General features: G+C 41.0%; 4 protein-coding genes across 5 annotated transcripts; 2 read left to right on the forward strand and 2 right to left on the reverse strand.

Moving 5' to 3' along the window:
* Positions 1-9,979: 9,979 nt before the first annotated feature.
* Positions 9,980-61,034, forward strand: LOC139376094 (sickle tail protein-like). The gene is given in 22 exon segments (XM_071118274.1): positions 9,980-10,875; positions 31,922-32,226; positions 34,849-35,044; positions 35,299-35,497; positions 36,122-36,218; positions 40,975-41,780; positions 42,762-42,889; positions 43,052-43,221; positions 44,028-44,212; positions 45,834-45,970; positions 46,242-46,389; positions 46,481-47,012; positions 47,270-47,561; positions 47,746-48,002; positions 48,251-48,421; positions 53,498-53,617; positions 56,578-56,661; positions 57,261-58,892; positions 59,526-59,663; positions 60,362-60,758; positions 60,761-60,845; positions 60,847-61,034. Coding segments are annotated over 22 exon segments (6,360 nt in total). The 5' UTR covers positions 9,980-10,649; the 3' UTR covers positions 60,902-61,034.
* A 6,239-nt stretch (positions 61,035-67,273) lies between these two features.
* Positions 67,274-77,340, reverse strand: LOC139376095 (PAX-interacting protein 1-like). The gene is made up of 20 exons (XM_071118275.1): positions 77,109-77,340; positions 76,098-76,232; positions 75,933-75,976; positions 75,751-75,814; positions 75,517-75,627; positions 74,347-74,982; positions 73,382-74,186; positions 73,084-73,178; positions 72,863-72,958; positions 72,429-72,566; positions 72,094-72,215; positions 71,707-71,891; positions 71,465-71,576; positions 70,066-70,168; positions 69,710-69,878; positions 68,987-69,087; positions 68,669-68,803; positions 68,484-68,559; positions 68,308-68,369; positions 67,274-67,450 (listed from the first exon to the last, which is right to left on the reverse strand). The coding sequence occupies exons 1-20, from the start codon at positions 77,187-77,189 to the stop codon at positions 67,436-67,438; spliced, it is 3,285 nt and encodes a 1,094-aa protein (XP_070974376.1). The 5' UTR covers positions 77,190-77,340; the 3' UTR covers positions 67,274-67,435.
* A 9,268-nt stretch (positions 77,341-86,608) lies between these two features.
* LOC139377339 (homeobox protein engrailed-2b-like) lies at positions 86,609-89,660 on the forward strand. Its single transcript, XM_071120362.1, has 2 exons — positions 86,609-87,077; positions 89,043-89,660. The coding sequence occupies exons 1-2, from the start codon at positions 86,609-86,611 to the stop codon at positions 89,369-89,371; spliced, it is 798 nt and encodes a 265-aa protein (XP_070976463.1). The 3' UTR covers positions 89,372-89,660.
* Positions 89,661-95,616: 5,956 nt separating this feature from the next.
* On the reverse strand, positions 95,617-112,849 carry LOC139376109 (protein canopy-1-like). Of its 2 annotated transcripts, XM_071118301.1 has the most exons (7): positions 112,808-112,849; positions 112,597-112,699; positions 106,437-106,539; positions 103,465-103,580; positions 99,670-99,879; positions 98,681-98,777; positions 95,628-97,781 (listed from the first exon to the last, which is right to left on the reverse strand). In XM_071118301.1, the coding sequence occupies exons 3-7, from the start codon at positions 106,528-106,530 to the stop codon at positions 97,741-97,743; spliced, it is 558 nt and encodes a 185-aa protein (XP_070974402.1). In that variant the 5' UTR covers positions 106,531-106,539; positions 112,597-112,699; positions 112,808-112,849; the 3' UTR covers positions 95,628-97,740. The 2 variants fall into 2 exon arrangements, with proteins under 2 accessions (XP_070974403.1, XP_070974402.1); XM_071118302.1 differs by lacking the exon at positions 112,808-112,849 and having other exon boundaries at positions 95,617-97,781; positions 112,597-112,805.
* Positions 112,850-144,179: the final 31,330 nt, after the last annotated feature.

Raw genomic sequence — 144,179 nt, forward strand, 5'->3', positions numbered from 1 at the left:
TGGAAATATGAGTGTCTCATTCTAGCATTTGTCACCATACATTGGAGATTAAAAAAGTAATAATTATTTCAAGCAAGACTTTGTGCTAAAAAAAATAGTGTTGATCAAATTATGAATTTTGGAACACATTTGTCAATGTTTGAAAATAATGGATGTAAAAAACGTGTTCTAAACCTCACAGGTTAGATAGTGCATGCATCAATATATCTCATTGCTCTATCAAATACATGTTGAACAGCCTTCATCCCATCAGCTTCTTCAGTAAAGCTGCCGATTTCTATTGATGAAGCACATAGGTTACCCATAGTGCATTGAGTGGAGAGAGCTGTACCAGTCATTTGATTTGTTGACTGTCACAAATTAGTGCACCAGTGGAACAGGGCTAGAGCTGAAGGGCCCTTGTGGAGTATTTTGGAAGTGTGTTTCTTCAATAGAGAAAACGCAAGACATTGTGAACACTTTGTCTCTAATTGATATAATTGTTTCTAATGTCATTCCGAGGCATGTAAGAAAAGCATGTTCACTGCAGTTTAAATGCTTTAATTGCAATTGAAAGTTTAAAGACATAAAGATGTTGTTTGGCCTTTGCATAGGCCCTGTTGCAATGCCATTAATAGCCTATGTGTTATAGTCAAGTTTATTCATAGGCCAGAAGTGTCAGCAACTTAACACATTATACAAAAAATGAACAACATTGTCAATAGGCTTACATTTCAGTTGTATTGGTTGATTATGCAGGGGAGAAAGATTGTACTGTGGTCTTTCCATTGTGTTGTTGTTTACCTTTCCATTTTCATGGAATTTAAATCGGTTAGGTCTATGTCATGAATGACTGATATTTTGTGAGATTCTCAATTGGAAAAGTCGGTCCTCTCCTCGACTCCTACATCCTCCTCTCCGAGACCCGGAAAAAGCAGAGAAGTGATCACCTAAACCCTCGTGGACAGATTCACTTTTACTTCTGGTTAATCGAGATTAGTGGTCGCCATATGTAGCAGAGTGTCAATTTGAACAGAGGAATTTGCTCCTCTCCTCCGGCAGAGGATGCTCGGGCATATCCTCGCCTCATTTTGAAAAAGGTCAAGGGTAATCGGAAGCAAGGAGAGGAGAGGAAACTAATGTGCTTGTATGAAATGAAAGAGGACGAACCTGAGGACGCAAGGAATTGAGGACAATTTCCCACAATGATGTCATGGTGCAGAGTTGTAGGATACACATTGCCCTCTGGTGGTAATAGGATAGTGCCTCTTTGGGGAATTAGATCATGCAGTGATAAACTGCCCATCCATCACATTCATATTTTAGGGAAAGGCCACATGAGTCAATCTGTTGATGCAGGCTAATTGCAGTAATGTTACATTGTGTATCTAATTTTAAAACCCTGAGCTGGAGGCCTATGTAACACATTTGTAATGGTAATAACCAGAGGCTATTTTAGTGTGTAAATCTTGGTAGGTTAAACCATAAATTTGGGGGGGATGTATGACAGCAAAGCCACTGCACAACACAACACTAAACAATACATTAATTGCAATATAACGGTGACAACATACTGTTAGGGCCTAAAGCTGTCCCAACAGCAGAGTCCCAACAGCAGTCCCAATACCTTACCACTGATACACCTGCTATCAGAGAACATTGTCTCGCAGCGAAACAGTTAATTCAGACTCATTTACTGCCTTAAAAAAACATATAATTTGCTTAAACAAATGTGGTTCCTACTGACAATTGAGATGTACAAACTACGGCATATTTTTAATTGTTCTTTTTTTTCTTTTTTTTACCTTAATTTTACCAGGTAGGCCAGTTGAGAACAAGTTCTCATTTACAACTGCGACCTGGCCAAGATAAAGTAAAGCAGTTCGACAAAAAAAAAAAACACAGAGTTACACATAAACAAACGTACAGTCATTAACACAATAGAAACATTTACAATTACAATTTAGCATTAAGGGGACGACAAGCGGATAAGAGGCAATCCGTAATTTCGATTAAGACATTAATAGGTGAGCTAGGACAGATGTATTCAATGTACTATTTGTTCAGCACTTTTGAGATGTACAGTGACAGAATTTAGAACATGGGCCATTCTTACAGTATTCTCCCTGTACACCAAGTCAGAACCATAGGATAAATAAAGGGGTCATATAAGCAGACAATGAAAGCTCTTACAATAGTAGATGATTACATTTCTCTAAATCAGGATATAGGCTACATGTGCACTACCAACTTCAGAAGAGTAGGCTAAATTAAGAGGGGAAAATAGACCAAATGACTAGGGTGAGGCTCATGGGCTACTAACAGCTTACTACACAACATACACTTAGTATTACTTTCTTAGCTACAGTATACATATCTCCCTGGCATATTACATCATTTATGTAGCAGCATACAATACATTTTTTTGACACACCTTGTTGTACTGTACTCACTTGAACAGGAAGGTCCTTCGTGGGAAAGAATGTGTCATCAAACTTTTTCATCAAATCTGGCATTCTCTGGATTTATGGTTCATTCAATACAACTGGGAGCTCTAAAAAAAACGAGGTTGAATCATGATGACGTCAGTAATCTTCAGGTCGTTGCTCTAGAAAGAGGCCTGAGTTCCCAACTTAAAATTCTGAGTTGGATTACTGTTCAAGACAATTTTTCCCAGTCGGAGCTCGTTTCTTCCCAGAGTTCCCAGTTGTCTTGAACTCACTGAAGTCAGATTTCCCAGTTCCGGGTTAACAGTTGTTTTGAGAATGGCATACATCTTGCTGGATTGACAGCATGGCCAATGTTGAATGTTAATCATTTTAAGCTTGGAAAAGAGACCCTTAAATCCAGACTTGGGACCACACACCCACTCCACTGAATATCAGGTTAGTGAATGCTTTGCGATGCTTGCAGTTAGCCACTGATTCCTTCCAAACCACTCATTGCTGAATTTGTGATTTACAACTTGTTACGTAATGTTTATGTCCAATGGCCAATGAGCACTGATTCTGTACATTTATCAATGATTTATCTTCATTATTTCTCTTCATATGACAAGGATTTAAAAGGATTTGACAGTAGATTAGATTAGATTGTCAACTTCATTCATGATTATGACTGCTAACTGAAGATTTTGAAAGTCCAATCAAAGCTACTGCAGATATGCAGATTTGACGTAATTTTATCTGTGGCCAATGATCTTGAGCCTTCTTGTATGGGCACTTCTAATGTAACTCTTTGGCAGCAACCAAGGGGCTTGAATTTTCGAGCTCTACCCTTAGATTTGGCGGTGGTGTAGTGTCCCCATGAGTGACAGAACACTGAGCCAATTACAGCACAACTAGGGAACACTACCTAACCCCTACGCTCTGGATGTTCCACTGGCTGCCCCTCTGCCACAGAAAGCACTGAGCTAGGCTGAAACACCTGCCCTGAATGACAGCACTGGTAATAACCACAATAGTTCAAATGGCATTTGTAATGCAGTACCCCAGTAATTAATATTATTAGTACTTTGGGGTAATCAGGTCAGCAAAGCTGTTGTTTTTTAATCACCCAACCAAGGCAGCATTGGGCACTCAGGCAATTATTCAACAGGCTGTTGCCATAATGTAGACTCCATATAATCTGCAAGCAGCATACACATAGCATGCGTATTTAATTTTGATTCACAAAAAAAGACAACATTCTAAGAAATCTAAAGTTATATTATAATATTTTTCATTTGTTGCTAAAGGATTTAATCAGAATCAAGCATCATCTTGCTTTCAGCCCACAATATCTGTAACGTCCAAAATATCACCTCACATTGCTGTAGCTTCTAAAATAGAATAGAGAGTAAAAGTTATAGCTCAAGTGGGGGAAGCCAAGGCCTGATGAAATCACTAAATACCCTGGCCACAAAATAGATTAAGCCTGGCAGCACATGACGCAATCATTCAGAGGCAGCCAGAGCCCACAGCAGGCGACTTGTTAAGGGGACAGACAGAGTCAGCAAATTAACCCCATGGGATCACAACATGGTCCACACACAGAGAGAGCCAGATTGGACAGGAAAAAAATCTAAACAAAGCTCTTATAGGCCAACCCACCCAGGACAGCCAACAACAATAACATCACGCAGAGGAAACTTGAATATTTGGAACAAATGGCGTCCCATACTGAAATAATCCGAACTGCGACGCCTACATATGCAAATAAATAAAGTAATTAATTACTCAGAGGTTTAGTAGCATCTGACACTTTGAGGTTTAATCAGACATATGGTTTGTTTGTGGGAGCAGAGAAGTGTTGTAATACAAAAGGTTTTAAACCGATTTTAGGGGCCAGAACACTAATTGTATATTACTCAGATTACAGATATTTTACTTCCATAATATTATCATCTGTTCCCACCAACATCATCTCTGATCTCTTATGTGATGACATCACACGCATAGAAATAGCATCTCTAATGGTCACAAACCTTTTGAGGAGAGGAGCCTCGGCCATATTATATCCCGTCCTAGTCGAGACCATTACAATGTGCTTCAATAACAGTAAAAACTAGAATGGCTCCTTTATGATTATGACACACAACCACTTTATGCCCAGTCTGTGGAGATAATGACTGTCATATTTCATGCCAACCGTGTGTGAATTGGCAACACTTTTATATCAGGGCCTAATGGAGAGGAAACACTTGAAGGCCTACAAGGATATTTTAGTAATTTTCCTCCATGTTCTCTGTCATTTCTCTGTGATGGTAAACTCTCCATCAGTTTCTGTGGCCAAGAGTGGCAATAAAATCAATAAACCATAAGTCACTTGGCAAACCTCTCTTATTCACCTCTCATTGGATGTTCTATATCAGTTCAGCCAAAGTACACAAGATTGTCCTTTCACGTTCCTCTTCTGCTGCCTTCAGGGAAGCACAACTAAATTAACATGACAAAATCACATTTCCTGATAACTCACTCAGAGAAGCAGGTAAAAGGGCCCTCTCTGAGCCCTGCTGAAATGAGCTGCAAGATTTGCTTCATTCAGAAACATGAAGCAAACATTGCTTGTGTTTTTTAATGTTGAATGTCATGTGGTGTTCTGGTACTTAAAATGTTATGTTACATTTACTGATGAAGCATAGTATATGACTTACTCTACAGTAAAAACATTTTTTTTTTCAAGTTTAACGAATCAGGGCCTGAAAATGTTCCCAAATATGATATCCATGTATGGCCACACGAGGGCGTCAGAGAGAGCTCTGAGAAGACACTTGTTCCTTCACCTTGTTCCAAACATTTAAATAAGTCATCATTCAGTATCAATAACAGCACCAAAGTACAGCTACAATTATCTGGTTATACACAATACATTTGGGATATTAAAGAAGAATACAGTATTGACATTCAATACATCGAAAAAATCACCCTATAGCCTGTGCTGTGAAAAGCACAGAAAAACACCTGTCATTGGCTATTAGCTACATAAAGGTGATGTTCAACCCTATCAGTTATGTCTACCTCATCGCTGTACCCCACACATACAATTATCTGTAAGGTTACTCAGTCGAGGAGTACATTTCAAACACAGATTCAAAAACAAAAACCAGGGAGGTATTCCAATGCCTCGCAAAGAGGGGCACGTATTGGTAGATGGGTAAAAATACAAAAAAGCAGACATTGAATATCCCTTTGAGCATGGTGCAGTTATTAATTACACTTTAGATGGTGCATCAATACACCCAGCCAATGGTGACTTTAAAACAGTTACAGAGTTTAATGACTGTGATAGGAGAAAACTGAGGATGGATCAACAACATTCTAGTTACTCCACAACAATAACCTAAATGACAGAGTGAAAAGAAGGATGCCTGTACATAATACTAACATTCTAAAACATGCGTCCTGTTTGCAATAAAGCACTAAAGCAAAACTGCAAAAAAAAATATGAAGAAATGTACTTCCTATCTTGAATAAACATCGTTATGTTTGGCGCAAATCCACATCACAGAGAACCACCCTTCATGTTCCAAGCATTGTGGTGGCTGTATCATTTTATGAGTATGCTTGTCATTGGCAAGGACTAGGGATTGTAAATAAAAATAAATGGAATATAGCTAAGCACAGGCAAAATCCTAGAGGAAAACCTGGTTCAGCCTGCTTTCCAACAGACACGGGGAGACCAATTCACCTTTCAGCAGGACAATAACCTAAAACACAAGGGCAAATCTACACTGGAGTTGCTTACCAAGACGACATTGGATATTCCTGAGTGGCCTAGTTACAGTTTTGACTTAAATTTTCTTGAAAATCTATGGCAAGACTTGAAAATGGCTGTCTAGCAATGATCAACAATCAACTTGACAGAGCTTGAAGAATTTTAGAAAGAATAACGTAAAAATATTGTACAATCCAGGTGCGCAAAGCTTTTACACTTACCCAGCTGTAATCTCTGCCAAATGTGATTCTAACATGTATGGACTCTACTTATGTAATCAAGATATATAAGTGTTTTCTTTTTTGGATTCGTTTACAAATGTTAGAATTTTTCTTCCACTTTGACAATACCGAGTATTTTGTGTAAATCGCTGACAAAAAAATGACAATACATTTTGATCCCACCTTGTAACACGACATAATGTGGAAAAAGTCAAGGTGTGTGAATACTTTCTGAAAGCACTGCATATTTCGCCTCACAATGAAGTGTTTGACCATTTTCTTTTCAGGACAACCAGGGATACAAGTAGAACACAAAACAATTTGACATAAACAGTTGCATTCATGAGTTTTATTGACAATCCAAAAAATAAGGTCCACCAAAGAAAAACCTGATAAAAATGAATTTATAAGAATGATGTAAGTACAGGAATTGTTTGCTCACTGGCAAATGAATATCCAACTAGTCAGTGACAACTGTGTGGAGTTTGGAGTTTGTCACAGAAACTATGTGAGCTTATTATAGTATTATAGACACTACTGTATGTCCTAGGATTTCCAAAGATCTTCTATGTTGAGGAACCCATTACCTTCTAACGACTAGCTTGTGAGAGTCTTAGAGGAAAACAATCTTGTAGCTAGCGCAGTCCCCGTTAATCAGTGGTGTATATCTTCAAGCATTTCCTCTAAGTTACTGGTGTTTCTCTGCAAGGCTTTAATCTGGAATTGATCAATTTACCCCACTGTAAAACAGTGCCCTCTCAAGTGCCCACTAAATACTGGTCATACTGCTTGTGCCAGGTCATATTCCCATAACCCTGAAGCATAGCTAGGGACCTCTGTGTGCTTCCTTGCCTGTGTCTGTGTGCTATTTCTCAGGGCTAGGGAAACCCCCTTGGCCAGGCCCTTTCTCAGGACATGAAGGGACAGAGCAGAGCAGAGCTTCTTAAAATAAACCCCTATTAAAGCCATTTTTTTATGCTTCAGAGAATCATGACAGCAGAAACTGTCTCCCCCTGGAACATGTGGTGGGGAGATATTTTTGGACATTAGCCTGCAAATAGACCACACTCCCATATATGATACAAAGAGCCAGGACAGTGATCTTAATCATTATGATGACCAGGGCCGGGTTACCAAATGGACACGCAGGGCATGTGCCCCAGGCCCCCAATCTCCAGGGGGCCCCCAACGCAAAAAAATAATATATACTGTATATTTTGGGAGGGTTGGGGCCCCCAAATAGCATATGATAGCACAATGTGAATGATATGAACAAAAACATGAGATGAGCTATAAAACAGAAGAAGAAAATTAGCTTTGTAACTGCAAAACACGTATCTTAGCCATATCTTAGTCTGGAATGCAGTAAGTTAGCTGATTTCCCCCCAAATAAAAAATAAATCCCCCAAAATGGTTACGGTTCTCCGGCCATGAGGATGATGACAGTTAATGATGCATCTAATCTACACACTCCTATGCCTCTGTATGCATATACTGTCTGTACAGTTAAGAACATAGTGTTTTAGCACGTTGTGGCCTATAATGTCATGTATACCGACGCTTTTTAGCAGACGCTTTTATACAAAGCGACTTACAGTCATGCGTGCATTAATGTTCCATGGGGAATCGAATCCACTAAGAGCCATGCTCTACTGACTGAGCTACATTTAAATTGGTCTCCGGAAATTTGCATGATGGCTCTTTTTGGGGGCATTGATTTGAACAATAAACATGTTCTAAATTTGAAATGTTCTGTAAGTAAAATAATATACTTAGCTGTCTTATTAGATTGTGAATGTCCTTTTCTGAATAAACATTTTATTTATTTATTTGGATGTGTTTTAGATCGTTTGGGGGTCTACTCTATTGAAGACAAGAACAGTCTCCAAGGCATTGTTAAGCCTACAACTTCAAGGTCAGAATTTCAGCAAGCCAAAGTTTCACCCTACAGAAATGATTATGACAGGACCTCTTCTCAATGTTTCAGTGCCATACAAATGTTAAGTCACCAATATTCAGGGACTTCTGTGATCAGTGCAAAAACTCCTCATTAACAAATACCATGGAACCCCCCAGGGCTGTTCCCATGGTGACAAAGTTTTACCATCCTGTGTCAGTATCATGGTGAGGGAACAGTCCAATGGAAGAGTCTTCGTCCTCCATCACTACAGAGAGAATTGGTCCCTTATACCATAGGATTGAACTGGGTCATTTAACTGTGAGGCGGCCAGGACTTAATAGAGGATTGTAATACAGATCATTTAGTTTAACTCCTGGAGGTCTAGTAGGATAGGGAGAGTGGAGATCAGTGGTTTAGTGAGAAGCTGAACCACATTCCATTACCCCACATTTAACTGTTGGAGAACCTGTACTGTGGGTTTCTATGGCTATAAGAATGAGGTTAGTTCCAAGCAGCAACACAGACAGATGAATTTCACCACAATACCCTATGTGTACTCTTTTAATAGAAGGGATTATATACAAACATAATCTATTATTATGTAAAAAAAACAGCCCCAGCCAGCCTTTAAGGAGAAATCATTACATACGTAAGATTCTAAATGTGCCCACAAAGAAAGGCTTAGGGAAAGGGTGTTTAGTTGACATGATGGCTTTCATTTGTGATTTCCTGGCTCTCTTTATCTGATTGACACATATCACATCCTAATCCTCTTGAGGCAATGGAGGCTATGAGCGTTGGAGTCTGAGAGCATCGGATACTGGGAGCATCATTGGGTCAGTAATACTTCCTGAATTCTCCCGACTCTTCAACATGAGGGAGGAGAAAGGAAAGAGAAAAGAGGATACCTAGTCAGTTGTACAACTGAATGCATTCAACTGAAATGTGTCTTCCACATTTAACCCAACCCCTCTGAATCAGGACAGTGTCTGGCATGTTTCAGTGTCTGGGTAAGTGTGTTCTGCTGGGTGTGACTCTCTGTAGAAGCTTTCATGTCATGTTATTCAGATGGATTTTGACATGCACATGCTACGCTACAGTATGGTGTTTTATTTTATCCATACCCAGCTATTTTATTTACCCTGTTTCTGTCATTGTAATATATTATATTTATTTGTATCCACCTATATTTTAGTTGTTACTGTTTTCTGTCATGGCATTTTCTAACACATCCAATCTCTCCTGTCATCTGAACACACATCAACTGTTTGGATTTTGTCCAAAGAAACCATGAATTATTCAGAGATATTCTAACAATGAACCAAATCCCTGTTGCATCTAGGTAGCCTACCATTATCTTAAATTACAACTAGGCTTATCTGTTAGTTTGTCTGTCAGTACACCTGTATATCTGTAATATCATTTCGGCCAGTTGTTTTGAAAGTAGAGCTCGCGAGCCAAAACAGCTCCCCAAAAGTTGTGCACATCTCAAAATCCATCTGAATATCATGACATGAAAGCTTCTATAGAGAGTCACACTCAGCAGAACAAACATTTTCCACTCAATCTCTTTAATACATCGCTTCACTAATCAGCAGCTGGGGAGGGCATGCAGATGTCCAAGAGGCAGCCTATCAGAGAGCAGAGCTCACTACTCTACAGAATATGTCTGCCTCTCTGTTAGTGAGGCTGTAGCTGCCTGCCTGCGCTGGAATCCATGCCTTCCCAGCAGAAGCATTACAACTGTCAACTGTAATCATCTGTGCTGTTTGCAGCCTTATGAATTAATATGGTGTAGGCTAAACATTCTGCTCTAAGATTACCTTCATATTAATGATGGGTTTAACTTTTACCCCTGGCAGCCGTTTGACTAGATTAGGGGTCATTTGTCAACAGTGTGAGATCATTTAAGGATCGTTTACTATAAGCATGTGAAGAGATTAACAGAGAGAGAGAGAGAGAGAGAGAGAGAGAGAGAGAGAGAGAGAGAGAGAGAGAGAGAGAGAGAGAGAGAGAGAGAGAGAGAGAGAGAGAGAGAGAGAGAGAGAGAGAGGGCTTGTGACTCTCCCAATGCAGACTGTACTGCAAGGCACAGCACAGCGCGGCAGAGTGCACACGTGGAATCGACTCTCAGCTGATGAACTACAGTCTATCTAACTAAGGAGCTGGGCTTTGTCTTAAAATAAATTTTTCTTGTAGGCGACAGACAGCTCAGCTTTCGTGTCCAGTCAATACTTGACACTCACCCGGAGAGTTTGATTACCAACTGGATTGACTGACTGACAGAAGTGTGTGAGAGAGGAGCAAGCCGGAGGGATATACAAGACGCCCTGGAGTATCTGACCGGTGGAAAGATGACATCCAAGTCATCCAGGCAGGGTAGACCCTCCTCGGCAGGGTCCAAGCAGCCCTCTCAGAGGAAGGATTGCCCGGCAGGTAATCGCTCCTGTATGCTGCGGGTCGGGGAGAGGCTTATGAGGGCTGGGAGTGAGGGGAACCTACATGCTGTGAGACCCAAACCCGCCCAGCAGACACCACTGGAGGGGGGACACCAAAAGTCCGGCTCCATCACAGCCAAAGGTAGGAAGTCTTAAAGGTCCAATGCAGCTGATTTTATTTTCAAGAACAAAAGATTTTTGGCTAACAATTCAATTCCTTACTGTGATTATTTTCAATTAAAATTTCAATTAAAACAAAAACATCTTCTTAGTAAAAAGCATTTTCTCAAGCAAGAATGTTGTTCAACTGTCTGGGAGCGGTCTGTGTGGGGAGGGGAAAACTTATTGGCAGAAAAGGTTTTGGAACTCTCTTACTTATTGTTCTATGAACTCATTTACCACCTGGTGATGTCACCGTGGAGGTTAAAACTCCATCCCACCAAAAATGGAGAAAAAAAAGTATTACCCAAACACTACCGTTCAAAAGTTTGGAGTCACTTAGAAATGTCCTTGTTTTTCAAAGAAAAGCAAACATTTTGTCCATTAAAATTACATCAAATTGATCAAAAATACAATGTAGACATTGTTAATGTTGTAAATGACTATTGTAGCTGGAACCGGGATATTGTTTATGGAATATCTACATAGATGTACAGAGGCCCATTATCAACAACCATCACTCCTGTGTTCCAATGGCACATTGTTTTAGCTAGAACAAGTTTATAATTTTAAAAGGCTAATTGATCATTAGAAAACCCTTTTCCAATTATGTTAGCACAGCTGAAAACTGTTGTGTTGATTAAAGAAACAATAAAACTGGCCTTCTTTAGACTAGTTGAGTATCTGGAGCATCAGCATTTGTTGGTTTGCAAACTGGCTCTAACCAGAATAGAAGGAGGAGTGGGATGCACCGGTGCACAACTCAGCAAGAGGACAAATACATTAGAGTGTCTAGTTTGAGAAATAGACGCCTCACAAGTCCTCAACTGGCAGCTTCATTAAATAGTACCCTCAAAACACCAGTTTCAACGTCAACAGTGAAGAGATTGCTGGCCTTCAAGGCAGAGTTCCTCTGTCCAGTGTCTGTGTTCTTTTGTTTATCTTAATCTTTTCTTTTTATTGGCCAGTCTGAGATATGGCTTTTTCTTTGCAACTCTGCCTAGGAGGCCAGCATCCCGGAGTCACCTCTTCACTGTTGACGTTGAGACTGGTGTTTTGCGGGTACTATTTAATGAAGTTGTGGACTTGTACTTGTCCTCTTGCTCAGTTGTGCACCGGGGCCTCCCACTCATCTTTCTATTCTGGTTAGCGCCAATTAGCGCTGTTCTGTGAAAGGAGTAGTACACAGCATTGTACAAGACCTTCAGTTTCTTGGCAATTTCTCACATGGAATAGCCTTAATTTCTCAGAACAAGAATAGACTGACGAGTTTCAGAAGAAAATTATTGTTTCAGGCCATTTTGAGCCTGTAATCAAACCCACAAATGCTGATGCTCCAGATACTAAACTAGTCTTAAGAAGGACAGCTTTATTGCTTCTGTCACAGTCGTCTGAATAATTATCAGACCAAGTTGCAGCGCGCAAACAACAAACCGTAACAAAGAGGTGTAACATACACTAACTCAAAACAATATCCCATAAAACACAGGTGGAAAAAATGCTGCTTAAATATGATCCCCAATTAGAGAAAATGACAGCCAGCTACCTCTATTTGGGAATTATACCAAACACCAACATAGAAAAACTAAACTAGAACCCCACATAGAAAATAATAACTAAAACCCCCCAGTCACGCCCTGACCTATTCTACCATAGAAAATAAGGGCTCTCTATGGTCAGGACGTGACAGCTTCTTTAATCAGCTCCAGAGTTTTCAGCTGTGCTAACATAATTGCATAAGGGTTTTCTAGTGATCAGTTAGCCTTTTAAAATTATAAACTTGGATTAGCTAACACAACGCGCCATTGGAATACAGGAGTGATGGTTGCGGATAATGGGCCCCTGTACGCCTATGTAGATATTCCATTAAAGATCTGACGTTTCCAGCTATAATAGTCATTAACAACATTAACAATGTCTACACTGTATTTCTGAACAATTTGATGTTATTTTAATGGACAAAAAATGTGCTTTTCTTTCAAAAACAAGTACATTTCTAAGTGACCCCAAACCTTTGAATGGTATTGTATATATATAAAACTGCACTGGTCCTTTAATGTCTATAGACTTAAACTGAGTATACCAAACATATACCGGACAAACACCCCTTTTTGCCCTCAGCCTCAATTCGTCAGGGCAAGGACTCTACATGGTGTTGAAAGCGTTCCGCAGGAATGCTGACCCATGTTGACTCCAATACTTCCCACAGTTGTGTCAGGTTGGCTGAATGTCTTTGGGTGGTGGACCATTCTTGATACACACAGGAAACTGTAACTGAAAAACCCAACAGCGTTCTGGTTCTTGACACAAACTAGAGCACCTGGCACCTACTGCCATACTCTGTTCAAAGGCACTTTTTTGTCTTGCCCGTTTACCCTCTGAATGGCACACATACACAATCCATGTCTCAATTGTCTCAAGGCTTAAAAAAACATATTTAACCTGTCTCCTCCTCTTCATCTACGTTGATTGTAGTGGATTTAACAAGTGACATCAATGAGGGATCATAACTTTCCCTTGGATTCACCTGGTCAGTCTATGTCATGGAAAAAGCAGGTGTTCTTAATGTTTTGTAATACTCAGCATGTAGTCTAAGGCGGTCACTGCTGTGCTGCAAGCCTTTAGTGGCAATTTACTAACTCTTTGTTTCTGTTGATGTACTGTATCAGTCATAGGATGCTGTATCGAAGTTCTGTAGAACTTTCTCTGCACCACAAATGAATAATACATCTGATGATGTATAGCCAGTGTTACAGTGCTACGGTAGCCGACAGTACAGTCGTGACCAAAAGTTTTGAGAATGGCACAAATATGAATTTTCACAAAGACTGCTGCCTCAGTTTGTATGAAGGCAATTTGCATATACTCCAGACTGTTATGAAGAGTGATCAGATGAATTGCAATTAATTACAAAGTCCCTCTTTGCCATGCAAATGAACTGAATCCCCAAAAAACATTTCCACTGCATTTCAGCCCTGTCACAAAAGGACCAGCTGACATCATGTCAGTGATTATCTCGTTAATACAGGTGTGAGTGTTGACGAGGACAAGGCTGGAGATCACACTGTCATGCTGATTGAGTTCGAATAACAAACTGGAAGCTTCAAAAGGGGGTTGGTGCTTGGAATCATTGTTCTTCCTCTGTCAACGATGGTTGCCTGCAAGGAAACACATGCCGTCATCATTGCTTTGCACAAAAAGGGCTTCACAGCAAGGATATTGCTGCCAGTAAGATTGCACCTAAATCAACCATTTATTGGATCATCAAGAACTTCAAGGAGAGCGGTTAAATTGTTGTGATGGGGCCTCCCGGGTGGCGCAGTGGTTAAGGGCGCTGTACTGCAGCGCCAGCTGTGCCATCAGAGTCCTGGGTTCGCGCCCAGGCTCTGTCGTAACCGGCCGCGACCGGGAGGTCCGTGGGGCGACACACAATTGGCCTAGCGTCGCCCGGGTTAGGGAGGGCTTGGTCGGTAGGGGTGTCCTTGTCTCATCGCGCACCAGCGACTCCTGTGGCGGGCCGGGCGCAGTGTACGCTAGCCAAGGTGGCCAGGTGCACGGTGTTTCCTCCGGCGCATTGGTGAGGCTGGCTTCCGGGTTGGATGTGCGCTGTGTTAAAGAAGCAGCGGCTTGGTTGGTTGTGTATCGGAGGACGCATGACTTTCAACCTTCGTCTCTCCCGAGCCCGTACGGGAGTTGTAGCGATGAGACAAGATAGTAGCTACTACAACAATTGGATACTACGAAATTGGGGAGAAAAAGGGGTAAAATTCAAAAAAAATAAAATTAAAATAAAAATTGTTGTGATGAAGGCTTCAGGGTGCCCAAGAAAGTCCAGCATGTGGGATCTGGGCACCACCAGTACAGAGCTTGCTCAGAAATGAGTGCATCTGCACGCACAGTGAGGCAAATCATTTTGGAGGATGACCTGGTGTCAAGAAGGGCAGAAAAGAAGCCACTTCTCTCCAGCAAAAGCATCAGGGACAGACTGATATTCTGCAACAGGTACAGGGATCGGACTGCTGAGGACTGGGGTAAAGTCATTTTCTCTGATGAATCCCCTTTCCGATTGTTTGGGGCATCCGGAAAAAAGCTTGTCCGGAGAAGACAAGGTGAGCGCTACCATCAGTCATGTGTCATGCCAACAGTAAAGCATCCTGAGAATGTTCATGCGTGGGGTTACTTCTCAGCCAAAGGAGTGGGCTCACTCACAATTTTGCCTAAGAACACAGCCATGAATAAAGCATGGTACCAACACATCCTCTGGGAACAACTTCTCCCAACCATCCAGGAACAGTTTGGTGACAATCAATGCCTTTTCCAGCATGATGGAGCACCTTTGCCATAAGGCAAAAGTGATAACTAAGTGGCTCGGGGAACAAAACATTGATATTTTGGGTCCATGGCCAGGAAACTCCACAGACCTTAATCCCATTGAGAACTTGTGGTCAATCCTCAAGAAGCGGGTGGACAAACAAAAACCCACATATTCTGACAAACTCCAAGCATTAATTATGCAAGAATGGGCTGCCATCAGTCAGGATGTGGCCCAGAAGTTAATTGACAGCATGCCAGGGTGGATTGCAGAGGTCTTGAAAAGGAAGGGTCAACACTGCAAATATTGACTCTTTAAATCAATTTAATGTAATAGTCAATTAAAGCCTTTGACACTTATGAAATTCTTCGTAATTATACTTCTGTATTCCATAGTAACATCTGACAAAAATATCTAAAGACACTGAAGCAGTAGACTTTGTGAAAATTTATATTTGTGTCATTCTCAAAACTTTTGGTCACGACTCTACATGACAATGTGCCGTAGCAGTCACACACCACCCCCCCCCCCCTTCCCCGTTTCATTCACACACACACACACACACACACACACACACACACACACACACACACACACACACACACACACACACACACACACACACACACATTACTGTACTGTATGCAGAGAGCTTAGATCACCCTGTCAGATGGTCATTTTGTATTGTCATGCATTCCTGGGTGAAGCACATGAGTCTGACCACATTGTTCTGCCTAGGCCCCCTCAGCGGCCAGTGGATTAAGCCCTCGGGTCAATCCTTGTAGCTCTCATTGTGCTGATTAGTTACATTTGCCCTCTTATCATCACATTCCCTTTCAGTAGAGTTGAGCTAATCTCCTGCCCCTGTTCAAACGCAACTGCTGCAGCCGACCGTCTGGTTGCAAATTGAATTTGACTTTGCCAACTCTGCAGCTGGAATCAGTCACAAAGATAAAAAACATTTCTCACACTATCCAGGGTACAAATGAGGGTGTGAGAGAATTCAACTCACAGGTGCATGTGGCCTATTCACACTCATAGAAGTAGAAAAGTAGAAAAGTAGAAAAGTCTTTTTGCTTTCCACTTTCATTTTTTATTTTCCTTTTCTTTGCAGCTTTTTATTGGGATGTTTTTAGTCAAGTGGGATGTTCCAGAAACATCCTAAAAAAAGTCATAGGAAAACTCGCTCAATGTCATAATTCAGCATTTAAGGAACTTCCTCTTGGAGTTCTGAAAATATTGCTAGACTTCCAAGCCCAGTACTCAGTGTATTTTACAAGTAAATTTAATTCTGGCTTCATGCATGCACGGAGAGGCTACTCCCCAGGTTCCCTAGGTAATTTGAGCTGACGAATAATGGCTGCAATACATGTCCTATGACTAACAGATTACATTTGTTGTGGCTGTCTATCTATCGTCAGCTGCTGCCAGTGGCAGACTTAACACCAGCGGCTCCAAGTATTCGGAGAAAGATCTGAACACTAATCCTCTGTTCTCCTCACGGGACATGATACAAGACTGTTGCGCTAAACCACCCTTAAATCATTGCTATTCAAACTTTTTCAATGGGGACTAAATTTTTTCCACCAGAATTTCTGGGGACCCCATTTTTCCCCCCAATAATTTCACCTCGCTGCAAGTCTAATGACACAACCTTAAAATCTGTAATTTTTCATTTTTACATCAATCATTTTTAAATTGTATCTTTCCAATTATATTTCTCAAAACGTTTGTATATTGACTCATACAATAATCTATATGTACTTCTATATTGTATTTTTTTTTACATTTTGGCAACCCCAATGCAGTTCCACCGCTAGGGGTAGCGACCACTGCCTTAAACCATCCTATTTTTGAAATGTCTTCCCTTTCTCCTTACTTTGTGATGAACTATCTTTCTCACACTGAGCCCTCGGCTTAAATATTCTCACACATCTTCTCACACTTGCTGTGAAATGCAAATGACATACAGTAGAGTTAAAATAGGATACAATAGAATAGTACTGGTCTTCTATTGTGAGTGATAAGGTATTTTGCTATTTAGTTTGGAGTAAATAACCTGTTGCGTTTCTTGTGTGTATGATTAATTGTCACAGATTTTTGATATTTCACGGTGATTAGAGTTAGCATAGAGTGTAATTGTATCTCTAAACGGTGGCTTGAGGCTCGTACCTGCCCATTTCTAACTGTTTGTTCGGCCTCAACACTAATCTGTGAATGGTGTATATAATCATAGCTGACGTTTTCACTTTTAAAGTACTTTTTTTTTGCGCCTCACAAAGACTTGCAGTGGACACCGTCTGGTGGAAATCATTCCTGCAGTTCAAGGGTATGTTTCTGATGTCAGAAAGGGGGGTTTAAGTGAATCTCTAAACCTCAAGATCACCCAAAACTGTAGTATTAAAGCAAAAACAAATCTCAAAACTCTTTCACAGGTTTCAGCTTCAAAGTGATGCCTATTTTTTTAGATAAAGTTGATGTTCTCCTTATCAACACGTTGTTTCCAAAGATAGAGATCTGTTTTTAAGTATTGACGTGTGTTGAAAGTTTATGCTTTTAAACAGCAACATTCAGTAGGCTAGATTAAATTGATGGCCACATCTGATGGTATCACTATCAGATTAATGATCCACATAATGTGCAAACCTTGTGAAATTGTACCCAAATGCTCTTTGTCAATGGAAACATGAAGAATGTTTTTTTATGATGTGGGGTAGAAATGGATGCAGGATGTGAATAATATTTTCTGCAAGTCATTACATTGTATACCTTATTGCCCCCAAAATTACTTATCTGTGCCTAATTAGACATAACAGACTTTTTTCATTTGGACTAAGTCACTTCATTTTCAGTTATGTAACCCTTGTGAGTGTGCTTCCAAAATTGTTAAACATGTTCATTGCAGGCAGCAGCCTAGCTAGCAGTCCCTGATTTGCTCTGACAGCTGCGTGATTTCAGATCAGACGGAATTCCGCCCCATCCTATCCCGTCAGTCCCAACCCCCACCTCCCACTGCTACAGCCTCTACACTACAGGTCCAATGACATTTGTCTTTTTATATAGTCACAAACTGTGATGCGTGCTTCGATGAACACAACACAAAATCTGAAACAGCTGCTCAGTCCATTTAGACTTCATGTTGATCCCTTGTTGAGAATGATTTAGGTGATACTGGCATGACATGGCTATTTCTGTGGCTTTGGTGTAGTCTTGGGATGAGATGCATACAGTTGGCATCATGGACGCCAGTGTCCCCGTAAACAAAATAAATAATTCCAGCTCTCCCATTTCCTGCTCTCCCACATCCCCATCCTCAATTCTCCAAACAACGCACTTATAACTGGAAATATGTCTCCTCTCTTCCAAGTTGATGGTTGACTCAGATTGATTTGCAGTAGCTACCCATCTAACCTGCAGATAGATATGTACCTATTTAACTTGAAAATAACCTTTTTGAATTAAAGTTTTCTTTGGCGTTTGTTTATCTTTCCTCTGGTAGATTGACAGGCCAATAGAGGAGCATAGACACAGCCTTTCATTATCTGTAGCTATATGTTATGGCTACCCCCCCCCCCCCCCCCTCTTGGTGTCCATAACCTCTTACAGTATATGAGGGAATTATTGTTCTGCGCTTTCATTGTTGTTGTAAAGTTCTGTTGCACGCCACATGCTTGACAGCCCCCACCAAGACAGTTATTGAAAACACTCCCCCGCACATTAGTGCTGGTAGCATAATATGAGATGTAAATCATGCAACAAGGGTGTCTAAGCTAAGGGGAGAAGACGTAAGCGCATTCTGTATGAGCTGATGCTAATAACCCATTAGATTAGTGTACCCTAAAGCCATGTTGGGGCAAGTTCACACAAGGTTACTGAAACTATTGTAATTAACCTAATCCTTCTTGATAGCATGCCAAATGACCTTATATGCAACAAAAGAACAGCAAAAGAAGAGCGGTCATTTGGAAACGGTTGTTGGCAAAGTTAATAAAAGCTGATATTGAGCACAATAGGGCATGTCTTATTATTAAACAGTACATAACCAGTTTAGACTTTCATTCTATTTATAGTACCCTGAACCAAGCAACAGGTTGCTGTCATGTGAGGCAGCTATTATTGTGAAAGTCTGTCTGTGATATTAGGTGTTTTATTGCTACAGGATGCCATCAGTGTTATATATAGGCCTAGTAGGCTATACCAGGCAGCACATTAACACCACCCTCTCAACATCTTTCAAAACTGACTGAAGGGTCAAGTTAATGACTTTGAACACAGGTTTTGATTTCAAGTGGGTGAGGCGTACCTCCCCACATGAAATGGATACAGGGTTTAGGTTTTTTGATTAAGTTGCTGGGCAATCTAGATAATTAAAAGATAAGTGAATTTTCAGTGTCAGCTCTTAACAGACACGCCACCGCCCTTCGGGAGTTTCAAAAGGTGTGGGGGGGGGGGGGGGGGGGGGGGAGCGACATAACTTCTGTTATTGAGTCATTGATCAGGAGGGCTGTATTCTTGACAGAGCGAGGCAGTGTCCCAAATGGCACCCTATTCCCACCCTATTCCCTACATAGTGCACTAGTAAATGAGGGGTCTGAATAGGATGGCATTGTAGCCATGGGAGCAGATAGAAATGGAGAGTAAAACAGTATTATAGTATGGCTCTGCCATCCCAGGACTCCTTCAAAATCATTCATACGTTTTTTTTTCTAGCTCATGAGGTCATATGAACCTTGTCACATACCATTTCATAGCATGTTTTCAAGGCTGAATTTCTCAGCCTTCCGACTCTGTGAAGTGCATCATATAAAAAAAACATCAACAATATGTGGTCTTCCTCCTCTAGACCGGACACTTTTATCACCACCTCCAACTCTGATTGTCGTTATACCCTCTCATGTTTAGAGTGCTTTTTCATTTTTACCTTGGATTTATTTCGTTTGGAAGTCCACATTTGTGAGTGAAGTGTCCATGTGTTATTGTCTTGGAATATGACATGCTACTCAATGATAAACACATTGAGAGTTACTTTTACGAAAATCTGTGTACTTCTGGCCCACCAATAGGGGTCTTTTGCCAGAGCAAACCATCTCATATCGTGCAGGGGCGGCCACAGGCTCTGGGGGCCCCCACCCAATGGTTTGCCAGTGTAATTTATCTGTGCTGTATGTTTGTTAGCTAGCTAGCCAGGCAGTTTTAGAGGAAACATTCCATACCTTTTTCTAATTAACTGCCAATGTGCCAACATTCTATTCAAACAATGCTGTCAATCCACAGTCATACACTGGCTGAAATCAGGACTTAGACAAGTTGTAAAAGCAACTAATACTGATATTGTATCATATAATAGCATTCTCAGCCTTCCAAGAAAACAAAAATGTTGACATTATGGTCTGTTTGCATATGTTTTAGAGGCTATAGAGAAAATGTTTATTAAACCCGCATAAACTGTATTTATGATTATATGACAATATTTTAGGTTACAATAAATGTATTTAATCAGTTCTGATATATCACATGCCTTTGTTGTATTTTCCTGCGTAAGTAGAATCAGGGTTATGCCTCTACTGCCATTCATTCCAATTAGACTGATTTGGATTTCTCCCTGACCAATATGGCTCCCATTTTCACCCCATTCTGGAACTTCGAGGCAAAAATCTGAGGGGGCACAAACTACATGAGGATGGTCTGCAGGGGGGCTAGACTTCTAACCCCTGAAACAGCCTTTTAAATGCAATCTAGATCCATAATCATTATGTTTAATCAATTATACGTCTGTATCCTCTTGAGCTGTCAGTTCTTTTTTTAAGAAACTAAATATGCTTCTCTGCATCTCTGCTAAAATCTGGGTAAAGGATTGAAAGGACTGTGAGTCTTATTCAGTACATCTAGTTATTGCTTGCTTTTCTATTATCTATTAACCTTGCCAGCAGGCATGCCAGCTAGCTGCTCTAACTTGATGGATAGCCTGAAATGACTTATTTTATTTATGTGTTAGATTTTTTATTTTACCCTTATTTAACCAGCTAAGTTAACTGAGAACACATTCTCATTTACAACAACAACCTGGGGAAGTTACAAGGGGGGGGAGAGGTGATAAATGAGCCAATTGGAAACTGAGGATGATTAGGTGGCCATAATGGTATGAGGGCCAGATTGGGAATTTAGCCAGGACAGTGGAGTAAACACCTCTACTTGTACGGCAAGTACCATCTTTAGTGACCACAGAGAGTCAGGACACCCATTTAACATCCCATCCAAAACACATATTACAGGCTTCTTGGTAGCTTGTTATGAGATTTGGAGATTCTGAACGTATCTGGGCTAGCTAAAGATAACTTCATAACATTGCTAGGTGGCTAGTAGTATTACAGAGAAATAACAAAAACTGAAATTAAATTAAAACAAATAAAATAAAATAAATACAAATATTTGTTATGCATGAACTGCCTCTGTGCCCCCTATGGGCATGACGCCTCTGCTTCAAGGGTTTATGACATAGCCCCTCTAGTATGTTCAAGCCTAATAGGGGCCCCACAAAAAAAACTGCAGTACGCCACTGGCATTGAGATGCAATTCTCAGAATGTTCATGGTTGTGCAACACAACCCTAAGATAAGGATACAAAAACCCACCCAGAAAAAAATCCTCCTTATAACCATAGTGGCATTTTCCAGCATTGTACAAAGCGATATGTAGTTGAAGCTGAAGCATTCGCTTGCTGGCAGTGTAGAGTGTAGTCAGTGAACCAATGCAGCATGGCAGACCAGAGATCCACCTTCGGGGCTGAAGTGAACTAGATCAATCAGCTCAGCTTTGTCAAAAGGAGAGCGAAAGACTAGGCTTCCTCTCTTCTTCGCAGCTCTATCTGCTGCTTCCCTTACATCTCTCTCTCTCTCTCTCTCTCTTTCTCTCTCTCTTTCTCTCTCGCTCTCTCTCTGTCTCTCTCTCTCTCTCTCCCTCCCTCCCTCTCTGTCTCTGCCTATCTCCACTTGTGCGGACTGTCACACAGTGGACCTTAAGTGACACATTCACTTGGCAGGCTTTTCATGTTGAATCAATTCAACCGCTGAACAAAATGTGTCAGTTTTCTTTATATATATATATATATATTTTTTTTTTGGGGGGGGGGGGGGGGGATTGACTGAAAAACTAAACCGTATAGTTACCATATACAGAATGTGTTAGCTGAAATGTCAGATGTTCTGCTATAGGAGAATTAAATATTATTTATGAACATATAGGCTACATTTCCAATCATCATGATGATGTGATTATAGTAATTTGACTTTTTAAATAACCTAATACAGTACACACGTATATAAGCTAGTGCACCATGCAAAAGCATTACTATATGAAATTATAATTTTATAATGTCAAATTTTGTTCTGTTCTTATGAACAGTCCAATATTAAATGTGACACATCAAATATCATAGCCTGATGCTCAGTGGTGGAAAAAGTACCCAATGGTTATACTTGAGTAAAAGTAAAGATACCTTACTAGAAAATGACTAAAGTAAAAGTGAAAGTCACCCAGTAAAATACTACTTGAGTAAAAGTCGAAAAGTATTTGGTTTTAAATATACTTAAGTATCAAACGTAAATGTAATTGCTAAAATACAGTGTATTCGGGAAGTATTCAAATCCCTTAGCTTTTTACACATTTTGTTACATTACAGCCTTACTGTAAAAAATGTATTTTTTTAAATGCATCAATCTACACACAATAACCCATAATGACAAAGCGAAAACAGGTTTTGAGACATTTTTAAAAATGTATTAAAATAAAAAAAACAGAAATAACTTATTTACATAAGTATTCAGACCCTTTGCTATGTGACACGTAATTGAGCTCAGGTGCATTCTGTTTCCATTGATCATCCTTGAAATGTTTCTACAACTTGATTGGAGTCCACCTGTGGTAAATTCAATTGATTGGACATGATTTGGAAAGGCACACACAGTTGACAGTGCATGTCAGAGCAAAAAGCAAGCCATGAGGTTGAAGGAATTGTACGTAGAGTTCCGAGACAGGATTGTGTCAAGGCAAAGATCTGTGGAAGGGTACCAAAACATATCTGCAGCATTAAAGGTCCCCAAGAACACAGTGGCCTCCATCATTCTTAAATGGAAGAGGTTTGGAACAACCAAGACTCTTCCTAGAGCTGGCCACACAGCCAAACTGAGCAATCGGGGGAGAAGGTCCTTGGTCAGAGAGGTGACCAAGAACAGTATGATCACTCTGACAGAGCTCCAGAATTCATCTGTGGAGATGGAATTACCTTCCAGAAGGACAACCATCACTGCAGCACTCCACCAACCAGGCCTTTATGGTGGCCAGATGGAAACCACTCCTCAGTAAAGGCACAGTCCGCATGGAGTTAGCTAAAAGGCACCTAAAGGGCTCTTAGACAATGAGAAGCAAGATTCTCTGGTCTGATGAAACCAAGATTGAACTCTTTGGCCTGAATGCCGAGTGTCAATTCTGGAGGAAACCTGGCACCATCCCTACGGTGAAGCATGGTGGTGGCAGCATCATGCTGTGAGGATGTTTTTCAACGGCAGGGACTAGGAGACTAGTTAGGATGGAGGGAAAGATGAGCGGAGCAAAGTACAGAGAGATCCTTGATGAAAACCTGCTCCAGAGCACTCAGACTAGGGCGAAGGTTCACCTTCCAACAGGACAACGACCCTAAGCACACAGACAAGACAATGCAGGAGTGGCTTCGGGACAAGTCTCTGAATGTCCTTGTGTGGCCCAGCCAGAGCTCAGACTTGAACCTGATCAAACATCTCTGGAGAGATCTGAAAATAGCTGTGCAGCGACAGTCCACATCCAACCTGACAGAGCTTGAGAGGATCTGCAGAGAAGAATGGGAGAAACTCCCCAAATACAGGTGTGGCAAGCTTGTAGCGTCATACCCAAGAAGAGTCGAAGCTGTAATCACTGACAAAGGTGCTTCAACAAAGTACTGAGTTAAGTGTCTGAGGACTTGTGTAAATGTGATATTTTATATTTTTTATATATTAGAAACATTTTCTGATAACCTGTTTTTGCTTAGTCATGAAAAAGTAAAAGTCAAGAGGTCTGAATAATTTCTGAATGCACTGTATACTTAAGAATCCAAAGTAAAAGTACAAATAATTTAAAATTCCTTCTATATTAAGCAAATCAGATGGCAAGATATTCTTGTTTTTTGAATTTACGAATAGCCAGGGACAAACTCCAACACTCAGATATAGTTTACAATCAAAGCATTTGTGTTTACTGAGTCCGCCAGATCAGAGGAAGTCAGGATGACTAGGGATGTTCTCTTGATACGTGTGTGAATGAGACCATTTTCTTGTCTTGCTAAGCATTCAAAATGTAACGAATACTTTGGATGTCATGGAAAATGTATGGTGTAAAAAGTTATTATTTATTATTTTCTTTAGGAATGTAGTGAAGTAAAAATAAAGTTGTCAAAAATGTAAATAGTAAAGTCAAGTACAGATAAATTATGTAAAAACATATATATACATGACAAAGAGAAATAGACGGTAAATTAATATTATAAGATATATTTGTTAAATCTTTGACCATCTGGAACATGTTATGTTGTAAAGATATGTACAGTTGTAGTTGGAAGTTTACATACACCTTAGCAAAATACATTTAAACTCAGTTTTTCACAATTCCTGACATTTAATCCAAGTAAAAATTTCCTGTCTTAGGTCAGTTAGGATCACCACTTTATTTAAAGAATGTGAAATGTCAGAATAATAGTAGAGAGAATGATTTATTTCAGCTTTTATTTCTTCCATCACATTCCCAGAGGGTTAGGAGTTTAGTATTTGTTAGCATTAGTATTTGTTAGCATTGCCTCCAAATTGTTTAACTTGGGTCAAACATTTTGGGTAGCTTTCCACAAGCTTCCCACAATAAGTTGGGTGAATTTTGGCCCATTCCTCCTGACAGAGCTAGTGTAACTGAGTCAGGTTTGTAGGCCTACTTGCTCGCACACACTTTTTCAGTTCTGCCCACACATTTTCTATGGGATTGAGGTCAGGGCCTTGTGATGGACACTCCAATACATTGAATTTGTTGTCCTTAGCCATTTTGCCACAACTTTGGAAGTATGCTTTTGGGGTCATTGTCCATTTGGAAGAGCCATTTGCGACCAAGCTTTAACTGATGTCTTGAGATGTTGCTTCAATATATCTGCATAATTTTTAATTCCTCATGATGCCATCTGTTTTGTGAAGGGCACCAGTCTCTCTTGCAGCAATGCACCCCCAAAACATGATGCTACCACCCCAGTGCTTCACGGTTGGGATGGTGTTCTTCAGCTTGCAAGCCTTGCCCTTTTTTCTCCAAACATAACAATGGTCATTATGGCCAAACATTTCTATTTTTGTTTCATCAGACCAGAGGACATTTCTCCAAAAAGTGCGATCTTTGTCCTCATGTACAGATGCAAACCGTAGTCTGGGTTTTTTATGGTGGTTTTGGAGCAGTGGCTTCTTCCTTGCTGAGCGACCATTTCGGTTAGGTCGATATAGGACTCGTTTTACTGTGGATATAGCTACTTTTGTACCTGTTTCCTCCAGCATCTTCACAAGGTCCTTTGCTATTGTTCTGGGATTGATTTGCACTTTTCGCACCAAAGTACATTCATCTCTAGGAGACAGAACACGTCTCCTTCCTGAGCGGTATGACGGCTGCATGGTCCCATGGTGTTTATGCTTGCGTACTATTGTTTGTACATATGAATGTGGTACCTTCAGGCGTTTGGAAATTGGTCCCAAGGATGAACCAGACTTGTGGAGGTCTACAATGTCTTGGCTTTTGATTTTTCCATGATGTCAAGAGGCACTGATTTTGAAGGTAGGCCTTGAAATACATCCACAGGTACACCTCTAATTGACTCAAATTATGTCAATTAGCCTATCAGAAGCTTCTAAAGCAATGACATCATTTTCTGGAAGGCACAGTCAACTTAGTGTATGTACACTTCTGACCCACTGGAATTGTGATACAGTGAATTATAAGTGAAATCTGTCTGTAAACAATTGTTGGAAAATTACTTGTGCCAGGCGCAAAGTATATGTCCTAACTGACTTGCCAAAACTATAGATTGTTAACAAGAAATTTGTGGAGTGGTTGAAAACGAGTTTTAATGACTCCAACCTAAGTGTATGTAAACTTCCGACTTCAACTCTATATGTTTATTAATTGGTTCAGCCAAGTATTCCCCAACACGCAGGCAAGGGCCGGAAAAAAAAGGTGTCTGGAAAAAGTGAGGACAGCTTTACAATGGAGCTTCCTCAGGAACACACACAGACACGTTTTAACCATAACTTTCCATGTATGAACTTACACAACAGAAAGACCTGAACACCGTGTGCTCTGTCAATGTAGAGTTCATATTGTTTAAGAGAATAGGGCACAAAGTAATGGAGTATCATGACATCAAACATCACTGGAGAGGGAGAAGAGGTAAGGCCATAGCGTAATATAATCTTAGTGAAGACTAAATGTTATTTTCATGATTTTACTTTCTCGGCTGATTCGTCTCTTGCTGCGTGTGGTCTGTGCAGTATTCTTCTGGTGGATGTGTTTTGATACTGTCACTGTCATGTTAGGGAATAATTATCCAAGGTGTCATTGAGGAATCACCAGTAAACTAAACCTGAACAAAAGCAGCAGCCAGAGGTTGCTATAGTTATAGAGATACTTAATAATATTCCCAGTATTAGCTGACTAACACCCAGTTTTAGCCTAATTAAACACTGTCAAGTGGGGACCGCTAAGCTTAAATATTTGAAACAGGATAAAAGACAAAGGGGAGGACAAGGTTCTCGAGTGGTATTACTATACAAAACGGTATTACATGTAAGTGGATTACAAACCCATTTCTCATAAACTCATCAATTAGTCAGCAACTTTGATAAGCAGAGAAGATGTCTGAACTCTGAAGTGTTTAAGTCTTACAACAAACACTAAGCACATTTCCTGACAACTATGACTACATCATGATGAACTGTAGGTCTGGGCTATAATCCAGAATTACATACTATACACTATGGTGTCAGATTATATTAGGCTATGTGTGGACTTTCTGTATCGTATTTTGTTTCTTCAAGCAGCTGCACATCGAAGTAATAACATCATGTGAGCTGAGATTTGATACAGCACACACCCCTAATGAATAACAGGTGAATAACTTGATACCAACTGACCTAGGGCCTATTTTGGGTTTAGGAGCTACTGTGCACTCAAATGATACAACAGAAAACAAATTATTCCTGACTATTTAACTGGTTATGATAAATCAACAATAAATATGTTTCATAGCCAAGATAGAAGCACTTGGGTGAAATTCTCAACAGCTGTGTACATGTGCATCCCTGCCTGCCCCGCCCTCCTTCTGAGGAGGCTTCACAGCACATTGCACATGCCAGAATGGGTTCCCTCTCGCCCTTGGCTCCTCTTACCTAATTCCAGTAAGGTAAATAGTCCAGCTTCACTACAACAGGACTCGTACGTGTACATGGGTCTCTGACATGCCACTGTCTCTGCCTCCTGTCTCATGCTTTCTTCCTTTATAACCTGAGTATAATAGGACGTCTTGCTGATTTAAACTCACACATAGTTGATATCTAACTGGGTTGAAATTAGAAAAGCTGTGGTAGAGAGGACCTGAATTAGCTATATTCTGGTTACAAGCCCAGCTTTCCTCTGGAATCAAAGAAGGACCCTCCTTGAACTTAGTCTGTGTCACACCCTTTGTTAATGTATTTTTCCTCCATGCTGGGTTGAGGACATCCTCTGGGCTATGCTGCTTGTATCCCCTTTGTTTAAAATCTGAAAAGGTTAGGGGACAATTTCCGGACTTGCTCCGGACTTGGCTGATTACTGATTTAGGGCTGCCTGTGTTAGATTGGAAAGATAGCAATCATCTCCCAGCAAACATAACATGCAGATGGGAGTCTGTTTTCCAGCAGAGCCTTAACCAACGAGGGATGGCTTTCTCGTGGGATAGGCATTGTTTAGAGCAGGAAGGAAATATATGTTGAACATAACCTATGAGTCTTCTCTTGGTGATGCTTTTGTCCCATCATTGAATTCTTTCCTATATAAGATTTGCAATTATACTACAACAGGTATGTTCTTTCGACACTGCAGCTTTGTGTAAATCTATGCCACTTGTTTCCTGTGACATCCTCTCCCGCGCACGAACACTCCGCCCTTCTAGCAGAATTCTAAAAGTCATTTCTGCTTAACCAAAATGGCCTTCATCAAAGGCATACCTTTAGGTCCACTTAAAATGTCAACTTCAATGTTTCACAGCATTCTTTGCCTGAAGTTGTGCTAAATACTACACAATAATGTGGACAGGGCATTAGTCATTAGTCAGGATGAAGTAAACACAGCTTTTGCATGTTCTGATTAAAGCATTTAAAGCATTGTAAGTATCTTTATAATTTTGTCAAACTGCTCACCTACACAGCCTGCAATCTGTACGGAACAGAATGAAAATGAAAATAAAAATTATCTACCTTACAACAACCTCTCTAGAGACGTTCCAAAGTCGAATGCCTGATGTAGGGCAAGTGTTCAGTTTTTACTCAATCATAAGAAGGATATTTGCTATTGACCTATTGCATTCACATTTTGTCAACTCACAACCAATGAACGTAGCATATTGACCATTGCATATCATAATACTGTGGAGTGCTGCAGAGATGGTTGTCCTTCTGGAAGGTTCTCCAATATCCACAGAGAAAATCTAGAGCTCTGCCAGAGTGACCATCGGGTTCTTGGTCACCTCCCTGATCAAGGACCTTCACCCCCGATTGCTCAGTTTGTCTAGGCGGCCAGCTCTAGGATGAGTCTTGGTGGTTCCAAACTTCTTCCATTTAAGAATTATGGAGGCCACTGTGTTCTTGGGGATCTTCAAAGCTGCAGAAATGTTTTGGTACCCTTCCCCAGATCTTTGCCTCAACACAATCCTGTCACGGAGCTCTACGGACAATTCCTTCGACCTCATGGCTTGGTTTTTGCTCTGACATGCACTGTCAACTGTGGGACCTTATATAGACAGGTGTGTGTTTTTCCAAATCATGTCCAATCAATTGAATTTACCGCGGGTGGACTCCAATCAAGTTGTAGAAGCATCTTAAGAATAATCTATGGAAATAGGATGCACCTAAGATACATTTTTGAGTCTCATAGCAAAAGGTCTGAATACTTATGTAAATAAGGTATTTCTGTTTTTTTTCTGTTTTTTCTTTCTAAAAATGTGTTTTCACTTTGTCATTATAGAGTATTGTGTGTAGATTGATGAATCAATTTTAGAATAAGGCTGTAAATAAACAAAATGTTGAAAAAGTCAATGGGTCTGAATACTTTCCGAAGGCACTGTAAGCAATATAACAATTGAGATGTACAAACCACGGCATAAGGCCGTAATTTAATAAACCGTCATTTAGATGTTCAGCACTTTTTAAATGTACAGCGACAAAATTGATAACACATGCTATTCTTTCTGTATTCTCCCTGTACACCAAGACAAAACCGTAGGATAAATTCTGAGGGGGAAAGGGACCAAATTCTTAGGTTAAGACACATGGGCTGCTAACAGCTTGCTACACAACATACACTTAGTCTTTCTTTATTAGCTACTGATCACCCTGGCATAATTCATTTAGCAGAATACAACACATATTTTTGGACTCACCGTTGTTGTGCTGTGCTCAGTTGAAAGTGGCGCGGCGGTCCTTCTTGTGTGCAAACTTTGTCATCAAAGTCTTAGATTATCTGGTGCTTTCAAGACAACTGGGAACTCGGAAAAAAACAAAGTCGAACCATGACGTCAGTGATCTTCAGATCGGAGCTCTAGAAAGAGAACAGAGTTCCCGACTTGGAATTCCGAGACGGAATTTTCCCAGTCCAAGTTCTTTTTTTTTTAGTTCACAGTTGTCTTGAAAGCACTGAAGTCTAAGATTTCCCAGTTCAGAGTTTCCAGTTGTTTTGAATGCTGCGTGTGAATGTTTATCCTTTTAAGCTTGGAAAAGAGACCCTTTCAGACACGTTTTAAATCCTTAAACCCAGACTTGGACCACATACCCTCTCCACCAAATAGCAAGCAGGGGAAGCAATATAGTGATTGTGTTTCCTTCCAAACCCTTCATTGTTGAATTTGCGATTTCCGACTTGTTGTGTAATGTTTATGTCCAATGGACAATAAGCACCGATACATTTTACTCATAACTTCTCTTCATCTGACAAGGATTAAAAATGATTTGCCAGTAGATTGTCAATGTGATTCATGATGATAATTGCTTGTTTAGCTTGCTAGCTAAGATTGTGAAAGTATGATGTTGACATGATCAGTCCAATCAAAGCTATGGTAGATATAATGTGACTTGAGGTAATATTATCTGTGGCCAATGACCTTGAGCCTTCCTGGATGGGCACTTCTAATGTAAATCTATAGCAGCACCCAAGAGTGCTTGAACTGCCTAGCTTGCCCTGTAGTTTCTGCGGTGACGTTTTGTCCCCACGAGTGACAGAACACTGAGCCAATCACGGCGCAACTAGAGAAGATTATCAACGCCTCTGCTATGTATTTTGGCTGGCTGCCCTTTTACCACAAAAAGCACTGAGCTAGGCTGAAACACATGCATTTTGGAGCTACCTTACTCACGAAAGACCACATTTGTATGCAGCTTTATTAACTCAAGGATTTTATTTTTGTTTTACATTGTTTGCAAACCGATATGTGACACAAATTAATGCCGAAATAACTTGCAAAACAGGTGGGGCTCTGCCTACAGACAGTCTGACTCCAGACTAAATCAACACTGAGTGATATAATGAATAAAGTGGATTAGCACTGCTCTCTCATTGGGTCTGCCTGCTTTGAGATTCTAAGCCCTCATATTCAAGATGTTTAGGTGATAACACCTTTCATAAAATCAAACTCCATGGTAGCCTTATCATTCTTAAGCCATACATAGTCAAATGTTTTATTTTTCTATCCACATTTCTGGATTCTGGATTTACAACATACGTAGTAAGGCACATGCCTGAGTTCAGAGTTGTGTGTTGTGCATCTTCAGGCTTCTTGCTGATGGAGGTAATTTAGGTAACATATTTACATACCAATGCTGAAGTGGTCTGTACTGCATCTTTGAATACAGTATACAGGGACAGTTAATGTTGCTTTTGTATTCGTGTGGTCGCTGCATGAATAAACAAATGTGCTGAGTTTTGAACTCATGACCGGAGATGAGTGCAGCTTAGACTGTCACCCATTGAATTGTTCAGGACAAAACAACTTTCTGAAGGTTCATGGAACAAGACAGCTATGATTACTCATCATGTTAAATACTGTTGTACACATCATGCATGATCATCAAAATCAAATCAAAGTTAATTGGTTGGTTGGTTACACAGATTTGCAGGTGTTATAGCAAGTGCAGTGAAATGCTTATGCTACTAGCTCCAACAGTAGAATGGCTCACAAATACACAAATAATCAAACATCGAAACAGGAAATCAAGAAATCACAGAATGAGTTCAATTAACAATCCAGGGGTAGATATATTAGTGAGCATGTGTCAGAATCCATGTAAGAATGGTTGATGTTGTTTTTTACCTCATAACAACATAATGTGTTTGGTGTGTTTGAATCCAGATATCTTAATATTTAATATCTGTTTTACCAATAGAGTCAGGAAACAACAACCCAAGACTGTCATCACCTGAGGATGTAAAGCGCCTCCACAGACATCAGAACCTAGAGAACCAGAACCACCACTCTGAGCCACACTCCCCTAGCACTGTCCCCAGGAGGTACACCATCGGAGGGCAAGGGCACCGCAGCACCAGGGACCCCCTGACCATGCAGCACGCTGACATAGAGAGGAAGAAAGAGGTGTTCCTGGAGCACCTGAAGCAGAGGTATCCTCACCATGCTGCTGTCATCATGGGCCATCAGGACCACCTCATGGGCCATCAGGACCGCCTCAGAGATGTAAGTGAATATGTTTAAAAATAATAATTTGTTGGTTCTGATTTCCCTGCATAGTGGCCTGGAGAATAGCCTAATGTAACTTATGGAAATAGACAGGTGAATAAACATTCTCAGTACTGACAGCATAAACAGCATAAAGAATGGACCATAGGATTAGCCTATTGTCCATCCTACCTGAAATAGCAGGCGCTCTGTCTGTATACATAACCGTTGCCGCGTCAGGGGGGGAGGTGCCGTGCGCGCGCTTATGCTAGAAGTGTGGACATGCACTCTCCCATGTGGTAAAAATAAACTTTGACTGTTCTGCAAGTTTGACGGGTAAGTCCAGACCCGCATGTGGGCTAGGTGGGGTTTGTTTCCATGGCCACTTCATGGAAGTGCAAGTTCAAGGAGAGCTCATTTTACAAACGAACGCCGTTTTGTTGGAGTCATTGCGAAAGAAGCCTCCTATTTTGTTCGGGATTAAGTAGAAGGGCGCATCGCATGTAGCTCGCTCTCACCTTGACGCATTTCAAATTCAAATGTCAAAGTCGACATTTTAAAGATGGATGTTAATCTTTTCCGAATGAGGCTTTGATATTTACGTTCAGGTAATTTATCAATGAAAGTACATAAGACTACTTTACCTACTTTACTATTAGTTGTGCAATTATAGTAGGTATAGTGCATATGTTTTTACAGTAGGCTAGTGATAACTTGTTGGTGGTTTGCAGATTAACGTTAATTTGTTCGATATGAGGATAGCAGATACCCGCAATGGCCTGCCCTACACATTTCCTAGTCAGTGTAGCCTATGCTACCAGTAACGTTAGATCTATTCTTTTGTATTTTTCCCCCATTTCAATTTAGTCTAGCGCCTGTATTGTATAACTGCCTTAATTTTGCTGGACCCCAGGAAGAGTAGCAGCAGCTAATGGGGATCCATAATAAATACAAATACACCCCAAGCACATCACTGTATATTTGCATTAATTGTTTCAGCTGCTGATTGGCTGCCCGCCATTGTTTCGTTAAAAGCTGAAGGATGGGGCTGTACAAATGTAACCGCTCTTACATTAATAGACAGAGCTATGGATGCAAGGACTGACCATCCGTGATATACTAATTATAGTTTTAACCATGTTTTGAGTCTTGTTTGTCTATATTTGCTTTGTTTACAAACATTGGAGTAAAACAGGTATGACAGTTGAACTAAGCTCATAAGGCACATTTATAAATTATGTTCAAGAGTCAATGGGTACATATCATAAAGTCCAAAAATTGAGCAGTGTAACCATAGCCCTCCTCTTATGTGGTTATGTCAACATTGCTGTGGGAGTAAAATGCTCATCCATCCACCTGTTACCCAGTGTGATTATTCTAATGGTTTGCACTAAAAGGGAGGGGTTGAGGATAAAACATTTGTACAATTGAGTTCAAGGAGTTCTGGTCTCTCAGAAGCCCATGCTTCTGCCAGCGATTAGAGGAGATCAAAGTGGGCCATTTGAGCAAACTAATGCTTGGACCCAGCTTTCTTCCCTAGTGGGCTCACTGTGCTGCGCTCTCCCCTCACTTCACTATTAGTAACATCTTGAATAGTAACTGAGTGCTACCTTATGGTGGAAAGGTATGCAATTGTAGATGGGGTCCATACGTTTTGGGGGCACACTTGGAAGTGTTTTTGTTCTAATGAACTCTTGACAGGCTGAGTCCATCTTGGTCTGAGAGGCTTGTAGCTGAACAAAGTGGAACTTTTGTTTTCACCCCTCAGAAATGGCAAGGTCCTTCTAGAGGGGACCTTAATACAAGCTTTGATAGTCAGATCGGTGAGTCCCACTTTAGTGACACTGGCTTTAACATGTACTAGCTACAATGTGCTACATTTACTTTGTTGCATTATTGTACAAGCTGTAAGCACTATCACAATGTGAACCTGTCATTACACTGTAGTTACACTGTACCTGTCTGTAGTTATTATGTGTGGTACATGGTTTTACTCCCACTTTTTTATTTAAAAAAAATGGAACCTTTATTTAACTAGGCAAGTCAGTCAAGAACAAATTCTGTAATGTAATGATTATTATGCCAGTAAAAGTGAAGTGGACAGGGCGCTCTGATCCATAGAGCTGCCTGAGGTGGTTATTCACCAGTGTGTCACCATAGCCCAGTCAGTGCCAAGCTTAAAATGTAAATGCAGTGAGTGACTCAGTGTGTGTGTGTGTGTGTGTTTGTATCAGGTTGCAGATGTCCCCAAAAGTCCCCCTACAGATGCAGGATGCATCAGGGACACATTCACATCACACGTGATTGATTGGGCACAAAATAGTAGCAAAATCATCTGGGTTTTTTTCTTCTAATTTTGAAAGGTTGTTGGTGGCTTTTGAACTTAAACATGTCCCTTCTTTTGAAGACATGAAACATACAGCACCAGTCCATTATATCTGGGGGGTTTTTGCGAGAATTACAAATTTGTAGTTGACTTAAAGACTTACTGTGTGTGTGTGTGTGTGCATGTTTCACAGTCATGCAGTGGAAGTAGACATTGCTTAAGGTTGAATACACCACATCTTTGACTACAGGATTTTAGTGAGTGTGTGCTGGTGACTGTTCCTCAATTTTTAATTTCTCCTTCTGCCTCTCCAGGTCAGGAGCCCCCCGCACTCTGTCAGCCCCCCGCCCAGTGTAGGGGAGCAACTGGAGCACCTCTCCGTGGTCTCTCTGGAGTCTAAGGAGACCATGTCAGAGGGAGAGGGTCCTGCTGCCTTCACCCGGGGCTGTCGGGCACGGGCCAGCCTGCCGGTGATCCACTCTGCCAACCAGACCAGGGACAGATCACTAGGTAGGTACTATGGAGCTTTCAGGACTTTTCTTTCTTGCAAGCTCTGTGTCACACAGGCTCTCAGTGTGTGACAACATGCTTTCTCTATCACTCAATTTCTCACACAATCACTCTCCTTGAGCACTCACATGTTCCCTCTCCCTGTCTCTGTCCCCCTCTCTCTCTCTCTCTCTCTCTCTCTCTCTCTCTCTCTCTCTCTCTCTCTCTCTCTCTCTCTCTCTCTCTCTCTCTCTCTCTCTCTCTCACCTCTCCAGGTGTGCTGTACCTGCAGTACGCAGAGGAGACCAAGCAGATCCGGATGCCCAATGAAATCACCAGTGGAGACACCGTCAGGGCTCTGTTTGTGAGTGCCTTCCCCCATCAGCTTACCATAAAGATGCTGGAGTCTCCCAGTGTGGCCGTCTACATCAAGGATGACACAAGAAATATATACTACGAGCTAACTGATGTCAGGTGAGTTCATCTAGCTATATTTATGACTTTACTTTTTTTAATGACTTTTCCCCTCCAATAAGCATGTTATGCTAGTCTATAGTGCAACACTTGAAGGATTACAGGGTACAGTAATATGATACTACCTAATGCTACTCTATGTTGAGGTTGGGCAAAAAAGGGATTGTCAAGCTTTGTGTACAGCACCATGTATACTACTATATAGTAATAGAGTAAATTATGTCCTATCTATGCTGTTAAAGCAATCCATATTTTAGTATGGATCTTCAAATTACAGGGGAGGCTTGCAATTCATTTTGTCTCTACTTTGGCATTTCAGCGTCCAAAGCGCTGCATGAATAATACTCCACCTCCTGCTCTTTCAGTTTAGGCAGGGAGGCATTAAACGTGGTATTGTTGAGGAAATTAGAGAAGAGGCCAATGTCTGAGCGTGTGCTGCTGATAACAGGGTGTCTGTCTTGACCACACCCTAATCTGCACAGACACTACAGTAGACTGATGAATATAGTACCGGAAGGGTTTCCAGTTATACAGTGGAGTGGAGTTCACTGTTAGGCTGTTAGATGGCGACGACCTGTGTTTACTTCAACCAGTGTAACTTTGACGTGTCTTTCTTCTTTCCAGAAATATCACACCTGGCTGCTGTCTGAAGGTGTACCACAAAGACCCTGCACACGCCTTCAATCGCAGCAACGCAAGGTCCAACAATGCCGACGGCAGGGTTAGTGAAGCCTGACCTTGCACGGCAACACAGCCAAGCGCACAAACTCCCCTAAGTCGCCTAAATCTAGCTGTCTAGTGCAATATGTTTGACATCAAGGAAGCTTCCGCTCCTAAATCCCTAACCAGGGGACAGTGGTGGAAAAAGTACCCAATTGTCATACTTGAGTAAAAGTAAAGATACCTTAATAGAAAATGACTCAAGTAAAAGTGAAAGTCACCCAGTAAAATATTACTTGAGTAAAAGTCGAAAAGTATTGGAGGACAAGTACATTAGAGTGTCTAGTTTGAGAAACAGACGCCTCACAAGTCCTAAACTGGCAGCTTCATTAAGTAGTATCTGCAAAACACCAATCTCAACGTCAACAGTGAAGAGGCGACTCCGGGATGCTGTCCTTCTAGGCAGTGTTGCAAAGATAAAGCCATATCTCAGACTGGCCAATAAAAATAAAAGATTAAGATGGGCAAAAGAACACAGACACTGGACAGAGGAACTCTGCCTAGAAAGCCAGCATCCCGCAGTCGCCTCTTCACTGTTGACATTGAGACTGATGTTTTGTGGGTACTATTTAAGGAAGCTGCCAGTTGAGGACTTGTGAGGCGTCTGTTCTCAAACTAGACATCATGCTGAGACGCACAGGGATAAAAGCAGCCTTGTTTATTCTCGACTGTAGCAGAAGCAGGATCAGAAGCAGGGTTTTTCTTCTGTGTTTGGGTATACCCTAATAAGCAGTTATGATGCCCCTCTGCATTGGTTTCCTGCTGATGTTGAGATTCCTAGTCAGAGGAACCAATATCCTGGAGCCTCTAGAATCCACTGGGCAGACGATCTTGATTAAATGTGATCCTTTTTAGGAAATGTCAGTCTTTTTACTATTAGCATTTTTTTCGTTTTTCTCTGAGGTAACACGATCAAGCTTTCTGTTTTCAGGAACTCCTCTCTGACATGACAGGAATCCCCTGTAGTACCAGTCAGTATACCATGATCCTGATAATATGATAAACTCACTCTTCTCGTAACTGTCTTTTATCCAATAATCACATTAGCCATGTTATAGGATCACTACATTGGACTGATTTGAAACCATGCTACATGTACTAATGTAATATCTACTACGTTGATCCTTTCGAGGCAAGCTCCCATTCTGGATTAGAAATGACAAGTATTTACAGTAGAATTGTCTGTACTTCTATTACAGCAACAAAATGTCAACATTAGGATATTATTGACCGCCACTGATTTAGTTAATGTCATATAGAATATATAGAATACCATAGCCACATAAGATATGTCTCAACAAACTGTTGAAAGTCATATGATATTGTATCTTGTTTCTTTCTCCAGATAGTGGCTGTCTACAATATAGTGACATAGTCCATATGTACATATTACCTCAATTACCTCAACTAACCGGTGCCCCTGCACATTGACTCTGTACCGGTACCCCCTGTATATAGCCTCGCTATTGTTACCTTACTGCTGCTCTTTAATTATTTGTTACTTTTATTTCTTAGTTTTTTTAGGTATTTTTCTTAAAACTGCTTTGTTGGTTAAGGGCTTGTAAGTAAGCATTCCACTGTTGTATTCGGTGTATGTGACAAATACAATTTGATTTGATTCGATTTGAAGCTGTGTTTGGATATGTCTGACAAAGAGTACCGTGTGTTATTCATATCCTGCTGCATTACACAATGGCATATTTGCATCATATTTCTCAGCAGCTGTCAGGGACTGGGCACTGGATGGGGGCGTAGAGGCTTGAGAAGAGTCTTTCTTTTCCAACTATCAGCTTTATCACAGAGCCAGGGTGCCATGAGGGATTGGGAGGCATGTAATCCTACTGGGAAAGCGCTCAAATTCCTTCGGTGGGTGTTGTTTTCAGCACGTTGTTTTGTGGTCTGAGGAGAAGTAATGCCTAGGGATCCGATGTCCTGTTGCTCTGTTGTTTCCAGAGCGTCCTGTTAGATTGATGGATAGACGTACCGCGTCGAACCTCCACCAGAGGAAGAGCCTGCCTGACCATCCTCAGATTGATCCTCCGATCTACTTGATTTAACTCGCACCTTAAATCAGGCTCACCTCACTGTATGATCAGAGTATTTATGTGAGTTTAGTGGTAGCGCAGATCTTCCTCTCCTATGAGAGATCACCTCAGATATAGATAGACAGAGACCGTTAGGCCCCATGGATGAAAGATGATCTCACTTTTGCACTGGTCTGGAATGCATCGCAGCTTGAAAATGTGGCTTTGTTTAAGTTTATTACTGTACCCACTGGTGGTCAGCCCAGCATGTTGTTCCAAAGATGGGGTATGTGTTTTGGGGTATTTCTGAGCAGATAACATTGATAATGCCTTGCTCTAAAAATATTGTTGTTGTTTTATCACAGGATGAGCAAAGGTTAATGGGGGGAAACAAGAAAATATTTCCATTGTAGCAGGCCTACAGGGTTTTTCAGCTGTCCCCGTAGGAGAACCATTAGAAGAACCCTTTTTTAGTTCCAGGTAGAACCCTTTTGGTTCCAGGTAGAACCCTTTCCACAGAGGGTTCTACATGGAACCCAAAAGAGTTCTACCTGGAACCAAACAGGGTTCTCCTATGGGGACAACCGCGGAACCCTTTTGGAACCCTTTTTTTTTTATAAGAGTGTATGTTAATTGTCTATGTATGTGTGCTTTGTTGTGGAAATATTGTGGTATCAATGTTAAGCTCAAAAGGTCATGAAGATAATTCTGCTAGAATTATGCACAAAATACTATAACTATAGCAAACATAGCAGATGGCTTGTTGTGTATGAATGAGCTGCTCTCTTATTTGCATAAAAATACAATCGGTTTAATACTCTATGTCACTTTATTTGCGGTCGTTGTAAATGAGGTCACCTCTTTGACTCTAGGGTTAATACTGGAATATTCAAATTGCAGTTGTATCTGTTATGACACGCCACCTTATGAAGGGGGAATAAACAATCCCTATGAAATAGCAGAGAGCCAAGTTAGCCCACACCTCTCTTGCATCATGCAACCATTGTAGAACTCTCTTATCACTGTTCAAATCTGCTGAACTGCTGAAGGTAAAGCATGTAGCACGAGGACTAAGAAGAGTGTGAGTACTATAAGAAGTATATTCTTGAGACTACAGTCAACTATCAGGCTACTGTACTTTTGCTTAGATTTGCTACAGTACATGATCTGAAGTGTATGTACACTCTTTAAAAAAGGTGCTATCTAGAACCTAAAAGGGTTTTTCGGCTGTCCCCATATGAGAACCCTTTGAAGAACCATTTTTGGTTCCAGGTTTAATCCTTTCCACAGAGGGTTCTATATACATACAACCTAAAATAGTTCTACCTGGAACCAAAAAGGTATCTACCGAAGAACCCTTTTGAAACCCTTTTTTCTAAGAGTGTACAAAAAAAAAATATTCCTCAATTATTAGCCTACATTTGCTTAGATTATCTGCAGTAAATACTCCCGGGTGGCGCAGTGGTCTAAGGCACTGCATCGCAGTGCTAGCGGTGCCACCAGAGATTCTGGGTTCTAGCCCAGACTCTGTTGCAGCCGGCCGCGGCTGGGAGGTCCATGGGGCGACGCACAATTGGCCTAACGTCGTCTGGGTTAGGGAGGGTTTGGCCGGTAGGGATATCCTTGTCTCATTGCGAACTAGTGACTCCTGTGGTGGGCCGGGCGCAGTGCATGCTGACCAGGTCGCTAGGTTGGTGTGGCTGGCTTCTGGGTTGGATGCACGCTGTGTTAAGAAGCAGTGCAGCTTGGTTGGGTTGTGTTTCGGAGGAAGTATGGCTCTCGACCTTCGTCTCTCCTGAGCCCGTACGGGAGTTGTACCGATGAGACAAGACAGTAACTACTAACAATTGGATACCATGAAATTGGAGGTAAAAAAATAAAAGATTAGCTGCAGAGGGCTCTACAGTGCAACCATTTTACTCGCATATGTGCCCATTTAAAAATCACCCAGATGATAATTGTTACAATGATTACTTCACTGTACCGTAGCCCGTGAGTGCCATGGAGAATACACTGAGCGCAGATTCATGATTGCCATGCTTGCACCATTACTACAAAGATTACTGTGTGCTCTTACATTTTTCAACTTTGGCACATACTTGCTCCTTGTAAAAAAGGTCATCGTAAAGCCGTGCTGTATGTTTAAACATCAACATTAATTGACTGTTTCACGGAAACAAGTCCATTTTATTTGGCAGTATGATGATGTAAACAATCTTTTTGGAATGTTGTTGTGAAAAGGTTCGGAAGTGAGTACAGACAAAGAGGCAGATCAGGGAGAATTATATGTCAATGCAATGGTCATGCTAGGAGTACCTCATACTGCATATTGATCTTGTCCTGCAATCATAGTGAACACAACAAACGCTCTGTGTCTGCTCTGTACATGGCGAGGCATGACAGTGTTGTTTAGCTATGGTACCATTCAACCTTTGTGGATGTGATTTTCCTCTCTGTTTCTCTCACACTCTGTATATGGCCTTTGTCAGAACAGATCCTCGTTCTGTCTGCGATTTGTCATTTTGAAGGTAATATTTTGACATGTATGACAGTCAGGGAGGGACAACAGAAGATGTTTTTTATAGATTAATTGTTGAGGACACAGACATACCGCTAACCTAATGACTGAGAATCTCTCTGCATAGCTCATCAAGTTTTGTATTAGCAGGCTTTTCTAGTCTCTTTCCATTGACTTTAAGATGATATGTTCTCTGAATTTCCTCCTGTCTACAGATACCAAGAGAGATACTGTATGGAAGTCATAGCCCTGTCCACACTTTACAATCCACCCGCATTCCTGTCCACGCCATTCAGGGGTCCATGTCTCCCCCCATGGCCCGCTCCATGCCCTCCTCCCCCTCCAGGATCCCCTATGGTCACCAGGCTGGGGGAGGGGTGCCAGGCAGTGCCACCCTCCCCAGGGCCAGCATGTCCAGCGGGCCACCTAGCAGGTCTGTCACCCCCTGCCCCAGCGCCATCCTGGAGAGAAGAGATGTCAAACCTGATGAGGACCTGAGCAGTAAGAGTATGGCGCTGGTGCGTGCCGACGGGTTGTATGTCAACGTCACTGACCCCTACGCTGTCCAGGAGGGCCGGCTGAGTATCGCCTCCTCACAGGGGGGCAGCCACACGGGGGACGTGGTCGACATGGGTGGTGGCCTCCTCTGGGCTTCGGGCAAGTCCACAGCCTCCTATCCAGAGAATTCAGAGCAGCAGCACTCCCTCTACAGGCAGAAGTGCCGGAGGTATGGTGAAAACCAGGGACTACCGCCGTTCGGCACCAAAACCCCACCACCTTCCCCTCACAGAGTGAATGAGGTCAGGATGATTGACAACCATGGCCCTGTGGCCCCGGAGAGAGGGTCTCCTATTCGCCGGTCCCTGCGGAGGGAGAGTAATGGTAATACTGTGGAGGTGGTGAACAGGACCAGGGGTGGTGTGTCCTCTGTGTCCTCTCCTGTGTTCCTGGAGTTCCCCCCAGGGCACCATGGCGACAAATTGTTCCAGGGTCACCTCACCCCCAATGACCCTCAGACCAGGTGAGACAAAAAACAGAGAGAAGGGCTGGGCAGTCTGAGGCAAACTACCACTTGAACTTGGGGTTTTATGAACATAGCACATAGCACAGTACTACATAACACAATATTGTTATACACTAGCACAGTATTATGAACTACATAGCACAGTATTATGAACTACATAGCACAGTATTATGAACTACATAGCACTGTATTGTGAACTACATAGCACAGTATTAAGAACTACATAGCACAGTATTATGAACTACATAGCACAGTATTATGACCTACATAGCACAGTATTGTGAACTAACGACACAACACAGTATTATGAACTACATCGCACTGTATTGTGAACTAACTACACAACACAGTATTATGAACTACATAGCACTGTATTGTGAACTAACTACACAACACAGTATTATGAACTACATAGCACTGTATTGTGAACTAACTACACAACACAGTATTATGAACTACATAGCACTGTATTGTGAACTAACGACACAACACAGTATTATGAACTACATAGCACTGTATTGTGAACTAACGACACAACACAGTATTATGAACTACATAGCACTGTATTGTGAAGTAAATAGCGCTGTATTGTTAACAATGTATTGTTTGGGGGGGCAGTTAGCCGAGTGGTTAGAGCGTTGGACCAGTAACCGAAAGGTTGCTGGCTCTAATCCCAGAGCTGACATGGTAAAAATCTGTTGTTCTGCCCCTGAAAAAGGCAGTTAACCCACTGTCCCTGGGCCATCATTGTAAATACTAATTTGTTCTTAACTGATTTGCCTAGTTGAATAAAGGTTAAATAAAAAATAAGAAAATTATAATAATTACATAGCACAGTATTGTGAACTACGTAGTTGCCTAGTTGAATAAAGGTTAAATAAATATTAAAAAAATAATAATAATTACATAGCACAGTATTGGGAACTACGTAGGTAGCACCGTATTGTTTTGGGCCAAACATGTATTGTTTTTTGGCAGTGAGCGAATGAAGGCCATGGAACAACAGATCGCCAGTCTTGCTGGCCTTGTTCAGCATGCACTTTTTATTGGGCCAGCTGAGAGAGATGGGAGGACTGCTTCTCCTTTCCATGTAAACAACAGTGCAGGTAACTGTTATTACACAACTATATTAGTGTTACAAAGTCAGTGTTGTATTCGTTTTTTTTGTTGTTCCATACATGGTTAATGAAAGTTATTTTGTATCTTCCCTATTTTAATCCCACATTACAGTTACTCATAGAGTTGTGTCTAACTGATCTGATATGTAGGAGTGTCACCAGTTCCTGCAGCCAGAAGCCCTGCCCTCCTGGCAGACGCCGCCAGTGCTCTAGTCTCTCAGGCCCATCCCCCTGACCCCGCCCTGCAGGTCACACTGACCACTGTCAGGAGGAACGTCACTGATCTGCGACAGCAGCTGCACCATCTCAGACAGCTACAGGTAGTCAAGCCACCTGCACATTACATTAATCCGTTATCTGCATAGATACAATGTACAGGTAACTCTGCCAAAATAAAGGGAACTCCAAAATAAAGTGCCTTGATGAAGTGACAGAACAGCTTCAATGCACCTTAGCATAGATTCTACAAGTATCTGGAACTCTATTGGAGGGATGTGACTCCATTATTCCACCATCATTTGGTGTTTTTTTGATGGTGCGCCAGTCCAGAATCTCTTATAAGTGTTCAATTGGGTTGAGATCTGGTGACTGAGACGGCGATGGCATATGGTTAACATCGTTTTCATGTTCATCAAACCATTCAGTGACCACTCGTGCCCTGTGGATGAAGTCCTTGTCATTGTATGGGGGCATAGCCATGGTAGCCAAAATAATGGCCTGCCCAGCATTTTTATACATGACCCTGAGCACGATGGGATATTAATTGCTTAATTAACTCAGGAACCACACCTGTTTGGAAGAACCTGCTTTGAATAGACGTTCTATCCCTTGTTTACTCAAGTGTTTCCATTATTTTGTCAGTTACCTGTACATGTGCATATTTTTACGAGGTGTATTTTTGTATGTGATCAACAGATTTGGGTACTCAAGCCACACATCACGATCATCCAAATCTGCATATATACAGTACATCTTAATTAGGTTTTTATGTCGTTCTCCAAAAACAAGTTCAGCCATTACATTCATCACATTCATCCATCAAATAGCTGTATATAAGTCATTAGATATACTGTTTGTAATACCACTGAGAGTCCTGAGACCAGTGGGTTTGATGATCTATCCACAGATGCAGAACCAAGACAGTGTGAGGGTGATGCTGAAGAGAGCGGAGCAGGAGCTGACTGGAGTGATGTCTGAGACCTTACAGAGACAGCAGCATGAGACAGAGCCTGCCCAGAGACAGAGGACCACAGTGGATGAGGAGAGACACAAGTACCTGGCCATGGAGGAGAGAGTACTAGCCCAGCTCAGGTAAGGGTTTGGAAGTATTGTAGAGCCCCACAAACTGATTGACAGGATAGACATTTAATGAGGGCATTGACTCTATTTTGCCTATCTTACTTTTGCATACTCTTTGGTGCTAGTCAAAAAAGAGTAAATAATATGATCTTAGTTTCCAAGTTCGAGTTTCAAGTGTTATTAGTCGTATGTACAGGATACACATGGTATACACCGTCCAACCAAATGCTACCTTGCATACTTAAATATTATGATTTTAAAGCATTGGATCAGAATTCTAATTTGATGTGCTATGGTAGCCTTTCAACATTCACAATTGGAACAATAAACAGTAATCAGACGATAGTAATCTGCTCCAGATGCCATATTTGTTTTTTTTATGTGGCAAAACTGCAGCTGCTGAAACTAACATTGTGAACTAACTGCGTTATCTCATGTTGAAATGTGAAGTAATATAATTACGCAATTAGTTTCAGCTAAAGTGGGATTAATAAATCAACTGTGGTTATGCAATCGGTTTCCAGTGATATAACGAATGTTATGCAAAAATGAGTCATCCTCCTATAGCTCCTCCCACCAGCCTCCTCTGACCTGGAATGTGGTACATACAGTATCCCAGCTATGGAATGAGTCATTGGTGTTCTGCCAAAAATGTCTAATAATGTTGCACAATGTTTAAATATGCAAGTGAGGCTGTTTCCCTTGTGATCTGGGGGGACTGTGTTACAGACTGTGATAGGAGAGTTAAATAATGGAGTCAATGTCAGCTCATTGGACTAAATTAATGTTAGAAAAAACCTGTTGAACAACTGTTATCATATACTGTATGTAGCTGTTATGTAATCTTGAGAGCACTGTTTGGATGGGAAAACAGATATTGGGAAACAGCTATTTGTCACACTTTCTCACGCTTACCGTAGTTATTTTGGATAGTGAGTCCCTTTTAGGTCCAGACATGCATGTACTTGCTCTGTGACTTTGGATGAAGCATTGTTGCTTCAGAAGAATCCAACCGTTATGGTCATTTTACATTCGACCATTTCAGCAAATTGACTAATTGACTAAAATAAGTTTACATTAGTCATGGTCATTGTTCTGCATCTGGTTGTTAAACACCTGTTTTGAGTATTTTGATTGCAGCAGCTGACACAGAGCTTGTCAGACTGTTGTCAACAAACAGCTTCTGACTGAGCATGTCAAACAGGTTTCTACTCTGTCAGCAACACTGTATCTTTATGTTTGAACTTCCCTCCTGGCATAACATCAGGGCTAGCTTAAAACTGTATCGAAGGGTAATGGGAAGCTTAGGTTTTTAAACATGATCTTATCTATAACATTATACTGAAAAAGTTTGAAATCAATTGCATGTCATGAACTCAATGTTTTCTGCCATCTTGTCTATTGCTGGTTATTACATTAGGAGAAATCACCATGCAAAAACTACGGAGGCTACTATGAGCCCTATGAGCCCTATGAGAAGGGAAAAACTGAACAATTTATTTGTTGCGCAGTGAACACAATCACAGCATAGGGCCAGGCCAATCTCCAATGTCTTTCCTTGTCATTCCAAGCATGACAATTGTTTTTACTGTAATGTAATGGCCAAATGTGTAACCTAACCTATGTCTCTCAGGGAGCTGGAGGAGTACGTAGACTGTCTGAGAAGAGACTTGTCCTCTTGCCCAGGTCAGCTGTCAGTCACCCTCAGGGATGTGGAGGAGGGAGCTGTCAACCTCAGGAGGGTGGGAGAGGTCTTGGCTGGGCTTAAAGGTGAGCACTGTCTGGGGCTGCAGCTAGAGGTTAGCACATCAATGACCACAGGTAGAAGATGTTGTGCAAGCAATGTTGTGCAAGCAGAGTTACCAATAGCATAAGTTATTCCACAGCCACAGTAGCAGCATTAATCAAATCCAATAGTTATTCACAGCCAGTTATGTCATGTTTTAAGGTAAGGGTTAGCTGATGCCTCTTTGAATGTGTGACAACATTTGGATTGATGGCCCAACTACCTCCTCCCCCTCTCCCTCCCTCCCTTCGTCAGGTGAGTTTCCTAGCCTCCAGGGGAAGATGCGGACAGTTCTGCGTGGGGAGGTAGAGGCAGTGCACTTTCTGAAGGAGGAGCCTCACAAGATGGACAGCATGCTTAAGAGGGTTAAAGCCTTGACAGAAGCTCTCAGCGGTCTCAGAAGGTACATGCTGCCCCTGTATATCCTCCATAACATGTAAGAGGATGATTGATGATCTGAGTAGTCGAATAAAGTCATGCTGCGTTCCCTTCAGATGTGTCACAGAGAATCATCCTCACGATCCCGAGCCTGGAGCAGCCAAAGCATTCATAGAGGGGGCTGTAGAGCCTGCCATTGCCCAGTCCGATCCCCCACTGAGGAATCGCCCCACCGTGGAGTCCCCCAATCCCCAGCCCAGGTCCTCTGTCAGACCGCCCCTACCCCAGCTCCAGGGCCAGAACCCCGCAGTCAGGCCAGACATGGCCCCCACGTCTCCTGTCGTCATCCACCGTGTGAAGAGCTCTCCCGTCGATATGCAACCGTGTCAGCACTCAGTGGCCCTGCCGCACCACCACCACCCCAGCCCCCCGCTGACCCCCACCCATGGCCGAGACTCCCCCACCGTGGCCAAGGTCAGTCCCCGCAGCCGGGAGAACAGCCCGGCCCTGCAGAAGAGAATGATCACCTGGTGCGGAGATGGACCGGCCCCCACGGCTAGCAGCACTGAGACCACCACACAACCACCTGGCTCAGCGGAGAACCAAACCAACAGGGGCAGCATCAAAAACAAAGTAATGGACATTGAGGTAGTCATCCGTCTGATATATATTCTCAGCAATTATCTAATTGACTTCAATGAGACAATGTGTCTTAGGTTGAACTGGAGAGTGTCTATAAACCACAGTGGTCTGTTACTTACTGTGTAATATAATCATAGAGCATAGTATAACTGATTAATCATAGGCTTCTGCCAGTTCTCTCAGAAAGTAATCTCAGCAAAGTGCGTCTAAATTTCAGATTGGTATGAGTTGAGATGTCTGGGCCTCTCTCTCCCACCACATAGGCTGCAGAGAGAGAGGGGGACCTGGAGGAGGGGAGGCCACCACAGAGATCAGCAACCTCTGCTGGGAGTCAGTTTGATCAGATTCTCCAGGAGGCCCAGGCCAGCCTAATGATGGCCATCCCTGACTTAGAGTTGACCGAGACGGGGAGGAGTGAGTCTCAGTCTCCCAATCCACCCCTAGCTCCAGACCAGCCATCTCTCCCCCAGACCCTCCCAGACCCAAAGATGCCCCTCAACACTCCACTGCTAGACGAGATGGATGTTCCTGAACCTACTGAGGCATCTCTTCCAGGTAAGAAACTTTGGAAGTTAATAGATCCATTAAAATGTTGGAAACTATGGAAGGACATGTGTTCTGTTTTATTTGGGTTCAGTTTAGGATTAGTATCTTGACTAAATGCGAAGATATATTAATATCATTTTCTGTTTTGTAAAGTACCGTACATTGTCTGTGTCTGTGTGTCGTCGTCTGACAGAACCCACTCAGCCAGCTAATGTGGCTTCTGAGATGACTATTCAGGGCAGCCCTGAGCGACCACACAGGCCTATGGTTGAGAAGCCTCGCAGGCCCAGTGTGGAGAGAGAGATGAGGAACAGCCCAGAGAAAGCAGGGAAGTCCCCTCCACCGCCCCCACCACGGAGGTTCTTCACCTCACCATCAAGCCCAGGGCTGACCACAGGGAGGTCTGGAGAAGTCGTCTTTACTACCAGGAACGAAGCTGCCACCACACGGGTGTGTGACTAATTTGTTTGGCAGTTTCCCTAGTCAAGCAGCATTCCAAGACATTTGTCTTCAAAAGGATAACCTCAGTGTCTAGAAATAAGCATTCAACATGTGACCCAACATTCATATACATAATATTTGTAACACTGCAAGTCAAACGGAATCTTTAGTATGCAGACTATGCACATATGACCTAGTGGGGGATAGAGTGTCAATTTATTCAAGACAGTTTTCAAGTGTTTTACTATCCCCTTCAGGACGATGAAGAGGCGGTGTTCCTTCAACCCAGTCCCAAACCCACCAGACAGCCCCCAGAGGTCAAGCCCAAGCCCCAAACCACATCTGTTATCACAGCCTCAGCTGAGCCAGAGGAAGAGGAGGATGAAGAAGAGGATGAGGAGGAGGATACATTCATGAAGGAACTACAGGTAAATAAACACTCTGTCAGATACAGAGTGACATTTCCTGACATTTAATCCTAGTAAAAATTCCCGGTCTTAGGTCAGTTAGGATCACCACTTTATTTTACGAATGTGAAATGTCGGAATAATAGTAGAGAGAATTATTTATTTCAGCATTTATTTCTTTCATCACATTCTCAGTGGGTCAGAAGTTTATATACTCAATTAGTATTTGGTAGCATTGCCTTTAATTTGTTTAACTTGGATCAAACGTTTCGGGTAGCCTTCCACAAGCTTCCCACAATAAGTTGGGTGAATTTTGGCCCATTCCTCCAGACAGAGCTGATGTAACTGAGTCAGTTTGGCAGGCCTCCTTACTCGCACACGCTTTTTCAGTTCTGCCCACAAATTGTCTATAGGATTGAGGTCAGGGCTTTGTGATGGCCACTCCAATACATTGACTTTGTTGTCCTTAAGCCATTTTGCCACAACTTTGGAAGTATGCTCGGGGTCATTGTCCATTTGAAAGAGCAATTTGCGACCAAGCTTTGAGATGTTGCTTCAATACATCCACAGAATTTCCCTGCCTCATGATGCCATCTGTTTTGTGAAGTGCACCAGTCCCTCCTGCAGCAAAGCACCCCCACAACATGATGCTGCCACCCCCGCCCCGTGCTTCACGGTTGGGATGGTGTTCTTTGGCTTGCAAGCCTCCCCCTATTTCCTCCAAACATAACAATGGGCATTATGGCCAAACAGTTCTATTTTTGTTTCATCAGACCAGATTATATTTCTCCAAAAAGTACAATCTTTGTCCCCATGTGCAGTTGGAAACGGTAACCTGGCTTTTTTATGGCAGTTTTGGAGCAGTGGCTTCTTCCTCGCTGAGCGGCCTTTCAGGTTATGTTGATATAGGACTTCTTTTACTATGGATATAGATACTTTTGTACCTGTTTCCTCCAGCATCTTAACAAGGTCCTTTGTTGTTGTTTTGGGATTGATTTGCACTTTTCGCACCAAAGTACATTACATCCTTCCTGAGCGGTAAGATGTCTGCGTGGTCCAATGTGGTTTATACCTCCGTACTATTGTTTGTACAGATGAACGTGGTACCTTCAGGCATTTGGAAATTGCTCCCAAGGATGAACCAATCTTGTGGAAGTCTACCATTTTTTTCTGAGGTCTTGGCTGATTTCTTTTGATTTACCCATGATGTCAAGCAAAAAGGCACTGAGTTTGAAGGTAGGCCTTAAAATACATCCACAGGTACACCTCCAATTGACTCAAATTATGTAAATTAGCCTATCAGAAGCTTCTAAAGCCATGACATCATTTTTGGGAATTTTCCAAGCTATTTAAAGGCACAGTCAATTTAGTGTATTAAACTTCTGACCCACTGTAATTGTGATGCAGTGAGTTATAAATGAAATAATCTGTCTGTAAACAATTGTTGGAAAAATTACTTGTGTCATGCACAAAGTAGATGTCCTAACCGACTTGCCAAAACTATAGTTTGTTAACAAGAAATGTGTGGAGTGTTTGAAAAACTAGTTTTAATGACTCCAACCTAAGTGTATGTAAACTTCCGACTTCAACTGTACATACCACAAATACACTACATGACCAAAAGTATGTGGACACCTGCTCGTCGAATATCTCATTCCAAATTCATGGGCATTAATATGGAGTTGGTCCCTCCTTTGCTGTTATAACAGCCTCCACTCTTCTGGGAAGGCTTTCCAGTAGATGTTGGAACATTGCTGCAGGGACTTGCTTCCATTCTGGGACTTGCTTCCATTCAGCCACAAGAGCATTGGGGAGGTCGGGCATTGATGTTGGGCATTTAGGTTTGGCTCGCAGTCAGCGTTCCAATTCATCCCAAAGGTGTCCGATGGGCTTAAGGTCAGGGCTCTCTGCAAGCCAGTCAAGCTCTTCCACACCGATCTCAACAAAGGGGCATTGTCATGCTGAAACAGGAAAGGGCCTTCCCCAAACTGTTGCCAAAAAGTTGGAAGCACAGCATCGTTTAGAATGTTATTGTATGCTGTAGTGTTAAGATTTCCCTTCACTGGAACTAAGGGGCCTAGCCCAAACCATGAAAAATAGCCCCAGACCATTATTCCTCTTCCACCCAACTTTACAGTTGGCACTATGCATTTGGACGGGTAGTTCTCCTGGCATCCGCCACACCCAGATTTGTCTGTTGGACTGCCAGATGGTGAGCGTGATTCATCACTCCAGAGAACGCATTTCCACTGCTCCAGAGTCCAATGGCGGCGAGCTTTACACCACTCCAGCCGACGCTTGGTATTGCGCATGGTGATCTTAGGCTGCCCGGCCAAGGAAACCCATTTCATGAACCTCCTGACAAATAGTTATTGTGCTGACGTTGCTTCCAGAGGTAGTTTGGAACTCTGTAGTGAGTGGTGCAACCGAGGACATACAATTTTTATGCACTACACATTTCAGCACGGCCCCATTCTGTGAGCTTGTGTGGCCTACCACTATTCGGGCTGAGCCATTGTTGCTCCTAGATGTTCCCACTTCATAATAACAGCACTTACAGTTGACTGGGGCAGCTCTAGCAGGGCAGAAATTTAACAAAATGACTTGTTGGAAAGGTGGCATCCTATGACGATTCCATGACGATTCCATGTTGAAAGTCACTGAGCTCTTCAGTACGGGCCATTCTACTGACAATGTTTGTCTATGGATTTCATACACTTGTCAGATATGGGTGTGGCTGAAATAGCAGACGCTGTCGTACAATCTACTAATTTGAAGGGTTGTCCACATACTTTTGTCTATATAGTGTATGTACAAAGCATTTGTCCATTTTGGACCTTTTTAACATAAACATTAACACTAGTGTACATGCATTACTACACTGAACAAAAATAGAAATGCAACAATTTGCATGTTGCAATCTTTCCTTCTATATTTCTTTATCCTTTATTTAACTAGGCAAGCCAGTCTAGAACCAATTCTTATTCACAATGGCGGCCTAGGGACAGTGGGTTAACTGCCTTGTTCAGGGGCAGAATGACAGATTTTTTCTTTGTCAGTTCAGGAATTCGATCTAGCAACTTTTCGGTTACTGGCCCAACGCTCTTAACCACTAGGCTACCTGCCGCCTCAGTTACAGTTCATATAAGGTACTGAGTCAATTTAAATAAATTCATTAGGCCCTGACCTATGGATTTCACATGACCGGGAATACAGATCTGTATCTGTTGCTCACAGATACTTCATGCAGAGCAACACATCTCCTTTGCATGAAGTTGATCAGGCTGTTGATTGTGGCCTGTGGAATGTGTTTTTACATTTTTTATTTTTACCCCTTTTTTCTCCCCAATTTCGTGGTATCCAATTGTTGTAGTAGCTACTATCTTGTCTCATCGCTACAACTCCCGTACGGGCTCGGGAGAGACGAAGGTTGAAAGTCATGCGTCCTCCGATACACAACCCAACCAGCCGCACTGCTTCTTAACACAGCGCGCATCCAACCCGGAAGCCAGCCGCACCAATGTGTCGGAGGCTACACCGTGCACCTGGCAACCTTGGTTAGCGCGCACTGCGCCCGGCCCGCCACAGGAGTCCCTGGTGCGCGATGAGACAAGGACATCCCTACCGACCAAGCCCTCCCTAACCCGGATGATGCTAGGCCAATTGTGCGTCGTCCCACGGACCTCCCGGTCGCGGCCGGTTACGACAGAGCCTGGGCACGAACCCAGGGACTCTGATGGCACAGCTGGCACTGCAGTACAGCGCCCTTAACCACTGCGCCACCCGGGAGGCCGGCCTGTGGAATGTTGTCCCACTGCTCTTCGATCCCTGTGCGTAGTTGCTGGATATTGGTGGGAACTGGAACACGCTGTCGTACATGTCGATCCAGAACATCCTAAACATGCTCAATGGGTGACATGTCTGGTGAGTATTGGGGCCATGGAAGAACTGGGACATTTTTTAGCTTCCAGAAATTGTGTACAGATCCTTTCCACATGGGGCCGTGCATTATCATGCTGAAACATGAGATGATGACAGCGGGATGGCATGACAATGGGCCTCAGGATCTCGTCACAGTATCTCTGTGCATTCATTTTGCCATCGATAAAATGCAATTGTGTTCGTGGTCCGTAGCTTAGGACTGCCCATACCATAACACCACCATGGGACACTGTTCACAATGTTGATATCAGCAAACCGCTCGCCCACATGACGCCATACGTCTGCCATCTGCCCGGTACAGTTGAAACCGCAATTCATCCATAAAGAGCACACTTCTTCAGCATGCTAATGGCCATCGAAGGTGAGCATTTGCCCACTGAAGTTGGTTACGACGCCAAACTGCAGTCAGGTCAAAACCCTGGTGAGGATGACGAGCACACAGATGAGCTTCCCTGAGCCGGTTTCTGACAGTTTGTGCAGAAAGTCTTTGGTTGTGCAAACCCACAGTTTCATCAGCTGTCTGGGTTAGCGACAATCCCGCAGGTGTAGAAGCCTGATGTGGAAGTCCTGGGCTGGCGTGGTTACACGTGGTCTGCGGTTGTGAGGCCGGTTGGACGTACAGCCACATTTTCTAAAACGACGTTGGAGGCGGCTTATAGTAGATAAATTAACACTAAATTCATGTCAAATGCACACTCCCTCAAGACTTGAGACATCTGTGGCATTGTGTTGTGTGACAAAACTACACATTTAAAATTGGCCTTTTATTGTCCTCAGCACAAGGTGCACTTGTGTAATGATCATTCTGTTTAATCAGCTTCTTGACATGCCACACCTGTCAGGTGGATGGATTATTTTAGCGAAGGAGAAATGCTCACTAACAAGGATGTAAACAAATTTGAGCACAACATTTGAGATAAATTAGCTTTTCGTGCATATGAAAAATTCCTGGGATCTTTAATTTCAGCTCATGAAACATGGGACCAACACTTTACATGTATGTCACCTTCTGTTGTTCAAAGGAGGAATGTCTGTGTGAACAAGAATAGCCAAATACATCAGATAGTGTGATATTTAACTCAGCATTTGTTGTACAGAGCCCTTGTCATGCAATCTGGAATCTGTGATCTAATCAGTGCACTTTAACCTCCTCAGGTGTTTCAGAAGTGCACTCTTAGAGATGTAGGCACAAAGTGCGTTGTAGACCTCACAAGCACTGCATCACAAGTCAGACAGATAGAACCAGAGCTCTCCCTTTCACCCAAAGTCCCTAAGGTAACAGATGCCTTATTACTAACCCCCTGTGTGTGGTGTGCCTATGGTCTGACCTGAGGCCTGCACTCATTGCTTATATAGTGCATTCGGAAAGTATTCAGACCTCTTGATTACGCTACAGCCTTATTCTAAAATTGAGTCAATTGTTATTTTTCCTCATCAATCTACACACAATTCCCCATAATCACAAAGCAAAAACATTGTGTTTTTTATTTTAGCAAATGTATTAAAAAATTCTGAACTGAAATATCACATTTACATAAGTATTCAGACCCTTTACTCAGTACTTTTTTGAAGCATCTTTGGCAGTGATTACAACCTCAAGTCTTCTTGGGTACTGAGGAGTGGCTTCCGTCTGGCCACTCTACCATAAAGGCCTGATTTGTTGAGTGATATAGAGATGGTTGTCCTTCTGGAAGATTCTCCCATCTCCAAAGAATAATTCTGGAGCTCTATCAGAGTGACCATCGGGTTTTTGGTCACCTCCCTGACCAAAATCAAATCAAATCAAATGTATTTATATAGCCCTTCGTACATCAGATGATATCTCAAAGTGCTGTGAGAAACCCAGCCTAAAACCCCAAACAGCAAGCAATGCAGGTGTAGAAGCACGGTGGCTAGGAAAAACTCCCAAGAAAGGCCAAAACCTAGGAAGAAACCTAGTGAGGAACCAGGCTATGAGGGTTGGCCAGTCCTCTTCTGTCTGTGCCGGGTGGAGATTATAACAGAACATGGCCAAGATGTTCAAATGTTCATAAATGACCAGCAAATAATAATAATCACAGGCAGAACAGTTTAAACTGGAGCAGCAGCACGGCCAGGTGGACTGAGGACAGCAAGGAGTCATCATGCCAGGTAGTCCTGAGGCATGGTCCTAGGGCTCAGGTCCTCCGAGAGAGAGAAAGAAAGAGAGCGAGAAAGATAGAATACTTAGAGAGCATACTTAAATTCACACAGGACACCGGATAAGACAGGAGAAGTACTCCAGATATAACAAACTGACCCTAGCCCCCCGACACATAAACTACTGCAGCATAAATACTGGAGGCTGAGACAGGAGGGGTCAGGAGACACTGTGGCCCCATCCGATGATACCCCCGGACAGGGCCAAACAGGAAGGATATAACCCCACCCACTTTGCCAAAGCACAGCCCCAACACCACTAGAGGGATATCTTCAACCACCAACTTACCATCCTGAGACAAGGCCGAGTATAGCCCACAAAGATCTCCGCCACGGCACAACCCAAGGGGGGGCGCCAACCCAGACAGGAAGATCACATCAGTGACTCAACCCACTCAAGTGACGCACCCCTCCTAGGGATGGTATGGAAGAGCACCAATAAGCCAGTGACTCAGCCCCTGTAATAGGGTTAGAGGCAGAGAATCCCAGTGGAAAGAGGGGAACCGGCCAGGCAGAGACAGCAAGGGCGGTTCGTTGCTCCAGAGCCTTTCCGTTCACCTTCACACTCCTGGGCCAGACTACACTCAATCATATGACCCACTGAAGAGATGAGTCTTCAGTAAAGACTTAACGGTTGAGACCGAGTCTGCGTCTCTCACATGGGTAGGCAGACCATTCCATAAAAATTGAGCTCTATAGGAGAAAGCCCTGCCTCCAGCTGTTTGCTTAGAAATTCTAGGGACAATTAGGAGGCCTGCGTCTTGTGACCGTAGCGTACGTGTAGGTATGTACGGCAGGACCAAATCAGATAGATAGGTAGGAGCAAGCCCATGTAATGCTTTGTAGGTTAGCAGTAAAACCTTGAAATCAGCCCTTGCCTTAACATGAAGCCAGTGTAGGGAGGCTAGCACTGGAGTAATATGATCAAAAAAATGTGTTATATTCTGGATTCTAGCAGCCGTATTTAGCACTAACTGAAGTTTATTTAGTGCTTTATCCGGGTAGCCGGAAAGTAGAGCATTGCAGTAGTCTAACCTAGACCAAGGCTAGACCAAGGCTCTTCTCTCCCGATTGCATAGTTTGGCCAGGCGGACAGCTCTAGGAAGAGTCTTGGTGATTCCGAACTTCTTCCATTTAAGAATGATGGAGGCCCCTGGGTTATTGGGGACTTTCAGTGCTGCAGAAATTTTCTGGTACCCTTCCCCAGATCTGTGCCTCGACACAACCCTGTCTCAGAGCTCTACGGACAATTCCTTCGACCTCATGGCTTGGTTTTTGCTCTGACATACACTGTCAACTGTAGACAGGTGTGTGCCTTTCCAAATATTGTCCAATCAATTGAATGTACCACAGGTGGACTCCAATCAAGTTGTAGAAACATCTCAATGATGTTGAATTGAAACGGGATGCACCTGAGCTCAATTTCGATTGTCATAGCAAAAGGTCTGAATACTTATGTAAATAAGGTTGGATTTTTAATTCAATGCTTATCTAGGCCTCTAACACTAATTTGATCTGGGGCCTGACTGTCTGTGCTTTCAGCTTCATCAGCCTCTGAATCTGGTCTAAGCTTGGATCTAGAGCTTGCTTGTGATTGAATGTGCTTCTGAATACTGGTCTGACTGCCACTCAGTGCTGTGTTTTGCTATTGCTGCTGGAATGGCCTGGGGGGCGGAGGTTTGGTGTTTCTTATGTTTTCTTCTCATGAAAATGTTATCTCTGCTTTTCAAAGAATTGACTGATGTCTCATATAAAAGATGTACGGTGTCTCTTGGTGTTGGAAAATATTTGCTCTTGATTTCCAGTTCCCTTCCACTTTGACATTACGGACTAATCATTCACACTGTGCAGTGTTCTTGCCTGGCTTTGTGAATGAATCTGCATCTGATATTTTGTTCCCTTATCACATTCGTATCACATTGTGCTTGACTCTATTTCCCTTAGTGTTCTACGCATGCTCTCTTGGCTGCCATGGCTGGTCTCGTCACTGTAAATTAAAGTGTAAACTGAATTCAAAGAGCTGTTGTGCAATGATGTTATCCCCTAAACTGTCCTAGGAGAGTCAGGAGAACCAGGGTAAAGAAAAAAGTGTGCTCAACACCGATGAAAACAGATTTGACACTGTACCAAAGAGTCCCAGGGTAAGTCTTTCATTCCCATATTACCCATGTTCCTCAGTCTGAATACAGTATATACAGGTAACTGCCAAAATAAAGGAAACACCAACATCAAGTGTTTTAATAGGGCGTTGGGCCACCACGAGGGGCCAGAACAGCTTCAATGTGCCTTGGCATAGTTTATACAAGTGTCTGGAACTATATTGGAGGGATGCGACACCATTCCTCCACGAGAAATTCCATCATTTGGTGTTTTGTTTATAGTGGTTGTGGAAAACATTGCCGCGGGAACCGCTCCATAATCTCCCATAAATGTTCAATTGGGTTGAGATTTGGTGACTGAGACACACAAACAGTCTTTAAAACCTCTATGCTCCTTTGAGACCCCTCTTTTAAAGTCACTGAGAGCTCTTCTTCTAGCCATGGTAGCCAAAATAATGGTCAACTGACCCTAAGCATGATGGGATGTTTTATTTGTTTAATTAACTCAGGAACCACACCTATGTGGAAGCACCTGCTTTCAATATACGTTGTATTCCTAAATTACTCAGTGTTTCCTTTATTTTGGCAGTTACCTGTATTTTTTTTTAATGTTAATAGATATTTCCCTCCTTTTTTCCCAGGTCATGTATTATGTTATGGGACAGATATCCAATGAAAAGCCTCCATCGGGAAGAACAGACCAATCGGAAGGGAGAGAGGGAACAGTGTCCCCCTCACAGGTGGCAAACACAAATATGCTTGACTCCCAGCAGCTAGAGTTACTAACAGCAGATGAGTCACCTCTAGTGGTGGAGTGCGAAGATTGTCCTCCTGAAACACAAAAGATAGCAGTTGGAGAAGATAGTGAGAAGGCGAGCCTCATAGATGAGAATGACCTGAAGGATCCTGTTGAGAGTCAGAAAGAGGAGGTGGCTGAACCTGTGTGTTCTACAATACCTGCAGAGAAGAAGGACTTACCTGCACCTACCGAATTGAGCACTCATCCTGCTAACAGTATACCATCATCTCCACCAGTACCAGTAAATCAGTCTATGACTGTTATAGCTCAGGAGGGTTCAGGTAGTCCAGTGTCTCCTCCACCAGTAGAGAGTGTGAACCTGGATGACAGCCAGAGCCAGCAGGTAGTATTTAGGTCATCCAGAGGCAGAGCACCATGGTATGTAGAGGAGAGCAGCAGCCTGAGCCCTGACCTCCCTGACGAGGAGGGCTCTCCTCCCCCTGAGAACATCTCCTTCATGATGATTACCAGCAACAGAGTGCAGGCTCTGTCCACCAGGCAGTACCAGGAGATAGTAAGTAGGACCAACGGGTCCGAGGTTCAGACCGTCAAGGTGGGGAACGACACCACCAGCGTCAGCCAGGAGGAGCACTGTGGCTTCGATAGGAAGCCTGTGATCATCATATTCGACGAGCCCATGGACATCCGGTCGGCCTACAAGCGTATGTCCACCATCTTTGAGTGTGAGGAGGAGCTGGATGTGATGCTGCACCAGAAGAGCATCGAAGAGGAGAACGAGGAAGCAGAGAAGAATGTACCTCAGGTAAAGCCTAACATTGATCTCCAACAGGCAAACAAGACAGCAGTGACAGAAAACACTGCAAACGGTCACAGTAATACTCCTGCTGTGGTTGCGCAACAGACAAGTACATCAGAGTGCTCATCGCCAGAACAGTCTAAAACAGAGTCCTCAAATGGCAGCAAACCAAAGTCCAAAAATAAGTTCAAATTCAAGTTCCCAACAAAAAAGCTGGCGGCCATCAGCCAAGCGATTCGCACTGGGACCAAAACAAGCAAGAAGACGCTCCAGGTGGTGGTCTATGAGGACGGGGAGGACGGACTCATGAAGGAGACCAAGAGGTTTGAGATCAACAGCAGCAGCAAACCCCAAACTGACTCCAGTCCCCTCACCACGGTGAAAAACGTAATGTCGTCAAGCACTCTCACCTGGTCAAACTCTAAACACAGAACAGAGGCGATCTGTAAGAACACCTACGAGTCCAGAAACAGTTTAGATGAGACCATTAAAAAGCGGGAGATCATCGTGGATAATATAAGCCCCTCTGCGCTTAAGATAGACTCCTGTGAAGAGTCTCCATCCACTATGAAACTCAAACGAGAGAGGGAGGGCAGTCCCTCCAAGAGGTCTGCCCCTCCTCAGGTCTCTAAGTCCCTTAATCCTCAGAGTAAGAAGTCCAAACCACAACTTCCACAGATTCCCAGACCGTCCATCACGAGCAGCTCCAATAAACAGGTCTCTCTTAAAGTTGCTTCCCTCTAACTGCACTGGTGGCTGGGTCCCTGGTAGATTTCCAACCTCTAACCAATAAAGATTAACATGTTTTTCAGGTGTTGCTGGGGATACAACTGGGATCTACCTCTGCTTATAAGCTGTCTTTGTGGTGTCAGCTGACATGATTGTTGTCCCTTGGGAACTGGGTTGCTATGATGTGTTTTTGTGAACTTTGAACAGTTAACTTTGTCTGGGTCAAAGTGACAGGCTTTAAAATGACTGACTTTATACTGTACTTGTGGTTCTGTTGTGCATGATCTGCTCTCAGAGTTGGTGCAGGTTGGTCAGTGGTTCCCAAACTTGGAAAAAAGTTGTGTACCCATAACTTGACCCACCAGCTCCCTACATATACAAAATAAAATACAGGTGAACACAAAATCCACCATTACAGATAATGTCTCAGGCTATGCCCTAGAGCTACCCCTGCTTGTACCCCAGTTTGGGAAACACAAACCTACTGTAAGCATGCTGGAATCTTATTTCTGGATACAGGTTTTTCTTTGTTGTTGCTTCGGCTCTTAGGTGTTTTCATAATCCGTCCCTAAAATACACTATCATTTTTGTGTTTCTTTTTGTCTGTTTGAATATTTACAGAATACCAGTGGCTCTCCTTCTTCAAGTCAGATGTCACGTTCTGCATCTGCAAAGTCCTGGCAGCAACCAGCCGGGTCAGCTGACAAACCAGGAGGAAAAGCTCAGAAGCTCCAGGGCAATCAGAAGCAGTTTCGACAGGTAGTTTTACTATAAGATGGCCTGTGTCAGGAAGTATTGGAGCAACCACTTTCATGATGTAGAGAAGTGCGTTCATGTAAAGCATTGGAAACTGTACAATTATAAGATGTTTGTTGAATCCATGCGTTCTCTGTCTTGTTCTCCTATGTCTTCAAGACCTTTTGACTTACCATATGTACCCTCTTCACCTCTATATGCTCCATGAGCATGCTCAGCATGTAACTTTCAGTCCCTTGGAGATGGAGACAAGGATAGAAGATTGCCAAGGATATATTCTCTTCACTTTTTGAAGATCTCCTTGAATTAAGCATTTTCATTTTTTGCAAACAAATGCGATTCTCTAAACTTAAACTAAAGCAACTCAAATGATCCATCTAAATTCACCCTCTGTCAGCTATCCAAGTATTCTTTAACCCTCTTCATCTCACCCTGAGTAGCATGATATTTATGTCATAAACATTGCGTGTGCTTGATGAGTAAGTGCATTTAATTGGTTAATTAGTGGGCATCATTAACCCTTTAGATCATTTCCTGACTTCATCTGTTTTACTGTGGTTGTTTATATTTTCAATTAATCATCTATTTTTTGTGTATTTTAGTGCCATTATGCTTTGTAACATTGTTTATTTATCTTTGTATAATAACACTTATTTTGCCTTTCTTGACATTCCATGTCTCCTGCCATCTTTGTTTCGCAGGCCATCAGAAGTACTAAGAAAGCAGGTGGGGATAGTAACCATTCTTTCCTTGCTTTACCTGCTTCTAAGATCCCAGCCTTTTGTCATAGCTCTGGAAAAAACACGTCATCCCCAGATCCTAACTCTGTGCCTAACCCTATTAAATCACCTTCATCCTTCCCATCCTCCTCACACAAGTCTTTCATCCCGTCTCTTAATCTGAGTCGTCTCGTCCCTCCTAGCCCGTCTCTCAATGACAGACGTCAAAATCTTTCCCTCTCGTCTCAAACCCAAAATGGCCGACCCAGCCATTTCTCTTACTGCTCATCTTCCTCTTCCTCCTCCAACTCCCCCTCTTCCAACTCATCCTCTTTGTCCCCCACATCCACGTCCTCCACCTCATCCTCCCCTCCCTCCCCTCCCCGACTGCCATGAGTCAAGGTGCAAGGAGTATCCACCGCATTGCACATATACCCAGCTTCACCGGTCACAAGATGCAATGTGGACAGCAGCAAAACCACACAAACACCAGCAGCTTCTTTATCCAAGGACATATCATGATCTTTTTATATCTATATAAATTACAGTGGAGGGAAATGCTGTTTTCATGGAAACATAATCCAATTGCAGGGCAGTCTAGTTTCTCTCTATCCCTTCCATACGTTTTTGATAATGAACAGTTTGAAAAAGAAAATACATTGACCTGGTTTTCATTCAACACTCACTTTGAGCAAGAGGACCTTTTTATTTATGCCTCGGCTTTTCTATGATGATAACCATATTAACAAGATAACTACTTTGCATTACAAATGATCAACACAAAAAGGTGCAAACATTCTAGAATTAATGCTAATGCAGTTTAGTGGTGCTGGAAATCTGGATTTTATTTTTATTGATGTGAGGAATCTTTGGTTTAATTGATGGTGTTGAATATAGTGTATATTTTATAAGAATTTGAGTGACAGATAATATGCAGATTTGATCTAAAATAACAATTTATTATATAAGGAAATCAAATGATTTTGGGGATAGATATAGTATATTTCATCTAGCATCTGTCATTCACTTGTCATCTGTCAGAGAATCTCTTCTATGCAATGATCTTAGATGTGTAGAGTGTGAGTGGAACTTTAAGGAAAAAAAGAGCTTGGTGATTTCTTAAGCTTCCTATGCACTGCCGAATTGTTTGAGCTAACAAGATAGCTACTGTACAATCAAAGTGATGTTTAGAGGACTTTTATGGCAGTAGATGTGGTAAATGCCAAAGTATTTGGTTTTACAGACCATGTATCTAAGACATGCACTGTGTGGATGATGTAATGTTTTCCTTTGGGATGGCACCTACTTATTTTAACCAAATAGCTTACTGTGATACTCTTATATTCATATCAGTAACTGGTGTTTACATTCATACTTAGTGACAGAAGTTTACATACAAGTACATTATAGAGATTTGACATATTTATCTGTAATATTAGAGAACTATTGTGTTTGCACAACTCCTATTTAGTGTTCTCTGATTTTGTAAAGCTGTAAACCATGTTGTAAAAATGTATTGTGGAATGAAATACTTGTGAGGTTGAAAAACTAATAAAGGGCTTTCTGTTAGGGATTTGCTGTATGCTTCTATTTGTTCATGTTATATTCATTTGTATAATTGTATGAAAATATGTTTACTGGCGTAGGTATTGATGCAAAATAAGTTTGCACTTCCTATTATTGCCCAACAGAGGGCAATGTACACATGCAATTTTACACAGGAAAGAGGGCAGCCAGACAGCTTTTGCGTAGCAGTATTTTTCCAATGTTCAGAATCATTTACATAAAATAACTATACGTAAATGTAATACAGATTTCAAACAGATTTTGAAGCAATAATTTGCTTCAAGTCCAAAATAAATGTGTGAAATTCTAAAAGAGCTGAAACAATAGATCTTAAATATGGTCTCTGATTAGGTCATGGATATTGCTCTGACAAAGAAATAAACATTACATAAAAACACATTTAGACTTGACAAATATCTGAGAGAATGTCATTAACACATTTATCACAGAGGGAAAGAAACATAATGAGATATCTCATCCTTTTAATTAGTAAATTATTAGTAATTAGTTTCATTAAATGATAATTAGCTCATATGTAAATTCCAGACATAATGAATCCCAATGCCCATCTACTGTAATTAGCATATCTTCATTCTGCATCATATTTAACACAGGAAAGTTGAAGAGAGTCCAGATTGTGAGATGCAACTCAGAGGGAGGGATGGCTGGTAATTAAAAATAACTCATTTTAGCATCATAGGGTTAATTATTATATCTCCCAATGCATTATGGTAGAGCTACATCAACAGCACAAGTCTAGGAGGACATCCACAAACCAACAAGGAACTTTCTGTCAGTTAATCAAAGATGTGGCTCCCTAATTTGCATTTTTAATTGGAATTACTGTAATGAGGGTGTGAATTAGTATGCTTGCCAAATTAGCCAAGTAGTTTTCTGTAAGTAAAGTAGCTTGTAATATTAGAATTGTGAATTAGTTTGCCATGTTGTTAGATCTTCAGCAATGGTAGAAGGCATGATAGAGGAGAAGTCAAGCTGTTAACCCAGTAAGAATCTGTATTTACAAATACCAACATATCCAGTACTGCCAAGAATGACAATTAGCCTATTAAATCACACCATAGAGCAGTGGACACCAACCCTGGTCCAGGCTTTAATTCCAATCATCAAGGGCTTGATCATTAGTGGAATGAAGGAAAATGTTAAAGTATTGCTCTTTGGCAGGAACAGAAGTCTACATATGACCCTGTAGCTCCCCAGGACAAGTGTTGGTGACCAGTGTTGTGTAAAGAAATGTTTCCTATGTTCGGTCACAGTCAATGGCCACCATCTATTATTGTGGAAAAAAATAGATTAGGGTAGAATGTGTTCAAATCTATTGTCTTCATTTTTAACACTGTTGCCCTAAATCAATAGAAGTGCATCACGTGAGTGGTGGCCTTTTTTGGTATAAATCCATATCGCGGAAGTTCAGCATTACAGCGTGATTGAAATTTAAAGGCAATATTCCCGCGTTATCAGAGACTGAATTCACGGTAAACGGTGCATATCTTGGCTCAATCGGAAATGACATATACATTTCTATAGCACAATCTGAAATGTTTAAGCGATGCAGATTAAATAGAGCCTTTAGATATTCATTATGCAGATACTTGTGCAAGACGTTTCTTAAAAAGGAAGCAAATGTGACAAATATTTCCAATATAAACTCTCGTTTTAGTTGCAAAACACAACTGTTTGGACTAATGATTACACACCAGTACTGCAGAGAGCAAACAAATAATCATTTGGGGGGGGGGGGGGGGGGGGGGTGACAGTAAGTGACACTAAATTGTAGTGGGTAGATAAAGTGGGGCACTATTTTCTCGTTAGAAATACATTAGTGTCCTACTTCACCTGGCACATTAAAGTATCAATGAGATTTTGTAGAGTTTTATAGATAACACAGTGTTTTTACAATTTTGGGGACATTCCAAGCTCCTGATGAAAATATAACTAAAGGAGTCTGCACAGATTTTACTTGATCCTGAAACACCTCTATTATTCCCTAAATGCTGTCCCCTTTCACAAATTGAGCATATTTTCTACGTTAAGTTTCTTACATTCAGTGTCCTTCCTTTCCTACCCTTGTTATTTCCTTCCACTGTCATCCTATACGGTTTGTGTTATTTAGACTCAATTTTGAAATGTTATGAACAACTAAAACAACATAATTCAATGTACAGTACTTTAGAATATCTAATGAAGGAAATCACATTTAAAATGATTAAAGGTTTATTTTGTGAATTTTTATAGCTTGAAAGGTCCCTGTCCCACTGTTGTAACACCATTCAGGGGAAGCGAGACAGTACTATCAATCTAAATGTCATAAAATATAAAAGCTGTTTACATGAATGGTTATCACATTTTAAAACAGTCTACTATTCATTCTAGTACCAAAAGCTAGATTGTTAAATTATAATTGACGGAATGACAGCCTTAACATTCTAGTGCAAGGTTTCATAGTATGTCGGTTTTTCATGATTTTCAACGGGCCACCCCATCTAAGAAACCTGTACACACACATACACTACAGTAAGGTCATACTAACCAAACCAATTTTTTTCATTCCAGAACACATGCAGCAACAACCCAATTAACATTTGTTGTGGTTAGTTATCAAAATGACCATAGTACAGTACCCTCATACACAGATGTGCCACGACACCTGATGACTTAAATCAATAATGAAAGTGTGTGCAATATACTTTAAGTCCAGAGGCTTTATGCAATTCATTTCAGGAGGGCACTGATGGTAAGCTCTGGCATATAGAGACATGTATTTTAGTTCAATAATAGCTACTAACTATTCATCAAACTGTAGGTACCCTCTGTCTTTGTTCTTTTCTTTATTCAATGGACTTTCCTCTTGTAGCCTAATTCCGTTATTACTGATTTGGTACATCCTTTGTTCGATTAGAGCTAGGTTTATTTTTAGATTACTATGAATCCCTGTACAGTGCAAGATTTCTTCAAACCCAAGGGTCTCAAGAAAGAGGGTCTCCTGTCCATAGTTACACATGGGTCCAGACAACAGGCATATCAAGGTTATTATTATACAAGTATGAAAAAATGAAGGTTATTCAAAAGAAAACTATATAGTCAGTAGAAGATAATACCATTGTGTACAGTACAGGATATCTAATATGACACAAACCATACTTATAAACCAAAAACTAAAATCAACAATGCACCAACAATTACTTGGTTCCAGATTCCCAAACTTCAACTTCTTTGGAAAATGTTTTACTATACATGCTCAGCTCCCCAAAAGCGTTTCTGGCACACGACCTTGGCTGAGGCACTAATTCAATTGAGTGTTTTTGAGGGCATCACCTCAGGCTATTCACTCACCAGAGGGGCCAAGAGATAACTCCAGGCAGTCTGACAGCAAGCAATTTTCTATCACCATTAACTACTTTAATACTTCATTAACAATTAATTAAATCAAGTCTTTGAGGAATTATGTCTTAAAAGTAAGATCAAGAATAAAGACCATGTTCATTTTCAGAATCACCTGTATTCACCAAGTACTGTACATTTACGCATACCCAGAATTTGCTTCATTGTGAAGGTGCTGCCAACAATAGACAATATACAAACAAAATAGACACAAGTCCACATAAACATCATACAGCATATACAGTATCGGTACAGTAAACATAACACTGGAGTTTAGGCTGATCGCAGTGGGAATATATATCTATATAAACAGAGGGATTTTACACAGTGCATATACAGCGTTGTGAGGAAGACCAGAGGTGTACATAATGAAAATGAAGTATAGTGCAGATTGGTATTTGAGGTCATTGATGACAAGGTGCAGTAATCGTCCCAATGCAGTCACTTAATCCCCATGAGCCTGGTTGATGAGGGCCACAGCAGGGAAGAAACTGTTCAGGGGAAGGGCGGTATTGGTCATGATTGGCCTAACCTGTCTGCCAGAGTGGTCTTTGAAAGATGGGGGGTCTGGAATGGGCAGGGTAGGAAATTATCGTACCTGCATGCTTCCTAGTCCTGGAGCTCTGCAGGTCCTTGATGGTGGGCAGGTGACAGCCTACGAACTTCTCCGCAGACCGAACAATGCGCTGCAGTTTGCACTTGCAGCAGGCAGACCCAAACCAGACGGTGATAGAAGAGATGAGGATTGACAATGATGGACGTATAGATACGAACCAGAATTGTCCAAGAGTTTGAGTTTCCTCAGCTGTCGCAGACAGTACATCCTCGGTCGAGCCTTCTTGGTCACCACTGTGATGTTGTCCTCCCAGTTGAGGTTGAGAGATGATGGTCCCCAGGAATTTAAATATGACTTGGCTGTGCTGACAGCTGAGCAATCAATCTCGAAAGGGGAGAGATGGTGGGGGGTGGCATTTCCTGAAGTGTACCACCATCTCCACGGTTTTGACTATGTCGAGTTCTAGGTTGTTGAGACTGCACCAGGCCACCAACCTTTCTACTTGGATGACCAGGTTTACGTTATCAGCAAACTTGAGTGTTTTGACAGATGGGTCGTTGGAGGTGCAGTCATTGGAGTAGAGGGTGGAGAGCATATGCAACCCTGTGCTGATAGGGATTCTGAAATATGTTGTCCCATCTTAACGTGCGGTGTCCTGTTGGTCAGGAAGTCAGTGATCCACGAGCAGATAGGAGTCTGATACGTTCAGCTGGGGGAGTTTGTGCTGTAGCAAGTCCAGAATGACTGTGTTGAAGGCTGAGCTAAAGTCCACAAACAATATCCTCTTGCATGTCCTTGGGACAGCGTCGTCTACAGACAGATCTATTGGCTCTATAGACGAACTGCATGGGGTCAAGGAGGGTGTCGATGGTGGTTTTGAGATGGGACAGGAAGAGATGCTCAAAGGTTTTCATGATGACCGAGGTGAGCGATGCAGCACTGTAGTCATTCAGGCTGACTGAATATGTCAGTGAAAACAGGGAAAGATGGTCAGTGCAGTGGTTTTGGTAGTCAGTGCTGTTTGGTTCAATACATGAAACGAACAAACTCCGCTTCTAGTTTTGCGACTGTAAATTTGCCACTGGCATAAGAGTTTCAGCACTGTTCCATGAATATCTAAAGAGGTATATTTGTGAGAAAGCAAAGAAATCTAAGATTCATTTTGACAACAAACTTCTGATTTTATTCCAAAAGTGTTGAATAATTGCTAGAAACCTTAATACAATTTTAAAAAATTAAAACCAATCCATAATTTAAACATTCAGTCCACAAAAATAACATCAATTTATGTATGCATTATTAGCGATTGTTACAAAAACCTACAAAACAACGATTATCTATTCACAGGGTACAAAATCTTGCAAAATATCAAGAGCAGTGTGACTGTACAGCAGTGTGACTGTACATTGCAACTTGTTTCAGTCGTCTTCATTGTTTCCTCCAGTACAGGACCTCAGTCAATGGAAAAATGCACTTCACTAAAACCCTCATCTTCACCAGACTTCTTCTAGTCTTCTCCTCCTTGGTCTTTGCCATCATGTGAATTTATTTGTGAGATTGTTAAGGAAAGTGGTGAGCAGGGCTTTAAATCTAGAATCCTTAATGGCTACATGCATTTTTTGACTTGTAAATTAAAGATATATATCGATTGATTCTTGAAGAATAGAACTTAGAAATGCCTCATGAGGTTAGTTCAACTGTCGTACCTCATCGGAAAGCAAAATATAAACTTGTTTTACTCCAATGGTAAATAAAATACTAAAATCACAGGGAATTCAGTAAAACATTTGTTAAATTTAAGAAATCCGTTCAAGTATTCCCACAAAAAAAAAAGGCGCTATGTGATCATGCCAATATAATCAAAGTATGTATGACATTATTGTTTTTGAAAAAAAAACACTATTTTTGGGATTAGTTGTTGTCAATTTGCAGTCTACAAATTATAATTTTTTTCTGTCCCCCCGGACAAAAATCGTCCCGCAGCTGAATCTAGTGGCCTACCCCTGAATCTAGTGACCTACCCCCGAATTTAGTGGCCTACCACTGAATCTAGTGGCCTACCCCTGAATCTAGTGGCCTACCCCTGAATCTAGTGGCCTACCCCTGCCGTATAGCCTCAAAACATGGTTAAAATGATCATTTTGACCTCATGGAGGGTCAGTCCTGAAATTGAAGGTGGTAACATTTTACCAGGCCCATCACTCAGAAGAGGCGGGGTGGCCACTTTGTTATGGTTTCAATTAATCACAATAAGAATCATTACAATCAATTGACACTCTTGTTTTTGGCTGTGCTCGGTGGAATCCGAAAGGCAATCCCCTGTAAAGCATGAAAAACACAGAATCTCACTGCTGATAGGTACTTATCACAGTGGGAGACCGTTCCTTCTCTTGCATTTAAAAGGATATGATTCATAATCCAAGTTCTGTGTCAATACTCCAGTCAATATAAACTCAGCATTGTGAACGTCTGTAAGGAAGAAACAGGGGAGACAAGAGGCAGGTTTAGCCTCGAGTCAAAACAGGATGCCATAACAATCAGCCATATTCATAGCACATATCCACATTGACAGGTTCCTCTTACCAATGTTCTTCAAGAAGTACTCTCTACATAGATGAAGATCATTCTCACAGGATATCAGAATGATCTCAGGAAGGTTCTGAAAATAACAGAAAATATTCCATGAGTTCAGTAATAGAAGATCACCTCCGTCATTCTTCAAGTACACAGTTATAACAGTTCTGTGACTACATGGAGATGACCAGTACCTTATTCTGCTTGTGCTCCATTATTTTGCGGAAGGAGGGCTGCTTGGGGAGCACCTTGCCTCCTGCGCTCTCTATGATGGCTTTCATAGTGGTAAGGCTGGGACAGATCCCAGGGGTAATATAGAAATACTTGCCCTAGGGAGGGAGAAGAAAACATGTTTAATTGGAAATCTAATGCATCCAATCAGACGAATGGACTCTTATCACAATCTGACTCAACAGAACAATTAAATATTTCCAAATATCCACACATGGGTGTCCACTAACCAGGCAGATGGATATTGGGGATAGATTCCACAAGTGTATGGGATCACTAACCTTGAAGAGTGGTGCAGCGTGGGCCCTCTTCAGTGACTCTTCCAGACTGAAACAGAACAGCACCTCTGCCTCTGCATCTTTTAGCATGTAGTTCTGCTCATCTGAATGAACAAACACACACATACTCTAAAGCCAAACAGACTCCCTCTAAGAACATAAACACAAAAAGGATGACCTCACAACAGTATCCTGCAACATAAAACTCCCTCCCACAGATCCATTATCTAATAACTTAAAGCAGGAATCCTTAGTTGCTACATACATTTTTGGACTTTATGATATGTACCCATTGATTCTTGAACAACATAACTTATGAGCTTAGGTCAACTATCATATAGCCTTAAAACATGGTTAAAACTATATTATTTGTCCTTGCATCAATTTTTTATTTTATTTTACCTTTATTTAACCAGGCAAGTCAGTTAAGAACAGATTTTTATTTTCAATGACGGCCTAGGAACAGTGGGTTAACTTCCTGTTCAGGGGCAGAACGACAGATTTGTACCTTGTCAGCTCGGGGGTTTGAACTTGCAACCTTCCGGTTACTAGTCCAACGCTCTAACCACTAGGCTACCCTGCCGCCCCAGGGTAGCCTAGCTCAGTCTGCGAATTTGAGAGTGGTTCCATTTCTTCAGGCATATCCCTAAGCTTTTTTTTTACTAAAGCAGAGTCGGGGTGACCACTTTGTCATTGTTTCGATTAAGGATTCTCGCTTTAAAGTACCAACAAACTTCTGGCTCTTCCAGCTCTCTTCTAACCACTCAGGGGTGACGATGTGCTCGACAATGGAAATCGCCGTGAGGAACTTCACAGTCCTCGTCACCTTGTTGGCCACCAGATGGGTGCACTTTTGAGCACTCTTTGCGATCTCCCCTCCAAGGTTGTACAGCCTCTGAACAGACAGAAAGGGACATCGGATGCATTGTTAGAGGCAGAGAGTGCTGCGAATCGGATGTGAGCCTGTAAAAACTTTTACCTAAATATCGGTGATTGATATTCTTGCCAACAGTAATTCACAACAAAGGCTGTTTCCTGCAGACTCTTGCTCAGCTGTGCACAAACATAGAAATAACAATTACCTTCATGAATTGTTGGACCTGTGTTGGCTCAAAGCCAGTGAAGAAAATGTACGGTGTGGATTCTGGTGGAAGCTTCTTGGTTGGGGCTTCGATCTCCTCAAGTCTACAATTGAGAGAATATTTGGGTCATTGGGAGATAAACTTTGAGTTGTATCTGTCATGACTGTCCTGTGAGGATCCGAATGGGTCAGATCAGCTTGGCAATGGCTGACAGTAACCAGACCTTCTCCCACCCACAGAGGGGGGAGGAGGGAGCTGCCGCCGGGTTGACAGCTCACACCCTGTCTTAAATTAAAGGAGATCTAGGGTCTCCCTCGCCAGTATTAACCAAAGGATAGTCTTCGTTAACAGACCTTCCCCGACGAAACTAACACGTTCAAAAAGTGAATAGTGGAAAAATATTTGTAACATAAGAATGTGGGGAATGGTCAGTGGTGATCTATAGAAAACTAATTTCATATGGGTTGATATTTTGTGATGTCATTAAAAATTTTATAAAGGAAATAACAGTACATGTACGAAGTCTCCATCCTCTACGTTGTATATGAAATAAGACCCGAACGCAATTTTAGGAGTCATGAGATCATTTTTCTCCTAGAAAATGTTGCACAGTAAGTAGCCACGCCCCGAGTGAGGTCAGAAAGCGTGAGCCTGACAGAACCGTCCCCTTCGACTAGAGTACATAAAAGGATTGGTAAGGAAATTAACATTTAGACAAGAGAGGCGTGTAGCTGCAGCACACGTCCAAAGTGGTCGAACTCTGAATATCAACACGATTTGGAGAAGAAAACTCCCCTCTCAGACAATTACTGGTACAGCTAATTAGCTGTCCTAAGAAATGTATCTAGAAAAGCGAATTTAAGTGGGACCACTCTACTACTCTCCTCAAATCACTGTAGTACACTACTCTCATCACCCAATGGGAACCCGTCGACACGGCTGGCTAGCCTAGCTTCCAAGGGGCATCTTCCAGAGTGAACAACAGTAGGAGGAGACCCCTTTTGGACAATCAGAGCCTTAAAAGCGTGCCGCTGAAAGGCCCATCACCCTTCCTAGGGAGGGCTGGTTCCGAAAGAGATCCACAGCGAACGAAGGCATTCACACGTAAATACATTCATGATTTCTTACTCCAAACGGACAGCAGTTTGTGTACAAAGTATATGATTACTGTGAGAAAAGTTTCTCAAATGTATCAACGGTAAGAGTTAATGTTTTATAACAATTATAACAATTAAAACAGTTAGTTGATTAGATCATAAGATCAATGAAAGTCACATATCCCTATATACAAATATGTATTTTTAGAAACAAATATTATTACAAACAAATTCTGCAGATTGTCTAACTCATCTTCATACCATGCTACACACCACTGAAAACTAGGGTGATGGAGTCTCACCGTGGTTTCTTATTTGGATGCTGGGAGTTTGACTCAGACTGTTTCTGCTTTTGTTGCAACTGCAATGCCGCCAATGCGTCAGGCGAAACCTTCACAGGAGCCCGCCAAGCACCTAAAATTAAGTCCAAAAGGAGAAAAAGTAATTATATTCACACCTATGTTTTACAGATGGCTGTCCAGCTTAACAAAAACTTCCATTTCAAGTCCCCTTGCCCCCACTGTAAGACTTCTGAACCCTGTACCCAGTAGGTTCTGAACCAGATGCTGGTTGGGGATGAGTGGTTCCTGCAGGTTGAAGTTGGAGTATCTGCTGTGCTGGACCTGCCGGAGGACTTCAAAGTTCCCCAGGAGAATGTCACAGAGCCACTGGGCGTTGACGCAGGGGATCCTCCACTCCTTGGCCTTCTCATACTTCAGACCACTGGGCCTAATGAGACAGGGAGGGAGAAAGGGTTAATAGATGGGTTTAATACAGTAGAGCAAAACGGACATGATACAAGCATTAACACACACATTAATTCAACCTGACACCCATCCACACAAACATGAATACGCCAATGACTTGATTGTGCCAAAAACATTTACATGCCATTCATAATAGGTGAGAACATATCAAGGTCATCTCTTACTCTTTACAGATGAGCACAGTGTTACTACGACAGAGGTAGCCTGTGTATCTGGCTCCTGCCAGGTAGGCCATCAGCTTCAGGTCGTCACGTTCTGAGTCCACAAAGCCAGTTACGGAGATGATCTGAGGAGAGAATGATAGCAATGTCAATGACTTAGTATAGAAGCTAAGCTATAAGCGCCATTTATGAGTCATAGGCTTGCAAGTCTAGTCATTACCTCATGATACACCAAAGCATAATGTATCATTGTACCATTGTTTCAAATTAAAAACATACGACCGCAACCCATGTTAGATGTTTTTAATGGGGTGCGATAAAAAGGAAGTGATGCGCACGTGTTGTGAGCAGGGCTTGGCTCCTGGTGGGAAGGCGAAGGGGAGGTGTAGGGTTCTGTGAGGAGGAACCATCTTCTTTTTCTTCAGGATGGTGTTCAGCCAGTGGGCAGTGACACAGCGCCTCCCCTCTCGTAGGGCCTGAGGTACAGCAACAAGAGAGATTACATTTAAAACCTAATCTAACTGACATACACACAAACAGATTTTGGCTTTCAAGCAGGCCTTTTAATTTTTTATTTAACTAGGCAAGTCATTTAAGAAAAATTCTTATTTACAATGACGGCCTACCCCGGGCCAATTGTTTGCCGCGCTATGGGACTCCCTATCACGGCCGGATGTGAGTGACGCCTTTTGCACTGAGATGCAGTGCCTTAGACCGCTGCGCCACTCGGGAGCCCTTTAGCTGAGATGAAAAACGATTTAGTGATGCTTACCTGGACATACATGCTGCTGACTTGAGTTTCACAGAGCAGGTGAGTGCAGCGGTTGCTGAGAGAGGAGTCCACAATTCCACCATAGGCCTGGATAATCTGTGATTAACAAAATACAACTCAGCAATGCAAGGGGCAAAATAGTAGTTGAACAAATGCAGTTATAATGCTGTTTGCTCAGATACAAGATAAGGCCGTGAAAAGACTGAAAGTCTCTCTCTTACTCTCTTCCACGTGGCTAGGAGCTGCTTGTCTGCCATCTGCTCTGGGTAGTCAGCGATAGCAAACACACAGCCCACCAAGAAGCCATCTTCTGGAACTACAGCAGCAAATAGAAAGATGATTGGTTAGTCAAAAAAAGAATAATCACAACCATTAATATCATAATGATGATCGTTGGCTGTATTTCATCCGATCACAAATGTTTCATGTATTTTATGTATTTTTCTAATAGATTTTTTGTGATGAACTGAAACAGAAGGTGAAACTGACCGATATATATGTCAGTAAGAGTGAACTTACTCTCTTGGCCTGGCTCGTGGCCAAACAACTGGTGCACTTGAGGAAGCTGAGGCTGTAGTGACCCTTGCTGCTGCTGGCTCGGATGCTGCTGCAGCGACTGCTGCTGGCTCTGGAGATGCTGCTGCTGCTGCTGTTGAAGCTGCTGCATGTGCTGCTGCTGCATCTGTTGCTGCAGGAAATGCTGCTGCTGTTGGAGGTGTTGTTGATGGAGTTGCTGCTGCTGGTTCTGCTGCTGTTGGAGCTGTAACTGGAGCCTGTGCTGCTGGAACTGCTGTAACTGCTGTTGTAAAGCATGCTGCTGCTGCTGTTGTTGGAGCTGCTGCTGCTGTATGGGCGGCCGGGGGAGCTGCTGTGGTCGCAGTTGTTGCTGCGAGAATGCACGTGGCGGTTGCTGTTGTTGTTGCTGGGGGAAGATCTGTTGTTGGTGGATCTGCTGTTGGTGCGGCTGCTTCTGCTGGATGAACTGATGGGCCGGTTGTTGTGACAATTGAGGAGGGAAACCTTGCTGAGGAACCTGCGGTTGCTGTTGCTGCTGGTGGTGCAACTGCATGAGTTGCTGTGGTGGAATATGCTGCAGCATGGGGTGCTGTTGCTGTGGCAGCTGCTGAGGTGGGTGTTGTTGTGGCTGTTGGGGGACCTGGTGGGGCTGCTGCTGCAGTAACTGCTGCTGTGCTTCGGCTGTGAGCTGCTGCTGACCTTGGGGCTTCACTTGGTTGAACAGGAGCGGGTTGGGTTGGGTGTTGGGCTGGCCCTGGTTCGTTTGCTGCTGCTGCTGCTCCAATGTCTTCGTTGAGGCAGAGAGACTCTGTAGAATCCGTGGTAAGAAACCAAATAATTTACATTTTAGCACTGCTTTTAGAAATGGACTAGGAAATTTTGACATCCAAGTATTTTATACCACTAAAGCAAAAAGAAACCAAGCAAGAAATAAAGCTTTTGAGCACATTAAAGGACAGTATTCTTACATGTGCAACGTTGGAGGGTCTGGTGGTCTGCTGGATGTCAGAGTTGTTGGTAATGTTCCGTAGCGTCCTGGCCGCTGGGCTCCAGCCTGCCATGCCCTCTGGCCTCTCTGCCCCAAGCTGGGCACCACTGGGTCCCAGGGCAGCCCGGGTGTCTGGTGGCCCTGCACTGCCCGGCACAGGGGGCACGCTGGCACAGAGGTTGATCAGGCCAGAGTCCTTCCCTGGCTGCAGTCTGCGTTTGGGACCCGGGGGTGGCCCGGTAATCTCTACTGGGGTCCAGTTCAGGTTCCGTTCCTCCTTCTCCGTGGAAGAGTCATCCGAGTCATCGAACATGAGCTCGTCTCGTCGCTCGGCTTTGGGCGAGGTCCCTCCTCGGCCACTAGCAGGGGAGTCGTCTCTTGAGGAGGAGCTGGATCTCCGGGACCTGGGGCCTGGGCGCCTGCGGCCTGGAGGGCTGTAGCTGCCCTCGGAGAGCGACTCATACTCACTCTCCTCATCCTCTTCCACCTCCTGGTAGGTCAACCGGGGGTGGTACAGAGCCTCGTCCTTCCGGCTCTTGTCCAACGCCGAGTGTGTGATCCACTCCGGCGTGACGATTTTGATGCTGCTGTGCTTCAGGGCGACCTCATACTTTTCCTGGAACACACAATTTACACCATGGATCTACAGACATACACTTCCGGTGTACAATATTTTACTGTGTAACTTACTGCAAAATTGGTGTTGTGGTGTCATCTGACCAACAGAGTACTGCTATCAATATTGCAGATGTCAAGATGAATCGTTTTATTAGAATACAACCTGAAGTAATAAAGATGTGTTGTGTCCAGTGGTTAAGGACTAGACAACCCACAGACAAGCACTACCTCCTGGTGCCTGAGCACAAAGACAGCAGTAAAACAAGCCAAAGCAAGGCTAATAAAATATCCAACACAAGGAAGGCTTCAGCAGGTGCCTCAAAATATCCTAAAAATAGCAACATGCAGACATTCTTTCTCAAAAGACTGTTCAATTCACCAATTTGTCCATGTGCTCCATGTTTTCACCCCTATATTTGCCTTTGAGTCAGGGGAGCATTGGAATTATTTTACATGAAAAAAACACTTATTCCATAACACAAGAATGACAAAGCAACTTTTTATGGCTCTTATAGAATTGAAAAATAATTACCCCTTTTGGCTCTGGAACAATCAGGTGAGTGCATTTCTTGTTTAGGTTGAGTTGACAGTCACCGCCATAAAAAGTGATCAAGGCCCAAAGAGTGTTGAGATCTTCTGGTAGCTAAACAAAGAAATGCATGAGAAAGATGTTAACATTCTATAAAATACTCATCATATGAATCCATAAACCATTTCATAGATATATGTGCACAATAGTTAAAAGGTAATATGTAAAGGCACATACCTTTGGCAGACATGCCGTGACACCGAAGAATATTTGTCCCGACTCTGGGGAGAATCCTGTAACTCTGTATTATCTTTTGTCAAGGAAGTCATTCAACTCAAGTGTTAGGCTATTCGTTCAGCTTAAGTGTCAGAATATCAAATCAGAAACACAAATCAATTGCTCGTAAAAAGAAAGGTTACGGTAGCAGGTCTCCACATCTTACGGACAAAGTCACCCAAGATGGCTGAAAAACAAAGAAAACAGAGTTTAATGGTTGAACTGTTCCTCTTCCCTTCGCACCAACAAGGCTACAGGTTTGTTAGTGAATTGACTATATAAAAGGGATCTACAATTCACACCCATACCTTGACAACTGGAAGGTCAAAGACTTCTCGTGACTCCCCAACCTCTGGGTTATCCCCATCCTCTGCTATGATGTGTGTAGCCAAGGCATTGTATGAGACCTCTTTTCCTTTCCCCGCTTTTAGGAGCTGGACAACCTATAGTGCACATGAAATCACACCAATGAAACAAAACAGAACACCTGGGGTCGATTGCACCAGTTATAGGCACATCATATGTCCATGTGTAAAATCCTGTTTCAAACCAAAGTGTGATAATGTAAGCCAGTAGGTTTCCAAGATGTTATTCATAAATCATGGGGTGGCCTGAAATGGACATTATCAATAGAAGATACTGTTGATTGCAGCTGTATTAGTAAATGACAACAAAAAAACAATTGCAAACAAAAGCTCAATCGAGAAAAAATTACATTTTTCAAGACGTAATTGATTTTTAATATACCCTATGTACACGATTGATCAAATTACAGGAGTTACTAGAGAGTAAATTTAAGCCATTATTTGGCAGGAATTTAGAACTTGTAGCTCTACAATGGCGGGCATGTCCTCGCACATGCGCAATGTCAGGCGCACAATTCAGCAAGCGGACGATGGGCTCTCACCTCAATATATTGTCAATCCATCTCGTTCTATGGTAATCCATACACATACAATTCAAACATTAGGACATTTCTGTGTTTTTGTTTCGCTAGCTAGCTTCATTGAATAACAAAGTCCCTAGAATGCCAGGGTAATGGTTAGCAAGCTAGGTAGCTATCAAAACTAGCTCGCTAGCATCCAGCTGGCTATGGTAGTTCGGTAACCTCATCTGGATCAATGACAACTACATATCTATTTGTAAATCGCAATAAATGCATTAATTCAAACGGCACATCCGCAAACCATTCAGGTTACCAATGATCAATTTGAGGTGAAATTGGAACAGTAGACTGGTCGTTAGCTTTTCGTTAAGCTAAACGGCTATCGGTAAACATTGGTTGGCTAACGTTAGCTAGCTAACGTTGAGCTCTTCACCTTTTGGTCAATGTCCCCGACCACGTAGAATTTAACATCTTTGAAGAGCTCTTCTGGGACCTTCGGTTCTTCGCCCGACATTACTATCCATAAAATGCTAATCGGTATATGTAAAACAAGATAACTAGCAAGTTAAAGGACATGAAAAAGTTATTCCACTGCAAATGTTCATCTCAAGGCAACACTAGCGCCAAATCTCACTGTGCGCGCGCCATGGACCGGAGGATGTGACGATGAGGGGAGTGGGACAGAATAACATTCTTGATTCAAAAGGGGCGCACAGGGACAACAATTAAGTTACTTTAAAACAGTTACAGAGTTGAATGGCTGCGATAGGAGAAAACTGAAGATGGATCAACAACGTTGTACTTACTCCACAATAATTGACAGAGTGAAAACAAGTAAGCTTCTGCAGAATAGAAAAATTCCAAAACATGCATCCTGTTTGTAATAAGGAACTAAAGTAAAACAGCAAAACAAATTGGCAAAAAAATAACCTTTATGTCCTGAATACAAAGCAGGTATGGGGCCAATCCAACACATCACTGAGTACCACACTTCACATTTTCAAGCATGGGGTGACTGCATGATGTTATGGGTATGCTTGTCACCGGCATGGACTAAGGGGTGTTTTATGATTTAAAAAAATAAACGAATGAGAGCTAAGCACATGCAAAATCCTAGAGGAAAACATGCTTCAGTCTGGTTTCCAACAGATACTGGGAGACAAATTCACCTTTCAGCAGGACAATAACCTGAAGCACAAGGCAACACTAGAGTTGCTTACCAAGATGACATTGAATCGCTTGAAAATCGATGTCAAATATTAGAGGCTTACCCAGAAAGTCACATAGCTGTCATCGCTGCCAAAGGTGATTGATTATAACATGTATTGACTCAGGGGGTTAAACACTTATCTGATGAAGTGTTTTACTTAAAATTATTATTTTTTTTTTACAAAAATCGTTGACACAAAACGACAATTAAATCCATTTTAATCTCACTTTGTAACACAACAAAATGTGGAAAAAGAAAAAGGCAGGCAGCTCCTAGACAGCACTTGATGCAGATGTAGTGACGATGGCCTTTTATTTAGCCTAGCTGTGGCAGAGCAGGAAAAGAGCCATATTATCAGACTGTAGCAGTCACAATTTATGATATAATGAGGCAAGTCATGCAAACAAAGACAGATCATGCAAACAAAGGCAGAATGTTTTAAAGGCCTTGCCCCCCATGAATAAAATGTATATAAACGTACTATATTCATCTTTAAGGGTAATAATGTGTATGTTAGATTGTGACTGCTATCAGGCTAACATCTACTATAGGCAATGATGTAGTGCAAAACAATAGGTGGGTAAACTGTTGGGCAACAAAAAAGGTGGGTAAACTGTGTTTACTTGCGTTTACCCTCCACTACACCACTGACTGTAGGACTGATAAAGACGGTTCTTTTCTATATTCTTGAGACCGTAACATGGTTTCCCTATATTTCAAACACGTGTAATTCACATTTTCAGAGATGTCTTCTACTCTGGAAATAATTCCTCCACAGTTCTTAGCTAATTGGCCTAATTACTTCATTAATTAGAAGGTGTCAAATTGAAGTCCTGTCAAACTGGCCACAGCGGGTGTGTATGAAATAGCCTATCGTTAAATAGCCATAGTGAATTATGGACATCCGTGTGAAAAGACCTTGACAAACTCTGAAATGCATCCAATTAAATCTGTAATGGGATCACTTAATTGACAGCTACATTACATATGAAAATGTAACCTTGTGACCTCAGAGTTAGAATTTGACATCCTTTATCTGAAGTGTTTGACAAGGTGAAGCAGTTTGATTAAAGTAAATTTTACCCATGCGAGCATATTGTCTTTCTCCTTTGCATGCTCAAGAGGATTATATTAATCAAGCATGACTATTGAGGTAAGTGCCTGTTCAATTGCAAGCACATCATGTCAGTTCATAAATTAAGTGTAGTGAGCATTATGACTCTATGATTTCATGACAGGGAGTCCATCTTGAAGCAACAGCTAACATGCTGTTCCGAGGTCCTTGGAAACATTTTGGACAGTGAAAATGTTTCATATATTTTCGACATCAGAAACATCTGATCATTCATAGAGCACATAAACAAACCCAATTGTTGGGCCACTGATTCTCTGGTTCCATAGATTACTTTCTATGAGGTAAATTTGGGTGAACTATCCATTTAAATAATCCATCTTCTTTGTATTCACTGAATGTTTTTCCCAGGACTACAACAAGCTGCCACTAAGCATCACAAGTAGACCTTGTAGTCTATATTTTATTTGAGTTTTTAATTTGAATTACACTGAGACGTCTATTTTCTCACTAACAGGTCTGCCACCAGGCTCACCAGCAGCAACCATCCAGTATCAGTCCCTTCCCTTCTGAGGCAGCTTCTTATACAGTCCTGGTGGGGTACTGACAGTCAGCCTTCCGCCCAGAAATTTCTGGGAGCAGGGCCAACATTTCCTCTCTGGATCAACTCCATGGTAACGGTTCTGTTTCTTATACGAGCTGTGCCTCGGGTCATGAAGATACGTGTGTATTCCATCCATGAATCATGGCTCACATGTGGCCTATGTTAATCATTTTGTAATGACAATTATTAATTTTATGGACCTATTTACATAACAGATTGTTTGGACAATTACCATAAACCAGGTTTTTAGTTTAGCATGTTAACATGGTAAAAAAAAAAAAGTATCTGATATGCCAAAATGTTCTTCAATTACAGTTGGAAAATCAACTGAAAGAAATGTTATAAAATCCCATGTGTATCCCAAATATCTTAACCCAAATGCACCACTAGACAGCACTGTTTACGCTTTCTGCTTATATGCCGGCTGGTTATCAGAATAACTCTGGATAATGGAAAGCAGAGACCCCTGGTGGAAAGAGATATTATTACTTATTTTGCCCGTGAAAAGAAATTCAATAACTACTTTCTTTTTGAAATCACAGAAAATCCCTCACACAAACGCATGTGCATTGTGCACACACTTCAAGGCACTTTCAAACATTTTCTAGGGCCAATAGGTCAAACCATCAACTTTTATGGTACAGCATAGGCTACCTATTGTTAATTTCAATATGGGGGTAACATAAATTAAATTATGGAAATATTCTCTAAAGAAATAGTGAAATATTATCAGGACTATTACATTTTGATAACATTCTGTTAATTGAAATCCTGAAAATGACCTGCTGGAGCAAAAAGAGAAAGAGCCAACATGTCTAATAAAATATCCCTGGGGTCCATATACACTAGTACTTACACAGGGATTCAATCAGTGGTATCAGATTAATAAAAGGGAGCAACACATTTTTTAATTGGGGCATTGTTCCCTGATAATCTATCAGAACAATACTATTTGGTCGATGAAATAACACATCACTCAGGTACTATCAAGGAGATAGCTTCTAAATGTTGTTCTACATTAGGTCAAGGTCTTAAGTTATCAATGCATATTATGAGAAGTAATTGAAAACAAACATATGTTTTTTCATGGTCAATTATAATGCTGGATATTCAAGCCAGTTACACCAAGCACAACACAGTGGTCTCAGTCTTTCAAAAGTTCAATATTTCTAAGTCAATGCATTTCGTGACTTCCGTCTTTGAAAGGAGTACAGTATAGGCTATTGTTGACCTCCATGCTGACAAATGATTAAAATCCTCAGGACATAGATTATTTGTTAAAAAATATTTAACATCAAGCAAATGCATTTACTGCACTTCGAATGAACCAATTTTGGCACCAAGGTTCAAACATTTCTGCTTTCCACCCTTTTTCATATTTCCTTGTCTCTAGCTCTGAGAGAGTGTGAAGCTCTTCATTAAGTATTCTTGACAAAATGCATTATAATGGGAGGCCAGGTATTTTATCAAATCAAATGTCTCATATGAGCCATAAAAATGTCACATAACCGTTGTGCGTATTGTAAATTCACTATTGAATGTACGTGCGTATTTCTACAGGGCTAAATTAGTGTCAAATGTGAGTTTACGGGTTAAATCATCTTAGAATATTAGACTGTATTATTGTTTAACTTTCAATTATGATCAATGACTCAAACTTAATATACTGTATCATAGACTACTGAAGACAAGTAAAAGTCCACTAAATTCGTATTATGCACATGAGAACACAATCCTTGTCTGTAAATGGATCAAGACACTTTTGCTTAGCATTATCAAGTGGTCCTAAATTGCACGGCTGGTGTCAGTTAAATTCCATTAAATTAAATATCCAAATCATTATATAGGCCTATAAGAATTGATCAAGTACTCTATTTCACTGAATTACGCCATAATGTCTTTACTGAACTGACCGAAATTAAAATGCAATGGACCAAAACCCTCTTTTGTCGCTGTAGCCTGGTAGTTGCTGCAACCACGGTACCCCAAAAAGCAGAGGAAAAGACTGGAGTGGAGTTGACTGGAGAAACCCAGACTGGCTCAGTTTCAAACGCCTATTCAGATGGGATTTGTCCACGCCAGGGCGATCAGGGTGATGAACCAGTAACCAGTAATTAAACCCCAAAAGCAATCGTCCCCTTGGCCCTTTCAACGTCTCGTCACTGGTCAAGGAGACTTGGCCACTTTAAAGGAAAGTGCGGACAGTGGGACAGATCAATAATCTAGGTCACTCAAACTCAACTCCGGACCTCGAAACCAGCTCCACTGCATTTTTTCATTGTTCCCCTTTAATCAAGGATTTGTTTAGACCTGGGACACTAGATGTGTGCAATTAATTATCAGATAGAACAGAAAACCAGCAAGCTCCGGACCTCTTAGGGTAAGAGTTGAGTACCTCTGATCTAGGCTATAAGTAGATAACCAGCATGTCCTAAACTAGTTTCACTCTATTTCTCCAATAAGTTACATGTTTATGGACAAATACACGTGTAAATGACACGTAGCCTATGCCTATATTAAAATTACATCCTTGACAACAAGCAATTGAGATTTGTAACGGATTTATTTTACCGTTATTCACGATTAATTTCCCTGGGATATGACATTATGTGATGTAACATCGTTGTACATTAATGGGTTATATAAGGGATAATCAACAAGGTGATGCGTTATATGGAAAATAATATTGAACGACGTGTACGGTGTGTTCCACGACGCGCACCCCCACCCCACACCGGGTGAACGTTTTGTTTTTTTCCTTAGCACTACGCAGCTGATTCAAATAATCAAAGCTTGATGATGAGTTGGCTATTTGATTCAGCTGTGTAGTGCTAGGGCAAAAAAACAAAACGTGCACGGGAGGGGCCTAGGACCGACTTTGGGAAACCTTGGTCAACTGATAAAATGTGTCGGGAAGATTTCGTTATTAGGCCTATACAGTATGTTAAACAGATCTACATAATCTAACCTAAAGTAAAACACTATGAAAGTTGGATATGTCCTGGCCAGAAAAACCTTATCAGAGTTGAGACCAATGTGCCGCACAATTTTCACCAACAGCTTTCCAGACTAAATAGGAAGTGGTCAGTAGCCTAACCTTTATCCGCATCCTCGGGGACCCCCTTAGTGTTTTCTCCCTCCGTTTGTTTTTCAAAGGCCAACAGGAAGCAGCAGTATCCCACATGACCCCTGCATTGTTACAGAGCAGATATCACAGCCATTCAATAGAGCACATCTGTGTGCTGCTGATCTGAGACTATGATCTGTGAGCTGCAGCCAACGCTTTAGCGTTCATTCACAAATCCCTCTGACCCTCTAGCGTATAACCCTTTCTGAAGGGGAAGATAAACCAAATAGAAAGATACATTTACCCGAATATAATGTTTTGGCTGGGCTAGGAGAGCTAGGATGGAAGTAACGAAAATGGGCATCAGGTAGGCCTAATAAATATGGCTGGAGATTATTCCGTTCAAATAGGCTAGACTAGAATTATTAGACTCATAAGGCAATATTTTCCCAACTGTTTAGGCTAAGTCATGATGCAGATTTTTTATTTATTGAGTTGAATAATAATAATAGCCTATACAGAAAAGTGTTTAAGGAAAAGGTGCATAGAGGTTGGTTGAACTGCGATGTTTTAAATATGAGCAGTTAATTATCATTTTGAAAAAAATATGAGTTGGCCTAAGACCAACTCTGTAAAGGGACGGATTGCACATTTGCAATCAATAGCCTACGCCCAATTGTATTTCTGTTTTACAGACAGGTTTGCAGATTGTGAGAGTTGAGGATGTCACCATGAAGCACAGAAATGTCCATGAAATCTATTTCAATGGCTAATATTCACATCTCTGCACATTTGTTCATCTTTGCACTTCAATTGCAATATTAGGTTATATAACATAAGGTTTTGCTCAATTACACAAGGCATAGTCACCATTTCAGTAGGCTATCGAATCTGCATGAGCTTAATATAAAATATACATTACACCCTTGTTGTGGTTTATTAATTAGCTAAAGTTACTGCTCAAAAGTGAAGTAAGTATTTGGACTTTTGACTGTAAATCCTCGGGAAAGCGGTTAAATAAAAGGTAATTGAAGGGAGGATCTACTTTCTATCACCTGCCCTGATTTAAATGACGGAAAAGTAGGCTAGACCTATAGAATGTCCTTCTAGGATCCTTGTTTTGCCTGAGAAGTTCAAAGCAGGTTAAACGACATTTCGAATAATGGAGTAGCCATAATACAGGCTCAACAAAACCCATCTGACATCTGCTTGGACCTTCTGACAACTTCAAGCTGTCTTTTCGATTACAGGCTCCGACTTCACCAATGAGTTCTGGTAAATGTGCAAATAAGCATTGTTGAACAGCGTAAATCATTTCAAATAACGTCAACACGTCTGCGGCACATCAGTTTCAATTGGAACACGAATGCAGTATTCCCCAAAAAGTTTCAGCCAATTGGAATTTCCGTGTTTGCTTCGTCACATGTAGCCTATACCTCACCGTCCATGATAAAAGTGAGCGTTTCAAAAGCTGCTCATAAGCAAAGCACGTTGTCCTTTTAAGTGCTATTACATTTGCATTTAATGTTTGGTGCAGGTGCACTTTTTTTTTACCTTAATATGGCATCAATATGATATGCAAACATAGTCATAATAGCCTGTATCACGACAGAAATACCCTAAACAAAACTAATCACAAACATATATTGAGACACTAGGTCTACAAAACAATAGGCCAATATTTTGATTCAAAACCTTTTATGATTTAATACTGCCATATAACGCAAAGATTTGACACTATTTCGTGAACACATTTTTTCCACCTGTTTTTGATAGACCTGTATGCAAAGGTTTTCTATTCGTGATGTATAAACCCGTAACCTCTACATCCATCTATTAAGACCATGAAAAGGGGGAAATAGATCAGCTCAATCCAACTCTATATTTTCAAACAGCAGCCAGTTTTTGACATTTCATATTTTAAAAGTAGCAGTCGAAAACATATATTTTCGTATTAGTTGGACTTACAAGCACTCCCATCAAAACACGACAGCCTTAGGTCATCATTATCAATAGGCTATTCTCGTGCATTATTTTTGTACAGTAATCTTTTGCGGATCGTTGATAACATTTGGAGTAACTTCTGTCTTCTACATCCCCCAACTATAGGCCAACAAACACAAAATATGGATTCAGGTATATGACCTCTTCCAACAATAGGCTACATCGAGTTTTTTGGTGATGCTATAGGCAATAGTTATCAAAAATAGAAAATAACGATGTGCTCAATACGGTTCTATTAGTATAACCTACTGCAAACCTATAGTGCACCAATTTTGAAGCGCAAGATGCGCTCTTGTTAACAGGAGTTAATTTCGCTCGGCATATGTCGAAATGACCCACTTCGATTGTAGGCATATATGACAGTTAGACAGTATATAGACCCACTATACAGTCAAAAATGCCATGTGGGACTTCTGCAAATAATCATAAGATATAGTTATTTGGCCATAAAGGATTTAGGTTTGTCTTTAAAAAATAATAACAGACATTGCTGAAACAAATTTGCATCCCACTTAAGAGAGAACGAGTTGGCCTATGTGGGCTAGCCTAGGCTATGCTGCTCTGCAAAATACCTCACCACAAACCTTGAATGAGCATTCATGAGTATTCATTAGCCTATAGGCTATCCTGTTTGGGCTAATGGCTGCATTTTACCTAAAGACTGGACCTGAGGACATCACCCATGGCTTAGGCCACTGAGAGAAGACTAGGCTTCAATTCTTAACTGCAACATGTGAAATCACAGCATTGTGTTGCATCGCCAATATTTAAAGCGCCACGGTCCTTTTTAAGCGCAACCCAGTTTTGGTTCATGAATGGACTTAAAGACCAAACAGATAGTCAGCGTCCACTAGGGCAACAATCTTTATGTAGAATTGTAGCCAATCAGTTAATTAGATAACCAGACACCAACGACGGATGACTATTATGCACCATCTTTGATTAGGCTACTTTGACACCATAGGCGAATATGAAATTCCCCATGTAATTTGAAATATAGGACTACTTCAAGTGCAATAGCCGAAAAAACGAGTAGCCTCGCAAGTGAACCACCCATCATGTGCACCTAGTCGAGAAACACCGCTGGGAACTTATTCGGTAATGTTGGGGACTGCTAAAGCGTTTAGCGAGTGCTGGCTCATCCCTATATGTTTGGTAATCGTCTCCATCAATATGATGCAACTATTTTCAATTCGAAAAACATAGGCCTATTTGAGGTTTTCACACCCCACCCCCATTCGGGGATACCCCTTTTCATGGGCATGCCTAGTGCTCTTTGAACCGAGAAACCAACGAAATGATTTCTCTATAGCCTTACAAAAAACTCGGCAGAAAATACTTTGGTTTTGATTATAAAAAAATTACCTGGGATGGCTGACTGAATCGGAAATAGTGTCCTACTTGTTTATGTTTTTTTAATACTAGAGTTTTGGGAATTGGGAGTATGGGTGCTGTCAAGTGTAGAGTCATCGGTCATGTGGTAACATTTCAGGAACTCTATTGGTCCAAGGCACGTGTCTTGGATACCGGACGGCAACGTCACTGGGGGGACTCGTAGCCTATTAAAAATAAGAACCAAAATCCATAGTGGAAGTATTTCAGGAGCAGTTAGCACCTCTATCTACTCGTAGTTTAGAAGTTGAAGCATTAATGTTGGATTTGTCCTAAAAGGGAACCACTACAACTCAGCATTTTATATGGTAGGCTACTTTCTCAACAAATATCAACCATAGCCAGGCGGAGAAATACATTTTAAAGTATGTTTTTTCTTTGTGAAAAAGGCAAGAGGCGGATTTTCAGTAGGCCTACTACCACAACTAGATACTGAAAAAAACTGAACTAGTTTTTATTTCCTATTCCGTTTTATTGAAAAACGCATTGGACGAGGAATAAACTAGAAACCTCATAAATTCATATTTATACTTTTGTGTGGGAGAGCGAGAAAAGTGCCACAATTGGACATTGAGTATTTCACTATGGAAGAAAATTCTAATGGCAATAGAGAGCATCAAGATTCGGGCGAAGAGTCCAACAGAGCTATTCTTCCTCTTCTCCAAGCACCTGGGAACCAGCAACCGCACAGGATCACCAACTTTTATATTGATAATATTTTACGACCAGACTTTGGACGGAGGAAAGATGGGACTTTTAATTATGATGAGAATCACCTCAATGGACGAGAGAATATTCCTGGCCTTCCCCCAAAATCTGGGCAGTTCGGTGGGACGGTGTCAGGGGAAGGAACATCGAATTCTCGTTCAGTCAGTGAGCCAAAAAAAGCAGATATTGTTGCAGATACGCTTCTCAAGCCCGGAGAAGAAATTGGAGATCAGTGCCTGAGCTCCGACTCGGAAAGTTCTCATGCCAATTCTGCACCTTCGTCGAAACCTATGCTCTGGCCAGCCTGGGTGTATTGTACAAGATATTCGGACCGACCATCATCAGGTAACGTCTAGTATTTTTATTGCCTTAGTATTTAGTCCGAATATGAATACCATGAGCCATTGGATCGCTTGAGTGCAATATAAACTGACTTGGTGAACTAAATATGTCGAAAAATAAACCTGAAACCACATCCTGCAGCCACATAATACAAGCATTTAAAGTATCCCTTTGTGTAACATATTTTCAAGGCTTTGTCCTGAACTTTTAGGAAATTAATAAAATAATATTCTACATCTTTTTTTTAACCTGCCAATTAATTAAACATATTCCGAATTGATCCATAACTACAGAATACCTCGATTATCCTAGGAATTCTGATTGGATAATATTGGCGGTTACAAACCAAATAGCCTATATATCAGGCTACTACAAGTACATTTTATTTTTACTGTTAGCCTATTATAAGTCTATTGTCACCATACAAATATTTGGCTAGTCATGCAATTATTATCAAGCTGACAATTGCAGTTGAATTATAAAGAGAGAAAAAAAGAAAATGAAGAAGAAAAAATAGAAGTAAATCATTTTTCGAGAAAAAAATGATTGAATCTATCGAAATATTAAAAATATCGAAGTAGTAAAGTTTCAAAGTAACTTTTAAAGCAGTAGTGAAACGTTTACACCATTGATCCTCAGTAGTCTTTAGAAAAATATATAATTTGAATTTTGTTTACAATGGAGCGAGGCAAAAAGTGTATTCCGTCTACATGCAATATAATATGAGTGCAATCAGACAATTAGAGTGCAAAGTTTGGAAAAAAGAACTGGGAAAAATATTAGGAATAAAGCTTTAGCTACTTTTACTTCTCTCCTCTGTTATATTTAGCCTGTAGTTGTCATAATATTCTCAAACTATTCTCATATTAGGTCTAGTCCTAGCTGCTGGTTGTGATTATTAATGTCAATCTTCCATTATGGCCTATAGCCGAATGTTTGTTTTATTTATTTTTTCTTCAACTTCAGAAGTGTATCAGAGCAACTATTATAGTTGGCCATTTTCATTTAGTTGGCCATTTTCATTTAATTTCTAGTTACTAGTTAACATCGTTTATTAAACTTAGGAATTGTTATATTGGACTATTAATTTAGCTTTAGAAGCACTAACAAAGTTAATATTGTTAATATCCCATTGTCGTATAACATGTTGCCTATAGTCCCTATATTATGCATAATGGAATGAATACATTAACTTCTCCGAACAATTCAAAAATAATAGGCAAACAAAAGAAAGTTTCATTATGCTACTAAACAAAAAACGTTCCCACTGTTTAAACTTAGTCTTAAATAGCATAGGCGTGCATTTCACGAAATAAACGGAATAAAAACCATTCCAGAAAACGGAGGGTATTTTGCAGTACGAAAAAAATATGCTTCGATGGAAGATGGGCCAATTGATCATAATAATATTCAAATGCTATATTGTGAAGCCAATAAACGTGTAGCTGCGAATCGATCTCTTATTTGGTGTAGAACTAGCCTACTCCAAACAGCAGAGTTTCAATAAATGTTTACAATATTCATTACACATTTATGAAAATGCAAGCGTATAAATGTAGTTCCTATGGTAACAGTGAGAAAGGGGCGCCTATACCGCCTCCCTCTAACCCCACCCCAATCAACACCATCATCGTCTACTATGCACACAAAACCCCGCACCCTTTTAGAATAGGCTACACTACATTCTAATGACATTTAGGCCTATAGTTTATTGTGCCTATATTGGAAATGTGGCTCATATTAATACCAACACAATACTTATTCTACTAGCCTGCTACTAAAGGCCCATATGGTCTACCAGGCCTCCATGGCTACTAGGCCTACAACTAGGCCTATTCTTGCATGTTACTAGGTTCTGATGATCATCATATTAATTAGTCTGACATTAGTGATCATGTTATTGAGGAAGATGAAGGTATACTTTTTTTCGTTTCAAAGTTTGGTCATTGAATGTATTCTAATCTACAGGGCCAAGATCTCGAAAACCAAAGAAGTCGACCACGACAACGACACCAAGCAAGGATGACAAGCGTCCAAGAACGGCCTTCACAGCAGAACAGCTCCAGAGACTAAAAACGGAGTTTCAGACTAATCGGTACCTGACCGAACAGAGAAGACAAAGTCTGGCACAAGAACTCGGCCTCAACGAATCTCAAATTAAAATCTGGTTTCAAAACAAGAGGGCCAAAATAAAGAAGGCTACTGGAAATAAAAACTCTTTAGCCTTGCACCTGATGGCACAAGGACTATACAATCATGCCACATCATCTAAGGATGAAAAATCAGACAGCGATTGAAGAAAAATAAACAATGCAATAAATAACTTTAAAGGGCCAGTGTACATAATACCAGCAGATATTTAAACATGAATGAGACAGGATTTTGCAATTTTCTGTAGCCTATATACAGTATAGGACTAAACCATTTTGTGTTGTAACACTTGCCATGTACTCCCTGAAACTTTAGAATGCTTCATCATCATTAAAGGTTGTTGGGTTTTTGTTGGGTTTTTAGCAAGTTGTTATTTTTTTTTTTTGGTAGGCGTACTTGACTTTGTGGACACGTTTAACGAAATAATGAAAACAGGCTGAAGTCCAAAGATTTTTTCTGCTGCATTTTGCAAACTGTGAATTTAAATAGCCTAAATTGTGTTTATCTATGATTTTAATTTTTATCACACTGTTTCGTTGTATTTTGATGTTTATGTTGAAAATACATTTGAGGTTCCTTTGTTTTGTGTAAAAAATACAGCCTTTCTGAGTTGATATGGAGGGACCATACGCATTGAATTATGCGTATTATCTGATAAGGATGTCTTTTTATATTCGAATTCTGCATTAGCTAGGCTATAGTTCTCGTGAGCATTACATTTGAATTATTTCAGCAAAATAATTCCGCTTTGGGTAGGCCTAGACTACTTATAGGCTATTGATATGAGACAGATTTGATAAAAATAAATATATTCAACAGGCCTATACGTTACTTTAAACTTGACCCAAACTATAGAAATGAGTTGAGGCTTAAAAGGAATGTAACCTAACTTAACTTTCACTAAAGGACCTCTGTTGAAATAGATAGCATATTGTAAGAAAAACAAAACAGTATTATATAAACCGAAATATGTGTCTGGTATGCAAGCGCATAACACCAACTTCCATTGGTTAACAATGCTACGATGCAACCAAAAGTTTAAGTCATGCGCGCTTAGCTCATATCCAATGTGTTTTAAATAGGGAGGAGTGGTGGATGGCAACAACTGGAATTGAACAGATATCCATTTTGAAATTATCATGGAAATGCAATCGTTTTGGGTCATTTCCACTACCAACAAAATACATTTTTACCCCGGCTCAAATCAGGATTTCAGTGCCAAGTGAAGCCTATACGGACTGGACTGTATGTCTTCATTTCAATCATTATAGTTTTATTAACAACTTCAGGGATGAAGTAACGTCAACGGGCGTCATATATAGGTTTACTGTACAAATAATGTAGGCAATAGATACGGTAAAGAGGTCAATCGAACTCGACCAAATCACTGGAATTGCCATGGAAACGATTAGGGGAAAGGGCCATGGGGTCAAGATCCCGAGTCTCATTGTCCCCCAGCAAAAGTAGCCTAAATTTAGGCTATTGTTTATATGTGTATTTCACACTATGTTGAGGTAAAACTCGGAGTATAATGCGTGTATGGATGTCAACACAAACACATGTTCATGTAATCGTTACCAATCAACTGCATTACAGTTACAAACGAATTTGACTACCACCACCGATTTCTGTACGCTAGCTATGCTAACCAGTTTATACGAGCAGGAGTTAGCATTTAGCAGTCACTTCTTCTAAACCTGAAAAGGGACAACTTCTACATGTTATGCAGCGAAAACAGCCAAATATATCCAAAATCGGACTTAAGTAACCACATTGTGGGCCTGTTACAATATATGACGGATTTAAAGAAAATCCACTTTGTTAGAGCAGATCTGTTGAATGTGCGCCAATCTGGTCTGCGTTCCATTGAATCCTTTACCGCATCTATCTATATCAAATAGTCCATGCGTTCTATAGTATGAAATCCATATTATTTGCAAATAACATAACATTCATATTTATGAACAATACTCATAGTCTAAGTGGTCATGTTTCTCGAAAAGAGACTTCTGGAATGTTTACATAACTTATTTATCTTGCAATACCTTGTTTTTGTGAATGAAACGTTTAGAGGCCTTTGCATGAAAGCTGCAATCTGTCACCTGTATATCATGTGAGACAAACGTTGCTGTATCCATACCAAATTGTGGTCTTATGATGTGAATTTCTTTCATTGTCAATATTAAAGTGTGTGTAAATTAAAATCCAAACTTAAAACACACTTTGCCTTAAAAGTTCCGTAAATGAACTTTTCTTATGGAGTACTGTGCTACAAAGAACTAACACATTACATGTTTCTATCAGGAATGGGCTATTACCATTACAGATGGTATACAACGTGAATTTACAACATTTTGAAACCTGTATAAAGAAGGACAAAGTTTTGGTTGTGTTTTCCCCCCCCCCCCAGTATTCTTTGATATCAGACAAATGTAAATAATTTGTATCACAACTGTGTATTTAACTGTAAGTAAATAAACCACAAGAATACTAACACAATTTTAAATCCTTTATTTTCTTTTGTGCTTATAAACAATAAACAACATAATCAGTACTCTAAAAATACAGGCTGACTAATAGCCTACTGTTAATTCAGAAACATCCACTCTGGGAATAACTTCTGAGGCATAAATGTGATATGGCCAAGTCACATGTGTGTTGAAACAACGTAATATCAATTAGCATAACAATTACTGGCCTGTCTTGAAGGTTAATGAGACAGCAAGGGAAATTTCATTCTGCTAAACAGTACAGAACAAAATGTGGGCAATAGGGCAACTTCAAAATATTTTCCTCTAATAAGCAGTTGGTAAGTTTTTGGAATATACTATGATGCAAGTTCACTGTTGGGCTAGTTGGATGGGCTAGCTCTCAATAGACATATGTGGACTTGTTTTCTCATAAAGAGTAAACAGCATTGTGTAATTGGCTATTTGCAGGTGGTCCTCAGCTAAATAAACCTTGAAAGAATACATTATTTCATGCATGAACATTATGGTTATACTTTATTTCACAGTCTGCAATTAAAGTGGTGTTTACATAGACATTAAATGCTAGTAATGGCCTACTGTAATAGGGCTACTTGCAGAGTTCAAGTTCCTTAAAAAAAAGTTTAATTGTTCAAAATGAACAGAATTCAAACATGGTATATAGAGAAACTATCTTGTCCCCAATGACAATGGAAAATATGACTGTTAGTTTCACCAGGTGAACAGTCTAAAATGTATTTACTAAATGAAAACTACTACCGAAATGTTGACCACAAAAAAAGTTACACATGAACTTGCACCAAGGCGCACCATGATGTTATAGACAGCCTAAGTGATATGCAGCATAGTATACCTAATTGTAGTCGGGTGACCACCCCACAAGTCATAGTGAAGTCAAAATACAGATTTCCATTTCTCAAGTCAACTGTGCACTATGCTGAATGCAAGCCACCTATACTTAGTAGTCATGAATAGAGCTTAGGAGCCTAACATGAAGACCCAGCATCTCAACAGCAAAATGTAGTACAGTTGTACACATTATTTCTGTATCCCAGAAATTGCTTAAATGTGCCAAAACTCTTTAAGGATCTCAAAGTGTTGTAGGAATCCCATGACAGCATCTTCACTCAGTTGCTACAAATAACATTTACCTTGAAATAATTTGCTCTGTCAGACATGTCCACAGCAGATAACAAATTGGGAATTAAAAGCTTATGGAAACATTCAAACTAGTAGGTTCAATAGGATACATATCCTCATTAAATTAACATTGAGACTTTTCTGTGTTGTTTGGAAACAGAGAAGTTAATAACCCAGAATGTTGAGGGCTATCCCATCCCCAGTTTCTGCCTGTAACGGAGTCTCTTATCAACAAGATCACTTTCCCCTAACATACATCAACCAAGTAAGGTTGGTCAAATCCAGATCACAATGACACCTTTTCAATATGATCATAATACACTATATACTCATGTTGATTTCAAAACTGCCATACATAACCAAGCAATTCAAACGCAATCAAATATGACTGAACTTCAGTCACCAATACAGGTTACAACACTCTGCGGTCTCAGTATTACCTGATGCTTTAAAAAAAAAAAGAATAGAAAAGGATCCAAACACAAAAGGGAGAATTATCTGTGCGGACCATTCGCAGTATTGACCTGCTCCTCAATGCCCCAGAACCTCATCTGCATTTCTATTCTTTCCCAGCTTGTATGTGGAAGTAACACCCAACGGTCACTGACTTGATGAGCTCTCTGGGTTGAGAAAAGCTGGTGCCTCTCAGACGCTGAGCTGAGCAACTTGGTTGGTTCCTCAATGGAGTCTGTGGCCGGGAGCCCGATGAAGGTCAAAGCCTTCGGTCACAGCTGCAGGAGGCTCATTTCCTTTAACCCATCACTTCTTCTACACATCAGAATTCAAAATGTCCCTAAAAAGGAGTCTCATAAAATTATGTAAATATCAAAATGCTCTAAAAAAATCCATCCTCAATAAGCTTGTACCTCAACTCTCGATAACAGTGATGAATGATGTCTATTGAGCACCTTAAAAATATGATGGGGAACAAATTACGCTAGCCCCTCCCCACCCCAGTCCAAAATTTGAGAATTTAGCAGTACATTTTTTACTGAAATCTAGAGCCATAATCATTATGCTTAATTCTACAGATGTAGATGTTTGATGACTATTTTGATGCTGAGAATTTTCTTGTACATCAGTAAATGCAAAATTGTAGTGTATTCAAAGTTTAAAAAGGCTTCTAAAGTGTGTAATTTCCACTTTAAAAGTGTCAGAATTGATTTGCCCTAACAAAAAATACATCAACCCTTACAAAAAATGTCCATTAATTTTCATCCACATTTCCTGTCGCTGCAGGATTATTTTGTTGTTGTAGCAAACTGGCTAAAATTAAGATGTCAAAAAAGGTGTATTTTTCTGCATCCTCCTGACTGGTAGTTAAACAATTTTGTAGAATTAAATATGCTTCTCTGCATCTCTGCACTAATATGGGTAAAATATTGAAAGGAATGTGACATGCCAGCTAAGATAGTTCCTTTGCAGTATGCTGGGGCACGTACCACAAAACAAGTTAGCTACTCTAACAGCATTGATAGCCTGAAATGGCTTCTTGGTAGCTAGTCATGAGTTTGGGAACCTAGATGTCTTAGGTAAAGCCAACTTCATAAAACGGCTAGGTGGCTAGTAGTATTACAACAGGACCAATCTGAGGGAGCACGTGCCCCCTATGGGCATGACACCTCTGCATCTGAGCATCAACAACACAACTGAGCATCAACAACACACAAGTGGTCAAATCATTTCTGAATTAGATAGTCTTCCTGGACCATTGAAATGACATTTGAGAAATAGTTTATCATAGTCCTTATAACCTGTGTGAGGGTTGCATTTCCTCTAAGAAACCCCCTCCAGGAGTCCACTCAGCATACTGCAAAGGCACTAACATGCATAGGAAATTAGCATTTAGTGGTCCAGTTTGTCCAGCCATTTTGAGCCCTTTGCCAACAGCACCTTGGTAACCCTTGATCTGTCATGAAGTTAAGCTCAAGCCCTAGACACCCAGAGACAGCTATGCACATAAAGCTGACACTTTCTTAAACCAGAATAAACTCCCAAAACACAATTTCTAGGAAATTGCAACAAGTTGAAGACTTCTGTTTTGGTAGATTGGGAACATATATGTGCTAGCTAAAGCCAAACTCATAAAATTGCTAGGTGGTTAGTAGTATTAGAGAATAATCTTTTGAAATATTATTTTTCTCTTCAACAGGACAAATCAAGTACACAACAAGTCCATGGAGAACTCTTCATGTTGATGAAAGTTAAAGTTTGGATAGTAAGTTCTAACACATTTTCATTGCCTGCCTCGATCTGAAAATGATTTGACCACTCCAGCCACCACTAGTCACAAGACCTTAAAAAAGGTCCACATTCAAATGCCCAAAGACAAATAAATAAATAACTTGCCCTACGTGTTAGTTATCATAAGCTCACATATCCTGTGCCATAAAATTTAACCTCTTCCAATTGGCAGAGGCAAAGGGCAGTCTGATTCAAAAAGAACATACATATCAGAAAAGTATTGGATGCCTCGTGTGTCTCTCAAACAAAAGACCCATCCTGTCCCTTCCCCCCACTGAGTTATTCATCCATAGTTTTTAAACGCTTCCTAGTCAAACTTGAATATGGAATGAAGAGCTAGGGCTTTGTGGAGGAAATATAATTAAGCTGGTGAAAGATGTATATGGTGAAGAATAGGGATGACATCAGGCCAATTTCACACTTGGCACTCGGATGGCCGGGCCCAAGCTAGGCTCTTGCCACGCAACACAGATCAAAGCACGCTGCCACTACCAAAAAGGCAAAAGAGGACTTAAGTATGCTAATCTCCAGGACAAATATATTTTAATCTTGTTAGAATACAAGTTAATGCCGCAGCTCAGTGACTGAACTTTATAGAGACAAAGGGAAAGATTCACTTTCACAACATTTCTGAATGAGATGGTCTTCCTGGACCATTGAAATTACATTTGAGAAATTGTACAAATAGTTTATCATATAGTTCTCATTACCTGTGTGAGGGATGCATTTCATCTGAGAAACCCCCTCCAGCAGTCCACTCAGCATACTGCAAAGGAACTAACATGCATAAAAAATGAGCATTTAGTGGTCCAGTTTGTCCTGCCACTTTGAGCCCCTTGCCAACAGCACCTTGGTAGCCCTTGATCTATCATGAAGTTAAGCTCAAGCCCTAGACACCCAGAGACGCTATACACACAAAGAAAAGCTTACACTTTCTTAAACCAGAACAAACTCCCAACACACAATTTAAAGGAAAATGCAACAAGTTGAAGACTTTTGTTTTGAAAGAACTGGAAGTGCAGTATGGGGAAAATGCTGTAATTCCTGATGGTAATGAAAATGATATATTGTATCTTGTTTGTATTCAACTAGTCTGGTACATAGGGTTTCATTTGTCACATGTAGCCAGTGAAAGCTTGACCCATGCATTTGTTCTTTGGCCAAAGGTCTGACATGTTTTTCGAAAACTGACCCAAATATTTCCACAAAGAAGTGTAGATACATTTTGTGTAAAACTGTACCAAAATGATAAATTATTTCCCTTGAAATTAAAATATTTAGATCATAAACCCCCCAAAATACTTGTGATTATTTGTCATTATATGATGAAGCTGTGAGGGTCATTTTATATGAAAATTGAACATTGTCCATGAAGTTGAGCTTTTTCCTGGCATATATAGCACAAAGAAATCTCCTCTGGAGGAAGTGTTCAATCTGTAGGTGAATTTACAACCTGTGTGCTCTGAGATATGAGTGTTATCACAATTGGGATGATAATTTACTTGATTTAGGCACTTAGACTAATTTGTGTTATAGGGAGGTGGTTATATCAGGCCAATGTATAACTATTAAGGCTCTCATGTAGGTTTTTTCCCCCCACTGCAAACATTTGGTAACATTGCAAATTCACTGATAGAGGAAGATCCCGTTGGATTCATTTTTCACATGTTCTGATCTAAAGCTGGGCAATATGGACAGAAATTCATATTGTGATAAATTGCCTGAATTGATGTGATAACGAAAAATAGAACATCCCAGGTCTATTCTGATCTATATCCTTAAAAAAATGGGTCATAACATCAAACGTAAAGTTCAAATAACAAAATACAAAACAATACATCTAAAAATAAGATCAAGCAAACAGGTGTATTTTTGGGGGGAGGATACATTTTTTAGGATAAATTGTTATAACATTTGACATACTCCCACAGATTTTAAAGCTCACAAAGGTTTAAAATTATACCACGACGAATTCAATTGTTGCAGATGACGGGACGTAAAGGGACTGCTCATTTCAAAATCAAGAATCAACTCCCTCCTTCATCTAAGAATTCACCGTGCAAATCAAATGCAACCTGCCATGCAGAAATCCACCATCTCCAACGGTTGACTTCTGGACCAAGAACAGGTCTGGATAATCAAGACAGTCGGAATTCTATAACATTACAAACAATTCTAGAACTGTTCAGCTGATGAAGGTGATTTAAAAAATATATATTTATTTTTTTATTTTTTAAATAGACAAAAATTGCTGATCCAGCTCACTTTGACATTGTCTGTAGGTTGCAAACGCCATCTTTTTTGACATGGCGGCCTCCTCAGTCTCTCACAGCTGAGTACAGCACATTCAAACTTAGCTTTTTCGTTTTTTACACCCATGTTATTATTTTGAGTGCCACTTCTTCCTCCTGCATTTTTAAAAAATTAGGCCTACTAGGATTACCTAAAGAAACAAACCTGACTTTCTATCTCATGATACAATTCTGTGTATCTGACAACATTATACCAGCATCCCCATTTAAAATAGAAAACTTTATTTAAAAGAATGCAACTTGATTGATACAATATCCTTCAAGCATTATTTCTTCATTTGAAATATATCTAAACTGGTCCAATCACCCGCAGCAGAGACGCATGTAAAACTATAGTTCGTCACTCTGGAATTTTGTGCCTTTACAGTGATCTGAAAATGAAATATTGACAAAAATTAGACCGCCATCTTGTCAGTTGTCCTGCTGAAAATAACTATCAATATTTGCAGACATCCAGTAGGTGACACACCATTTACTGCAATGACACTCGCAGAAAAACAAACTACATCATATTGACAAACATACGAGATAGGCGCGGTGGTTTCTATTTGGATGATAAATTCCAAATAACTCATACTTCACGTAGCACATTCAAACTATTGACCTACAACCGCAATCTTGTTAAACAAAAATGGCTATTTTGCTCATCTAATAGAGTATCAGTGTCATATAAATCCACAACATCATCCTCCGCGACTATACCGATTCAAAAACAAACTGTTAAAAATGTTACGCTGCTCTGTTTCAGAACCCTCAGTTAACAGGGTTGAAACAAAATGGCGGATCAAAGACGATAGTTACGTAAGGGGGAAATCATGACACAACAAATAGAGCTGTTTTAAATGGTAATTATCTGTATGTATCCATTTTCATATTCTATTTTAGGATGCATAATAAACTAAAGTGGTCATGATTGTATTCCCTGGTAGGCACACACGGTACTCATCTAAACATGTTATGGGTAGCGCCATGAAAAATTGCGATATTAAAATGTTACGATAACCAAATTGAGTATTTGCAGGGCATCTGTACTCTATTCTTTACAAATCAAAGCTCTCCAAAGCCCCAAACACCCAGATACTATTTTCTATGAACAAATAATCATTGTAAGTCATTTAAATAAATTCATATAAAAAAGCTAATCAAAACCCAATGGTGTTAAACATTTGGGTAATAATGTGAGTAATAACAGTTCTAGTTAGTATCTATGCAGAAAGGGGCAAACAGGAGGCCTGGTGAGTGAGAAACCACAACATGTCTGAAACCGTACCTGATACTTCATTGCATAACTTGTCGACCACATGGTCTGTCTCTTTGGCAAAAAGAGAGATGATATCATCTTCAAATTCCTCCACAATGCTTTCACACTGTAACAGAAGAGAGGGGATAGGTTACCACACAACAGACAGCACACCAGGTCCTCCGCACATGAGAGCTTCACAAGCATGTAGTTTCACACAATAGTGGGCACAGCAGTGAGTGGAGACTGCCATTTTTCCTCTCGCCATGCTGTTCAGCCATCTTGGATGACTCATGTAACATAGATAGGCAACACGATTCCAAGTTAGCGATTCCACACACACATCTTTGCGCATCATAAGGTTACCTGCTTGTGGTGCCTAACTTGATCTTAAATATGTGAAATGTACATGCAAGAGCTCAAGATAATTGTAAAGGAACAAAGGAAAATACGTTATCGTCTGCATTTTGGGTTAACCCCTGGCACGTCTCCAGAATGAAAAACTTCAACACTGAATGTTACTGTAATAACTGTAAAACAAATTATAAATCATACTAATGACCATTTAAAATGCAAGCTTTAACATATTTCCAGATATTTATTGTCTTTCTATATTATAGACTACGGTGCATGCAATATACCTTAACTAAAGTAAAGTGGAAAAACAATATCAATGTACAGTTTAAAAAGTTACAGGCCCAATTAGTAAGAACGGAACTGGATTTTAAGTTAAAATGAAGCTGTGATATCAACGACCAAGGCATAACATTGACTTCTGTGCTTTCAAAATTAAAATGGAAGTTTACCTCAGTTAACCAAACATAAGAGTTACCCACCGCTACCAATATTTCAATAGACTTTTGAAAGACTAATACTTGAAAAAGTATGTGGACATGCAGAACATAGGAAATAATTTAGCTACATCACATACTAATCTGAATGTTATATGAAAGCATGACTGAAAATAAAAATTAATACATTAATATGTGAGTAAATTAACAAATTATTGCCAAACTAACCGCAAATTGTAGGGCATTGGATCCCTCTGGGCCATCAAACTTGAAATTGTTAAAATCAGGAAAATCCCCGGCATCAGAACTTCTTGGAGCAAATCTTTTGTATTGCTTTTTCTTGGTGTCTGGGTCCACATGAAGAGCATAGTCACTCATGCTACCACAAACTCCATCCAGAAGCTCACTCAAGTTGGTCTCAGATCTAGCAAGAGGGACCTGGTGGATAAAAAGACACAAAAGTATATATATAAAAAAAATGTATCAGGTTTAATCTAAATTTAACTTAATTGAGTCCAGTTCTATGACGTTGCTTAGGATCCGTCTGGGTCATGTTGGTGACCCCTAACTACTATTCCCATCACACAAACAACCCCTACTTCCCCTATGCTGGAACTATGACATTTAACCTGTAGAAGTATACCCCTTCCCCTTGGAAACAGAACAAAACATGCAGTAGTGTCTAGACAGGTCAAGGTGCACTATGCTCCCGCCCCCGTGGCCTCCCCAGAAGGAGAGAGGGGAAAGGGTGACTGGGTGCAGTGAAAGTGCCGGGGAGGGGGGCTGAGTTAAGGAGCAGGGGGAGGCCAAAACAGCAGCCAAGTGCAGGGTAAACAGTTCAGTCTCATCCTTTGGTCTCTTTTGGTGGTTCATCTTCTCCACCCTCGAATGATCAAAGCAGGAAGTTTTCCTTGTCAATCCCGGTCAAAAGATGCTGGGTGAGGGGAAGGGGGAGGCATATTGCAGATGAACTGGATTTTGTGCAATGTAGATATATCCCTGACCCTATTGTCCCCTTTCATCCTCAGTATGGACCCTTCCGGACCCACTGATTACATTACAGAAGCATTTCCCCCTCCTCCTTTTTTATATCTGACTCTTAGTGACACAAAGGGGCTTCCATGGCTCACTGCCATCTGCTCACAAATAAGATAAAAAGGTTTCAGGGAACTGCCTGAGCCCTGCCACACATCTCTCCTTTTTCAATGTAAAGGACAGGAAGCTATTTGAATGTAGAGATAAATAGTTCATATTGAGGATGGTCTATCAAAGAAAACAAAGGCTTGACGACTTCAACATTAATGTTGAACTGTTAACTAATAGGTTATTGCAAAACAAAAACCAGACAAAGTGGAATTTCAAGTGTGCACTGCATTCAACCATAACAGCAATTATTGGGCTAAAGATGCTAACATGCAATTTTGATATTCTTAGTTTCTATATTTTTATTTTACACCATTAGTGAATTTTATGAAAATGTATGATGAGATCTTGACTTAGTTGTTAAAGAAACATCTACCTTAAATGTAAAAAAAATATATAAATAAAAACATCCAGTATTAAAAAATCCAACCTAAAGCAGAACATTATCAAGCAATCCTGAAAATGTTGTGGAATTAAATTCCTTCCTTACCAGTATGAGGGGTTTGAAAGGGACCAGTCAATCACACATTTCCTGAAGAATGAGGAGGGGACTAGGCAGGCCTGGCAGAGAAAAGGCTTCTCAGGGATGCTATCTTCCATTGAATTCCCATTTGAAAACCAGCCATTATTGTAACACTGAGGAAAGGGGCTTTCAATTTCTTGTGAGAATAATATGGACCAATGAAAAACACAAATTCATAAAAACTAGAACCTATTAATGCCACCATTTACAACAATGTGTAACGTTGTTATAGTCTTCAGAAAAGTGATTGCCACAGTATGTACCTTTATCATGACAATCCAGAAATTGAATTTAATGAAGAGTGACAGCAATTTCTCTCTATGGTCCAACCAGAATCATTAAAAGCCATTAATTGAGAATGAATAAATGAATGAAGAAAACAAATATATATATATTATGTGTGTGTACAGAAAAAGGTAAGACAAAGGTAAGACATTAACAACTTCCATCAACTTACTCAATTAAGTTCAATGTCTTTGGCTTAATGATTCATTGTTGTAGGTTTAACATTGTGGTGTGAACCTTGCCTTCAGGGAGCCCCACTGGTTGCTGGAGAGCAAAGGAGACTTAAGACCAGCTAATCTCGTATGATGGAATCTAAGCTTGGACACCCCTCCCTCCTTGATTCAGATAGGGTCAAAAGCCAGTGGGGTGGGGGAGGGTTTCTTTGATTTATGCTCAGAAGTCAAAACAAGCCATTGATTAGCGCAACAGGTAGGCCTACACTTCAATAGGGCCGTTAGTACAGAAGTTGATCAGCCATCACTGTCTGTTGGCCGTTTCACTTAAAGGGCTAATCATCAGTTGAAACAATAACAAAGCGTTTCCCCACCACTGATTAAGTCAAAAACAGAGATGGGGCTGGAGAAATGTAATCACTCAAATTCATACACAGAGCTATGGATGCAAGGTCTGACCATCCATGATATCAAAATTATAGTTTTAACCATGTTGAGAATAAACATTGTTTCTAAACATTGGAGTAAAACATGCTTTTATTTGGGGTTCTGATGAGTTACAACAGTTCAACTAAGCTCATGAGGCATTTTTATGTTATATTTTTCAAGAATCAAATGGGTACATATCATTCATTTATAAGTCCAAAAGTGGACGTAGCAACTGCTGATTGCCCCTTTAAAAGTCAGTGTGCTTACTGTTCAGAGCACTGTAATACCAAACTACTTAAGTCATTACTTAACTCTTCTCTTACGAACATTCATTTTGATTCAGTAATTATAGTTGCGCTATATCATTGCATTCATACACTCTCTCTCTCTACTAACAACAAGAGGGGTAATGCAGAGGCACACCCCCACAGCTTGAGGGCAAACAAAATGGAATACGAACAAGACTCACATGGGTATACAAACTGTAATTAGCATTTTTCAAATGAACCCTCTTTTAGAAAACACTTAATGAGAGTCTGTGAATATGACATACACAGTTGGTCCATAGTTTGAGCATAATGAACAGGAAGGAATGAGACAATTCAAATGTTTATAATAGTATGTTTGATTACATTCAAACCAATATGAATGAGAGAACTGGAGTTGTCATATTAGGAAATATGTCATGATCCCTTTTACTTGAAAGTTAACTTAAGGGGAAGAGGAAAACATGAAGCAGCCGAGGTAAATAAACAGCATGTTATTAGCTATCAATTACCATCAAAAGGGGATTAACCCCTGAGATCAATAGGTGAGCTGACCAGCTAATGACAGTCCCTGGACACTAGGGATATGACACTGGAACGCCACCAGGCCTGACCTCTTCACACTACAACAATGCTTGGTTAGGAAAAGAGGAGAAGACCGTGGTTTTGAATTTCCAGAGGGTTAACCAATAAGCAAAGCTTCTGATTTCGGAAATGTAGGTGAAACACGGTGATAAAGCATTTACCAATGCTTACAATGACACAAACTGACATGAAGTTACATACTGATGTTACTTTTCTTATTTTCTTCTGCCGGGATATTTCACAATACACAAAATTCAATTTCTCAAGGTATGAGGTATGAGGTATGAGATCCAGGAAATCGAGCCACGTAACTACCAGACGATTAGCGCTGTGCAGCGAACATTAATGTAAGCTCACGAGATCAGGTGTAAGCTCACGAGATCAGGTGGCTTGCGAGGCTACAGGAAACCAGGAAACCAGGAACTACTATAAAACCACTAGGCCTAGCCTAAGTTTTGTCAAGTATTTTAGGTATAAATTTGCATTCTATATGAATGATGCATCTATCCAATCTTTAAATTCACAAAATATTTTATTTCCAGGAAGTTCAATGTGTACGATGAGATGTTTGGCATCAGCGGAGTGCTCTTTGGCAACAAGCTTTTACTTAGGTAGCTACCTTTTTATCAGTCAGGCTCCCATCAGGCTTGAGTCTGAAGGCTCCCACATTGATGGTCTTCTTCGGATCAATCTGACTGATTGAATAATTGAGCTCATCAACAATAGCCCTGCATGCTAAAAGAAACAGATATAGGTTAGTACAATATAGGTTAGGGATATACAGTGCCTTGCGAAAGTATTCGGCCCCCTTGAACTTTGCGACCTTTTGCCACATTTCAGGCTTCAAACATAAAGATATAAAACTGTATTTTTTTGTGAAGAATTAACAACGAGTGGGACACCGAATACTTTCGCAAGGCACTGTATACAGTTGAAGTCAGAAGTTTATATTCACTTAGGTTGGAGTCATTAAAACTCCTTTTTCAACCACTCCTGTTAACAAACTGTGGTTTTGGCAAGTCGGTTAGGACATCTACTTTGTGCATGACACAAGCAATTTTTCCAACAATTGTTTAGACAGATTATTTCACTTATAACTCACTGTATTACAATTCCAGTGGGTCAGAAGTTTACATTCAATAAATTGACTGTGCCTTTAAAAAGCTTGGAAAATTCCAGAAAATGATGTCAAGGCCTTAGAAGCTTCTGATAGGCTAATTGACATAATTTGAGTCAATTGGAGGTGTACCTGTGGATGTATTTCAAAGCCTATCTATATCCACAGTAAAACCAGTCCTATATCGACATAACCTGAAAGGCCGCTCAGCAAGGAAGAAGCCACTGCTCCAAAACCGCCATAAAAAAAGCCAGACTACAGTTTGCAACTGCACATGGGGACAAAGATCGTACTTCTTGAAGAAATGTCCTCTGGTCTGATGAAACAAAAATAGAACTGTTTGGCCATAATGACCATCATTATGTTTGGATGAAAAAGGAGGAGGCTTGCAAGCCAAAGAACACCATCCCAACCGTGGAGCACGGAGGTGGCAGCATCATGTTGTGGGGGTGCTTTGCTGCAGGAGGGAGTGGTGCACTTCACAAAATAGGTGAGATCACGAGGAAGGAAAATTATGTGGATATATTGAAGCAACATCTCAAGACATCAGTCAGGAAGTTAAAGCTTGGTCGCAAATGGGTCTTCCAAATGGACAATGACCCCAAGTATACTTCCGAAGTTCTGGCAAAATGGCCAAGGACAACAAAGTCAAGGTATTGGAGTGGCCAACACAAAGCCCTGACCTCAACACTATAGAAAATATGTGGATAGAACTGAAAAAGCGTGTGTGAGCAAGGAGGCCTACAAAACCTGACTCAGTTACACCAGCTCTGCCAGGAGGAATGGGCCAAAATTCACCAAACTTATTGTGGGAAGCTTGTGGAAGGCTACCCGAAACATTTGACTCAAGTTAAACAATTTAAAGGCAATGCTACCAAATACTAATTGAGTGTATGTAAACTTCTGACCCACTGGGAATGTGATGAAAGAAATAAAAGCTGAAATAAATCAATCACTCTCTACTATTATTCTGACATTTCAAATTGTGTAAATAAAGTGGTGATCCTAACTGACCTAAAACAGGGAATGTTTACTAGGATTAAATGTCAGGAATTGTGAAAAACTGAGTTTAAATGTACTTGGCTAAGGTGTATGTAAACTTCCGACTTCAACTGTAGATCCATAGTATGCCTACAGGTAAAGAAAAGTAAAACTGTTCAAATGAAATAAGCTTGACAGATGGATGATTAACAGAATGACAGCAACATTGAGATACTACTAGAAACACAAGTAAATAAGCAATTATATTTATAGAACTGTTGATAAGAGAACATACAGTATATAGCTCAATGTAAAACGCTACTTGTTACTTTTTCATTTAACAAAAGTCTTAATACTCACATAAGCATCAAAGGACATGCAAAAACATGAGTAGAGCCATGCAATACTATTATGTATACTGATATCTCCTTATGTGTCCACATTCCACAGCTATCCATGACATTTTTTTCAAGACCATTTCAATGATTAAGTGTTACGATCAAGCAAAGCTCAATGCAATGAGTATGTATGAAAACTGCTGTAAAAAGTGTTAAAGCCTCGTCTTTTGACGAGGTGCAAATAAAATGTATATAAATTATATCAACACCGAAGTAAATTAACCTTTTAACCCTGAGAATGGTAAGTTAGATAGCATCCAGTCACTCTTTAATTAAAAACCGAGGCTTTGGTCGTTGTGGTTAAAAAAAAAAAAATCTGATCTACAATTGGGGGTAATGCTTCACTAAGAATTGTACAGGATTTTCATGCCAGATGTCAGACTGTATGCCTGGAGGGCTTCTAACAGTTCTTAAAATGTCATCGATACTATGACGCACAGTAGGCTACACTAATGGCGTACCGTGCTGAGACTTTGTATTGGTAGCTTGACAAGTGTTACATAGTCATGCAAGGATGACTCCAAGGTTTGGTAAGACTGTAGTGTTGGTGTCGCTGTAGTGTTCAAAGAAAGAAAATGGCCATGTGATGAGCTGCCTTTCACCAAGTTCAATTTGGCTTTGTAAAATAAAATTACTAAAACTATGTATTAACTGAAAAAGTTGAATTATTTTTAAAGGTTTCCATAGTGATCATTTTTTATTTTTAGATAAAGATCATTGTAACTTCTCTGTCATTCGTACACTTTTGAAATTCAACAGAAATATTTACAACTGCACCAAAAAAAACACTTTGACAAATAAAATGATTGTCCAGAATTGTACGTGTTGATTGTGTTTAGCAAAGGTTAAAAACGAAACGGTTGATAATCAAGAAAACTATCAAATCTAGAATAGGAAACTGCTGCCCTGGCAGGTCAAATGATATGAAACGAGCTTACAACACTTGCGTTTATATTTTATGACAATACTTGTTCAATATGCAAATCTATAGTCTGCATTTACTATCAATAACTATTGCATTACATGTACATCCTGAAAACCCCATATCTAATAGGTAAAAAAGGACAAACTGGACAAATAAACATCACAATTTACCTGAACAATACAGCACCTTGTCTTTTTTCCCTTCGGTAGTTTCGATTAAGATACTCATTGCCATAAAGGCAATTTTTATAATCCATGATGCCATATTTGTTGCCTGAGGGAAAGAGATATGTATAAAGCAAGCAAGCAAAGCCAATTCATTATACGAATACAAAAAAGGTATTTGCCATTCAGCCTCCCACAGTCTATATAGCAAGTCATATTCTGAAATCAGGTTGGGAGGCAGGCAACTTTTACAGTTATTTTTCTTAAGAAAGAAAATGTTTTAAAAAAAGAAAGAAAGGATTTTCACAAACTGTCTAGACACAAAAAAAAGAATGTGTAGTGCTTCAATGTGTTACTCCATCTGTGAAGGGGTATAATTGTACAGAGGCCGAGTATAAGTAGGTTTAACATGGCCACAAAACTGAGTGCCTCTCCACAAGTGTGTCAGAGGTTGGCCACAACTTGGTCAAGTTGTGTCATCTTTAGACAAAGTATTCAAACAGAACTTAGTCTACAACTTCAAGCTGGTAGTGAAAAGCCGGCTATTGAAAAAATAGCAGCACCGGAAGAGAGTGGCCATGGATGTAAAGAAATACTGAATACCAAATAAAATAAAATGGTTATTTGTCACATGCACCGAATACAACAGGTGTTGGTAGACCTTACCGTGAAATGCTTACTTACAAGCCCTTAACCAACAATGCAGTTAAGAAAATATTTTAAAAATAAACTAAAGTAAAACATTTGTTTTTATAAATAAATAAAAAGTAACACAATAAAATAACAACGAGGCTATATACAGGGGGTACCGGTACAGAGTCAAATCAGTCACATACACGTGTTTTGCAGGCTGTATCACATCTGGCCGTGTTTGGGTGTCCCATAGTGCGGCGCACAATTGGCCCAGCGTCATCCGGGTTTGGCCGTGGTAGGCCGTCATTGTAAAGAAGAATTTGTTCTTAACTGACTTGCCTAGTTAAATAAAGGTTACACACATTGCGGGTGTAGCGAAATGGTGGTGCTTCTAGTTCTGACAGTGCAGCAATATCTAACAAATAATATCCAACAATTCTAAAACATATACCCAATACACACAAATCTAAGTAAGGAATGGAATTAAGAATATATAAATATATGGACGAGCAATGTCAGAGCGGCATAGACGAAGATACAGTAGAATAGTATAGAATACAGTATATACAGTGCCTTGCGAAAGTATTCGGCCCCCTTGAACTTTGCGACCTTTTGCCACATTTCAGGCTTCAAACATAAAGATATAAAACTGTATTTTTTTGTGAAGAATCAACAACAAGTGGGACACAATCATGAAGTGGAATTGGATATTTCAAACTTTTTTAACAAATCAAAAACTGAAAAATTGGGAGTGCAAAATTATTCAGCCCCCTTAAGTTAATACTTTGTAGCGCCACCTTTTGCTGCGATTACAGCTGTAAGTCGCTTGGGGTATGTCTCTATTAGTTTTGCACATCGAGAGACTGAAATGTTTTCCCATTCCTCCTTGCAAAACAGCTCGAGCTCAGTGAGGTTGGATGGAGAGCATTTGTGAACAGCAGTTTTCAGTTCTTTCCACAGATTCTCGATTGGATTCAGGTCTGGACTTTGACTTGGCCATTCTAACACCTGGATATGTTTATTTTTGAACCATTCCATTGTAGATTTTGCTTTATGTTTTGGATCATTGTCTTGTTGGAAGACAAATCTCCGTCCCAGTCTCAGGTCTTTTGCAGACTCCATCAGGTTTTCTTCCAGAATGGTCCTGTATTTGGCTCCATCCATCTTCCCATCAATTTTAACCATCTTCCCTGTCCCTGCTGAAGAAAAGCAGGCCCAAACCATGATGCTGCCACCACCATGTTTGACAGTGGGGATGGTGTGTTCAGCTGTGTTGCTTTTACGCCAAACATAACGTTTTGCATTGTTGCCAAAAAGTTCAATTTTGGTTTCATCTGACCAGAGCACCTTCTTCCACATGTTTGGTGTGTCTCCCAGGTGGCTTGTGGCAAACTTTAAACAACACTTTTTATGGATATCTTTAAGAAATGGCTTTCTTCTTGCCACTCTTCCATAAAGGCCAGATTTGTGCAATATACGACTGATTGTTGTCCTATGGACAGAGTCTCCCACCTCAGCTGTAGATCTCTGCAGTTCATCCAGAGTGATCATGGGCCTCTTGGCTGCATCTCTGATCAGTCTTCTCCTTGTATGAGCTGAAAGTTTAGAGGGACGGCCAGGTCTTGGTAGATTTGCAGTGGTCTGATACTCCTTCCATTTCAATATTATCGCTTGCACAGTGCTCCTTGGGATGTTTAAAGCTTGGGAAATCTTTTTGTATCCAAATCCGGCTTTAAGCTTCTTCACAACAGTATCTCGGACCTGCCTGGTGTGTTCCTTGTTCTTCATGATGCTCTCTGCGCTTTTAACGGACCTCTGAGACTATCACAGTGCAGGTGCATTTATACGGAGACTTGATTACACACAGGTGGATTGTATTTATCATCATTAGTCATTTAGGTCAACATTGGATCATTCAGAGATCCTCACTGAACTTCTGGAGAGAGTTTGCTGCACTGAAAGTAAAGGGGCTGAATAATTTTGCACGCCCAATTTTTCAGTTTTTGATTTGTTAAAAAAGTTTGAAATATCCAATAAATGTCGTTCCACTTCATGATTGTGTCCCACTTGTTGAGTCTTCACAAAATAATACAGTTTTATATCTTTATGTTTGAAGCCTGAAATGTGGCAAAAGGTCGCAAAGTTCAAGGGGGCCGAATACTTTCGCAAGGCACTGTACATAGGAGATGAGTAATGCAAGATATGCAAACATCATTGTAACATTATAAAAGTGACTTGTGTTCCATTTATTAAAGTGGCCAATAATTTAAAATCTGTGTATGTAGGCAGCAGCCTCTCTGTGCTAGTGATGGCTATTTAACAGTCTGATGGCCTTGAGATAAACAGCTTATTTCAGTCTTTCGGTCCCAGCTTTGATGCACCTGTACTGACCTCGCCTTCGGAATGATGGTGAACAGGCAGTGGCTCGGGTGGTTGTCGTCCTTGATGATCTTTTTGGCCTTCCTGTGACATCGGGTGCTGTAGGTGTCCTGGAGGGCAGGTAGTTGGCCCCCAGTGATGCGTTGCGCAGACCGCACCACCCTCTGGAGAGCCCTGTGGTTGTGGGCGGTGCAGTTGCTGTACCAGGCGGTGATACAGCCCGACAAGATGCTCTCAATTGTGCATCTGTAAAAGTTTGTGAGGGTTTTAAGTGACAAGACAAATGTATTCAGCCTCCCGGGGTTGAAGAGGTGCTGTTGTGCCTTCTTCACCACATTGTCTGTGTGGGTGGACCATTTCAGTTTGTCAGTGATGTGTACGCCGAGCAACTTAAAACTTCCCACCTTCTCCACTGCTGTCCTGTCGATGTGGATGGATGGATGCTCCCTCTGCTGTTTGCTTTAGTCCACGATCATCTCCTTTGTTTTGTTGACGTTGAGTGATAAGTTATTTTCCTGGCACCACACTCCCAGGGCCTCGTTGTTGTTGTTGGTAATCAAGCTTACTACTCTTGTGACGTCTGCAAACTTGTTGATTGCGTTGGAGGCGTGCTTGGCCACGCAGGCATGGGTGAACAGGGAGTACAGGAGGGGGCGGAGTACGCACCCTTGTGGGGCTCCAGGTTTGAGGATCAACATGCGGGGATACAGGTTAGTTGAGGTAATTTGTACATGTAGGTAGGGGTAAAGTGACTATGCATAGATAATAAACAGCGAGTACCAACAGCGTAAAAAAAAGGAAAGGCAAATAGTCCAGGTGGCCATCTGATTAATTGTAGAAGCTGTTTTGGACCTTTTGGACCTAGACTTGGTGCTCCGGTACCGCTTGCTGTGTGGTAGCAGAATGAACGGTCTATAACTTGTGTGACTGGAGTCTTTGGCAATTCTTAGGGCCTTCCTCTGACACCGCCTATTATATAGGTCCTGGATGGCAGGAAGCTTGGCCCCAGTGATGTACTGGGCTGTACGCACTACCTTCTGTAACGCCTTACAGTCGGATGCCGAGCAGTTGCCATACCAGGCAGTGATGCAACCGGTTAGGATGCTCTCGATGGTGCAGCTGTAGAAATTTGAGGATCTCGGGACATGCCAAATCTTTTCAGTCTCCTGAATGGGAAAATGCGTTGTCGTGCTCTCCTCACAAATTTCTTGGTGTGTTTGGACTAGAGGTCGACCAATTAATCGGAATGGCCGATTAATTAGGGCCGATTTCAAGTTTTCATAACAATCAGAAATTGGTATTTTTGGGCCCCGATTTGCAGATAAAAAAAAAAGTTTCATACCTTTATTTAACTAGGCAAGTTTGTGGTCTTAACTGTCTTATTTTCAATGACGGCCTAGGAACGGTGGGTTAACTGCCTCGTTCAGGGGCAGAACGACAGAATTTCACCTTTTCAGCTCGGGGGATCCAATCTTGCAACCATACAGTTAATTAATCCAACGCAATAATGACCTGCCTCTCTCTCGTTGCACTCCACAAGGAGACTGCCTGTTACGCGAATGCAGTAAGCCAAGGTAAGTTGCTAGCTAGCCTTAAACTTATCTTATAAAAACAATCAATCATAATCACTAGTTAACTACACATGGTTGATGATATTACTAGATATTATCTAGTGTGTCCTGCGTTGCATATAATCTGACTGAGCATACAAGTACCTAAGTATCTGACTGAGCGGTGGTAGGCAGAAGTAGTCGCGTAAACATTCATTCAAACAGCACTTTCGTGCGTTTTGCCAGCCGCTCTTCGTTGTGCATCAAGCATTGCGCTGTTTATGACTTCAAGCCTATCAACTCCCGAGCTGAGGCTGGTGTAACCGAGGTGAAATGTCTCGCTAGTTAGCGCGCGCTAATAGCGTTTCAAACATCACTCGCTCTGAGCCTTCTAGTAGTTGTTCCCCTTGCTCTGCATGGGTAACGCTGCTTTGATGGTGGCTGTTGTCGTTGTGTTGCTGGTTCGAGCCCAGGGAGGAGCGAGGAGAGGGACGGAAACTACACTGTTACACTGGCAATACTAAAGTGCCTATAAGAACATCTAATAGTCAAAGGTCCTATAATTCCTATAATAACTACAATCTAAAACTTTTTACCTGGGAATATTGAAGACTCATGTTAAAAGGAACCACCAGCTTTCATATGTTCTCATGTTCTGAGCAAGGAACTGAAATGTTAGCTTTCTTACATGGCACATATTGCACTTTTACTCTCTTCTCCAACACTTTGTTTTTGCATTATTTAAACCAAATTGAACATGTTTCATTATTTACTTGAGGCTAAATTGATTTTATTGATGTATTATATTAAGTTAAAATAAGTGTTCATTCAGTATTGTTGTAATTGTCATTATTACAAATAAATAAATAAAAATCGGCCGATTAATCGGTATCGGCTTTTTTGGTCCTCCAATAATCGCTAACGGTATTGGCGTTGAAAAATCACAATCGGCAGATTATTTATTATTTTATTTATTTATTTGTAATAATGACAACGTTTGAATGAATGTTTACGTGCCTGCTTCTACCTACCACCGCTCAGTCAGATACTTAGATGCTTGTATGCTCAGTCAGATTATATGCAACGCAGGACACGCTAGATAATATCTTGTAATATCATCAACCATGTGTCGTTATGTGACCTGTCCACAAATTAATATAGTTGGTTCAGAGTTAGTTTTGATATTTCAACCTGCGTGTCCTGATCGCGTCTGGTGTTGGTCAAAATAAACATGCGCGCGATGGCGGACGCACGCCCGCGAGCGGTCACGCAGACGCGCGCGAGCATTGTAGGTGCAATGATTAAATAACATTAATGTGTACATTTATTTTGCGACGCAAGCGGTGTGGTCCATACATACTGATCAACATGTCACTGGCGTCTAGTCGGCTTTTTGAAAGCGTCAAAATACGTTGACTGCGTTGAATGCAGCATAGAGAAACAAAATAAAGTTGTCGGGCAGCCTTTTTTCATGTAGCCTACGTAGGGTAAAAACATTATGAAGACAGACCAAATGCTATCCTGACATGACCTAACAATTCCATCAGTCAGAAGCATAATAGGCGACTAGCTTGCAATAGACCCTTGGCTAGACGTGAACTTACCTGTGTCAACGGTCAGGTGAGTGAGAATGGGGAACAACTTTTCAGCACGGTGGGCTATATCGGTGAATTCGGACTTCAGACCCCTGAGACAACGTTGTGGATTCTGATTGAACATAAAACAAACGGCTAAAGTGAAGTTCTTTTTTTGCTCTTCATCTGTTTTGAATGAAACATGATCATCTACCTTAGTCTACTGACAGTGCATACTTACATGCTTGTTCCAGGAGTTGCCACGTTCAGCTAGGAAACAACAATGACATCTGAGTGAGCCAATAGTATTGTGTAAACTCAGCACATTATGGCCAATGACTGAACGCTGCCTCTTGAATGAACATGCTGAGAACACCGGAGTCTAGTTGCTCTGAGGTGTGTTCCAGATCGACCAAACAATCGCATGCTTTTGAGATAACTTTAAATTTATGCTTGTGAGTGAGTGAGTCATTAGCTAGTGATGCGCGGGTTGACTCATAACCCGCAGTCTTCGCGGTTATAACTGACCGGGCAGAAAAAGTCGACGTGAATCCAAGGAGGCAAAAAGGACAGTCTCTGAATTTAATTCAATAAGAGAAAATCTGCGAAAGTAGATTTGAAAATAAAGAGAAGGTTGGGCCAGAAAAGTAATGTTAAGGAACGACTTGGTGAAGTGGTAAACAATGTTGACAGTCATATGATGTTGCCTTCAAATAGGCCTATGGCATGTCAATTGAACTGTAGCCTACTGTCCAGATGGGTTAAATGGAAACTGAAATCTGGACACTGACTGTTAGGTCTAACACCTCTCACATAGCCTCAAATAACCCCTGCAGAATTAAACATGTCTTCCAGTAAAATGATACAGAAAATGTAGACACAATTTGGACTTGGGAACAGGAGTGGAGAAATATTATTTATTTATTTCAGCATCTTGAGAGAATAGGAATGCACAGTTAGATATTATCTGTAGAGGTGCTATCTTTATCAGCATCATAAAAGCTGATAGTAGTTCAACCACATAAAATATGCATCCAAGCTGAACTGAAATCTTATCAGAAACATGTTGGGTCATTTTCCACAGCATTCTATTTTCTTACAATCGGATGTAATTTTGAAATTTTGCAAAGAAAATCTTTCCAGTTAATTTGTTGTTGAGTTTTTGCATTTTCTCCCCGGTCCCTAAACGTCTTTGCTTCATGAAAGATGACGGAGAACTTTACCTATGTCAACTAGATTGAAGCATTCATTCTATCAATTTATGACATACTGGTCAGCAAGGGTTTATTTAGTCTTACAAATAGCCTACCAAAATGTTGGAAAATATAAGCAGAAACATATCTAAATCAGGCAACAACAAAAAATCCTACACCCCTTGTAAAAAAATTTGACTGTAGCCTATAGTGCATTATCTTTATTTGCGGGTTAGGCTCGGGTGCAGGCCTCAGATTTTCACTTCATCACATAGCCTGTTAGGGCGGTTGCAGATGGGTTATTAACAATTGTGGGCAGGTGCAGGTAAACAAACCTAACTTGTAGCAGTGTCATGTGTGACCTGCCTGACAATTTTTTTGGGGGGGAAACAGCTAACTTCCTACAATTCTACACATTTTGCCATGGGGCAAATAGAAAAATGTACAATTATATATCTAATCTCATGCTATTCTACACATTTTGCCATAAGGCTGAGAGAATTTAGCATTTTTAAAGATAATTTCCTGCAATTCTACAGATTGCCAGGGTGCAGAGAGAAAAATGTGCAAAATTCTGTAATTCTAAATATTGTTGTCATGCTTATTACCTGTTAATATGCTATCTGGGGAGGGGGGATCTCCAGAGAGCCCATGCCCCCCCCCCCACACCTTGTGGGGGCTACGGGGGTGTGTTGTATATCAGTGAGTAGCTCCTCAGTCAATAACAATAACACAATTTCAACAATGTGCTATAATAGTTTGTTTACATCTTATAAATTAATAATTAACAGTTTATAAACTTTTTATTAACCCTTTATCATTCATCTTACGGGTAGTGGTCAATAGCGTAACCCTCATTTATTGTATAATAACCATGGGTGTGCTGGTATCATTCTTCCTTGCAGGCTTTTAGGATAACCCTTTCACCCTAGTCCATTCTATTAGAAATGAACAATTAGTTATGTTAGCTTAGCTTAATTCTGGGCCCGTGATAAAGGAGATTTTCATTGCTTGTGTTGATTTAGACATCATTGTTTTGCATTCATGGACAAAGTGATGATATCATGGTGCTTATTTTCTATACATAACATTTTTTTTTGTCTCTTAATTTTGGTGGTTAATAATTCAAAGTAGTCAAGCACTATCAGCAAACTAGAGGTGTGCTAGAATGACTGTTGGTTTCACATTGTGCCTCCAGCTAGTGACAGGTGGTCCCTTCACAGGGGAATTCAACCTGGTTTTCTGACCAGTAACAGCATATTATCCACAAATCCCCTTCTCTTATGAATGGGGAGTATGTGTATATTGAGAAGTCTCAATAGAAATTAAACATTGTGATAGATATGATAGAGTTGGTCCTTTATTCTGAAAGAGAATAGTATTATTACTCAACTATTAGTTGAAATAGACACTTTTGATATATTTATATCCATCAATGTGAAGCTTTCTACAGAGCCCCCATAGAATGGATCTTGAATTGCATTTCAGCATGCACTGTATATAGTGTGTAAAAATGGCTGATAGTGATACAATTCTGATGGTAAATTATTATCTACTTGGTCTTCAGTAATGACTGATAGTGATATACTGATAGTAGGTCTTGCTCCCCAGAACTGTGCTGGTATGTCATATGAAGAGCTGAATGATGACCTTTAGCACAATGGGCAGGAGGCCCAAACTAAGAGGTTGGATGAACTTTTCCCCCATCTGCAGCCGTCAGTGGTAAAGGTAAGCATTTAGTTGAAAGGTTGCTTTTTGATGTCCCAGAGAGCTTCTGGATGAGAACAAGGTCAGAGTAAACATACAATACGATGTGTTATCTACTCCTGACAAATCAGCAAACAGGGATTACGTGACTGCGTTGACCAACAGCCATTGGGAAAACTTGCAACCAGCTTGGCACCGCAGGAGCATGCCAGTGCTCAGTTTTCACATGGATTGATAGTATTTTGGGGGGAAGTTAGTGTACGTCACTGGAGTTGAATTACAGCATAATTAACAGGTGTCAGTGGTGTCCCCCCTCTTCTAGCCATGGCCTAACAGTAGGCCTATAGCCCACCTTTGGTCTTCGTAGGACCCGAATAGGAACCTTTGGGGTACACATATTAGTAGATGTCCATGTGAACTGGGGACTAACGATGGGAATATTCTGGAAAATACTGAATATTGAGAAGTGAGGACGATGAGGCAGAGGAGGGTGGAGACCAAACTACTCACACTGAAGGACAAAATGTCCAGGCCAGGGTGAAACCCATCATATATGTATTAACCCTAGATGACTGATAAGGTGTGCTGTTTTGAAGCCACCGCACATTTTTTTTGTATTGGCTATACATTTTTATTAAATTCTGAACACATTTCCGTTTGTTGGCCATCTCAATTAGTGTACATTTTTTTTTTAAACTAAATTTGTTTTATCTTAGTGTGACCTGGAGTCTGCCAATCATATTCATCAAAACAGGATGTAAACAAGCTCAGCGAAGAAGGAATGAAGTACTTTCAGGTAAGGCGTTTTAGGATCATATTCCATCATTTTAGTATTGAAATATGACATAAAAGTTGTGTGTACATTCTATGTAAGCAAACTTTTAATGCAGTGTATTCAAGAGTGTGACCGCGGAGATACAGGAGGTCAGGGAAAGATGAGTGCCTCCCTCACATGTTAAATGCCAACTTCCAGCTGCTGAGGAATTCACCAGGGTTAGAGCACAATTTGTTACATAACGTTATAGAATGTAACATTTTGGTAACGTTATGTTTGTTTGCTATTAGTAATAGTAAGTTAATGGTAGGCCGTGGTACCAATAGTATGTAATGTAACCTTCTATTCTATGTCAGAATGCTATTTTCTCTGGAGGCCGACATGTTAAATACATTGTCACATCACTTTTTATTCTTCAAGGTTCTCTGTATGTACAGTTGAAGTCGGAAGTTTACATACACCTTAGCGAAATACATTTAAACTCAATTTTTCACAATTCCTGACATTTAATCCTAGTAAAAATTCCCTGTCTTACGTCAGTTAGGATCACCACTTTATTTAAAGAATGTGAAATGTCAGAATAATAGTAGAGAGAATGATTTATTTCAGCTTTTATTTCTTTCATCACATTCCCAGTGGGTCAGAAGTTTACATACACTCAATTTGTATTTGGTAGCATCGCCTTTAAATTGTTTAACCTGGGTCAAGCATTTCGTGTAGACTTCCACAAGCTTCCCACAATAAGTTGCGTGAATTTTGGCCCATTCCTCCTGACAGAGCGGGTGTAACTGAATCAGGTTTGTAGGCCTCCTTGCTCGCACACGCTTTTTCAGTTCTGCACACACATTTTCTATGGGATTGAGGTCAGGGCTTTGTGATGGCCACTCCAATACCTGGACTTTGTTATCCATAAGCCATTTTGCCACAACTTTGGAAGTATGTTTGGGGTCATTGTCCATTTGGAAGTCCCATTTGCGACGAAGCTTTAACTTCCTGACTGATGTCTTGAGATGTTGCTTCAATATATCCACATCATTTTCCTACCTCATGATCTCATCTATTTTGTGAAGTGCACCACTCCCTCCTGCAGCAATGCACCCCCACAACATGATGCTGCCACCCCAGTGCTTCACGGTTGGGATGGTGTTCTTTGGCTTGCAAGCCTCCCCCTTTTTCCTCCAAACATAACGATGGTCATTATGGCCAAACATTTCCATTTTTGTTTCATCAGACCAGAGGACATTTCTCCAAAAAGTATGATCTTTGTCCCCATGTGCAGTTGCAAACCGTAGACTGGCTATTTTTATGGCGGTTTTGGAGCAGTGGCTTCTTCCTTGCTGAGTGGCCTTTCAGGTTATGTTGATATAGGACTCGTTTTACTGTGGATATAGATACTTTGTACATGTTTCCTCCAGTATCTTCACAATGTCTCTTGCTGTTCTTCTGGGATTGATTTGCACTTTTCGCATGAAAGTACGTTCATCTCTAGGAGACAGAACGCGTCTCTACTTCCTGAGCGGTATGACGGCTGCGTGGTCCCATGGTGTTTATACTTGCGTACTATTATTTGTACAGATGAATGTGGTACCTTCAGGCTTGAAATACATCCACAGGTACACCTCCAATTGACTCAAATGATGTCAATTAGCCTATCAGAAGCTTCTAAAGCCATAACATCATTTTCTGAAAATGTCCAAGCTGTTTAAAGGCACAATCAATTTATTGAATGTAAACTTCTGACCCACTGGAATTGTGATACAGTGAATTAGAAGTGAAATAATCTGCCTGTAAACAATTGTTGGAAAAATTACTTGTGTCATGCACAAAGTACTTGTCCTAACCGACTTGCCAAAACTATTCCATGTGAGAAATTGCCAAGGAACTGTTCCGTGAAGACTCCCTTCACGGAACAGCGCAAACTGGCTTTAACCAGAATAGAAAGAGGAGTGGGAGGCCCAGTGCACAACTGAGCAAGAGGACAAGTCCATTTGAGTGTCTAGTTTGAGAAACAGATGCCTCATAAGTCCTCAACTGGCAGCTTCATTAAATTGTACCTGCAAAACACCAGTCTCAACATCAACAGTTATTTTTTTTTATTTCACCTTTATTTAACCAGGTAGGCTAGTTGAGAACAAGTTCTCATTTGCAACTGCGACCTGGCCAAGATAAAGCATAGCAATTCAACACATACAATAACACAAAGTTACACATGGAATAAACAAAACATAGTCAATAATACAGTAGAACAAAAGAAAACAAAAAGTCTATATACAGTGAGTGCAAATGAGGTGAGGTAAGATAAGCAATAAATAGGCCATGGTGACGAGGTAATTACAATATAGCAATCAAACACTGGAATGGTAGATGTGCAGAAGATGAATGTGCAAGTAGAGATACTGGGGTGCAAAGGAGCAAGATAAATAAATAAATACAGTATGGGGAGGAGGTAGGTAGCAAGATGGGCTGTTTACAGATGGGCTATGTACAGGTGCAGTGATCTGTGAGCTGCTCTGACAGCTGTTGCTTAAAGCTAGTGAGTGAGATATGAGTCTCCAGATTCAGAGATTTTTGCAGTTCGTTCCAGTCATTGGCAGCAGCGAACTGGAAGAATAGACAACCAAAGGAGGAATTGGCTTTGGGGGTGACTAGTGAGATGTACCTGCTGGAGCGCTTGCTACGAGTGGGTGCTGCTATGGTGACCAGTGAGCTGAGATAAGGCGGGGCTTTACCTAGCAGAGACTTGTAGATAACCTGTAGCCAGTGGGTTTGGCGACGAGTATGAAGCGAGGGCCAACCAACGAGAGCGTACAGGTCGCAATGGTGGTGTCACCTTCTGACCTTGGTTCCTTTTTTATGTCTTTGTGTTAAGTTGGTCAGGGCGTGAGTTGGTGTGGGTAGTCTATGTTCTTTTTTCTATGTAGTTATATTTCTATGTGTTTGGCCTAGTAAGGTTCTCAATCAGAGGCAGATGTCATTTGTTGTCTCTGATTGAGAATCATACTTAGGTAGCCTGTTTTCCCCATTTTGGATGTGGGTGTTTAATTTCTGTTTAGTGTCTGTTCACCTGGCAGAACTGTTTCGTTTTCTCTTCATTGTTATTTTGTGTAGTGTTCAGTTCTTCAATTAAAATATGACGAACACTTACCATGCTGCATTTCGGTCCTCTCCTTCCACCAACGAGAATCGTTACAGGTGGGTAGTGTATGGGGCTTTGGTGACAAAACGGATGGCACTGTGATAGACTGCATTCAGTTTGTTGAGTAGAGTGTTGGAGGCTATTTTACAGATGACATCACCGACGTGGAGGATCGGTAGGATGGTCAGTTTTACGAGGGTATGTTTGGCAGCATGAGTGAAGGATGCTTTGTTGCGATATAGGAAGCCAATTCTAGATTTAATTTTGGATTGGAGATGCTTAATGTGAGTCTGGAAGGAGATTTTACAGTCTAACCAGACACCTAGGTATTTGTAGTTGCCCACGTATTCTAAGTCCGAGCCGTCCAGAGTAGTGATGCTGGACGGGCGAGCAGGTGCGGTCAGTGATTGGTTGAATAGCATGCATTTAGTTTTACTTGCGTTTAAGAGCAGTTGGAGGCCACGGAAGGAGAGTTGTATGGCATTGAAGCTCGTCTGGAGGTTAGTTAACAGTGTCCAAAGAGGGGCCAGAAGTATACAGAATGGTGTCGGTTGCATAGAGGTGTATCAGAGAATCACCAGCAGCAAGAACAACATCATTGATGTATACAGAGAAGAGAGTTGGCCCAAGGGTTGAACCCTGTGGCACCCCATAGAGACTGCCAGAGGTCCGGACAACAGGTCCTCCGATTTTGAGACACTAAACAGTGAAGAGGCGACTCCGGGATGCTGACCTTCTAGGCAGAGTTCTTCTGTCTTGTGTCTGTGTTATTTTGCCCATCTTAATCTTTTCTTTTTATTGGCCAGTCTGAGATATGGATTTTTCTGTGCAACTCTGCCTAGAAGGCCAGCGTCCCGGAGTCGCCTCTTCACTATTGAAGTTGAGACTGGTGTTTTGCGGGTACTATTTAATGAAGCTGCCAGTTGAGGACTTGTGAGGTGTCTGTTTCCAGCTACTATAGTCATTTACAACATTAGCAAGGTCTATGCTGTATTTCTGATCAATTTGATGATATTTTAATGGACAATTTTTTTCAAAAACAAGGAGATTTCATGACCCCAAACTTTTGAACGGTGGTGTCTGTGTGTGGATATTCCTGGAAGGTACGGCTTGTTTCAAGTGCAGACCTGTAAGGGCCCAGGTCCCAGGTCCATGTGAAGGCTGGGGCTTTGGAGAACATGATCAGATAGAAGAGACATCATCCACAATTTTGTAAGTAGTGTAAAATGTATAATTCTTCACTTGCCTTACCTATGGTTGACCAGAAATAAATTATAGTGGGAAAAGTAACATATAATTGAACAAAAGTTTGTCAACATAATTTTCCTATTCAAGAGCAGATCAACTTTGTCACTGTCATGTGATAAAGGCTACACTTAGATGTGCAGTTTGCACAGTTCACACAAAGACACAGATCTGTACATGGTAGCTTGTTCGATTTGCAGGTCCATCTCCCTTTTACACATTGAGTTTTCTTGCAGGGTCAGTGCACAAGCTCCAAGATGCTAACTGGGGCTGGAGGGAGTGTTATCCAGTTGACTACAAAGAAGTCTCCCTCAATCTTCCAGCCATGGGCCATTGGTGGAGATGTCTGGCTGGCTTTGCAGGCTTCTACTGTAGGCTTCTCCTGCTTGGTAGTTTGTCCATTGGATGTGTTTATGCGAGGAGTCGTTGTTTGGTTGTAGTCTTCCGTCTGAGCATAAGGAAGTGGATGGCTGCAAACTTTCTACTTTTAAACTCAGACAAAACAGAGATTCTTGTTCTAGGTCCCAAGAAACAAAGAGATCTTCTGTTGAATCTGACAATTAATTATAATGGTTGCACAGTCATCTCAAATAAAACTGTGAAGGACCTCGGCGTTACTCTGGACCCTGATCTCTCTTTTGACGAACATATCAAGACTGTTTCAAGGACAGCTTTTTTCCGTCTACGTAACATTGCAAAAATCAGAAACTTTCTGTCCAAAATTGATGCAGAAAAATTAATCCATGCTTTTGTTACTTCTAGGTTAAACTACTGCAATGTTCTACTTTCCGGCTACCTGGATAAAGTATTAAATAAACTTCAGTTAGTGCTAAATACGGCTGCTAGAATCCTGACTAGAACTGGCTTACTGGTGCTCTTTCATGCCGTCCCTAGGAGGGGTGCGTCACTTGAGTGGGTTGAGTCACTGATGTGATCTTCCTGTCTGGGTTGGAGCCCCCCCTTGGGTTGTTCCGTGGCGGAGATCTTTGTGGGCTATACTCGGCCTTGTCTCAGGATGGTAAGTTGGTGGTTGAAGATATCCCTCTAGTGGTGTGGGGTTGTGCTTTGGCAAAGTGGGTGGGGTTATATCTTTCCTGTTTGGCCCTGTCCGGGGGTATCATTGGATGGGGCCACAGTGTCTCCTGACCCCTCCTGTGTCAGCCTCCATAATTTATGCTGCAGTAGTTTGTGTCGGGGGGGCTAGGGTCAGTTTGTTATATCTGGAGTACTTCCCCTGTCCTATCCGGTGTTCTGTGTGAATTTAAGTATGCTCTCTAATTCTCTCTCTTTCTTTCTCTCTCTCGGAGGACCTGAGCCCTAGGACCATGCCTCAGGACTACTTGGCATGATGACTCCTTGCTGTCCCCAGTCCACCTGGCTGTGCTGCTGCTCCAGTTTCAACTGTTCTGCCTGTGATTATTATTATTTTACCATGCTGGTCATTTATGAACATTTGAACATCTTGGCCATGTTCTGTTATAATCTCCACCCAGTACAGCCAGAAGAGGACTGGCCACCCCACATAGCCTGGTTTCTTCCTAGGTTTTGGCCTTTCTAGGGAGTTTTTCCTAGCCACCGTGCTTCTACATCTGCATTGCACTTTGAGATATCAGCTGATGTACGAAGGGCTATATAAATACATTTGATTTGATTTGAGCGCTTTCTGTTCCTGAACATCTGACAACTTTTTTGAGCATGTGAAAGCTTCTATGGATTATAGGTCTGGTGGCTGTTGGAAAGCTGTTCCCAACTGTATGAAGGTAGAGCAATGTTCATGGCTAGAGTCGTGTATTTGCTGCCTTCACTTTGCCAATGCCATGCAGAGTGCTAGAGCGCTCACTGTGTCACAGCCGGAGAAGCAGTGGAGATCGATCAGAGCATTATAGACTTCTTCTTCCAGGTGGTAATTTGTCCTTTGGACATGTATAGTGCGTGTGTTATCCCCTTTCCCTGTGTGGAGTACAGGTTTTCTCCAACCTTGCAAACATTGACTGCCAGTACAAACACATCAGTGTCAGGACTCTTGATCACTACATGTGTGCTGTACTGTGATGCATGCTCGCAATCCAGTAATAGCCAAGTGACGGCCTCCTGTTGTATTGTGAACAGTGCTGGCAGTGGTAAAACCACAAGATCTGGGCCGCTGCTGTTCATTCTGAGTGCATGGCACTCAGATCCATGTCCATCTATTAGGGTAATGTCCTCAATCAGATCTTTCCTGGTCTTGGATCATGTCACAAAGACAAACTGTTGCAGACATTCTTTGTTATCGCCACACAACAAGAATTTGGACCATTGTTTGGGGGTTTTCTGGTCGTCCAAATATATTTTAGTCACCTGACACCCTTTTGTTGCTCAACGACTTCCTTCAGCGCTCCTGATGCCCATTGTTTTGTATGTGTCTGGGACAAAATGCACCACTTTAGATTAGCTGGCTTTGTCTGTAGTTATCAGGAACTTTAGTGCCCTGTTGGCAAACATCCCAAATGTATCTTGCTGTTTCATAACTTGAACAAGTGTAGTTGCATCCCACACCCAGGTTGAGCCATCAGGGATGCTTTCAACTGTGGCTGGTGGGTTTACTGATCCCTCTAGAAAGTACATGAACTTTGCTTTATCGGTTTTCACGAGGGAGCCATGCATGTTGGCAATTGCTGCAGGCAAGGGCCCCAGACTATTAGATGAGCATTTCACTGTTGATCTTTCTCACTGTGCCTACCACAATGAGCCTTGCAAAAAGATCTCGAGGAACAGTGCCCGGGAAGAACAGTGCCTGAGACCATTCAATAAACCTATCAGCTAAGCTGGTCCTGTCATGTGTCGAACAGCCATGGCTAATGAGGAATGCTTGGGCATGAGCCATCTCCCTTTCATTGTGAGGTTCATAAAATCCTGGCAAGTTGAATACAATCTTCTGACTCTCCTCCTCTAACATTCACACGTGCATTGTCAGTAGAGTGGTCTATTTTCATGCCTGTTGTCCAGGAAATTAAATTGAAAAGCTCATTTGGGACCAGATTTGAGGCAGAGAGAGATGAGGACTGTCAGTTCTTGTAGTAATGCTGCCACAGTTGTATAATGCTAATTTAGTCATTGAGCGCTTAATCGGCAATGGTTTTTAACTTAGAAACTAGTCAAAGTAAGGAATATAACAGCTATTGAATATCTTCATTCGTTCTTTGTTCATAATAAAATAAGATTAGCAATTTACACTGCAGGATGAAGACATTACCGAACGTATTTTTTATAAAGTGCAACTGTAAAAAAATAAATCTGGCTCTTGTACAATACAACAGTAACGCATGCAAATGTTAAAAAAAATATTGCTTGCTTTTTCCATGATGTATTGAACTAGAGTTCTGATTGGATCATCGAATAGTGGTGGCATTTAGCAGTACCGGGATTTTGCCTGACCAGACAGGTAAGATATGTTTTTAGATAAATGTGCACAAACTAGAGGTGCCGACACGTTTTACAAGTCTTGTAGAAATTATTTAATGTCATATACAAAAAATCAGATCCTCTCTCCGCAGATCGATCAACTTCACTTATTTTGGCTTCGGCCCACCACTGAACTCCTCCATTGTGAAAAAATATATTTTGGAAGCTATAGAAGATATTTATTAATGTCTAAATTCGTTTTTGACAGGTCTATTTTATTTCAGACACCTAACTACATGCTTTTACATTATGTTAAGTGAACTGAACATAAAAAAACATATACAAAAACATTCCTTAAAGTTTTTAAGTCTACAAGAAATAAATACTTAAATACATTTTGCTGAAATACTGTAGAATTCCATTCATTCCTTTGGAGGACTGCTCTTTCTGTGGAGTACCAATATGGCCTCCAGTGGCTTCAAAGCCTCGCATTGGCCAGTACATAGCATCAGCAATCCAGGGTTTATACACATCGTTGGGTGAAATCCACATAGATGACATCAAAATCAATGACTCAATGTAATGAATTTCAAGTAAGTATTATTTTCTTTTGTATCACGAAAGATAACATTGCATTGGATTTTTAAAGAAGGTAAGATTTCAGATCTATTCTAGTCCCAGGGGATGGAGGAAGGATGGGCTGGGTTTGGGGAGGGGGACGATCACATCTATTATTACTATCTAGCAGTTTATTTGTCTATCTGTGCCCTGACTGACAAAGTTTGTCCTGACAGCTTGTTTGGCAGGAGCTGACGTTCCTCTGTCGTCCTTCTTGCTGCTTTCTGCACTGACCTTGGGAGCTGTGGCCCTTTGGAGAGAGATTCATTGTGCTGCAGAGATTCACTGCCAATTACAAGTGACAGGTAATACAATGGCCTCTGTCTACACTAAGACTAGATCTGATAAAGATCTTCACTGGATAAAAGAGTATCGACCTCTTTAGATGGATGTAATGAGGATAATTGTTGCTCCTCTGACTTTGTTTTTACATTCTCATGAGACCCTAGATTACCCCGCTGGTGTTGGAGTGATACCTCTCCACCGTGGTCGACGTTCTGTTACTCGCATACGATGTGGTGCAAGGACACTGTAGAAAACCCTCTCTCTTTATCTACACCATGGATAAAGATGTGTTGCTTCCTATAACACCAAGATAAGATGTCACTTTTTAATTCACAGGATACTGCTGCAAAGTGTTGTAATGCTTTTTGAATCCTTGCATGCAACCAGATAATAAGGTATGACTTATATTATCACTTTATATTTAACTGTCCTGACCATAGACTGTATCTTGACATTCTGTAGAATTGAATTATACACAGTGTCTATGATGTTACCCCTAGTTCGAGTGATTCGATTTTTTTTAATGAAACTGACAACTCGTGGTCACCAGTCAATCTTTAAAAACATTTTGTTACTCAAAGATGGACCTCTTTTAGTGACAGACTCTAGAGTCCTGATAGACATGTACAGATCGCTTCTGCAGTGAGTATGGTCGTGCAGCAGGCTCTATGCTAAGCTAGGTTGCCATCATTTGTAGCAGGGAGCCACGTTGTTTGTGTCTGGAGTGGGGAACAAAAGGGCAGGGAGAGGGGGATTTTGGGGTGGGTGAGAGGGGTTGGTGGCTTATAGAGGGAGGGGGTAGTAGGGAGATTGGTCGCTTTACAAATGTGACAGGCACACTGCTGTAGTTGATGCACTCTGTCATCTTCACTTTTAGGAATGCCATTAATTTTTACACTTCTGTTAATAAGTATTTCAAAAAAGTGGGCTGACTGTTTTTATCATTCACATATCTTTTTAAATGAAACCCAGATGTGCCATTTTTGTCTGAAAAACAGGGGCACCTCTCTGGATGTAGGCAGCAGAGATATAGTGTTGACTCATGATACAACCCTTTTTAAGAGGAGCCAAATTCACTTTGTGACAGGTTTTTTTTTATCGGTTGGAAGCATTTCAAGCCTACTGATTTGAAGATCTTATTACGTAGGGTGGTGGAATTAATCTTGTAATTTAGTATCAGAGAAATACTTGTTGATTCGCAGCATTAAAGGAGATTGCCTGTCAGTTGAAATAATATGGTATGTTTTTGCTATGTATTCAAGCTTCCATCTACGATTCTGGACCTATTCCCATTTGAGCCAGGTTATTTTCATAAATTGTGTTATTGATTTGAACTGTATTACCAGTACTTCTAGGGAATATTTTCTCCTCAGATGCTGATTTCTGAAATGTTGTAAGCACTTCTCTTTTTCCATGTTTTTCTTACAGTATTTTAAGAATGACTATTGGTGTGTGAAGCTGCAGGAACCCATATGGCAGGGTTCCCCAGTAGGCCGCCCCCGTGCCCCCCCCCCCCCCCCCCCCCCCGAGTTTTTTGAGCCCCAAATGGTTTTACTTTTTTATTTTGTTTTCGATGTTGGAAATAAAAGACTGTAAAATCACTAGGAAATCATCTAAAGGGATTTGGGCAGTTTGGGCTTCTTGTGATCATTTTGCAGTGTACAAATTATTTACAACTATGTTCCAGCCTCTGACCATCCGCTCAGCCTGCGGATGAATGTAATTGCCCTATGGGATGCCCTTCAATTTTTATTTCAACCATGTTTATATAGTGGCAATGTTTGCCATCCTCTCAGACGTCTTTTTTTTTCAGGTAGCTTCTACCCTTCTATTGACATGTCCTTGTGGGTGTAGTATGAGTTTGCTTTAGAAAAAGACAATTAAACCAAGTAATTTCCTTCTCTTATCCATGTTGATACATGGATTATATTAGATGACTTGGCAATCGTCCATTGTGTGAGCGCATGACATGAAAGGAAATGTGTGCTTTGCCTGCGATTTACCATATTGTTCCTTGTTTTTAGGATTTTAATTAAATATCTGTTAGAGCTAGCAATATGCCCGTTTGAAAACTTTCATGGGGTTTAATTAAAACCGTTGTCTACCATAACCGGCTTAAACATGTATACGATTATGATACATTTATTTCCCATTCCATAGTCCCTTTAGTCACACTGAGTTTTCAGGTGGTGTGTAAAAGAGGTAGTCTTGCAAAAGCAGAATCAAGTGGAGGAGGAGCAGCATGGATGAACAGTCAACATCTTTATTCACTGGTGAGTAATACTGTACACTCATTTACTGTGGCATTTCTCAGAGTCTGACGGCTACTTGTATGTGAAGTATTCAGGTACATGTACAATATATGGAGCATGTCAGGGTTGTTGGCTTTCTTCAGTGCTCCAGGTGATGTTCACTAAAGGGATGTCACAGGATATTCAACTGTAGGCCAGCAGTCATTGATCTTTACACCACTGCTGTACAAGGTATAGCTTCCACAGACATGTTCATTATAATGTTGGCCAAAAACAAATAAAATACAGCATACAGTTTCACAAAGAATGAATATGCTGCTCCATTCCAAAATGAAGCTTTGCGATGTATTTCACTAGTTGCCCATTCTAAACAGCTGTGTTATATGTGTAATATCTGTCCCTCCCTCTACAGTTTGTCGACACTGATGGTCCACTGATGAGTCCTTATGATCAGTATTGTCCTGCTCCTGGGTTTAGTTCAGGGCTAATATCCAATCACAGCTTTAATATACACACACAGCCGAGGGACTCGTCAGACCAAAATATACCCCCGCTCCTTCACCCCTCGACTGGCTAAATTTAAGCATGGGGCAGTGTTCTCCTATCTGCCCTGGGTTTTTTTTTTACATATCTGATGTCCTGTGTTCCTCGATTTAATGTGTATGATCTGAGTGTGATCGTAACGACGAGGAATAACACTTGTGCTGTTATTTCACCAGCCAACACAGCACACAGGCACAGCACACAGGAACAGCACACAGGCATCAACTATTTATGTGAAACGTGTTTTGGGAAGAGGTTGTGTGGGATAGGGTTTAAAAGTGAACAAAGAATATGAAACGCCTAAAAATGAATGCAAAGGGACAATATTGAAAATATATGGGATTGTAATGTTGAGATATTTAATAAATATAATTAAGTCCTTTCTCCCCAACACCTAGTTGACACAGCTCTGTTACGAAACAGTGTTACATTTACAAACCTATAATGTATAAAGACCACAATACAATCAACATTTTCATCCCATGTTACAGTACCCTCTGCCTCAGAGGACTGCACGTCCTTGGCTTACCTCTACCTCTCAGGGAAAATGGAAGATGTCTATCTAGGCCTATAGGTACTACAGCCCATATACTTTCCAGAGAGAGAGTGTTCTGTTCATTGTATCTGTAAAGATCTCCTTCCTCTCATTGCTGTGCCCTTGATGTGCTCACAAAGCAAACCCAGGCCTGCTGTGGGTCCCCAGAGACACCCAGAGAGTAGCAGCTGCTCACTCTTTCTCCAAACCAACATGGGCAGCACACACATGGGGTGACGGATGAGGGGGCACTATTTAACGCTCCGCCATGGCTAAACACGGTTGGAGAATCGGTAAACATTGATAAGCATCCTTGCACAACTGGAAATGTTTGATATGAGCATCAGGGATTTAATGATTTATTTCATTTAGAGGGCAAGGGGCGGGGCGGGGCTTAGTTTTGCTGTGAAGGATGAAGGATGCACAGTCAAGGGTCTAGCATATCAAGGCGTACCCCAATGACGGAAACTAAAAAGAGGTTCTAAAAAAGTAGTTGTTTTGTATCACTCTTTTGGTTCCCTGCCTATAAGCTTTTCCATGTATGTACAAAAAGTGGTGCAATCAAAGTCGGACAAAAATAATTAAAAAATATATATTTTTGAGCATTCACTGGTCCAGTAAATTAATTACAACCGTATAAAGAGTCTAAATGGGCTGTGGGGATCTGTCTAGCCCCCTCCAGCGTGCAGTAGGCTAGGCTGCATTTCCCTGGTATCAGGTGGCTCTGATTGACACATTGTGGGGCAAGCTTATTAATGCCAAAGGGGATGGAGAAAATTTGATTCCAGCCTGTGTCACAGCCAGGCTATGTATGCCATGCCAAGTCCAGGCACGTATATTTACACATATCAGGGAAAAGGGGATGCTTCCTCATTTTGAGTGTTTTATTCCCCCCATGAATGTGAGGGAAGCTGGTAATACATAGACTGTATGTTGATTCCACAGTAGTGAAAGGAAGGCAAGGCAGGCATTTGTTGCTGTCTAATCAGATTGTGAAATTAATTATGCAGACAGTATCAAGGTCAATTGCAGTTAATTTCTCTCCAATTAATTGTAATGCAAGCCAATTTCAAGATGTGAAAGATTTGAGAGCACTAACAGAAACTGTCATCTCCATACAAATTGCTTGTGTTTCCACTCTGCCCATCCCACACCTCATCCCAAAGAGTCCCATTGAACAGTTTATATTTTTGTAAATGGGGGGATTAGCCATCAGGAGAACTTGCTTGGTTATCACATTTTCTATCGCATTGTGGTTCTTTTAATTTAAATCCTACTGTGGGTTTGTAGCTGACTTTTTTAGAGGGGATAATTAAGACCATAATTGTGAGGTGCTCCTCTTGTCTGTCTGTCTGCATAGATGTATGATTAACTGAGTCTCTGTTAATGGGGACAAGGCTGGACACTGAAGGCTAGATTTGTTCAGTCAGTGGAGTTGTATTATTCAATCACCATCTCAGATCACCTCCCTCATCTGTCTGCTGGAAGTACATTAAGATAAGGGCCGTTCTGTTTGGTATTTTTTAGCATGTCAGATGATCTGCTTTGCCTTTGCTGTCGTTGAACCAAACTGGTGGTCAATCAGAAATGATCTTTTTTATCAGTCACTTAACGCTCCTTTCTGATAAACAAACACTCCAGTGATGAATCTGTGTGAGCATTTGAGGGCATCACTGTATTCTAGTGTTGTCTCCCTTTGTGGAGACATACTTACAATGATCTCCTGCTGAGTGTTGTCCTGCACCTAAGGTGCAACAGAAGTAGAGATGTCACATCAGATCAGCGGAAGTGTTGCAATACAGCGCCTCATGTTCACTTCCCCTCTTTTTATCTTGTCTGGCATTCAGAGTGCCAAGGTTCCCAGGACAGCATATGTTTGATCAGCAGATCCCAGCTCCACTCATGAATAGTAATATCCCCCTCCCTGGCCAGGGTCCCATAGATTTTAGCCAGCCTGGGACTGGAGTTTTACCAATGGGGCCAGCCCCCCATGCTCCGTGGGGACACTGGGGGGGGGCCCGGCTTCCTGCCGAGGAGGTCCGTCATTGCCAAGCCCGCTGTCTGATGCATGGAGTCCCAGTCTGAGTGGGACTGGGTTGGCCAACCCCAGGCATTGTCTCCCCCCTAGACACAGTAGGATGCACCCCCAGCCAGGCCTTGTATTATGTGCCACAGCACAGGGTCATGGCAGAGGTACTGAATGACCAATAACTCTGTGTTATCTCCTGTACTTAATGTTGTCAATACTTTATGTTGCTTACGTATTGAGGTAGTAGTCATTGACACATCTAAATGACACCACTGTGACAGTTATGTAGGGATCACCATATTGAGGTTCTCAACTGAGGTTTAAACTATTTTAAATCGTTACCTTCTGGATAGTGTGCGTTAAGATGCATTTTTCCGTCTTTACACTTGTTTTCAGTTTAATTCTCTGTTCAGATAAACCATTATTTAATCAAATGTAACAGTCTTTAAAATGTCATGGTGTCTTTGTATCACAGCTATAATAAATGCCTCATAGCTGGGTAAGAGCTATACTGCCCTCTAGTGCTGCCTTGAAACAAATGTATTGTCTATGCTATTTTACTGAGAGAAAGGTATTACAGTAGTAACTTTTAAAAGATCTGTAGATAAAGTACAGCTTTTCATCTTGCCCACCACCGAAAGTTTAGCTATCTCCTTTTCTAAATCTTGCTATCTTTGAATAAATGTTAGTATTGTACCCTGAAGGGTTGAGCTCACCACAACAACAGCTGCAGCATTTGTTTGCCTTGGCTCTGGCGAAGGTGAGAGCCAGTTATGCTTATACTCCACCATGCAGACTCCCTCCTGCCTGAAAGGCTAGGCCCGTTGCCAGGCCAGACCACGGTCATTGCCAGGGGAATGCCCATTACTGGAGAGCAGCCCTCCACCCACACCATAGCCCTCTGCCAAGGCGCTAGCTGTCAGTACCCAAAGTGCCAGAGTGGAATTGGGTTCAAAAAGTCAAGGAGGTGGAGTGCCTTTCCGCTTACCAACCGCAAGCAAGACTACCCATCTGTGCCAACCTCTGTGTCCCATGAGAATAGCATCTTTATGTTTGTTTCTGTTCAGTGTGAAACTATGAATTGTAATGCAGTGATAGGTCAATCCTAATAACCTTTATTTTTCATTATCTTACCAAAGAACTGGATAAAGTTACAGATATTTAGGTCATAAGAAAACACATTTGTTTTTCTCAAAATACCTTTGTCAGCTAATAGCAAGGTAGACTCTGTACCTCTCATTCGAAGATGTGAAGAAGAGGGCTTCTTCCTACAACGTAAACCATTGAGAGATGCATGTATTCTCAGCACATAGATCCTACAGCTCAAGGTCAAAAGGATTCAATGAGGGCTTATCATTAGAGCCAATTATTAGGTCTGACAATGCGTTTCAAACAAATCAATAGCCCTGGTCAGAGCTCTTTCAGAGGGCTTGTCTTCCAATCAATCTCACTCAGTGCCAGACACATCTTTTCTCCCATGTTGATGATGGATATTGATGCAACCCTTCTAGCCCATAGTAATCTGTATATATACATGTATGTTTTCAGTCTGTGAAGGAAATGCATCCAGCAATATAACAGAATTGTTAACATTTTATCTGGCATACTAGACTGTTTTTAGGGAGAAGGTTTTAGAAGAAGAGTTATTGCAGAGTATCTCCTACATCAGCGTCCAAGCCAGCACCACAGAGGGTGGAGGAGTGGGTACCCGAGAAGGGCTCTGGCACGGTAGTATGTCCCAGGCCAGCTTTGCAGTGCCCTCTGGCATCATCATGGATATTGTACAGGGCTCAACCCAACCCTGAGGCTGGCTGAGGGAGCACCTTGATTAATGCATTTCTAATGGTCCAAGCTAGATTAGATTAAATGAGGTAAAGATGACTCTACGGTAGTGTATCAGAGTGGGAGAAAGAGGAAAGGGATGGGCATTGCATTTTAAGCACACATATTAGGTATGTAATATGGGAATTTGCTCTTCCCAATCCTAACATTTAGAACAATTATCTCTTATAGGTGGGAGATTTTCTTTCAGTTATCATATGCATGTTGAATTCATTTTTCGGTTTAATGCAACCATTCTCAAATGAGCCGCCACTCTTGTCATATAGCCTGGAGAATAAAGGCTACATGCATTTTACTGGCGATGAAGATAACACAGTGCCAGTCTTCAGATTGGTAGAGGTGGATGTCTGTAGACAGCCAAATCAATGGGGTTTCCTTTGACAAGAAGGTGTAGGCTTGCTGAAAGGCAGATTTGTGAGATGCTGCTACCTTGGGACATTGTTCTCCTGTCAGTCTCGGCAGCCTAACAATGTAATCTCTCTCTTCTCTGCTCTCTTCTTCTCCTCTCTCCTGAGGAGCAAATATCCTTCAGGTAAACAGCAATACATGTCACCCCCTGAAGATGCACAATTCATATTTTGTGTGTGCCATTATGGAGGCTTTGGATTGAGAGGCTTAGCTGCAGATAAAGGAAATACATTTTTCATCAGGAATAATATGACGCTTAAAGAAAGCATAAGGAGTAGGTGAAGAGGACAGGGAATTTGTCAAGTGTTGTCACTTCAGGATAACACTGCTTAGCGTTTGATTGGAGTAATCGGGAGTGTGATGTCTAAGGATGGGGGACTAAACCAGTATTCACTGGGCTGATGGGAGCCGGTTGAATGCTGCCGTTTCACTGGGCTCAATGGAATTCGCAGCAGTTTTGATCAGTCTGATTTGAGTTATGTCTCTGGGTCTGTTGGAGTGTTTCCAACAGCTGTAATTGTCAGTTTATCTTGAAGGTGTGGACTGCAATGTTGAACACAAGACATGAATCTAATCCTTTTTCATTGTATGATTCAAGATGATAACCCGTGAAAAGGGTGTCCTCTGGGATCGTCTACTATGAAAGGAAATTATCAATATATTCCAATGACTTTCTAGTCCTGCTTTTTTGTTAAGATGCCAGTTGCTGTAGTTTGCTGTAAGCCTACTGTCCCTGCAGTGCCAACGACGAGTCTCACCTTTGCTCTTTCTCAATTTCATTATCTTAATATCTCCCTTGATGTTTTCAGATGGAGCCACTAGCTTGTTGTGTGGGTTCAGTGGTACAGTGTGACACGGTGTAGTGTGGTGGGTGGATGCTTACATGGAGTCCTCTCTAATTTGATTCTGCTCCAAGGGTTCTCATTAAGGATATGTGGTGGGAGGGCTCACAGTGAGAGGAGGAGAGGCCATGCAGCTTGGGAAGGTCACAAAGACAACCAACCGTATGTTGGGATTACTGGTTGTATGGTTGCTTCCCAAATGGCACCCCATTCCCTATTTACTGTAGCCCACTACTTTTAACCAGAGCCCCTATAGACCCTGGTTAGAAGTAGTGCACTATAAATTGACAAAGCTAATGATGATTAAAAATGTAACGTTGTCCTATTATGTGCCTGTTTTGAGTCTCTGTGCTTTCTGTACCTGCCTACTGTGACCACCTGATGGCAGAAAACACCACAACCACAGGAGCTGTTAATGCCACACACTGAGAACCCTCTCCATGAGGTGAGGTGATGGTGGCTTTTTCACTGGTGTGAAAACATGGGATATGAAATTAATGTCCAGGGGATTTTGTACTAGCCTACTATAGCCTATCAAAACTTAAAGGAGCAAGTGTAATTTTAATTGTTCATCTCACCTCTCTCAATCAGTGTCTCAACAAGTAATTAAGAAATGACCTACAAGAATGTGGATATTTTTTTGGCACTTCTCTTATCTCCCATGTATTGAAACATCACGAGACACCAGAAGGGCAAACTAAATTGGTTGGCTCCGTACATTCCTGGCTCCCTTGGCAGGTCGTTGTTCATGGGCGCGACAGTGCCGGAGCGAGCCAGATGGGCTGCGGCCGCCCGGTGCCAAACAAACAGATGAGAGTGAGGGAGGGAGCAAAGTACTGATGAGCATTCCGAGTCTTTTCGGTGAGCCTGCTCATTTGACTCAAATTATTTTTCATTCAAAATGCTTACGTTTTTCCCAGAACCATGAAAGATTGCAAAGCTCAAAGGGTAAGCTACCATTATGCCAGATAGTGACATGCAGCTTCAACTAAATTTTTACCTGGCCAAATTATTAGAGGTCTTGCAAAAAATATAAAATGCACTGAAAAAAATATGCGTTGACCAGATTGACGCGCTCTCCACAATATTTATTGTTTCTTGTTTCTTCACACTCATTAGATAATTATTTTGTAAATTATCTGCAGAAAAACTTTGGTTTGAGCAGTGTAGCAATATGCAAATCAGGGAGCCAAATGAACGGCTCTTTCACAGATGTGATTCAGTTTCCGACGTTCACAAAAAATATCCGTTCAAAAAGAGCCGTTCGTTTCCGAACGAACCATCACTTGAGCAAAGGGACGGAGCAGCGGACATTCGCTCGTCCGCCATGTCAATTGAAGGTCTTCCTTTGTCAGCTGCTGATGTCCAACTGAAAAACCTGCTGATGTCAGTTGGACCCATTGAGGTAGGTCAAACCTGCTCTGCGTATCATACTGTGAGCCTGTCTTTTCAATCGAGAAGGTTGATACGATCAGTGCAATTTACTGTGAAACAGGTTAACCCCTCTAATGAAGGATCTCTTTTTTGGGGAATAGATTCATTCCCCTTACACCTTAAACACAGTCTATCTACAGACTCCATGACAGGTGTGTGTGTGTGTGTGTGTGTGTGTGTGTGTGGATGGTGGGTGGTTTTACTAACCTTGTCGCTGGTCCCCACAAGGAAAAATGCTATTATAGGTTTAATGGTTATGTTTGGAAAATATAATTTTGAATGGGAATCAATTGTTTGGTCCCCACAAGGATAGTAAAACAAACGTGTGTGTGTGTGTAGGAGGAATTTTGGCCTTATGTGCTCATGTAATGTGTTGTGTATATGTTATCTGTCTAGGGATGTTTTAACTTGTTTTGTACACTAGGGGCACTCTCGCATGGGGTTATAGGTCACTGGTCACATGTGTATATACAGTGGGGCAAAAAAGTATTTAGTCAGCCACCAATTGTGCAAGTTCTCCCACTTAAAAAGATGAGAGGCCTGTAATTTTCATCATAGGTACACTTCAACTATGACAGACAAAATGAGAAAAATCCAGAAACTCACATTGTAGGATTTTTTATGAATTTGCAAATTAAGGTTGAAAATAAGTATTTGGTCAAAAACAAAAGTTTATCTCAATACTTTGTTATATACCCTTTGTTGGCGATGACCGAGGTCAAACGTTTTCTGTAAGTCTTCACAAGGTTTTCACACACTGTTGCTGGTATTTTGGCCCATTCCTCCATGCAGATCTCCTCTAGAGCATTGATGTTTTGGGCCTGTTAATGGGCAGCACGGACTTTCAACTCCCTCCAAAGATTTTCTATGGGGTTGAGATCTGGAGACTGGCTAGGCCACTCCAGGACCTTGAAATGCTTCTTACGAAGCCACTCCTTCGTTGCCCGGGCGGTGTGTTTGGGATCATTGGCATGCTGAAAGACCCAGCCACGTTTCATCTTCAATGCCCTTGCTGATGGAAGGAGGTTTTCACTCAAAATCTCACGATACATGGCCCCATCCATTCTTTCCTTTACACGGATCAGTCGTCCTGGTCCCTTTGCAGAAAAACAGCCCCAAAGCATGATGTTTCCACCCCCATGCTTCACAGTAGGTATGGTGTTCTTTGGATGCAACTCAGCATTCTTTGTCCTCCAAACACGACAAGTTTAGTTTTTACCAAAAAGTTATATTTTGGTTTCATCTGACCATATGACATTCTCCCAATCTTCTTCTGGATCATCCAAATGCTCTCTAGCAAACTTCAGATGGGCCTGGACATGTACTGGCTTAAGCAGCGGGAAACATCTGGCACTGCAGGATTTCAGTCCCTGGCGGCGTAGTGTGTTACTGATGGTAGGCTTTGTTACTTTGGTCCCAGCTCTCTGCAGGTCATTCACTAGGTCCCCCCATGTGGTTCTGGGATTTTTGCTCACCGTTCTTGTGATCATTTTGAACCCACGGGGTGGAGCCCCAGATCGAGGGATATTATCAGTGGTCTTGTATGTCTTCCATTTTCTAATAATTGCTCCCACAGTTGATTTCTTCAAACCAAGCTGCTTACCTATTGCAGATTCAGTCTTCCCAGCCTGGTGCAGGTCTACAATTTTGTTTCTGGTGTCCTTTGACAGCTCTTTGGTCTTGGCCATAGTGGAGTTTGGAGTGTGACTGTTTGAGGTTGTGGACAGGTGTCTTTTATACTGATAACAAGTTCAAACAGGTGCCATTAATACAGGTAACGAGTGGAGGACAGAGGAGCCTCTTAAAGAAGAAGTTACAGGTCTATGAGAGCCAGAAATCTTGCTTGTTTGTAGGTGACCAAATACTTATTTTCCACCATAATTTGCAAATAAATTCATAAAAATCCTATAATGTGATTTTCTGGATTTTTTTTCTTCTCATTTTGTCTGTCATAGTTGAAGTGTACCTATGATGAAAATTAAAGGCCTCTCTCATCTTTTTAAGTGGGAGAACATGCCCAATTGGTGGCTGACTAAATACTTTTTTGCCCCACTGTAGGTACACAGCCCACTCTGCACACAACAGTCATTTCAATGTGGACAATTGGGTCATATTTGGTTGAGATGTTGATCAATGAGATTACAGCCTATATTCACACACTCAAAAAGACAGCCAAAAGTTTGTTGAATTCCCGATGTGCTATCACTATGCTTTAAACCATATAAAAGCACAACCAAATTCCAATGGAAAACAATGTTTGGTTTTTGGTTTAGTTGTCACCTAAATGTTATCACTGCACTTTCAATCATTTAAAAGCACTTCAAAGTTAAAATCTGAATACATTGTCAACCTAATGTGTTGTCACTGTGCTTCATCTAATAGCAGAACCAAATTACCTGGATTGCAGTTGAGATTACATTAAAAGTACATGGTGCAAGTGATCAGTGCTTGAGATTCTGTGCATATTATTACAGAAATTGTGGAGAACTCCACAAACCTGCGACTTTGTATGATATCTTGAACATGCACTCTTTCTATAATTACAAGAAGACAATTATAGTTACGGTAACCTAAATGTGGCTATTGGCAGTTTTTATGCATTTTAAGGTTGAATAAATAATGTTACATTAATTTGTAAGATAGACTTAACTTTAGGCTATTTACTGTATTAAACAAGTAATATTGTGTTTGGTTGACAACACAACCAAATATCAACATTGAAAGGAAATGTAGGCTGTGTTGTCAACCAAACACAACTCAATATCGCTTTTGCAATACAGTAAATAGCCTAAAGTTATCTTACAAACTAATGCAACAGTATATATTCAACCTTAAAATGAGTAAAACAGCCCATAGCCTATTAACTTGCCAATGATTTAACAAATGATACTGTATGTTGGATTCACGTCTCCAACTCAACCAAAAATGAAAGTTAAAGAATAAGATTAAACCGTTAGCTGAAATGGAACTATCCAAGCAGTAGATATATCAACATTTAAAGGAGATGTAGGCTATCCAAGCAGTAGATAGCCGACATCTCCTTTAATAAATGTTGATATCTACTGCTTGGATAGTTCCATTTGAGGTAATGGTTTAATCTTATTCTTTTATTTTATGGTTGAGTTGGAGACATGAATCCAACATACATTATTATTTGTTAAATCATTGGCAAGTTAATAGGCTAATTACTGTATTGCAAAAGTGATATTGAATTGTGTTTGGTTATCAATGCAGCCAAAAATTAACATTTGAAGGAGATGTAGCTTCTGCTTGGATAGTTCCATCTGTGCCACTGACTTAGTCTGGCTTTAATTTCAGTTTGTCTACAAATTAATAATTGTTATGTTGGATTCACGTCTCCATTTCAACCAAAAATCTAAGTTAGAGAATAGAACTAAATTAAATTTGAAATTCACTTTCAGTAAAGTTTGATTGGATTTTTAAACCAATAAGTCTAAACCCTGTCTACGCCTGGGGAGGGGGTTCTACTAAGGATCATTTTGCTATTTGTTTTAGAATTTTAAGACTCCTTGAAACAATTATTTGATCAAATGTTTTGGGGCCTTACTGCTATTAGTCCAAAATGCTACAAACGCATTGAATAACAGAGGCACGACATGGAACAACAGATAGATAGTCACAAAAAATAAATCAAAAGGAAGTTTGTTCTGAATTGTCTTTCATATATCTGAGAGATACAAGAAAGATCAGGAAACATTATATATATTTTTTTACATTACTTTTGGCACTAAACAGTTCATCAGTGGAGGCTGCTGAGGGGAGGACGGCTCATAATAATGGCTGGAATGGAGTCAGTGGAATGCTAACACCTCAAACACGTGGTTTCTATGTGGTTGATCGAGAAGAAAAAGAAACGCACACCTATTTAGGCGAGGTGCTGGCTAGCGGAGTAGAAAACTTGAAAATTACAGAGCCGCACACTCTAGGAGCTCAGATGCAAAAATTGAATTACCAACGTTTCGACAGCCAAGCTGTCTTCATCAGGGTATGATGGTTGATACCATTACATTGACTCCATTCCAGCCATTATTATGAGCCGTCCTCCCCTCAGCAGCCTCCACTGGTCTCCATGTATACTTCCGTAAATGTTTAAGGCGGATGCAGTGGATTGAGATGCATCCAATGCAAAAAGACAGAAATCTCTAGTTTAAATGGACAGATTTTTATGGGGATTTTTTTGTATCATGCTAATTAGATTTCCGCGGGGGCAAGGACATCGACCTTAGGGGGTTAAATTAACTTTGATTTGTGGTTGAGATAGAGACGTACTGTATATCTAACATTTAAATATACATTTGGAATCAACCAAAGCTTTAAACCCTAGACCTACAGTGTATTCGGAAAGTATTCAGACCCCTTGACTTTTTCCACAATTTGTTACGTTACAGACTTATTCTAAAATGGATTCAATAAAACATTTTCCTCTTCAATCTTCACACAATACCCCATAATGACAAAGCGAAAACAGGTTTTTAGAATATTTGCAAATCTATTAAAAAACAAATGCCTTATTTACACAAGTATTTAGACCCTTTGCTATGAGACTAAATTGAGATCAGGATCATCCTTGAGATATTTCTACAACTTGATTGGAGTCCACCTGTGGTAAATTCAATTGATTGGACATGATTTGGGAAAGGCACACACCTGTCAATATAAGGTCCCACAGTTGACAGTGCATGTCAGAGCAAAAACCAAGCCATTGGGTTGAAGGAATTGTCCGTAGAGCTCCGACAGGATTGTGTCCAGGCACAGACCTGGCGAAGGGTACCAAAACATTTCTGCAGCATTGAAGGTCCCCAAGAACACCGTGACCTCCATCTTTCTTAGATGGAAGAATTTTTGAACGACCAAGACTCTTCCTAGAGCTGGCTGCCCGGCCAAACTGAGCAATCGGGGGAGAAGGGCCTTCGTCAGGGAGGTGACCAAGAACCTGATGGTGACAGAGCTCCAGAGTTCCTCTGTGGAATTGGGGGAACCTTCCAGAAGGACAGACATCCCTGCAGCACTCCTCTATGGTAGAGTGGCCAGACGAAAGCCACTCCTCAGTAAAATGTACATGACAGCCCACTTGGAGTTTGCCAAAGGGCACCTAAAGGACTCTCAGACTATGAGAAACAAGATACTCTGGTTTGATAAAACCAAGATTGAACTCTTTGGCCGGAATGCCAAGCTTCACGTCTGGAGGAAACCTGGCACCATCCCTACAGTGAAGCATGGTGGTGGCAGCATCATGCTGTGGGGATGTTTTTCAGCGGCAGGGACTGGGAGACTAGCCAGGATCGAGGGAAAGATGAACGGAGCAAAGTACAGAGATCCTTGATGAAAACCTGCTCCAGAGTGCTCAGGACCTCAGACTGGGACAACGGCTCACCTTCCAACAGGACAACAACCCTAAGCACACAGTCAAGACAACGCAGGAGTTGCTTCGGGCCTAGTCTCTGAATGTTCTTGAGCCGGGACTTGTACCCGATTGAACATCTCTGGAGAGACCTGGAAATAGCTGTGCAGTGACGCTCCCCATATTGGGTATTGGGTGTAGATTGATAAGGGGAAAAAACAATTTAACCCATTTTAGAATAAGATTGTAATGTAACAAAATGTGGAAAAAGTCAAGGGGTCTGAGTACTCTCCAAATGTACTGTATACGTATTGTCTATTTTTAGTTGAATCCTGGGTTAAATTTAAACAATAGCTGCTGATGACTTCACAAATGCTATATAGGCCTAAATAGAATTATTGATATATGATTGATGTAGTGTTAACATTTTAATTTGCTCGGTCCCGCATGGCTCAGTTGGTAGAGCATGGCACTTGCAACGCCAGGGTTGTGGGTTTGTGTCCCACGGGGGACCAGTACTAATGAAACTGAACAGTATGCACTCACTACTGTAAATCGCTCTGGATAACAGTGTCTGCTAAATGTAACATTCTTTAAACCTAACCTTTTGGAATTACTTTGACAGCAACAGTGAATCTTTTCAGTTTTTAAGTTGAGGTTTCTCAACAATTATTCTCATGATAGCACATTAGTAATAGTCAGTGACAAATATGGTAAGCAGGGCTGCGCATGGTTAAAACCCTGGATAGGGGACCAAAGGGATAGCTCTTGATAGATCCATTTTCCAGTATTATTTGCTGCCCAGCCAATAGTTTTTTTTTCTTATAGTGGATGTAACGTTGGAGATCTGATGCTATTTCAAAGGTATAAATTCAACCTATTTTATACAAGATTTGTCTATGTTGAAAATTGGTTACCATGATAACATAATCCTGTTTTAGACATTTCACTCTCATAAAAACTGCCTAAACAGTTTTTGTACATTGATGACTTTTTTCAAATCCAATGTATTTTGTATTTAGATTCCACACCACAATATGTTGAAAAATTACATTGAAACAATGTTGATTCAACCAGTTGGTGCTCAGTGGGAGGTGAACAGGATATGTTAGCACAGGTGAGAGGAGAGAGCATATGGTTCTTTTTTTGTGTGTGGTTCAAGCAAGAACACCGAGGTAACATGCTTAAATGACTACCGATCCGTAGTACTCCCATTTGTAGCCATGAAGTGCTTTGAAAGGCTGGTCATGGCTCACATCAACACCATCATCCCAGAAACCCTAGACCACTCCAATTTGCATACCGCCCCAACAGATCCACATATGATGCAATCTCTTTCCCACCTGGATAAAAGGAACACCTACTGTACACCTACAGCTCAGCGTTCAACACCATAGTGCCCTCAAAGCTCATCACTAAGCTAAGGACCCTGGGACTAAACACAGCCTCTCCCTCAATGTGATCAAGACAAAGGAGATGATCGTGGACCACATGAAAATGAGGGCCAAGCACGCCCCCATTCTCATCAGCGGGGCTGTAGTTGAGCAGGTTGAGAGCTTCAAGTTCCTTGGTGTCCACATCACCAACAAACTATCATGGTCCAAACACACCAAGACATTCGTGAAGAGGGCACGACAATGCCTATTCCCCCTCAGGAGACTGAAAAGATTTGGCTTGGGTCCTCAGATTCTCAAACAGTTCTACAGCTGCACTATCGAGAGCATCCTGACTGGTTGCATCACCGCCTGGTATGGCAACTGCTCGGCCTCCGACCGCAAGGCATCACAAGGATTAATGCGTACGGCACAGTACATTATTGGGACCAAGCTTCCTGCCATCCAGGACCTCTATACCAAGTGGTGTCAGAGGAAGGCCCTAAAAATGGCCAAATACTTCAGCCACCCTAGTCATAGACTGTTCTCTCTGCTACGGCAAGCGGTACCGGAGTGCCAAGTCTAGGTCCAAAAGGCTTCTTAACAACTTCTACCCCCAAGCCACAAAACTGCTGAACAGCTAATCAAATGGCTACATCCCCCTGTTTTTTTTTACACTGCTGCTACTTGCTGTTTACTATCTATTGTCTATGCATAGTCACTTTACTCCTACCTACATGTACATATTACATCAATTACCTCACCTAACCTGTACCCCTGCATTTTACGTTAAGGTCTACTACAACCTGTTGGATTCAACGCATGTGAAAAATAAAATTTGATTTGAATTGTTATATGCAATGATGCTCCTTGTTACTTGTCTTCAATTCAGATCTACGTCTGGAAAGACAATTCTATGTGGACGCGTCCTGAATTGCTCTCATCTTGTGCTAGTGGAGTTTCATAGGTAGTTACCTCTACAGGAGCCAACGGGGCATTCTTTCATGCCACAACAGACTTCACATTATTACTGGTTGGCCATAAACTTCTCAAAGATAGAATGGCTCCTAGAGCAGTTGGACAGGTGGTGAAAACATGTAGCTACTGGGGGTATTTTTATATAGTGCTTGCTTTTTATGGGATTGGCCTATTTATTTTTCAGTGACAATGGCCCAACACCCCCATTACACCCACAACAGAAATGCTCCCTGGACGATTTTATGTTTAGTGCATAGCACCACCTTGTGGGCAATGCTGCATAGTACTGAAGGGAACAGAAAATACTGCTGGTTCACATTCTGAACAGAAAAAAAGTAATGTGAAAAATGACCAGTGGTGGAAGAAGTGCTCAAATGTCATACTTAAAGTAAAGATACATTAACAGAAAATGACTCAAGTAAAATTGAAAGTCACCCAGTAAAATACTACTTCAGTAAAAGTCTGAAAGTATTTGGTTTAAAATATACTTAAGTATCAAAATGAAATGGAATTGCTAAAATATAATTAAGTATCTAAAGTAAAAGTATTAATAATTACAAATTCCTTATTAAGCAAACTCATATGGCACAATTTGTATTAGATTTTCTATTTACAGAAAGCCAGGGGCACACTCCAACACTCAGACCTTAATTTACAAATGAAAGTGTTTGTGTTTTGTGAGTCTGCCAGATCAGAGGCAGTAAGGATGACCAGGGAAGTTCTCTTTATAAGTGCATGAATTTAACCATTTTCCTGTCAAAATGTAACAAGTACTTTTGGGTGTCAGGGAAAATGTATGTAGTAAAAAATGCATTATTTTCTTTAGGAACATAGTGAAGTAAAAGTTGTCAAAAAGACAAACAGCAGAGTAAAGTTGTGCTGCCATCCTGTTAGAAGGTAACAGATTATTTTATTACCATGGTTAAAATTTATTTTCATTGTGTTCAATGGTGATATTTTCCCCCTAGTGGAGCTTTCTGGTACTTAGACTTTACGCAAACAGGAAGTAGAGAATTGTTCCGCACAGCTAAAAACAACGCTACGGTCAGGTCTTTCAGTGTAGTTATTTCTTGTCACGCTTCATTTCAGCCTTGGAAAATATTTGTAAGTTCGATTCAAGTATTTAGCTAATGATGATAATCTTGTTATTGATAGAGTTGCTTACATATCAATGTTGGTTGCATTTACTCACACAAATGGCAATGCCTTTCATGTATGTCGTTAGCTGTATTACTTTGCTCGTGTGTCATGCAAACAAATGGTAAAATATACAATACTGTAGTTTTGTTACTGTTTATAGTGTAATATGCTTTGTTATTCTACATAGATGGTTGTACATTATTAGAGGAATGAGAGGAGTTAGCCAATTACCATATGAGTAACAATTAGCTATGTGGTTTGGCATCATGCCAGATGCATGGTACCTTAGCACGTGCTTTGTATTTATGCAACTTCTTCAAATGTGTAATGTACAGCTACAGTATGTTGTTGTGAATTCAATACTAAAGTATATTTTCTGTATTTTCACAACATAAACTTTTTCAATATATTAATTCAAGAAAAGTCACGCCTTGGGAGTTTTATTGAAGACTTAGTTGTTAGCTATCTGTCTAGTTTTGCATGGGAACGCAACTCAAGGGCAGAATAAAAGTACAGATACCCCCAAAAACGACTT

The sequence above is a fragment of the Oncorhynchus clarkii genome, chromosome 20 (genome assembly GCF_045791955.1).
Source record: "Oncorhynchus clarkii lewisi isolate Uvic-CL-2024 chromosome 20, UVic_Ocla_1.0, whole genome shotgun sequence".
NCBI lineage: Eukaryota > Metazoa > Chordata > Actinopteri > Salmoniformes > Salmonidae > Oncorhynchus > Oncorhynchus clarkii.

Bases quoted from the DNA above. Each gene is read 5' to 3' on its own strand.
- LOC139376109 (XM_071118302.1), bottom strand. From the start codon at position 106,530: ATGGCATCATGGATTATAAAAATTGCCTTTATGGCAATGAGTATCTTA. The intron at 98,778-99,669 runs GTTAGTTTGGCA...CTTCTGTTACAG, and splicing joins CCAATGCCCTACAATTTGCG to TGTGAAAGCATTGTGGAGGA. The intron at 97,782-98,680 runs GTACGGTTTCAG...TTTCATTTTCAG, and splicing joins GTTATGCAATGAAGTATCAG to ATCACTGTAAAGGCACAAAA.
- LOC139376095 (XM_071118275.1), bottom strand. From the start codon at position 77,189: ATGTCGGGCGAAGAACCGAAGGTCCCAGAAGAGCTCTTCAAAGATGTT. The intron at 75,815-75,932 runs GTAACCTTTCTT...AAGATAATACAG, and splicing joins AGATGTGGAGACCTGCTACC to AGTTACAGGATTCTCCCCAG. The intron at 68,560-68,668 runs GTACTGGTCATC...TGTTATTTTCAG, and splicing joins TGGAGCACAAGCAGAATAAG to AACCTTCCTGAGATCATTCT.
- LOC139377339 (XM_071120362.1), top strand. From the start codon at position 86,609: ATGGAAGAAAATTCTAATGGCAATAGAGAGCATCAAGATTCGGGCGAA. The intron at 87,078-89,042 runs GTAACGTCTAGT...TCTAATCTACAG, and splicing joins TTCGGACCGACCATCATCAG to GGCCAAGATCTCGAAAACCA.